Below are 103729 nucleotides of genomic sequence, written 5' to 3' on the forward strand. Positions count from 1 at the left end.
CCTCCCAAGTGCTGCTGTGATAGAAAGAAGCAACGTAGTCCTTTTTTTTTTTCTTTTCCTCAGTATTCAGAATCGAAGCCAGAGCATTACACACACTAGATAAACATTCTACCAATGAACTATGTCCCCGCTGGCTCCCACTTTTAGAAAGAAAAAGAGAAGAGAGTGATCTCGTGGTGACATGCACTAAGTCTGCTGAAGCATTATCCGTAGACTTTCAAAACTGGAAGCAAGTCAGATTCTAGAGAGTGGGATAGGCCAAAGAATCAAGCTGGATCCCATCGTGATTAAAAACCAGCAAACCACTGCTAAATTCCACATGAATGAGTTATGCTTATCTGCTGGTAAAAGAAGCCAGGCATAAAAGACTACGTTTGTATGATTCCATGTCTACATAGTTCAAGAACTTTTGGATAGTCAAAAATAGAAACGAGCCAAAGGAAAGGGAGGTAATAAAGAGACTTTCTAAGGCCCTAGAAATGTTATCTCAACATGGACGCTGGTTATGTGAGTGTATTCAATTTGTTAAGACCCTGTATGCTTAGGAGTCCCGCATTGCCGCCCCCCCCCCCCCACCAGTTCTGTTTCAACGCAGAAAGAACAATAATTAAACAACAACAACAAATTTCTATCAGTGGTCACCTGCATTCTCAGTGAAGCCCTGGGTTCTATTTATAACGGACTGGGAGGGAAAAAATGACAGCAGCAATGGCTACAACTGAGCTTTTTGGAGGTAAACTGCACAGGAGGACGCCTGCACACACTCCTTACCGAACGCCTGGCTTAAATTTTGACACTCACCAGCTAAGCAACTTCCTCCAGATCAGACATTTTTCAACATAAATAGTTCTATGAATTTGGTTTTGTTCCCTCAGTAATTTATTCGGCGTGTATTCTATCCCAGGGCACAGATCTAGGTATTACATTTATTAGCATGCGAGCTTGGCCCCTATTACCTTTGGCATGTCCATGTATGTGAGTACATCTGTTGTGTGACTTGCCCCATATCTCATCTGGACCCTAAAAAAAACGGGATTAAGCCTCCTTCTCTCGAAAATGGTGCTAATGACTCTTACCTTACAGGAAAGCTAGGACAATTTCATGAGATTTTGCATATGAAAGCATTTTGCAAACTGAACAAATGCGACTTCAATTTGCGTTCCTGTGTGTGTTTACGTGAGTAATGAAATTATTTGCTTTTATTTATAAAGAAGAACTGCCCTAGAACACGTGGATCCTTTCTTCCTACCTCAGGACCCGGGGTCCCACACAGAAACTGAGACTCCTCCCTGGGACTCTGCAGGAGTTCAGCTCCCAAACCCCTTCCCCACCCGTGGTGCTCTGGTCTCCCCAATAGCGTCCCCAGTCCTTTCTCCAGATTCATAGAATTCTTTGTGTCCCGCTGGGAACCTCCTGTTAGACCCACCGGGAGGAGTCTGTAGCCTTAGAGCCCCGTTTACTGACCCAGCCAAATGCACAGAAAGCCTCAGCATGCTCCTTTACATACCCGCCAGACACTTCCAGGAAGGTCAAGGCCAAGTTGAAAGTTAAGAGTCTGTTTACCTCCCTGGATCCCATTCAGCGCAGCCCCGCAGACCGCCTATGACCTTTACAGCCTTGCCTTTGAGCGAGGCCGACCCGCCCCCAGGGGTTCCGGCCACGGGGACTTGGCACCTCGGTGTCAGCTCCCGCCCCAACTCGGACTCAGGAGGGAGGGGGCAAGATGAGCCCACCCGCTTCACTTAGGGACATTTGTTACATTTTACTTTACTTTACTGTAAAGTGAGAGCTCGCTGCCTTCTTTATCCTAAGTGGAACAGTGAGTGTATGTCGTGGCAATGATGGCGGCCCTCAGGTCGGTGGTGACGAATAAATTTATTCACAGCGAGGCTGGAGACACCGGACTGCTCCGTTTCTCCTGGCTTCCTGAGAATGACTTGGTCTTGGTGGTGTTTTGCTTTCTTTCCTCTTTTCTCCAGACTATGTTTTCCCTGTCTGTAGTCTTTCGTGAGCTTTCTGTCCCTTTTACGTTTGAATTTCTTCTTCTGTCTTCCCTTAGATTTTAGATAGATATCTTGATTGCATATTCTTCTCTCCGTGTTTTTTTCTTTTTTTCTTTATTGCTTGCATTCTAGTGTTCGTGTCCTTGAATCTATTCTTTTTTCCTTTTTGTTTCCCTTCTTGTTTGACACTTGCTCTGTTATTTCTTTTGTTCTTTTCGCTGTCGTTTGTATCTCTCTCTCTCTCTCTCTCTCTCTCTCTCTCTCTCTCTCTCTCTCTCCCTCTCTCTCTCCTTTCTTCTGTTTCATGTTACTCTTTTTCTTCCGAACACACACATTTTTCCCCTTCTGCCCTCTTACACAGTTTCTCATTATTCTTTGCTAAGGTCTGGGAAGGCCTGCTGTACTGTGGTGGCTGGAGCTTGTGATTGGAAAAGGGCTGTCAGCCAGGGCAGAGAAGACCTGGTTACAGGCCTGGGGGGCCCTGTGTGGGGCTAAAGCATCTCTCCCATGGCTGCCTTAAAATGAAGTCGGTCTAGGTCTACTCTGCAAGCCTTAGAGGGAAATCTTTTTAGATAAACTGACGTTGGGATCCGAGAGCTACAACTGCCCATGGGGACAGAGGCATGGCTGGCTTAGTCAGAAGGCCCCTTAAGCTTCCCAGCCTGAGCCCTCTTGGGGCAAGATGAAAAGAAGATTCTAGAGGAGAAGCTAGTTGCTGCATGCTCTCTCTCTCTCTGAGGGCTCTAGAACCTGGAGCACTTAGTCAAGCCCATGAATCTGTGAGTGGAATCAAAGGCAGACAGAGAAAAACGAAAGGCCACAGGCAGTGACCAAATACCTCTGCTCCTGGGACTGTGGGCAACCACACCAGCTATTAGGCTAACTAGGAAGACTGACTGTTGTATTCCCCGCCTCCAACCCCAGTCCCCAACTCTCTCTTCCAACCCTTGGCTTTGCAAGGGTCAGAGCTCAAAAACCCAACCCTGGCATTCAGCTTGAATCTGACTCAAAAACCATTAGGAATTCTGAGCCTAGATACTCCTGCCAAACATTGCAAACATTACAGGTCCCTGCTCTCTCGTGGCCAGCATATTAGCATGTTTGGCAAGCCTCACACCCATTCCCCAGACTCCTGGCTCAGCTCTCCTATGTGTACTGCTTGAAGGGATGAATGGTGTGTTTCTGCTTCCCTTTGAGTTCCCAGCAGGGCTGACTCTGGGTGGAGGAGTGGGGGCAAAGGGACACCAGGGAAAAGCATCTAGAAGAAAGGGCTGTGCTGTGGAGGAAGCCCATGGAAGGGGGAAGAAAGAGGTCATGAGACTACCGCTGCTTCTGATTTGTATCTGTTTGTATCTTTGTTTGGACCAAAAGAGCCAAGGTCTGCTGTGAAACTTGATGGATCCAATCACCCGGGATAGTGCATCCAGGATGCAAATGCCTCAGGAGTCCATGAAATGGTTCCAAATTGACATTGGAAATTCACCTCCATAAGCTTCACTCTGGCTCTCTAAGAATCTCTCCAGAGCCTCAATCCAGGCACACCAGAACCTGGAGGAGCAGGGCAAGACCTTTAAATGGGAGACCCTCTATCAGTATCTTTGGGGTTTGTAGCAACCTCTAGAAGCCTGGGCTTCTGTTTCAACTCTTGGGGATCTCTGACTGGCTCTGGAATGAAGCCTCTTTTAAAAAGGAAGTGCCCACAAATTCACAGAAGCAGTAAGAGTCACTTACAACTGACTCACCACCTTGAACCCCAACCCCCCTCCAGAGAATGTGGTTGTTGGTAGTGGCATTGTTGATAACACAGTGGACTTCCGCTTTCAAGGCTGCTGAGAGAGACCCTCTCTCCTGTTAGAAAGACTGAACTTTTACTCTTAACTCAAAAGGTGCGTCCTAAATCTACACCATTTCACCCATGCAACCTGAAAAAGAAATGCAGATTTGAGGGTTGGGGCCCTGGTGTCTGGTCTGGGAGGGATAGTAGATTTTTATTTCTTGTTCTAATCCCCACACCTCCTTTGCCGAGAGTAGTCCATCTCTCTTCTTTCTGTCCCCATTCCAAATTGCAAAGTCTTGCCCCCTTTTTCTCTCACTAAATTATTTATTCCAAGAAACAAAGCTGGAAGAGAAAGGGGAAAAGCAAGCATGTAACACACACACACAGAGAGAGAGAGAGAGAGAGAGAGAGAGAGAGAGAGAGAGAGAGAGGCAAAATCCATCTCTATTGAGTCCTATTCTCTTTGTCACTCTTGGGCTTCTGGTCTTGAAAAATCAAAAAGGCTTAAGTCCTGGGTACTCTAAAGACTTAAAAATAACTCCTTGTTTCCAAGATTGAAAGCCACCCCACCCCATCAGCATTTCTGAAGCTCAGCCCCAGCTTGATATTAATATCGGCCACTTCCTGGTTACTGCCCTGTGAACCATAACCTGGGGGAAAGTCCATTCCAGTCAGGTCTCCAAGGTTCTGGCCCAGATTTGCTTCAGATGGTGACACGGGAGACCAGAGGAGCCAGGCTGACTAGCTGTAGCCTGCCTGTATGCATTTTACCAGTCTAAAGCTGGCATGTGAGCCATACCCACAGAAGCTTTCATCCAAGTAGAATTTGGGATTGGAACAGAGTTTTTAGCCTCTCTTGGCTCTGGATTATATAAACTTAAACTGGTACACCTCCTCCTTCTAAAAGATTTATTTATTTATTTATTTATTTATTTATTTATTTATTTTGTGTATGTGGATACACTGCCTCTGTCTTCAGACACATCAGAAGAGGGCATCAGATGCCCATTACAGATGGTTGTGAGCCACCATGTGGTTGCTGGGAATTGAACTCAGGACCTCTGGAAAAGCAGTCAGTGCTCTTAACCATTGAGCCATCACTCCAGCCCTACCTCTTCCTTCTAAATCTAAGAGTTCCTAGAAAAAAAAAAAAAAAAAAAAAGGAGAAACATTTGTCTCTTTAAATTGGAAAATCACACACAATTCCTCCCTCCCCCAACCTTGTTTGGTTTTGTGTTGTCCATGATTGGAAGTGATTTCAACTTTTGATGCCAAAAACCATTCCTTTCCGCATTGACTGTCTTTTCTCTTAAGTGACTAGGGTGAAGCTTAAATGACTTGGTCAGAGATTCTGATTTTGGCTGCTACTGTAGGGAAATGATAGCAGGGGCCAGGGAGTTATAGTATAGAAAGTTTTATCTGGGAAATTATTACTTAGGGCTGTAACTAATGAATATATGGGGCTCTCCTCTCCTTCTCTTGGACAAGAGGAAATCCCAAATTCCTCAGCTACACAAACTAGACAGTTGGGAAAAGAATCAGCTATGATCCAGTTCCCTACAGCCAAGTGTTCATGTGGCTGGGTACCAAACAAGCAAACGCCTTGAGTGGGGGTAGCTGCCTTGCCCAAGTATAGACTAGATCACGGATAACCAGTGGCTACTTATGTGTCTCCAGACATCTCTGAGCTGTCAAAGTTGGGGCAGAAGAAGCAATGAAGAAGACAAAGGGCATAAGGAGTGTCCAGAGTTGCTCTGCTGTGGATTCGAAACATAGTTGCCACACGACAGGAATATAGAAGTTTAAAAGTTCAGTATAATTTTTTCAGGCCCAGCTCCACATCCATTGGGTCTCAGGGAGGCAACTGCTGTTCACAACCCCACCCCCTACCAGGCTGATTCTGCTCTGGAAAGCCAGGCCCTATTAGACTGGCCAAGTCTCTGGTTTCTTATTCCTGAGATCACCAGCCTAGATAACCCAACTCAGTCCTGGTAGCTCAAGTTGGGGACCTAGAAAGACAGTTCACATCTCTCTACCCCTTACATAATCCTTTGTATATGCAGTGGTAGAGGAAGGTGTACATAGGGATGGAGGAAGGGTGTTCTTTGCGCCATACTAGACACCTGTAGATTCTGCCTCCTTTGTCATCTCTATCTTGGTCGCCTGCCCATCCAGATGAGTGCTACCATTCCTATGGAGTTTCTAGGCTGGGGAATTACTTTCCTCAGGGTTGCAGACTGAAACGTAAAAGAAAAATACACCATCTTGCTCTCATCCTGAGGCTCTTGTGTGGAGAGCCCTGCTTGTTAGGTAAGAGAGGCATCCATGGAAAAAATTATATTTATAGGGACCAAGCAGAAACCACCACCTCTTCATCAAACTAGAGGTATGTCTAAGGATGTTTCCCCTTTTTCCTAAGAGTCACCCCCTCCCATCTCCACCTGGTACTGGGGATGGACCTCAGCCCAGAGCTTTGGAAATGCAAGGTGAGTTTCCTACCACTGCTACACTCACCCCCAGAGAAAGTCTACAAGTGTTAGGATGACATTTTGTTTTTCAGTAATCAGATTGAAAGCTTGTCATCACTATGGGGTTTCCCTGGCCCTCTCTTGGATGACAAAGTGACCCTCTGTGGCTGCAGCAAGGTCTCTAGGAATGTGGGAGTCTCTTCCACTCCTTCTTTCCTTCTTTTGCCCTAATGGTGGAATTTAACTCTAAGTTACTGCTGGACCACAACCCACTTGCAGCATCGGAAGGGCTGGGTCTGCTGCCTTGCCTGACCATTTAAGATGCCATTTAGCACTTCAAAGACCCCTTACCGGTGTGGATGTCTCTACCTCCCTCCTTCCCCCATTATTGAAACCCAGTCGAGCTCTGTGACTGAAGGTGGGGAAAGCCAAAAGCCAAGAACATTGAGTAGGCAATCCTCTGCATGCTGGGATTGTAGGCCTCAGACACCCAGACACCCAGGTATGTTCCATTTAATCTGAGCAGTAATACGGATGGGGGTGTGTTGCCATTCATTTTATAGATTAAAAAACAAACAAACAAATCCTCTCCCCCCGCCCCCAAACAAAACCCATCATCGTTTAGAGGTACTGGGGAAATTGCTCAGAGGTTAAGACCTCACTTGTCCTTGCAGAGCTGAGTTCCCAGAACCGCACCTTGGTGCACTTCTCTCTCTCTGTGTGTCTCTGTCTCTCTCTGTCTCTCACAAACACACATGCATGCACGCACACACTCAAAGAGACGGGAGAACATGACAAAGACCCTGACAAATTTAAACCAAACAAAATCCCTACAGAGAGAAGAGGAAGTGGGCACCAAGACCCACTCATAACCAAAAAGCCATCTACAACTGATACCAGCTGGGAGAGGGAGCATCAGTTGTCCTCAATGGAGTGACACTGGGTAGATCCCCGCACCCCAAGACAGGAGTAGCTGGCCAACAAAAACCAGACAGGAGTCCATGTTTGTTGTTGTTGCTGCTGCTGTTGCTGTTGTTTTGCTTGGTTTTTATTTTTTATTTATTTATTTATTTTTGGAGTCTGTGTATGTGCTTTTCGGTTGTTTGGTTGGTTTGTTTTTTTTTTTCTTTAAGACATGAAAGAATATGAAATTAGATGGGTAGGGAGAGGAAATCTGGGAGGAGCTATTCGGCTGCAAAGAATATGACTAAAGTATATAGCATGAAAATCAAATATATACATTAAAAAATATGCAGGTTTACAGCCCTGCTGTGGGGATTTCCTTAAATCCAAGTCTAAAAAAAAAAAAAAAAAAAAAAAAGGTTTAGGTGCTTAACTTACCCAGTTCATAGAGGCTAATGGATGGGAGCTCTAAACATTTCCTTTCTCACTTTTCTCTGTTTTAAAAACAGGTCCAAGGTTTCTGGGTAAATTACTGGAGTGGAAGGGAGACAAAAACCAAAGGGAATACAATAAGATAATGTATTCATCGGTTCCAAGATAAAAGAATCCCTTTAACATACAACAAATTAACATACAATAACTGTTATTCTGTGCTCCCCACGAGTATTAAAACTACAAAGACAAAGACTAAGCCTTGCACCTTATTCTCGCCCCTTCCGGGCCCCACCCCCACCCCAGCTCACTCCAGGGCCTTCTCCACCGGCAGCAAGTGAACTCGGTTCCCTACAGCTGAGTGTGGGTAGACCCACACTGCTCTACTTGCCCTGTGCTCACGCCTGCCACTTCGCAGACAAGAACAGCCAGATCCAGACAGTCTACTGACCCAGCTTTGTCCTGTCTGATCCAGTCCTCTCCCTGAGAAGGGGTGTTAGGTGAGCACTGGGAATTTCAACCTGGACTGTCACAGGCCCACCCCTTGGGACCAGGAAGAAGTTGGCATGCTTGTGTACTTGGCTGGGATGTGGACCACAGCTTCACAGTTTGCTTCCTGACAGCAAATTTTACACAGACAGAAAATATGGTAAGATAAAGCGGGATCGATCCCTACCACCCAGCTCCAGTGATGATCAACTCCAAGTGGGAGAATTGCTTTTTTTTTTTTTCTCTAAAACATTTTAAGGCATTATTCATCAATAATACTTCAGCTGGGATCTTCAGCTGATAAGTGTTTCTTTTCTGCTGTCTTACTCTGTGATTTTTAAGTGTAGCCTCTGTGTGGTTGTTGCCCAAAACAAACGTAAAAGGATAAATAGTTAATGGTGTCTACGTTTGACTAGATAAACAACTGTCTGAAAGTCCACATATTACATTTAGTTGATATGTGTGTTGTGTATATGTTCAACCTTCTCATAACCTATAACAATGTGGTTTTCTCCATCCCTGGTGCAGTTCACTTGCTGCCTGTGGATAAGGGCCTGGAGTGAGCTGGGGCAGGGGTGGGGGCCTGGAAGGGGTGAGAATAAGGTACACGGCTTAGCCTTTCCAACAAGTGCTCCATCACTGAACGCTCCTCTCGACTTTCCTTTTCTCCTTATTTTATGTCATTTATTTATTTTAAAACTTGGGTCACCAGACTTGGTAGTGCCCATGCCTTTAATTCCAGCAGGGGCAGGCAGATCTCTGGATCTCAGGGAGTTTGAGGTAAACCTGAATAGTGAATTCCAGGCCAGCCAGAGCTATCAAGTGAGATCCAGTTTCAAAAGAAAGAGATTACTGCTTCATGTTGGCCTGAGTGGCTTTTTAAAACTATTTTTCGATGTATTTGTTTAATGTGTATGAGCGTTTTATTTACATGGATGTAACCACAGTGTGCCTGACGTCTGCAGAGGTCAGAAGAAAGTAGACGATCCCCTGGAACTGGGGTTACAGATGGTTGTGAGCCACCATGTGGATGCTGGGAACTGAACCCTGGTCCTCTGGAAGAGCAGCCAGTGCTCTTAACTGCTGAGCCATCTCTCCAGCACCATAAATTTTACCTATGAATATACTCACCCATCAACTTCTACAGCCCTGGGGGTGAATTCAGGGATCCTTACATACTAGGCGATTAAGCCTTTTAATACTGAGCCCCCAACCTTCTGTATGCACTGTCTTACCCCATCTTTCTGTCCCAAGCTGATGCAGATAGGAGAGTGTGAACTCCCTTCACTAACTCCCCTCCACCACCACCACCCCACCACCACCACCCCCACCCCACCCCCACCCCCGCAAAGGAAGGGGAAGCTGGGACAGGTAACAACCCACCCCTGCTTCTGACCACTTTTTCCTTTGCTGCATGCCCCAAAGTGCTCTTGGACCCCACCACCACTTCCCCAACTCCCAGGCAGCCAAGCATGGTTTACTTAATGTAAGTTTCTGAGAGTGTTGAAGATTGAATAATTTCTGTCCCTGCTCTGATTTGAGCTGTCTGCTCTGTGTCCTTGGACTGGCCATCTTCTCTGTGACTTTCAGTCTTGACTGTCATTTGTAAAATGAAAGCAATCATTGCTGGCTAGCCTTCCTACAGGGCTGTTTCTCGAGATGCACAATAAAGGAAGTGGTACCTCAGTAGGTAGAGCACTTTCCTACCATGCGGGGAGCCCTGGGTTCAGTCCTCTGGGTTCAGTCCTCAGTACCCTAGAAACTGGGCATGCCAGGACGCAGGGGATAAAGGCAGGAGGATCAGGAGTTCAAGAGCCCATCCTAGCTACAAGTGACTCTGTCTCAAAACAAAACAAATATTAAGAGAAGTAAAGACTCTGTAGAGCATGTTACTTGTATAATTAAAGGATTGTTTCTCTTCCAGTTGCTGGTATCCAAGAAGATAAGTTTCTCTACTAGAAGAGGAGCCAGGAGACACAACCTTGCTCTGATCTCATGCCTATGGAGCTGACATACTAGGAAGCTATGCTAGGAAGACATCTGGGCTTGATGGTGACCTGCCTAAGAAGCTGTGACCTCCTGACATGTAGAAACATGCCAAAATGCCCACTGTTGTTTTCTAGAACCACCAGGGAGCTACAACCTCATCTTCCTCAGCTGGCTTTTCCTCTCTCATCCTGGCCTCTTCCTTCTTTAAAGGATGCTTAATTTTGATGCATCAACCAACCACCCCAAAATCCTGACTTCTTTCCAAGAGGAAATGCAGCAACCACTGACTGGCCTGGTTACAGAAGTCAAAGCAGATGGCATAAATCAGATTAATCTGTATCTTCCTTCCAAGCCAGAAAGCCTCACTCTCCCAGAGGCTTCCTTCCCTTTCCAGAAAGTGAATGCAGAAACATTACAGGACCAGGGAGCCCTCACATTTTTCATTTCTAAACTACACCTTAGCTCATAAAGGGCCAGCGAATGTAATAAATTCTCCCCTGCAGGACATGGTTTTAATTAATTATTGGGTTATTCAAGGTGACTCATGTGTGAAACGGAATTTGTACTTGTTAATGAGAAGCTCACGCTCACGTGATCCATTCTAAGGGCTGCTTGCTGTCTTCCTGGAGATGCACAAAAGTGTTTCTTCCTTGGAGGCTTCAGAATAAGATATGATTCTCTGTCCCCCAACCCCTCTCTAGAATCTTACTTGTAGCCCTGGTGTGGAACTCAGATTCATCCACCTGCTGCTGCCTCCCAAGTGTTAGGATTAAAGACCTGTGCCATCACGTCCAGCAGTAATGTGATTTCAGGCTAAACAAAGCTCACTGAGCCAGCTCGAGACTCTGAGAGATTGGATCTTGTTTTCTCTGGTACTGGTACGTTTCTTCTTCGGAAAAGTCTAACCAAATATCTGTATATGTGCATGTGTTTGCCCCTGTGTCTTACTCACTTGGTCTGAAAAGACAGAGAAAAGCCATCTCAGTACAGAATAGAATCTCATGCTGAAGGAGTCTCTGGCAGCCAAGATTCTTCCTCCTTTCCCCCTGCTGGGACCTCTGAAATTTGGTTTTATCACCCAAGATGCATGTTTGCCTCCTATCTCCAGGGCTGTACTGTGCAGCCTGGACAAGTGTTTTTCTGGAATTTATACTCCTTTCTGCTCAACCTTAAAAGCCCTTTACTCTGGACCCCACAAATAATAATAATAATAATAATAATAATAATAATAATAATAATAATAATAAATTAATTTATTATTATTATTATTATTATTATTATTATTATTATTATTATTATTATTAAGCCCTTAGTGCTGTTATCCATAGAACCAGGGAGACTACAGTTTGGTTTGGTTTTTACATTTTTATTGTGGTGGTTATGGTTACTGTTGTAGTTATCATTGTGTGTGTGTGTGTGTGTGTGTGTGTGTGTGCCTGTGTGTGTACACAATTTGCCAGAGTTGGTTCTTTATTTCCATCATGTGAGTACCAGAGGATCAAGCTCAGGTCTCCAGGGTTGTTGGTGAGCACCTCTACCTGAGGAGCTATCTCAGTAGCCTTCACTTTTGCTTTGTAAACAAACCACTTGGAATGGTAGAACAGAGTAGCTGAAGCTGTTTGTTAAAGAAGAACCTGAAAATAACAGAAGGGAGGAACTTGATGCAGTGCTAGCTGTTTGTCATCCCCTCTGGTCTAAGTCAAAACAAAGCCCATGAGGCTGGAAAGGAGGGGGTGTCAGAGAAAGACTTCAGTCCCTTTCCCCAGCTAAAGAAGAAGGGGGTAATTTCAAGGTTGCATATGGGTTTCCAAGTGGCATAATCGCTTTTCCCTTCCTGACTCTGTCTTCTCTTTCGCCTCTTTTAATTTCCTTGCTTGAGCTGGAAGCTAGATTTTCTTTTTTTCTTTCTTTCTCCTCCTCCTCCTTCTCCTTCTTCTCTCCCTCTTTCTTCTTTTTTTAAGTAAAAAAGAAACTAGATTTCAATCATCTCTTACTTCCCTTGAGACTCTAAAATCCTGCCTTGGCTCATACCTGAAGTTCCCTTGAGGTCTTTCAAATAGATGGTGGGTGAAGTCTTTGCTTAGCTGAAGGTTTGTACTGGAACCAACCTCCCTCACTCCCTTCTTCACAGCCAGGAATCTTCCCACCCCTGACTTCCCTACTCAGTGTCAGGAATAAGAAAACCCCAAACAAAATGAAATAAAATCCTCTTCCAATCTTTAGTCTACTTGAATTTTCAGCTTCAGTGGGAAATAAATTTGAAATTTCAGAATGTGTAAGAATTTAATAAATGAAAGGGTGGAAAGTCTCTTTCCAAACTTGACTGCTCCAAAGGACACTCCAGACCGTAGCCACAGCACAAACAGAAAGGGAAGAGGACGCACAGATGGGACAGTGTACAGGATGGGACAGTAGGTCGGCTGCCATAGTAGCCATGCCATCCTGTGCAGAAGATCTGAGCCAGCCTTAGACAGAGCTCCTTAACATAAGAGTGGTTAAAACCACCATTTGAACCCAGGGCACTGAATCCAAAGAACACCCTCTACAAAAAATGGATGCAGCCTATGACAGACATGAGGACTGAGTGTGGGGGAAAGACTGTTGGAAATTGGGGTTTAAAAAATTAGGAAATTTCAGCCGGGGCCCCAAGTAAGGGAAATCCATCACAAGGGAGTGGGACAGGATGATGGTGGGGGCTGGAATGCTTCAGGAGTCTTCTTGAGGCAGATATAAATCGCTGGGCTCAGCATCCAATAGCTTGGCCGCCTTAGGTGCCAAAATAACCAGCCATCTTTGCCAAGTTCAGAAGAAATCAGCCAGAGCTATTGTTTGACCTTCCTTCCATGAAACAATAGTGGGCCAGCTGGAATTTTCACTCTCTGAGCAGTTATTTCTGGGAACTGATCAGGAATGGATAGTTCTTACCTGGGATGGATACCCCAGGAGTCAGTTACAAGTCCCTCTGAGGGAGAATATTGGAGACTGACCAAAAAAAAAAAAAAAGTATGTTTTTGTTTGTTGGTTATAAACAACACAACATAGTTTTTTGTTTTTTTTTTTTTTTTAAAATCAATTCTGATATTATCTCTCTCACTGGCTTAAGCCCATAAACAGGGCCAGAGAGCTATCCACATTGTTTGGGTTGTTTTGTTTTGTTTTGTTTTGTTTTGTTTTGTTTTGTTTTGTTTTGTTTTTTGGCTGGTTTGATTTTTGCCCATGCTGTGCTTGGGATGAACTCAAAGCTTCACGATAATACTGAAATTAAATCATTAGCGTTGCAAGATCCACAATTTTAAAGTCCTAAAATTCCATTTTAATTTTTGTTTTCATGTTTCAGTCTTTATTCTTGGTCTTCCCTGGCGTGGTGTTACAAAGCCGTGGCCACGACAAAATCAAACGAAGCATTTGAGCAAATAACAGATTCCCCCTTCCCCATTAAACCACATTAGATCAGTACGGTGGAGCTGGAGGGTAGGAGGATCTGGATTCCAAGAGAGCTGCTTGATTGACTAGGAATGTTCCTCTTTCTTAGTTTCTTTAAGGGTGGGGAGCAGTACCTCCAGGGAAAGAGTGAGAGAGGTGCCCTGTGGAGAAAAAGAGAAGAGAAGCTACTGATTTGGGGATACATTCATCCTGTCCCTAAAAACCCTGAGCCCCTAGGCGGTTAGGAAGCTACTATTTAAGTCAGAATAACAATATACCCTCCCCAGTGTTTCTTTTGGCGGGGTCTCTGGCACCCTTGGCCTAATGCCTCCCCCTGGGTCCTATTTTCCCAGTCCCCCTCCCACTAAAAAAATGAGATTCATCCCTCAGAGTTGTTGAGGCCCTTGAGACCACAAAATTGCCTCCAAGATTCCCCGTTTCTCACTACCTCTCTTCATCTTCCTATGCCTCGGTTTCTCTGCCTCCCCACACCACCCCAAGGGACTTTATAGGCCGCTGAGGCAACCATCCATCCAGTCTGGAAGGGGGAGATTCTAGTAAACTTGCGGAGAGGGTTAGACCTCAGACCCGTGCTAAATCTGCCCGCAATGGAGCCGGAGAGCGGGCAGGACAGGGAGAGCAAGCCGAGTCACGATTCCCAACCTGGACTCTCAAGCACCACCAGCCATCTCCCTACGGACACCCCATGATTGCCTGGAGCTCCAGCTCAACAAAAGGCCAGAGAATCCCAGACCGCCCAACTGGCTTCTCACCAAGTCCTCGGGTGCCCAAGACAAAAGGCCGCCTTGCTTTTGAATAATGCCCGGGAGCCGGTCTCTAGCCTGGTGCCACGCGGGCCTCAGCGATGTGGAGAGCGAGCGAGGGGCTTCTGGCCTCTTGCCTCATCCTCAACAACTTTGCTTTCTCACGGGCCGTGGAGAGGCGCGAGAAGGAAGCGTCGCGGGCTCCGAGTGTTTCTTCCCAATAGGGACTTGGTGAGCGCTAGATTCCTCGGCGGCGTCTCCATTCCAGGGCAACTCCCAGGCGCCAATCCCAAGGCAGCCCCAGCTTCCCGCAGTTGACTCGAGAGATCCAGCCTCCCTACACCCAAGTGTCTCCACCAATGGGCTCTGGAGCCCCAGGGCGAAAAGTTTAGACGTTTAACTGCTAAGACGTCCTAGAACCCGGGAAGCCCCGCGGGAAGAAACGGGTTTCAACTTGAAACAGAACTATCAGAACCCGGGAGGAATTTTTGGTGTAAGCGGTACAAATAATTTGTCCTTTCCACTCTTTTGTCTGTGATTTCAGCTAAAGAGACCTGGTCTGGGGATAAGCAGGAATTGGCGTTTATTTCCCCCTCCCAATAAATCGGTTTACCCCGTCTCTCAGTTTAGCCATTATTTTGAATCAATATCTGCAAACTCGTTTCAGAAATGTAACAAATGATAAAGACAATAGCCTGATTTTTTGTTGATTCTAATTATCTGAGGAAAGCCCACAATTTAGTTGTAAAGATCGTATAGATGAACTCTTAACAGAAAGGTAGATAATGAAATCTTTTTATATTATCAAACTTGTTCTCCTTTACCACCTAAGTATTAGAAATAAACACCACTAAAAACAATTGGCTTATTTTCATCTATCTTTTAAAATGGATAATGTGTACTAAAGAATTCCAAAGTTAAATGGTGCAAATATGTTGATAAGGAAAGTAGCAATTCACTCTGCTCCTCTTCCTAAAAGGAATTGTCAAGCATGTTGTGACAGAACTTGGGAAGCTAAGCCAGGGTCGCCACGAACTTGGGGGTAGCCTGGGCTACACGGTGAGGGGTGTGTGTGTGTGTGTGTGTGTGTGTGTGTGTGTGTAAAAGGAGCCACTGTTCTCAGAACACATGCTTAGCAGAGATGGCTGCTTACCAGATGTCAAGCATTATACTTTACCTTTCTTTCAAAAACCTAACTCTGAAAGTGAATGCTTTTCCCCTTTAAACGGCCCCGTTTTACTCTAATTTACTTGACTATGAGGAGGTAATTAGTTTGTTTCTGGCTGTCTTTTCTCTTTTCAACATTCAGCTACATTCTCTACTCTAAGGAACGAATAAAAATTTTTATTCATTCCTTTTGAATGAATAAAAATTTTGTTCTTTTTGCACAAGAAAAATTTTCACTGGGATTGAACATACAGCATCTTCATAGGCTCAAAAGCGATTTGTAACTTGCCATGGCGGCACATGCTTATAATCCTACCTACTCAGGAGACTGAGGAAGAATTGTTGGTACAAGTTTGAGGCTAGCCCGATGTGGATGCAGTTTTTTTTTTTTAATGAAATCTATATTCTTTAATTTTTTTTTTTTAAAAAGTACATTTGTTTGCTTTTGTGTGGGGGCATGCCATGTGGTCTGAAGGCCAACTCTCTGAAGTCCATTCTCCCCTTCCATCGTAGGGGTCCCGCAGGATTGGAGTTCTGCTAGGATTGGGGTTGAACTCAAGTCTTCAAGACTGACAAAGGCATCATTACCCACTGAACCCTTTTCCTAGCCCGGGCATGTTCTTTTGCGGAGAATTATCCCGTTTTCCTAATTTAAAAAAAAAAAAAAAAACAAAACACTTTGTTAGTAATTTTTGTTCCTATAACATTTTTTTTTTTCTGAAATGTGAGGTTTGGGTTTGGTCTACAGAGACCGTATTCTTGATAAATTGAAAAGCGTCTCTATGTGTGCTAGAAACTTTCTGACAATTTTTCCAGGGAGGTGAAGGACAAGTTGGTGGGAGAACAAAAGACTCGCTCTGCTCATTTGCAGATGGCTTTTTTTTTTTTTTTTTTTTTTTTTTTGAAAACGAAGAGAGAAGTCTGATTTCTCTTAACATTTCTTGCCGTCTCCGACTCTTTAAAACTTGAAGACGTGGATAAGTCCCTTGGACCATGATGGCAAAATGCAGTGGCAATCCTGAAACCTTTACAGTCACTAGTTCCTCCCAAGGAGCTTCCTCAAAAGCCCTGGAAGGAGATAAGGCTAGGTGTCCTCAGGGTCATCTCTCAGTGTACCCGGATGGAAGGGCAAGGAGATTCCGCCGCTTCCCCCCCTCCCCCCCATCGGACTCCAGTTCTGAGTGAAGGAAAAGGAAAGGCAGCCAGCCGCCCATTCACGTGTTCTCTGAGAGTGGGCTACATCTGAGAATGGGCTACAAATTAGGATGGGGTAGTCGAGAGTAGGACAGCAAACACTGGGCTGGAGTCCCAAGTCTAGGAGGCTAAAGTTGGGGTGCAGCAGGAAAGATTGAAGGTGACTGCGTGACTCCAGGAAAGTTTTTCTGCTTTCCTGGGCTAGAGCCCCCCAAAGGAAGCCTTGTCCTATCATATTGGGGGTCCTTCCCCACTCCATTTGAGGAGCGGCTGCCCGCCCCAGCTTTGCCAGGATGGGGAGGGGAGATTTTAGGCTTCAGCTTGGTACTTTCAAGAGATTTTTGAAAGACAAAATACGTTGTCTCTCCTCCCCTAGACAGGGGGACAAAAAGATTGCAGAAAATGGAAAAGAAGAAAAGAGATAATTCAGGCCTTGCAGAGCCCTGGGTTCTGAGCAGGGTCTACTCAGGCAAGGAGAGGTGCCAGGTGCCAGGAGCTCACTGGTTAGGTTAAACTGGCTGGCAAGCCCCGGGGATTCTGCTTCCCCAGTGCTCCGATTACAAACTCCTACTGGCATACCTGGCTTTACTTGGGTCCTGGGGATCTACAGCCAGGTCCTCACGTTTGCATCTTCCCAGAACCCAATCATTATTATTTTTAAAAAGCTCTCCCAGGAGTGGCCCTAAGGTTGAGGGTGGTAATTTATAACCAAAGTGACATTTAACTTTTTGGTACTGTTATCCAGTTCAGTTATTTCAAATGGAAGAATGCTACAATGTAGCCAAATAACTGTTTGAATTACTATAAATTCAAATGCTTAAATTAATATAAACTTCATTCTTGAGGAAAATAGCTCAGAGAGTAAAGGGATTGTTGCATAAACCTAGCAAGCTCAATTAGATCCCCAAAACCTATATGATTGAAGGAAAGAACACCCCCAAGTTGTCCTCTGACTACTACACAGGCACTGTGGCATGCAGAAACATAATAATGAATAAATAAACAAGTAAACATTTTTATAAACCTTTTTATTTGTGTATTTATTCATTGGTTTTTTTTTGGTTTTTTTTTTTTTTTTTTTTTTTTTTTGACAGAGTTTTTCTGTGTGTCCTTGACTATCCTGGAACTCTCTCTGCAGACCAGGCTGGCCTTCGAATCACAGAAATTAGCATGCCTCGGTCTCCCCAATGTTGAGATTAAAGGTATGTACCTTTAGTGAAAGAAAAAAAAAGCACATACCTGTGTCATATGCCATATGCACCTGTCTAGGAAAAGAGGTGGCCTTTCTAAGAGGGAAGAGTTTGTCATCCCCACCCTAAGGACCCACCCCTCCTCCTTGTGGATGCTGCCTCAGTCCACTATGCCTCTCTAAGCAGAAACTCTCTTCAAGGGTCTCTCCAGAACCCTTCTCCTTTTGTTTTTGGAAGGGGAATTTGGAAAGGGTCTACCTGAGGATAGAGTGGTGTGCGAGGGATGGTGGCAGTTTGGTCGCTTGAAGCAAAGAGCTAAAGGAAAAGAGTAGCTTTCTTTCTTTTTCTTTTTTAAAGGCTTACTTTTATTTATTTGAATTGGAAGGTGGGTGAGTGCCCCTGCCCTTGAAGACCTGAAGAAAGTGTCAGCTTTTCTGGGGTGGAGTTATGGATGGCTATGAGCTGGTGTGGATGCAGGGAATTGAACTCTGATCCTCTGAGGCATCTCTCCAGCCCCAAATTCAGTTTTCTAATGGCTGCTCCTCTATCCTGACTTTGAACCTTAGCCCTTGACCAATATGGATGTTGTCTACACACCAGTATACCATGGGAAATCATGACCAGTGAGCGGTTTGTCTCCGTGTAGACATTGTATACCATGGGAAATCATGACCAGTGAGCGGTTTGTCTCCGTGTAGACATTATCTATCCCGTCAGTCAGAACCCATTTAGTTGTGCACGAGGACAAAAGCAGGGTGGGGGGGGTACAATACACGAAGTCAAAAATGGAATTTGGTTCTGCAGTCTGGGAGGACGGCCCAATCCCCTGCGGGACTCAGGGATGGGCTGAGAAAGGCTTAAAACTCATTTCTGAAATCATTGTTGGCATTCTCTGACATCAATTTCCCCTTTCTCTCTTTCAGTTTTCACTGTTTTCCTGGAGCTCTCCAGAGGCTGTGTCTACGTGGGCAAACCCAGTTGTGGCGAAGAGGAGGGTGAGGAGACGTGAGATACCACAGAAAGTTTACCCCATCCAGAACCCTAAGGTGTTGTACTGAAGTCCCCCGCAGACTAGGGAGAGAGACACATCCCATTCGGCCCCCTCAGCCCAGGGGTCGGAGAAAGGACAGGCAGAGCAGCCTAGAAAGGCAAAGAAGTTAACGATGTTTGGACGTCTGGGGGCTTATCAGCGCCGCTGGGGTCAGGCGGCGGCCGAGGCGACACGAGCTGAGGCAGACGCCTGTCAGGGCTCCGGCTGTACAGGTGAGGAGGGGCTGGCCAGTCACCCCCAATGACCCTGTCGGCGCGGCAGTCCAGAGACTTGGGTCTTGCTTGGGATGTGCCGTTTTGGAGTTGGCAGGTGAAAGGAAAAGGAAGAGGGTGGCTGGTAAATGATTAACCCTTTCCGGGTCCTGAGGAGGGGGGAGGGTGCTGGCAGAACAACACAGGAAACAGGGTCTCTACTTTCCTCCTCCCGCACATCCTTCTAAAGCCTTCTGTATCCGATCTCTCTGCCTCTAGTTGTCCGGATTCCCTCAGAGTGAAGGGAGGGTGGCTCAGGTGGGGGTCAGAAGGGATGGGTAAGGGAGCTCTCCTTTATAGGGAGCGGGGAAAGCCGTAGGCAGGTTCACACAAGCCGGAAAGAGAATTAACCGAGGGGTGGAGTACACTCTGGGAAACCCCTCCCTTCAAGTATGAGCTTCAATCCCGGGCAGCGGGCGACATGGACTCAGTGGAGCATGAGGAAAGTTCAGGGTTCTCTGGTATACTCCCAGTATTTATAGTAGCTGTCTTTGGCAAGAAAGGACTGTGGCTGTAAGCTGGCTGGGGTGGGGAGAATGGGGGTGCGCACAGGGTTGGGTTTCCAGACCTCCATTCCCACCCTCCAACACAGTGCTGGGTGCGGGCCTTACTGGGGTGTCTCCCAGCCGTGAATGTGAATCAGGGATTCTGACCTCAGCGCCATCAGGGCCTCGCTCTGCAGGGTAAACATCCTCTAAACTCTGGGAAACTAGTGGGGCAAGAACATCCAGGAGGTGACAAGGAGGAGGGAAGGGAAGATCTAGGTTTTCAGAGAGAGAGAGAGAGAGGACCAGAAATTCTCTCATCTTGTCAGTGTCCTTCCATAGAGACAGCACTGCCATCTACTTGTTGTTAGTGCCCAGCTACAGAATGGTTCGCAGGAACATCACAAGGTAGACAAAGAATAGTTAGGAGGTCAAAGAATAATGAAGAAGCCCGTGAGAGAAACAGGAAGGAAAGATTCCAAGTCTCCTTTGTTGAGAAACACCCCAAGGGCTTATGTGGAGGGGTAAAGGCAAGAGTAGTCAACTTTCCCCGGGACAAGAACAGAGGTCCTCACTTTTAGAAGGAAGACTCAAGAAACTCAAAGGTAAGGGTGTCTGTGGCTGTTTCCCAGTGTTGGAGACGGAGATGGTGATGGAACTAAGACTATGAGTCCCGTTTCCTCTCCATTCTGGGCCCAGCAGCAGGGAGAGAGGCTGGGGTCAAATAAACCCCGCATAGAGCTCACTGCTCCCCACCCACTCCCGTTTCAGACCCCAGCGAGCACTCTCATCCCCGCCCCCCAGCACGGATTCAGCGTTGAGTTGATGCTGGATTCAAATCATTCAAATCCATTCAGTTATGTGCCTAGCAACCCAGCCCAGCTCAGAACTCAAAAGAAGTATGCCCTGTGCCTCAGGTTTTCTAACTTTGCCAAGGCTGGGACTGTGACCCACAGAAAGTGCACCCTGAAGAAAAGCAGAGGAAGGAAAGGGCTTTTCTGTTGCCATCCCCGCTGTATCTCTACACAATGGGACTGAGCTGCTCTGAGCTGCTGTAGACTTAATCACAGCGCAGTTAAGCAGCTGAAACCCATCTACCAGCAGCCTAGCTTCAGGACCCTCATTTACCTGAAGATGAAAAAATTCAAAAGGGCAACTTGGCAGAAAACTTTCTAAACTTTCTAAACTTGGGACATCAGAAGAGCTCCCTTGGAGCTCTCTGATGGGATGGTTGGGAGATTTTCTACACTGAAATTTCAGGAACTGTGTGAAGACGCAATGGGAGCTGAGGCAGAGTGAAGGCCACTACGCTGGTCTGTGCAGGCTGTTCCCTGAGGGAAGCCAATTCTGTGTGTGCAGGGCAATTCAACAAGCATTTGTGGTTGGAGGCAGGTCCTACTTGAACCTGGAGTCACCGCCAAATTCATTCCGGCTGCTGCCAACACACACTGGTTTCCTCCCATGCGTTCGTGGATGTTCACGTCCTCAGGCTTGGGGCACAGAGCTTGAAGGCGGACTTGAGCAGCCCTGGGCTGCTTTGTCAAGGGCGAAGCAGGAAGAGATGCGAGAGGAAAGAGTTTGGAAACAGGCAATCCGGCCCAGCCCTGAGTATTTCTACCGAAATCCATGATCTCTTCTTCCGGTGTAGGGAAGATCCTTCCCGACTCAGCTGGGGCGAAGGCCTGGCTTTGCTGGGAACCCCTGGGCTTAGGCTGCACCGGGCCAGGGAAGTGAAGGCAGGAGGTCGCCAGGGACTCCACTGAGTGCAGGGTGCAAGGTCAGGGAACAGATGCTACTGGGATCTAAACCCTGGGTCGCTTGCAACAGGAATTCTGGCTTATGTAGGACAAACTGGTGCGGTCTAAAACCAGTTGGGACCAAATTCGTCTGAAGGAGCCTTTTCTTATCATTCCTTCTCTAACAGAACATCCAGGTCCTCACAGACCTCTTTCTCCAGAACGGGGTGGCTGCAACCCCCTAATCTTCCCCTGCAGAGAGCGAGAGAAGAGACTCTTTGGAACCACAACCTTATGGTCCTCGGACCCCTTATAAGAATAGCATTTTCGGGCCATTTCTCTAGAAGCAAATAATTCGAAAATCTGTTGAGAAAATTGAAGACCTAGAAGGAACACCCTGCCCAATACCTCTTTCTATAGGAACCCGCCTTCCATTAGATATGAATACGGCTACTATGCTTCTTTCCATAAAATAGACATTTCCAACCAGGCAGCTTTTCATAGGAACATTGGGCTCTAGAGACTTCAAAAGGGCTTCAGGTCATAAGCGACCCATTCAGACTCTGCCCAGACAGAATCAAATGATGTCTCAAGCTCCACTGGACATAATTCAGATCTTTCACATTTAAATAAATGCAGGAAAGTAAATACTGCAGAAATATCCAAATAAAGAAATACGCAAACGTTTTTTTTTTCCTCCGAGGGATTCCATTTTGGTTGGTGGGTGTGGTATACAAAATGGGAAGAAGTATCATCAGTTAGCTGCTTGCTGTAAAAAAGCTAAATAACTGACCCCTTTCTGATTTTTTGCTTCTCAGCTACTAACTGGAGAAGAAAGTGAGAGAAAAGGAGAGCAAATTGGCCCTTAGAATGTTGGGGCTTCTTGGGTGGTGGTCACACCTTTAATCCCAGCAGAGAGAGAGGCAGAGGCAGAGGCAGAGGCAGAGGCAGAGGCAGAGGCAGAGGCAGAGGCAGAGGCAGAGGCAGAGGCAGAGGCAGAGGCAGAGGCAGAGGCAGAGGCAGAGGCAGAGGCAGAGGCAGAGGCAGAGGCAGAGGCAGAGGCAGAGGCAGAGGCAGAGGCAGAGGCAGAGGCAGAGGCAGAGGCAGAGGCAGAGGCAGAGGCAGAGGCAGAGGCGAGACAGAGGCAGAGGCAGAGGCGAGACAGAGGCAGAGAGGCACGTGGATTTTGGGGTTCAAGGCCAGCCTGGTCCACAGAGTGAGTTCCAGGACATCCAGAGCTACACAGAGAAACCCCCATATTTGAATTAAAAAAAAAAAAAAAAAAAAGGTTGGGGCTCTGCCTGTGAAGGGACCATGGGAATTGACATGGAGTCTGGGGTGGAGACATGGGTGGAGTGAAGGAGAAATGAAATGTGATACACACTGAGTCAGAAGCCTGATTGAAGACCTGGCTCTGTGATCTTGCTGTCCCCAGCCTGAGTTTCCACCTCTCTAGCATGGGAAGAATAAGCAGTTCCCAAGACTGCTGGGAAGAGCACAATCTGAACCACTTTTATCTCTGTCAGCTTTTCTTCCATCCAGGGCTAAACCAAAAGGAGGGTATGGGACCTGTGTCCTGGGGAATGGACGCAGGCAAGCATCCCTGTGGACCCGATGTTCTTATATGTGAGCTTAGCTGGTTTCATCCTCTTCCTCTGCCACATCCAAGGGGGAAATGAGAGTCCATTGCAGCAAGCCTATCTCAGTCCCTGTTTGCTTTGGCCACGTTGTGATGGTCTTGCTGACTTTGCCAACAGGATTTTGGTGTTTGCTGTCCCGCCTGGCAAGGCTGCTGAAGCAGCTGGCGTTCTGCTTCTGATAATCACTCTGGCGAACATTGCTCCTTGCTCCAGGCAAGTGAAATCTGTCTCCAGGCTGCTGCCCATTTCCTGGTGCATCTGCCTGCCTCTCTCTCTCTCTCTCTCTCTCTCTCTCTCTCTCTCTCTCTCTCTCTCTCAGATGAATGGGTCCCATTGGACTATCATCACCACAAGACTGCTGGGTTTCTGAAAGTAGGGTGCTATACTCATAGCCTGGTCTCTTCCCCCTTTAAAATAGCTGCCCGGGAGGTATAGAACCAAAAACTAAAAGGCACCTGGAAGTAAGCCAGGAGAAGAAATGAGTCAAAGAACTGAGGGGAAGCTTTGCTTTCCAATATGTCTTTATATTTTCTGAGGGCAGTCATTAATATTGGAGGAATATTGAGGAGCAAGGAAGCAAGAAAGACCCCCCCACTGAAGGCTAGGCTGGACCAGTCAGAGTGCATGGTTTGGTAGCAGGGCAGAGAGAGCATGGTTAGCAGGTGTGTGCGCCTGACCAGATGGGAAGGATTTGTATTCCCAATAATCTCAACCCCTCCCATTCCAAGGCAACTCCTAGTGCCTCCAGCCGCTTCCAGAGCACACAGTGTGCTCGCAAGAGATATGAAATACCCACCACATGACGCACTGCCTCTGGCTTTCCCAGGCTGCTAGTTAACAACTTAAGAGTCAATGACTGGAGAAAGAAAAAATAATTGAAAGTGATGTTTAGTAAATGGCAGTTTTGAGTCTTCATTGCCTTCCTAACAATTTGCAAAATCCATTTGATTGCTTTTTTAGATTCCTTGAGTTGAAATACTACTGTGTGCTGTAATTAAGTTAAGTAACATTGCCAGCTGTAAAGACAAGGGTTGTGAATGATTACATTTGGCTCATGTAATCATCCAGCTTGGGGTGGGGGTGCTGGAACAGCTGCCAGTCTGTCTGACTTACACTCCCTGCCAGGGTGGAAGGAAAACTGGAATTGCAGTCAACCTTTTAAGGTCAGCAAAAGTCACCCGCCTGACGTGAATAAGGGTGATCCAGGGTTGGCGTGAGCCAAATGATTCCTAAAACTGCTCATGTACCAGAACCCCCTGGGAAAGGAGGTTTGTTATTGATGAGCTGGGGAATGAGCTCGGGGGTCCATTAATACCAAGCACCCACCCATTACTACCGGGGAATAATATTTAGTGTTTGTATGTCTGTGTGTGCATGTGTGTGTGTGTGCACATGCATGCATGAGTGTGCGTGTTACACATCTGAGTTTATGGGAGTCTTCCTTTATCTCTCTCCTTTCTCTCTTTTCCCTCTCTCCTCTGTCTCTGTCTCTGTCTCTCTCTGTCTCTCTCTCTCTCTGTGTGTCTCTCTGTCTCTCTCTCTGTCTCTCTCTCTGTCTCTCTCTCTCTCTCTCTCTCTCTCTCTCTCTCTCTCTCTCTCTCTCTCTCTCTCTCTCTCTGCCTTATTCCTGAGACATGGTCTCTCACTGAACCAGAAACTTACCACCATTTTGGCTTAACTGGCTGACCAATCGGCTCTCTGGATCTGCATTCTCCCGCCCACTGAAGTCAGGATTCCAGCCAGGAGCAGCCATGCCTGAGGTTTTGTTAGGACTTAGGTGATTCAAATTCAGGTCTTCATTCTTGTACAGCAAACATGTCAACATATCTCTCTAGCCCCTAGGACAGCTTTGAAAGTTCAAATAAACTCTCTCAACCAAATTGACTCACTGAGTCTAGGGAGAAACAGGTACATGAACTGTCCAGGTCTTTTTATGTATGTGCTACTAAGGATTGAACCCAGGGCCTCTTTTGCATGCTGAGCAGGTGCTCTAACACTGAGCCAAGACAACTCCAACCTTACCCAGAGAATTTTTTACTTTTATGGGTGTTTTTTTGCTTATGTGGATGTGTGCCATGTTATGTTCAGTGCCTGAGGAGGCCAGAACAGCTCACTGAATATCCTGGAACTGGATTCACAGATGGTTGTGAACTGCCACCTGAGTGCTGGCAGCCTAATCCAGGTCTTCTGCAAGAGCAGCTAAGTACTCTCCATCACTGAGCTATCTCTCAAGTCCCTGCATCTGGGTCTGCATGAAAACATGTGTGGGTATGTGTGCTACAGCACACATGAGGCCATCAGAGGACAACCTACAGGGGTCAGTTCTCTTACTCTTACCAGATGGACTCAAGGAACTGAACTCAAGAAGGTCAGGGTTGCTGGCAAGTGCCTTTTCCCTCTGAGCCATCCCTCCAGCAGGCAGGATAGTCATTTTTAACAGCTTGGTCTTTAGGGACACCATCACTTTTGCACTTGGAGCCTCTCAGTTGGTCAGGGTTGCTCTTTTAGGTTGACCACAGACAGGGATGCATCCAGATGCTTTATGAAGCAGATGAGCTGGTTTGTGTTGTTCCCTTTTCTCTCCTTCCTCCCTACACCCAGCAGCTGTGTGTCAGCTCTCTGATGTGTTTGTCACTTGACACTTCCTTTTTCATCTGCTTCCCTGAAGTGTGTCTGCCTCTTCCAAAAGTCCCCACACTCAGTTATCCTTTTAGGTGTTGTGAGGGGTTAAAAGCAGGACCACCCTGGGAAGCTCTCAGCATTCTTCCTCCTTGGCCCTCTCCCCCTTCCAATTCACCATGCTTCTCCCATTTCTACAGACTCATCTTACACTGAATAAAATCTCTTTCATTTGAACCCTTCAAAGGTCTCCACTACACCGGGGATTACACCCTTCCCAGGACAACATTTTAGACCAACTTCACACTAATTCATCGAGCAAACATTTATTGAATCCTTATTGAAGTCCTTGTTACTTTGGTTTAAAAGCAAGGAGTAAGGGGATGGAGAAATGGCTCAGTGGTTATGTGAGCACTGGCTTCTCTTCCAGAGCACGTCGGTTTGATTCCTGGTACCTACGTGGTGACTCACAATCACCTGTAAATTCTGTTGAGGCCCACACTCTGCCTCAACACTTTGGGGCTAAGTGCTCTGGTCAAGAGAGAGAGAGAGTGGGGATGGAGGGGCAAGGGACTCGAAGAATGGAGACAAGACAGGGTGTGTGGTCAGGTCTTAATTCTCATCCCGTCTCCTCCCATCTCTCTTCCGTCTCTCCTTATTGAAAGGAAATCTGGGGTATTTATAAACACAAGCAGGAGAACACAGGTGAAAACACTTTACCACATGCAGCATACAGCTGAGGTCACTAAACAGCAAAACAAGCTATGTGGGATAAACAATTTATTTATCAGAGTGTGCTTCAGCTGTTATAGGCTGTTGAAAAACAAGTCTCATGTCAGGGTATATGGCTCAAGATGGCTGCAAAGCTGATAGCCGCTTTCTGCTAAAAGTCGGCTCCCAACAAAATTCAGTTCCAGAGGACTCAAGGCACGTTGACATGCATGCAGGTAAAAGATGTATAGGTATCATAGAATCCAGTCACACAAACAATTCTCCATCATGAGGGATGAAGATCAAAGGGCCCCTGGGATCCCCAATGTGGTCTCTGTTTCTGTCTTTTCATAGACATCTCCTGACATTCCTTGCTAATTCAACCAAATTGAGCTAGACCTTATTTGTTTATTATGTCCAGCCTCTCTCCAAGGCTTCTACACTGCAGTCTACATATCAATTGTTTAAAATCCTCTTTTTTTTTTTCTTTCTTTCTTTTTTTTTTTTTTTTTAAGACAGGGATTCTCTGTGTAGCCCTGGCTGTCCTAGAACTCACTCTGTAGATCAGGCTGGCCTCCAACTCAGGAGACAAGTCTTCCTCTGCTTCCTGAGTGCTGGAATTACAGGCTTCCACTACCACTGCCCTGAGTTTAAAGTCTTCTTTACCCTTTCCTGTCACCTTGAGTCGAAGTGAACTTTGCTGCCAGATGGATGTGAAGGGGCTTCCTTCTCAGTCACAAACCCTGGAGCTTAATTCAGGCTACATATGTGAACCTGCGGCCTTCTCTGCAACGCTCCACAGGAGCAAGGCATTATCTGTCCCCATCTCCCCCTACCCCCATTAGCATTCAGTAGACAGGTACTTTCTGCATCCCATGGATGGGCAGAGCCACGGAGACAACCTGAAATTTCCTCCTCTCATTGGAGAACCCAGACCTCTTAAGCACTCTAGGCAGAACATGCTAAATGACAAAGATGGCCAAGTGCAGGATGCTAACACAGACTCACTGTCCAGAAGTCATTCAGCTTCTCAAGATGGGGGCCACAGAGCACAGAAACAAGGGCAGAACACTTCTGTGTACAGGGCCCTGAGTGACTGCAATGATTCCTCGTGTCTGCGTGACGCCCAGCCCACCACAGCTCTAGCAGCAGGGGTACAGGTACCAAAATGTCTGTTAGGGAAAATAAATGTGACTTTATCTTATAAACAGACTTGGCTAATTTAGGTCTTCTGCTTGGGAGGGTACTGTGGGATTAAATGCCCCAGACATTGCTGAAGTGGGAAGCCCATTCCATCGGAAATCTACAAACACTGTTTGTGGATTTTGCTCACCTTTAGACCCCACCTGGACCTGCCCCATGCTCCCTCTACAAAGCCTCCTCACCGCACTCATCCCTAGAAATCCAACTCCAGAAGACCAAATGACTATATATATATATTCTATGTTATATATATATGTATATATATATATATATATTCTATGTAATATATATATATATATATATATATATATATATATATATATATATATCACTGTGGCTCCCAGACAAGTCATTATAGGCTCCTAGGTCCTAGCAAAAAGAGCAGGGCTTCCCAAGAAATACTTCAAAGGCTCCTGACACATTTCTGTGAATTACTGAAGGGTACTCAGGGTAACTACCTTCCCACCTCCCATTCTGGACCAGGCTCCTTGCTAGTATTGAGCATGGCAATTTATTATCAATGTATACATGAGGGAAGACATATAATTTCTGCAGGTCAATGAAAGAAGCCCCTGCAGGCTAGGTACTCTCACATTTCCTGTCTTTGCCAGCAAGACTGAGGGGAAGATAGCAGCAGGAGGCAGTCCGGGTGCTGGGCAGCAGGTCTTTGGGCTGGCTGGAGAGGGAGGTGGTTTCTCTTCTGCTGGTGAATTTGAAAGTGTCCTGCTTCTTTCCACCAAGACTCAGAATTCTGCCACACTTAGTCCTGACTCTGCCTTCTTTTTCTTTAGAGAGGAGGAGGGGGATTGGCACAGGCTTGCAGGTGGAATGAGGGCTCTGGACTCCTGGAAATTATGAGTCCTCCCCCTCACTCCTCCCTCAAGTTGCTTAACCCCGGGGGAGTGTTCTGGATGACAGTGGCCATTGTGTGAGGGACCCAGAGGAGAACCACAGCTAAGGCAAGTGCACTTTGCCCCAGGGAAGTAAGTACCGCTCTACCCCTGTAAGTCGTCCCACACATATAGCACTGTCAACTAACAGGGAGAGCACGGAAGAGAAGGTCACTGTCCTTGAAGGTACCAACAAGACAGTTATCAGACCATAATTTCTAGATGCAGAAATGAAACTTCCAGTCCATTCTGTAGATGTTGCAGACACTGCAGGAAGACACAAATCATTTCCTGGAGTAAGAGATAGGAAAGGGAAAATGGTGAAGATCCAGTCTGATTCTAGAAGGGAAAAAAATAGATTTTTCTTAGATTATTTTTTATGAAGTCCTCTAAAATGGTAAAGTCAATTCACCCCTTTTTTATTTGTTTGTTTGTTTGTTTGGTTGGTTTTTTTTTTTTTTTCGTGATGCTGGATTAAGCAGGGCAAGTGCCCTGCTCTGCCACTGACCTAAGACCCAGTCCTAAAGTCATCATTTCTACTAGTGTAGGGGGAGGTACTTAGGAGAGTCACAACCTCGCCCACCAGAAATACATGTCACCTGTATAACCTTTATCCTTCCACCTAACACCTTACATCCCAGACATTTGACATGGGTCATTAAAAGTGGGTGAGCTAGGGGCTGGAGAGATGGCTCATCGGTTAAGAGCACTGATTGCTCTTCCAGAGGTCCTGAGTTCAATTCCCAGCAACCACATGGTGGCTCACAACCATCTGTTATGGGATCTGATGCCCTCTTCTTTTATGTACTGACATACATAAAATAAATAAATTAATCTGAAACAGCAACAACAAAACACTTAAAAAAAAAAAAAAAGTGGGTAAGATGGCTGGATGCAGGAGCTACTGGTTAGAGACCAGTGTACCTAAGAGACGCAAGTGAGCACAGGGCCCCACCCTAAACTGGAATGCCTGGTGGCAACTGGAAAAATCACTTTTCTCCAATGCAGTATCACTGGGTATATCAACAATACTCCAGAGCAGACCAAATGTTTAGGAGTAGTTAGCCAACATAAAATAAATTCAAACGTATTTTGTGGGCTTTTTGTTTATTTATTTTTGCTTTGTTTTGTATGGTTTTGCTTTTTTCGTTTTATTTAGGGTTGTTTGTTCTGGTCTTATTGATCTTTTGGTTGTTTGTTTGTTTGGTTGGTTTGGTTTGGTTTTCTGAGACAGGGTTTCTCTGTGAAGCCCTGGCTGTCCTGGAACTCACTCTGTAGACCAGGCTGGCCTCGAACTCAGAAGTCCACCTGCCTCTGCCTCCCGGGTGCTGGGATTAAAGGCCTGCACCACCACGCCCATCAAGCACATTGTTTTTTAAGAGGAGGCACTGGCAGCATGTCTTTGGACAGTAGTTACTTAACCTCTCTGCCTTGGTTTCTTATTTGAAAAAAAAAAAAAAAAAAAAACCAACCACTTTCAAGAGGACAGAAGAAGGTTGGGCAAGAGATTAGACATCCTCAAACCTTGATCTTCTTCACCTCCAAATTGTGGATCAAGTAACCTCTTCCTTGCCAACCTTATGTTACTGCCACAAGGATTCCAGGAAAGCTGGTATACGAACTTGCTATGTGTGAAGTATATTGGCATTATATTTACTGAACAAAGCCGTCTGCCACACAGCCCCGTGTTATTTCTCTTACTCAGTTGTCATCTACCATGCAAAAGCCCCTTCCTTACACTGGCCCTCTGCATATATTCTGCTAAATATAACTCATTTGTGTGTGTGTGTGTGTGTGTGTGTGTGTGTGTGTGTGTGTGTGTGTGTGGAGAGAGAGAGAGAGATTGCTTTCTTATTTTGTGGTGGTCTGATAACTCTGGAGACAACTTTTAGAATCTATTAATTATCCTGTCATCCGCCCCCTTTGTTACAGGGCTAGCCTAGCCTTTAATGTCAGTCACACAGGTTAGAGCCAAGCCTGTACAGCTTAAGAGACATGAGCATCAATCTGTTGATGTTGACAAGGTTCTTTCTGGTTCTGGGATCTCTATTTATGACTGTCTCAACTTGAGCCACAGGCAGAAGGCACCTCGTGACAGCACCGTAGAAGTAGGCCAAGCAAGGGTCTCATTTTGAGAGTCCCAGCTGTTGACTTACCTGTAGGTCTTCATCAATCCATCTATTCTACATACCCAACACTCCAGGAAGATCAAGAGAGGAACTGACATCGAGATGACCCATCTGCAGAATAAGGGCGGTACCCACCTGATTCCTCTCGAGTCCTTTTTGACCAGACCTCAGGCAGTGGCAGTGTGCTTTGGGTCCTGTGTGCCAGAGTCCCTTGTTGTAGTACCCGAATGGCTTCTGCTGGGCCGAGGGTCCAGACGGGCCTGCGTGGCAACTACCAGAAGGTCATTCAGAGATTCAGCACGGCTGTGGGAAGCCTGCAGGACGACAATGGAGGGTACGACCATCTCCTTCTTCCTGCTGGAGCCGCGGCCGTGGTGGCCCCGCTCCTTGGACAAGGATGGGTATTCTGGAAAGGCATCGTCAGTGTCAGTAGGTGCAGGTTCTGGAGACCACGCCCTCCTGCTGCTATTCAGGCTACCATGCCCCAAAACTGGCTAAAGGTCTTGGAATCAAAGTCAGCCATTGCTTCTCTGCTCCACTCAGTTTCTTTGACCTCCCAGGGTTGGCGCAGAGCATGGAGCTCATATGAACAAGAGTCGGGGATGTTAAGTGCCAGCCCTCTGTTGACCCTTGCTCAGAGGGGATGGAGAGTCTCTAAGAACATGGGCCCCGGCTACATCATCACATAGAGAAGAGGATCTAACCAACCCTTTTGACCTGGGAATCCTAAAACCTTGGGATCTGTTCCAACTGGTTCCCCTCTCTTTAATCCTATATGATTTGAATCTTCTTGTCACTATTAGTTTTATTTTTGGGTTTTTTTTTGGGGGGGTAGCAATTATTTTTATTTTTTTTAATCAGTGTTTCACCTGTATGTCAGTCTGTGTACCACATGTATACCTGATGCCCATGGAGGCCAGAAAAGGGCATGGAATTGCCTGGAATTGGCGTTACAGAGAGTTGTGAGAAGCCATGTGGGTGTTGGGAATTGAGCCTGGGTCAAAAACAGCCAGTGCTCTTAACTACTGAATCATCTCTTCAAACCTCTAGTTTTTTTAATGTAAACTATTTGATTTGCGTGTGTGGGGGGGGAGGGTGTACTGCAGCACACAGGTGGAAGTCAAAGAACAGTTTTGTGGACTCAATTCATCCCGCTCACCTTTACGGGGGTCCCAGTGATCAAATCCAGGACATCAGGGTTATGTGGCAATTGCCCTTTTAACCACTGAGCCATGTCACCAGCCCTTATCATTTTTATTTATTTATATTTTTAAGCATTTTATTTGTTGGGGCTAAAGAGACAGCTCAACAGTTAAGACACTGGCTGTTCTTCCAGAGGACCTAGGTTCAAATCCCAGCACCCATGGTGAGGCTTACAATTGTCCATAAATCCAATCCCAGGGAATCCTCCAAGGGTATCAGGTATGCATATGGTATGCAGACATGTATGCACACAAAAGACCCATGTAATAAACTTATTTATTTATGTGTTTATTTATGTGTATGTATGCATGTATGTATGTATGTATGTATGTATGTATGCATGTATGTATTTTTGAGAAAGTGTCTTGCTGTATCACTCAGGCTAGCTGCAAACTCAGGATCCTCTTGTCTTAGCCTCCTGATTGCTGAGACTGCAGGCATGTGCCCTAACAGTTTGGAAGTTGAATGCCTCCCAAAGGCCTGAAGTTAAAGTTTGTCACCTGATGCTCCTGAGAGGATATGGAGGCTATGGTGGTTAGCCAAAAAAAAAAAAAAAAAAAAAAAAAAAAACCAAAACCAAAACCAAAACAAAACAAAACAAACAAACAAAACAAACAACCAAACAAAAAACCCGAGGGAGTTTGACTCACCCTGCCCCCCGCCCCCCACTGCTGTGAAAGCACACACTCCCATCAGAGACCTAAAACACTGAAGGTCTGCTCGGTCATCCACCAAGCCTCTGAAAGCCATGAGCCTAAAACCATCGTATTCTCCTTAGAAGTTAACAACAGGAGTCGCTTTATCAGGTAAGAGAAAGCTGACTCCAGAGCCTAAGCTCTTGGTACAGCCCAGCCTACGCCCGTACTCACGTGACTTGGGAGTCGGGAACAAGGGGCGTTTCTTCTTCATTTGAACCTTCTGCAGTATCTCTGACATCAGATACTGCTTCTTAATGTCATTCTTCATCGAGGTACAGTTCAGGTCCAACTGCCTGGATTTGGAAAACATGAGAGGCTTGGATTTCTTCTCCTGGATCGGCTTGTGGGAGACCTTCTGATGCTTGTGGTTGTAAGAGACCATCCGGATACTCTCGGGGCTGCTGCAGTCAGGGCTGGTGGAGAGGCTCGTGCTTGCCAGGGACTCTAGAGAGGTTGAGATGGGGACTGTGGCGTCTGGGGAGGTGTCTATAGATGTTACAGTCTGAAAAACAAAACGGCCTGAAATGAGACTGTGGGAGGCAGAGGGATCCCTCCTTGCTCCTGAAGGAAACACCAGAAATGGTCACAGTGGTGAATTAAGAGCTGCTCTCGGGGGCTGGAGAAGGGATTCTAGTTCCCAATGATCTCTTCTGGTTCTCTATGAATACCTGACACTCATGGTGTACATGTATGGCACATGTGCACACTCACAGACACACATTTTTATTTATCTTATTGATCTGTTTGCCTTTGTCGTTTTGAGACACCATTTTACTGTATAAACCTGGCTGTCCTGGAACTCTGTAGACCAGGCTAGCCTCAAACTCACAGAGATGTGCCTGCCTCTGCCCCCTGAGTGGCAAGATTAAAAGGTGTGTGACACTACTGTCCAGCGTATAAGATTTTTAAAAATTAATCTTATTAAATCTTATTTTTAAAAAGACAGAGACAGATGGATCTCTGTGAATTCAAGGCAAGCCTGGTCTACATAGTGATTTCTAAGCCACTCAGGGTTCTATAGTGAGACCCCATCAAGAACAATAACAAAACATTAAAATCAAATCCCTTAAATAGGCAGACAGAGAAAAAGGATATGCCTTACGGCTCCATGACTTTGGGTTTGACAGTGACCGTTGGGCACAGCAACAAAAGCAGAAGTAGGTAAGCAAGACTTCCTCAAACTCAGACCCTCACAGTGATAGCAACAATAAGGAGAGAGAAATTTACCTACAAGGTGGAGACATGGTTTGCAACTTCTATATCTGATACGTTTTTTTTACTCAGCTCTGGCTTCAGTAACCAAACACCTTTGAGAGCCATTCAGATGACTTTGCAGTGGGCTGGAGAGATGGGTCAGCCATGGAAGAGGTTCCAGGTTCCACAAGCCTGGGTTCAATTCCCAGGACCCACATGGCAGCTCATAGCCCCAGGGGACCTAACACCTGCACGTAGACAGACATACATGCAGGCAAAACACCAATGAAGATAAAATCATTAAAAAGGAAGAAAAAAATGGCTGTGTGGGTAAAGGTGCTTGCTGCCAAGCCTGAACACAGGGCATTCAATGCCCAGGCCCCACGTGGTGGAAGAAGAGAACTGCCTTCTGCAAAACAACTTTTTTTTTTTTTTTTTAAGAATTATTGATTTATTTTATGTATGTGAGTACACTGTAGCTGTCAGATCCCATTACAGATGATTGTAAGCCACCATGTGGTTGCTGGGAATTGAACTCAGGACCTCTGGAAGAGCAGTCAGTGCTCTTAACCACTGAGCCATCTCTCCAGCCCCCGAAAAACAACTTTGAGTGGTTTTTGTTGTTGTTGTTTTCTTTTTTTTTTTCATTTTTTCATTTTTTTTCGGCTTTTTAAGACAAGGTTTCTCTGTGTAGCCCTGGCTGTCCTGGAACTCACTCTGTAGACCAGGCTGGCCTTGAACTTGGAATTCTGCCTGCCTCTGCCTCCCAAGTACTGGGATTAAAGGCATGGGCCACCACTGTCCAGCACCTTTGAGTGGTTTATAAACAGAAGAAACTTTTTTTTTTTTTTTTTCCAGAGTATTGGAGTCTGAGAAGCCCAAGATCAAGGTACTGGCTGGATTTGGTTTTTTGTTTTTTTCATTAAAACTTTTTTTTTTTTTTTAATTCGTAGTGATTTGGATTGAACCCAGGAGCCTAGTGCATTCAAGGCTAGCAGTCTACATCTGAGCTACATCCCCTAGCCTGATTTTATGTCTTTGAAACCTAATTCTTCCTAAACAGTCAATTTCTGTACCCTCACATGGAGGAAAGAGTTAGTAGCTCTTTCAGGCTATTTTTTCTTTCTTTTTCATAGGGTCTCCCCGGGCAGCCCTAGCTGGCCTGGAGCTTGCTCTGCAGTCCAGGCTGTTCTCAGAGATTCACCTGCCTCTTCCTAGTGAGTGTTGGAATTAATGGTGTGCTCCACTATACTGCTTTGAAGTTTCTGTACGCTAATGGAGCAATGCTTGGGCCAACCTAGAGTCAACTTTTATGTTTGTTTGTTGTAGGATAAGGTCCCTCTATATATCCCTGGACATCCTGGAACTATGAATACCAGCTTGAATTCAGAGATCCACCTGCCTTTGCTCCCCCAAGTGCTGAGATTAAAGGCATGATTCTCCATACCTGTCAACTGTTGTTGTTGTTGTTTTGTTTTGTTTTGTTTTAAGGCAGGGCTTTTCTGTGTAGCCCTGGCTGTCCTGGAACTTTCTTTGTAGACCAGTCTCTCCTTGAACTTACAAATATCCTCACCTCCTGAGTCCTGGGATTAAAGGCATTCACCACCACACTTCGGTTTTGCTTTTGGTTTTTTTGGTTGTTTGTTTTTGGGGTCTTTTTTTGGGGGGGGTATGGTTTTGTTTTTTCAAATAAAAACTAGACATTTGACTGCTGAATAAACTCTTTAAACATTTCATTGTTGCTGTTTCTTTGGCTTGGTTCTGGAGTGAAAGAGCTGTAAATGCTGTCATTTGGTGTCTAAAGAGGACTGGTCCAGGGACACCTCAGCTCAAGGCTACCGTAATCCAAGGGCTATCGGGGGCCTTTCTATAAAATGTAGTACTTGTGTGTCACCTGCAAATCGCATCCAGATAGTTCTTTGTCGTCACTGTTTAGGTTTTCGAGTCAACGTCTTGTGGATCCTAGGTTGATCTGCATGTAGGCAAGGATGACCTTGAACCACAGATCTTCCTGCCTCCTTTCAAGTGCTGGGATCACAGATGTGCACCACCACAACTACCTCTCATACTTTAAGTCACCTCTAGATGGACGTATAGCATAATGCCTAACACAATGGAAATGCTTCATAAATCGCTGTTACACTGTATTGTTTGGAGAATGCTGCCATGGAAAATGTCTGCCTGCCGACGCCAGGCATGGCGGTGCATACTTACACTCTATGATGGCATCCAGGATGCAGAAACAGGAGGCGCTTGAGAGGCTAGCCTGAGTTACACACCGAAACTGAGGCCAGCCAGAGCCACAGAAAGGCCCTGTCTCAAAAGCAAAAGCTTGGAATTATGTGTATGTGTATTTCAACAGGGTCTCTCTGTGTAGCCCTGGCTGTCCTGGAACTTGTTCTGTAGACCAAGCTGTCCTCAGACTCAGAAATCCACCTGCCTCTGCCTCCCTGAGTACTGGGATTAAAAGCTCTCAGAAACAAGGGCGCGGGGTATATATAGCTCAGTGATAAGAGCTCTTGCCTGGCATGCTCAAGGTCTTGGCCTCAATCCTCAGCAGTGCAAGAAATAGAGTGGGGCTGGAGAGATGTGACTCGGGTGTTAAGAGTGTTTGTCTCCCAAGCAGGAGCTCCAGAGATTGATCCTCAGAACTCAGGGTTTGTTTGTTTGTTTGATTGATTGTTTTAGAAGCTTATACTTGTAATCCTAGCAGGGGAGACACAGAGACAGAAGGACTCAGGAGCATATGAACTAGCTAGCCTAGCCTACTTGGTGAGTTCCAAACCAGTGAGCTCCTGTCTCAAGAAACAAAGTGGATGGTATCTGATGACTGACACCTAAGGTTGTCACACACACAGACAGGCACATGCACACATGCATTTAAAAAAAAAAAAAAGGAAATGTGTATGTTTAGGAAAGATGTCATTGTTTTAAAAATACTTTTTGATCTGTAGATTTTTGAACCTGTGACTACAGAAGCACATGATAGGGAGACTTTCTATCTGATTCTGTTTGTGGACATTTATTATATTAAATACACAGATGGGATAGACTGGGGGATGGAGAGATGACTCTGCAGTTAAGAGCGTTTGCTGTTTTCACAGAAGACCCAGGTTTAGTTCCCAGCACCCACATGGTGGCTCACAACTGCCTATAACTCCAGTTCCAGGAAATCTGATGGCCTCTTCTGACCTGCTGGCACTGCACTCAAGTGATGTACACACACACACACACACACACACACACACACACACTAAAATATTTAAGACGGACTAGGTTAGCCTTCAATTCTGGAGCTTAAGTGACCCTACTGCTCCAGCAGCCTTCCAGAGAATTGGGACCACAGGTATGCTTCACCTCACCTACCTCATCAAAATAAATTTATCATTAGGTGTGCTGGCACATGTTTAATCCCAGCACTCAGGAGGCAGAGGCACAGAGATTTCTAGAATTTGTGATGACCCTGCCTCAAACCAACCAACCAAACAAACAAACAAACAAACGAACAAAAACAAGGCTCCGTGACAACATAGGCAGTCAACGTTGTCACTGATCAATGCTTGCCAGCAGCCATCAGACTATGATGAAGCAAAAAAGACTTTCCTCTCCAGAGACGTCAGAGGAAACCTGACCTTGCCCACACTGGAGGTTCTAGAACCGTAAGAGGACACATGGTTCTGTCTGAAGCATCTAGATTTGAGACAGTGCACTGGAGGAGATGAGCTGAGTGAACAGCGACCCGCCTGTAAGAAGGCACTATGGGAGAGGTCCTCCTCAATCCATCCCTGGCTGACCCTCCCAGCAGGTGTGCCATTCCACAGTTTGAGCTCCACAAGGGGAGAACTGAGGCTCAAGCCACAGCGGTGGGTACTTGAAGAGCTACAAGTTAGGGACAGAAAAGGGACGAGAAAGCAAGACTCTCCCATCACCCACTCGCAGAGCACGACCCTCTACTTACCTGGGCACTGCTAACTATGTTCACTAAAAAGGCCGACTTGACTTCCTTGACTTTGGAACTGGGCATATGGAACTCTGGCTCGGAGCAGCTGGGGTTTGAACTCCTGAGGTCAGGGACAGAACTGTAGTTCCTTGCCGACACAGGCTTGCAAGGCATGAGGATGGCCTCCTTCTTGGAGTCCTTCTGGTCGGGGCTACTGGCAGTTTCATTTTTCTTTAAGCCTCTGATATTCAATAGCAAGTCAGATGTGCAGGATACTAAGGTCACTGGATGATAGGACTGGGAAGGAGGAAAGCAAACATGCAGCCCGTGGGGAACGGGGGTCCTGTCCACCATCAGATCCATCTGCATCCCAGGGAAGGTGCAAAAGAGGCGAGGAGAAAGCAAACAGGAGACACCAAAGACTTTCTAATCTGGAGCTCTTAGCCTGGGTTCTGGAACCCTTAAAAGCTCATGGCTGGATTATGAGAGGGAGTCTGTTAGTCACTTGAAACTCAGGTTACAAACAGCACAGGGCATGCTTATGGCAAAGAATTCCATAGTTTTCATCAGATTCCTAAAGAGTCTGTGACACCCCTCCCCTCAACCCCCAACAAAGTTGAAAGTAGTCTCCGACCCAGCTCTAGCCCTTCCAGGTGAAGTCTTCAAGACTAAGGAGATTATCAGGCATGGTAGCTCACTCCTGTGATCCCAGCACGCCTGCAGGATAGCCAGGAGTTATAGGATAGCATGGTCTACATAGTGAGTTCCAGGCCAGCCAGCAAGGGCTCCACAGTGAGAGTAAGACACTTTGAAAATAAATAACTAGGAGCTTGGAGGGAAGCTGTCATGGACGTAGAAGAGAGGAGGCTGGAGATGGAGAAACCAAAGACTCAGATCCCGGGACAGTGAGGCGGCTCGCCAGGGGCTGGGCTACCCTGTGCAGAAAGCATGTCAGAAGCACCCTGCCCTGCTTAGTCATCCCCATGGAGTGTCCTGAGGATCATGTCTCACAGAAGCCCTTCTGGGGAGCCATTCCCGCCCAGGTTGGACATGAGAGCATTGAGTATACACAATTGTGGGGCGCACTCCCCACATGGCCTCAGGCTCAGTCTCTAGCAGAGTCAGACCAGTGTGTGCATCCTCTGACACCAGGATGGAGGGGTCATCTAATGGATGCCAGGCTCTGAGCGCCTTCTAAACCCCTTCCTGTAGTTCAGCCTTTTGGGAGCCCATCAGTGTGTCTGTGCTCGGAGCAGAGGTCTCCGTGGAACCCTCCCACGGATCGGTCCAAGCCTGGGCAAGGTGCTGGTTATACACACGCCCCCCTCATGGGAGTTTACTTGTTTAGGGGGACAGGTGGCCGTCTTGCACTTCAGCTGCTGTCTCTGTCGCTGGAGCCGCATGATTTTGTCTCTTGCCTGCTCACCCGCAGACTCGCCCTGCATCTCTTCTTTCCTCTCTTTTTTTAGGAAGATTTTTTTTTCCTGTTTCTGCCTCAGCTCCTGGATCAGCTGCCTGTTGGTTGAAAAACAGGTGAGTGTCATGGGCGAAGGAGCAGGCACTCTTCTTAGGGGACTGATGAGATAGAACAGAGAAGGGGCTGGAGAGATGGCTCAGTGGTTAAAAGCACTGGTCTTCCATGAGACCCTGGTTCAATTCCCAGCATCCACATGGCAGCTCAGGACTGTCTGTTGTAAGGGGATCTGGTGCATTCTTCTGGACTCTGCAGGCACTGCACGCATAGACATATAATCAAAACACCTATACATGTAAAATAAACAGTAAAAAGATGGACTGGAGGGTGGAGCACCTGCACACAAGTGACTGGAAGGCCAAGGAGCAGAGTAGACAAGAGAGCACCATCTTTCCAGCCATACCCAGTCTGGGGAATAGCATGCTTCCAAGGAAGAGCTACTTCTCATGCCACTGTACCCCTGGAAAGAGGGGCTGGGTAGGGGGCTAAAGCTAGGGGCTCCCATGTTGGGCCACTTCATTTGCTAGGCTCTCTGGCTAGTCAACCCTGGGACTGGACCAAGGGCAGTGTACCAGATGAAATCCCTTGGTCTCTGGAGACAGGAGACAGGGTAGTTCTAAGTCCTTCGGTGTCATCTTGATATCTGACCTTCTCTATGCTCTGCCTCTGCCTCTGCCTCTTATAACTGAGGTGCTTGGTAAGGAGTCGACCTAATTGGATGCTTCTCTTCAAGACCTCAGATACCATATAGCCTGGATTCATAACACACTTTTGAGGCAGTGGTGGGCCGGGGGCATTTGTCTCAAAGATAAATTATCTAAAACAGTAGGTCATCTATTTAGTGACTCGCTGTGCTGTGGAATCTCCCAGTTCCTGGTCCTTGTGAGACCTGGACCGGATGTTCTTCTGTCAGCTGCAAGGTTGGGAACTGGGACACAGAACTTCTCCCTGCTACCTTGTGCCCACCCAGGGGAGCAGATTCAAGCACAGTTACCAGAACACCCTGCCCACCTCAGCCCTAGAGAAAGCCTTCTCACCGTGCATACAGCTCCCGGGCTCTGGAAGCAACAGTGTTCTGGAAGAGGGAGCTATTGTCCTGGAAAAACCTGTCATACTTCTCCAAATTCAGGCCAGGGTAGATGAGCCGGAAGCCGCCACAGTTTTTCTTCTCATATTCCTCTGTTTTCTGTAACCTCACTGCCTGGAAACCCTTGACTTCCTCCATCCTGTGGGGAAATCAGAATACAGGGCTACAGTTATGGTTTCTTGGAAGGGACATGTCCAAGCTGGGTGTCATCTAGGGCCCTGCACATAATAGTGGTTGATCAGTGTTTGTTAAAAATAAAAGCAAGAATCTTTCTTTCTTTCTTTTCTTTTCTTTTTTTTTTTTTTTGTTCGTTTGTTTGTTTCTTTGGTTTTTCTTTCTTTCTTTCTTTCTTTCTTTTTTGTTTTTGTTTTTGGTTTTGGTTTTTGGTTTTTCGAGACAGGGTTTCTCTGTGTAGCCTTGGCTGTCCTGAAACTCATTCTGTAGACCAGGCTGGCCTCGAATTCAGAGAGATTCTCCTGCCTCTGCCTCCTGAGTGCTGGGATTAAAGGCTGCACCACCACCACTCCACTGCTTTTGTTTCTAAGACTGGGAATTTCTAAATCCTCATGTGATATTAATCTATTTATTTCATATAATTATATGTATCCATCTTAATCTACAGTGTCCAGGAACAAACAAACAGTCTTAGTAAAATTGTTCAAGTTGCTAACTTCTTGTTGCAGGATATGTGATCACACTGTGAACCCTAAGATTGTGTATTTACTGAAAATACCCATTTCTAGTTATGGTGTAGCTCAGCCTTAGCACACACCTTTAATACCTCTGACTGGAATACAGACACATCCTTAGTACTCACCTTTCATCCCAAACAACGAAGGGAAAGTTAGTTTGTAGAAGGAAGCACCCATGTTTGAACCATGTTGATGTTTGGGGAACGGGGATGGGGATGGGAATAGAAGGTTCAGGATCAAGTGTGGGAAAGGACAGGAGAGATGGACAGATGGCCATGAAAATGAATGGAAACCTGCAATGGATGGGGGTGAGAAAGTAAGGGGCATCTCCAGGATGAGACAGAGACCTGGGATAAGAAAGGTACCCAAGAATCAATGGGGGTGATCTTAGCTGTGACTCACAATACTGGAGCTATAGAACCTGAAAAAAAAAAAAAAAAAAACACCTCCTATAGCTAGACAGGAACCCCAGTGGACTGATAGAGACATCAAACCACTCACAAAATTTTCAACCCCAAATTTATCCTGTCTACAAAAAATGTAGACAATGCATGGGGGAGGGAGAAAGACTGAGGGAATGGCCAACCAATAACCAGCCCAACTTGAGACCCGTGCCATGGACAAGCACCAATTCCTGAAACTTATTAATGATACTCTGTTATGCTTGAAGACAGGCATAACAGAGTATGCCTCTGAGAGACCCCACCCAGTAGCTGACTCAGACAGATACAGACACAGCCAAACAGTGGATGGAGCTTGGGGATTCTTATGGAAGAAAAGGGGGAAGGATTGTGGGTCCTAAAGAAAATAGGAACTTCACAGAAAGACCAACAGAGTCAACTAACCTGGACTCTTGGGGCTCTCAGAGTCTGAACCACCAACCAAAGAGTATACACCCTAGGCCTCCCTGCATACATGTAGCAGATGTACAGCTTGGTCCTCATGTGGGTCCCAAACAACTGGAAGGGGGACTATCTCAAAAACTGTTGCCTGTACATGGGATATGTTCTTCTAACTGGGCTGCCTTGTCTGGCCTCAGTGGGAAAGAAAGTGCCCATCTTTGCAGAGACTTGCAATATTAGGGTGGGAGAATACTGAAGGGGCCCCCACCTGCTCAGAGGAGAAGGGGAGGGGAGATGGGGGAAGTATTGTGGAAGGGGTAACCAGAAGTGGGGAAGTGAGAGGGATGTAAAGTGAATAAGTAAAACATAAAATTAAGGTGCCTGGAGAGATGGTTCAGTGGTTAAGAGCACTGATTGCTCTTCCAGAGGTCCTGAGTTCAATTCCCAGCAACCACATGGTGGCTCACAACCATCTGTAACCAATGTCCTCAGAGCAACAGTGTACTCATATACATAACATAAATAAATAAATCTTTTTTTAAAAAACCATAAAATTAAATTAAAAAAAAAGTGAAGTCTAACTGAGTGACAGTAAAAGTGATGAATCAGAGAAAGATTTGACAGAATAAGATATGCCCAACTCTCACAAGAGGAGAGAGGAAAGGGAAGCTACTTAAGAGAGAACAGCACAGTGGAAGGAGGGAGGGAGTTTTACCAGGACAGTTTCACAGAGACAGGTTGAAGAAAAAATAATGTAGACACAGGTGAAGAGAGAATGAGTCAGAGAAGGAGAAAGAGAAGGAGCCAGAAGATTAGAACATATTGCTGAGTTAGTTTGAGGTCAGCAGAGCAATTCAGGTGCAGCTGAGAGAAGCCAGACTGAATCAGTCAGCTTGGAGAGGAGTTTGAGCTAGAACATGGGGGTTGACCATCCAGAGTTCAGAAAGAGCTAGAAAGAGTGAGTTTATTCAGCAGTGTCGGAGGCTGAAAACATTCTAGGTCTAGATCAGATTGTATGGAGGCTAAAAGCTTCCAGGACTGGGTCTAGGTTAGCAGCTGGAGGCAGCGAGGCTCCTAGGTTACAATTAAAGCAGGAAAATAAAAGATACTGTTACCACCACAAACGAACCTTCTACATAGGATTATTACTTGTTAGCAATGATCCACTCTGTTGGGCATAGTGATATGCATCTGGAATCCCAGCACTTTCCATAATTAAGCAGCCTAAGAGTTGCAAGTTCTATGGGAACCTGAGGTTCACTAGATGCTATTTCAAAAACAAAACAAAACAACAACAAAAAAATACCCCAAGAAGAACAAACAAAAGAATACATCAAAAGCAAGGAAACAAACAAAAAGCAAGGGCTGAGGGCTGGAGAGATGTTACAAGAGCCTGAGGACCTCTGTCAGATCCCAGTGTTCTAAAAAGCTGGGTGTGGCCTGCATGTCTACACATGTTTGCACATCAGCCTGTAACCCTGATGCTGGACCACAGTCTAGCTCCAGAGTCAGTGAGGGACCCTGTCTCAAAGGAATGAGATAGAGAGTAACAGAGTGCCTAATGTCCTTCTCTGGCCTCTGCACATGAGCACACACAAGTATGCACAGGTTTCTCCCTAACATGTGCATAACACACACACACACACACACACACACACACACACACACACTACTACTACAACAGAGATTCTGCCTCAAAACACACAATACATTCTCTCTCTCTCTCTCTCTTTCTCTCTCTCTCTCTCTCTCTCTCTGTGTGTGTGTGTGTGTGTGTGTGTGTGTCCTGTCTTTCTCTCCCAGGACCTCAGGCTTGCTAGTCAAGTGCTTTAACAATAAAATGCAGTTAAAAATCTTTTTTTACATTCATTTATTTAGTGTATATCTCTTGTATATCTCTGCATATGCATATATACCCCATAGAAGGTGCAAGGAGGTCAAAGGACAGGTTGTAGAGGTTGGTTCTCTCTGTCCTATGGAATCTAAGGATGGGATCTGGCCATCTGACTGATGGCAAATGCCTTCTTCTTTTTTTTTGGGGGGGGTGGTTGGTTGGTTGGTTAGTTTGTTTTGTTTGAGACAGGGTCTTTCTGTGTAGTGTAGCCCCAGTTATCCTGGAACTCTCTCTGTAGACCAGGCTGACCTCAAACTCAGAGATCCACCTGCCTCTGCCTCCCAAGTGCTGGGATTAAAGGCATAAGCCACCATGTCTGGCTGAGAGTGCCTTTATCTACTGAGCCACCTCACCGGCCCAACAGTCAAGGACCTTAACAATTGCTAACAAACTATGGTACCATAGCTTACTAGGTAAGGCTCCATATGGATGATGTCACTCAGTCTCCCTAATATCTTATGTATATATAGTTTCACTTCACAACAAGATCCCCAACCCTCCAGGAAGTGACAAAAAGGCCACAGAACTGGCAGACTTTAGTCACAACTCGGCCCAGGACAGGCAGTCTTAACTGAGGGCCAGGCAGTGTGAGAATGGGCTTCCTGGGACCAGAGGCTCCACTCTACCTGGTCTCCCGATTTGGACACTGCTGCAGGAAGCGTCCCCGCTGTCGCTCCTCCTCCAAGACTTTCTTTTTGTCACAGCTCCCCAGGTTGATGAGGACCAAGGCATCATAGAGCAGACTGTCCTTTACCTCCTTATCCAACTTGGAGTCAGTGGAGAAGCTTGGGGAATGGTTGACCTGTGACGAGAAGACATGGGTTGGGGATGGGGCTGACCAGTGTGAAGGCAGAGATGAGGCCGAGACTCCACCTCCAGGTTACTGGCAAGGCTGGCCTCGTGGCCCCGGCTGTGTGTGTGGGACTGGAACCACTGTGAAGAAAGCAGAGAAGGCAGGAAGTAGAATCCCCTTTAGGGTAACCAGATGGAGGTTTTGTTTGTTTTTTGAGACAGGGTCTCTCTATGTAGCCTTAGCTAGCCTGGACCTACAAAGACCAGGCTGACCTGGAACTCACAGCAATGCACCTGCCTCAGCTCCCTGAGCGCTGGGATCAAAGGCTGCACCACCCTTTTGCCACCTCTTTATTTCAGCCCTTTCTCCTCTGGAAGGAAGAAGAGTTCCCTCTCTATAGGTCCTCGGTCTCATGGGTGTGAGCAGGCATGCGGTCTCTCTCATATACTGTGCTGTCTACAACACATGATGGGGAGGGAGGCAGAGATCTAAAACCGCAGGTTTGACCAGACACAAGTGGCTTGTGCCAGGAGGCTGAGGCAAGAGAACTGCCATAAATTTGAGGTTAAAATATAATAAGTTCTAGAATAATTTGTGGTACAAGGCAGCACCCTATTTCAAACAAACAAGCAAAAAAAAAGTAGGAAAGATGGAAGTTTGGGAGGAATGAGGGAAAGGAAGGAGCAGGAAAGAGAAGAAGAGAGAGGAGGAGGAGGGGAGAAGAGAGGAAAACAAGAAAAGAACAGCAGAGGAAGTGGCGCCCAACACTTGGGAGTGCTCTAAGCCCAACACTTGGGAGGCAAAAGCAGGTGGATCTCTGTGAGTTCCGGGTCTGGCAGGACTACTGAGTGAGGAAAGGGGTATAAGGGGGATAAAAGAAAATACAGAGGAAAAATCAGAGGCCAATTTGAAGTTTGGAAGCAGAGTGATTCTTTCTAGAAGCCAATCAGAACTGAAGGAGAGACAGAGGCACCTAGAAGACCAGTTCCCACCCACAGAAGAGTCCATATTGTTCAGAGGTGCAGTGTGGCATTTGTGGAGTGCCAGCCACTTCTGCAGCCTCATCCTGTCCTTGGGTGGGAGCTCCAAACAATGTCCCTGCTTCACCAGCCTGAGAATAAGGGTTGAGTGTACGGGAGGGAAGAGACCCAGGGTTCTACATCCTTGTCTCTGGAGCTTGTGCTCTTTGAATGGCGGCTTGAGAAGCCTATGGAATTTAGTCAGGAACAGAAGTCAATCAGGAATCTCTTCCTCTTCCTACTTAGGGCATGGGATTGTGCTTCGCCACTCTGATGCCTGTACTGGAGTTTGGAACCAGGTAGCTCAGGTCCCTGAGAGCCAGGCAGGTTGGCTCCCACTTGAAACCAATCACTGGCAACCAAGTTTTAAGGAGGAACAGCGTCTTTGTGGGAGACCCGGGAAGCAGAGCAGGCCTTTACAATCTGCCTCAGAGTGGTGCCAGTTGTAAATCTGGTTGGACCTCGGGAAGGCACAATTCCCAGCCGTCTAGCCCCCTCTGGTGGCCATTTCTCAGCTAAGCGTAAACACCCCATGGGTAGCAAGCACCATGGAAAGGGAAGTGACAGAAGTCAATTGAACCAATCCAGGTGAACCAGGAAGGCAAAGTCCCCGAAGCTGGCTGACCGTGAAATGGGGGTACAGTTTACACACCCCCAGCTTCCCTACCTCCAGCAGCCAGGGCTTGAGCTTTCTGTCCAACAGGATGTCAAAGCCCAGGATTTCAAAGCAGGCGCTGTTGAGTGTGTGGCTGGGGAAGCAGGTGTGGTAATTATGCTTGATGACTGGGTGAGCCGATATGAGCGTCTTGATGATAACGTCCTCAATGCCCCTCCAGATCTGCTCCACGTCGTAGCCATGGCTCTTCATGTACAAGTTGAAGGTGGAGAGTTTCCTGAAGTGGGGACATGGAGCATAAGGGAGGGGAATTATTCCTGGTCAGCCAATGCCATAGCATGGTGAAAACCAGGAACTTCTGGAGATGATAAGGCTCCAGACACAGTGGGGAAGAGCACCCAGAGGCCAGAGTGACAGCAAGGCTGGATCAGTATGGAGGTGCTCATGTAGTAGTCACAGCCCAGACTCCTCAGGCCTCCAGAACCTCGGGGTACACAGCCTGAGAACTTTCTAAGAAACATCTGTGGGTTGAGGAAAGAGCTGACTGAGTATCGGTTGGAAAACCACAAGAATGACTGTGTTTATGCAGAGACAGTCAGTCTCTCTCTCTCTCTCTCTCTCTCTCTCTCTCTCTTTCTCTCTGTCTCTCTCTGTGTGTTTCTCTGTCTCTCTGTGTGTGTCTCTGTGTGTGTGTGTGTGTCTTTTTGTCTCTCTCTCCTCACATTACTGGTTTGCTTCAGCAGTAATGGTTTCTCAGCCTTTGGTGACCTTTAGAGACAAGTAGGGAGCCGTTGAAGAACAATGACACCTTGGTCACACTTCAATCACCTGAGATTCTAGGGACCTGAAAACAAAGTCCTGCTTTGGGGCTGCCCACAGAGAACAGCAGGCCCATAAGCATTTCCATACTTAGAGGAAGCTGTCCCAAGCAAACTATACTGTCCCCAATTTAAACATAAAGGCCCACATTCCAGGAAACTTCTGTCTTGGGAAGTCTGAGGTGCCTGGTCACCCTGTCAGAGAGAGTCACCTTCCAAGCCTGATGACCAGAGTTTGGTCTCCAGCATCCACACACGGAAAGGAGAGCAGGTTTTTCTCTGACCTCCATGTGTGCACTGTGGTACCATGGTATGTACTCCCTCCCAAAAATAAGTAAATAAATGTAGTTACATTTTGTTTTGTTTTTCAAGACAAGGTTTCTCTTATGTAGCCCTAGCTGTCCTAGAACTGGCTTTGTAAGCCAGGCTGGCCTCCAACTCAGAGATCCACCTATCTCTGCCTTCCGAGTGCTGGGATTAAGTGCACCAGCCCCACCCAGCTTTAAAAATTATGTTTAAAAAGCCATTTCACTGGGCTCCTGTGAAGGGTCTAAAAGGAAGGAGCTGGCGTGCTAGCCAAGGAGCTTGTGGGGCAGGACTGAACAGGTGGCCGTCTGGGCAACTGCCACCTCTGTCATAGGAAGCCTAAGGGCCGTGGAATGAGTCCATGCATGGGAAGCACCCAGTATGTGTCTAGAGAAGGACAGACAAGCAGAGCCTCTCAACCCAAAGGCATTTCTCAGCCCACCTTTGTCAGGTTGAACTGTTTTGCATAAATGGATTTTCCACACTGTTGAAAGCCAAGCCTTTCTAGTGGAGAAAAAAAAAAAAAAACACAACTTTAATTTGCCTATTTGGGAAATAAAGTTTCCTAGAATAGACTACACATTTCCCTGATTTCCTATAACACGTGTTACAAACACAGCATAACCCTTTCTTGATGACTCGGCACCCGTCACTGTGAATGCACTCTGCCTGGCAATTTTCTAACGTTCCGCAGTGACTCGGTTCACTGTAACACCAGGCGTGTGTCAGGCAGGCAGAAAGGTGATGGCATCTGCCCAGAGGCCCTTCAGGCTCACAAATTTTCCATCTTTTCCTCTTCTACTGGTCCTGCTGACCTTGAACCCCAGTGGCAACGTAAAGGCAAAAACTGGGGGTGCGCTTGACCTCTGTTGCCAACTTAGAGGAGGCAAGATAGTTAGCATGAGAAAGCTGTCTTAGGTCTCAGCAGATGAGACCTTAGGTCTCAAAACGAAGCTGGGGGTGAGCAGAAAGAAAGGAAGGGAAGAAAGAGGGGAGGGGGCAATCTGGGATGCACACTGGAGGCCAGGACATATGGACTGAATGTGTTCCTCTAAGCTCAAGTATTAGAAACTTGGCCCCCAGTGCTGGAGTGTTGGGAGACCTGACCTTTGGAAGGGCTCTGCCCTCTTAAGTGGATTAATCTTTGCATGGCTGAAAGAGTTGTGGGTGTGGCTCTATTATAAAATCAGGCTCTCTCTGGCACACTTGCAAAGCTGAGAAGAGATGGGTCTCTAGGGGAGAGAGGCTGAGCCAGGAGAGGACAGAGCAGAGCCCTTGGGGGCAGACGGCTGCTCGGATGGAGAGGGGCCCAAAAAAGAGGGAGAGGTCAGAGCAAGAAAAGCACAGAGGTTGGGTGTTATTTGAGGGTCAGGAGAGGGTATGAGCTCTCGGCTAGAACACTTGTTTAACATGTATGATGCCTTGGGTTGAATTCTACTGGGGGCGGGGGAATATTACCAGAACTGTCTATATTTTATTTTGGTCTGACTGTCCCCACAACACCCTGTCCATCAGGCATGAGGGCCTGAGGCCTAGTATGGTTTCAATGTTTTAAAATTTATATTTTCTCTCTCTTCTCTCTCTTCCTCTGTCTTACCCTCCCTCCCTCTCTCCCTCCTCTTTCTTTCCTTTCTTCCTCTCCCCTCTCTTGTCTCTGTCTCTATTCCTATCTCTGACTCCAGGGTCTCACTGTATAGCCCAAGCTAGCCTGAAACTTATCCTCCTGCCTCAGTCTGAGAGCTCCCGGGTACTAGGACCCAACACTACTGTATGTCAACCACACCACATGCCTGGCGATGACCTTGCTTCTCTTATATTTTTGGCTGTGAGCCTAACCTTTAACGGCCGAGCCATCTCTCCAGCCCGACCTTGTTTCTCATAAACGAAGGCAAATAAAGACCCGAGGACTAAAGAAAACGAATAGTGACAATACTGGGCTTCAGCATGGATCATTCGCATCTCACAGGGACAACAGGGCAGGACAAGGCAGGTTGGCATTGGCTTATCCTAAAACCCAGGAATGGAGGCTCAGAGACAAAGCAATTTGTGGAGGCTTACTCGGTGGACAAACATCAAAGAGGGGGTGACATGCTAGGTGCCCCGACCCAGGATTCTGAACCAATGCAGAATCCGTCTGGGTAGGGAGAACAAGTGACAAGAGTTTCAGACAACATGGGACTGGTATCCTCTAGAAAAGGGGGGTGACTGAAGTTGGGCATGGCAATGCACACCTATAATCTCAGCACTTCAGAGAGGAGGAGAGGGGATTTGAGGCTACCCTGGGCTACAAAGTGAGTTTTAGGCAAGAAGATCAGGAGATAAAAGCACCTTCCACTATAATCAAGCTTGAGGCCAGCTCTAGTACACCACACACACATATATACACATAAAAATACACACACACACACACACACACACATATAACAGACACTCACAAGCACACACATATACATACATACACATACATGCGCACACACATACACAGAATTCATGCACATGCATACACACAAATGCACACATATACATGCACTACACGTACACACACAACTGCACACACATACACACACTACACATGTATATATACACACACAGATACACACTGTACACACAAATACACATCATATGTACACACACTACACATATACATTGCACATAACACATATACACATGTACACACATATATACACACACACAAAGAATGAACATCCCCTCAGCCGTGTGTGTGTGTGTGTGTGTGTGTGTGTGCATGTGTGTGTATGCATGTGTGTATCCCCTCCTTCCAAGCAGGCTGCACCAGTAATAGTCCACGTACTGAAATGCCCCATGCCTCCCTGACCCCACGAGTCCTGAGTCCTGTGAGGCTGGCACAGTGGACACAGCTGTTCAACCCAACTGTATCACTCAGAGCTGTGTAACCTTGGGCAACTTAACCCCTCTCTGAGACTCAGTTTCCTCATCTGGGAAACAATAACAGGACCTAACTCCACCCTCCACCCGAGTTCCTGGGCTCTCTGCCTTAGCCGCAGTGTGAAAATCTAACAACAAATCCGTAGGCACCAGCCATCTGCCCATCTCTGCCCAGCCACACACATACTTCTCGGTCTGCCTTTCTCTCAAATGCAAGCTGATGAATCAATAGCTTGAGTGGACAAGCTGCTTGTAGGGGGTTAAAACCAAATCCTTAGGAATCCCGTATTTTCCCCAATCTGAAGGCTGGCTAGCCAGAGGTCAGGTGACTCCAGGGCATCATGACACATCAGTTGAGAATCCGTAATGGAGCAACACCCCAGGGAGCTACAGACCAAGGAATCACAGCTGGCGAGTCCTCCTCACTTGGCAGCCTAGCAATCAATAAAGTCTGTTGATCTGGAAATGTCAGGAGGGCAACTGTAACAAGGTATGTTTTGGTGTGTGTATGTGTTCTGCTGGGGAAACCGTTTGTGTTTATCTCCCTCCTCCCAGCCTCCCAGGGTTTACAGCATGGCCTCCTTTTAATGATTAACAGTCCAGAGAGCTGACATGAAAAGTCTGCGCTGGGCTGAGAGGCAAAGCAGGCTTTGCAGGGGTCACGTGACCCACGATGGAATTACTGGCAGGGACCGGGTGGGTTTGGGCAGAATCCTGGAAAGATGAGCGAAGCGGCTGTCTTACCTCTTGCTGCCAGAATAAGCATCTTGGATGAAGTTGGAACTGTGTTTGTTGATAGAATAGTTAGTCAGGTGCATACAGATCTCATCCTGGGGAAAGAGACATAAGACCGTGGGCCAGGTTGAAGCACAGGCAGTCTGGGTCCTCTCCATGCACCATGCACAGCCCTCGCCCACTCCCATAGTTCCCCGGGGCTTAAGGGGAGGGGCGGGGGAAGGAATTTATAGGCATAAGCAAAGGGGCAAACAGAAGGTAAAAAACGGATATCCCATAGCCCGGAATATAAGAGACTCCAGCTCTTTCTGAGATTGGGGGACAGGAAGATTGGAAGCAGGGTTGCTAGGAAATCGTATACATGGCCTTCGCTCCTCGAGCACCTTCGCACTGTAGCTCTGGTGTTGGAGTCAGGAAGGCCTAGCCACAAGTCCCAGAAGCAGCACTTCTTAGCTGAGTGAGGCCAGTCACGCCCCCTATATTCTGCAGGTTTTAATCTCATCTGTAAAATGGGAATACTAATCCAGATCTTGGAGGGCTCCTGGGAGGATGGAATGAGAAACCCCGTGGGATCTGGACCGCAGTCAGTACTCATCTGATGCTTGCCAGTTACCCCAGAATCTGAGGATGCTATCATGCTAAGGACGAAGAGGAGGCCGTGTGTGTTCCCTCAGCTCACCAGGTTGTCTGTGTTGGGATGGGAGTAAGAGGTGGTGGCAAAGCGAGCCAGTCCTTCATTGTACACAAAAACCCTGAGAGGGTCACAGGAGGTCACGAGCACATAAATCCGAAGGTCAAACTTGAACCCGTCGATGATGAAGGGCTGGGTGGGGAGAAAAAAAGTCACGCAATCGTCGGAGGTGGCATTCACAGGTGAAAATGTCTAGCTCCCACCTCGTCCTCAGGGAGCTAGCTGCAGCATTGCCTAGTAGTGTAAAGAACAGGTTTGCCCCAGGGTGAGGAGCAGGAGACACAGATTTGGGCTTTAGGACTTGAAGGGTGACTTTGGGGTCATCACCAAACCACACCATGCCTTGAGCTCCAAAGCTATCAAATGCTTCAAGCAATTCTCTCTAAGAGATGTTTCAGCAAGTGAACAAAAGCTACAGGGTCCTTTTCTAGAATGGTGCACATGGCTCTCAGGGCTACATCACTCGCAGCTGCCTTCTCCAAGAGTCTTCCTGCAAGAGGCTCTTGGACATTTTGTCTTGGGGAGGCCAGTGCTTGCCCCCCTCCACCCATACTTCTAGAAGGACACTTCCTTGCAGTGGGCTATATCACATGTGGTCTGTGACTCGCCCCACCCCAGTCATGGAAGAAAGCCGGTGACTATGAACTTCCCTAGATGACTCCCCTCTCCTGAATGAGGCACGGCCTCCACAAACCAAGCTTTCATCCACGTGAGGGAGAGGTCGGCCTGGTGAGGCCAGATGATGGTGGACTGCGAGAGGGTGAGGGACATTGTGACTTGGAAGCTTTGGGACTGATCACATCCAAGGCGTGAGACAGGCTGAGTTTCATCTCCACCTCTGCCTTTCACTGTCTATTTCACATTCTGTCCCACAGAGCCTGAAGCCACTGTGGCCAATAAACACACACTCACAGCCTCACATCGAGGAAGTACCTTGGAAATATAAAGCTGGCAGATCATATCCTCCCCAGGCTTGATCTCTTTCACCGACCGGGTAATGAATATGCCTCTCCCTTGACAGCCCGAGTCCGGCTTACAAATGTAAGTCTTATTTTTTCTTGTCCTGCTGTAGGTCTGCAAATCTCCCCAGCTGTCACAGCAGGGAGGGGACAAGACACACCTTTAGCTTGGAAACTATGACTAGGAAAACTAATCTCTGTTTATTTTAATTTATCTTATGTGTATGGATGTTTTGTCTGTATGTATGTCTGTGCACTGTGTCTTTGCATCAAGTCTGTGCCTGGTGCCAGAGGAGGCCAGAAGAGGGTGTCAGATCCCCTGGAACTGGAATACAGAGAGCTGTGAGGTGCCATATAAATGGGTGCTGGGAATCGAACCTGAGTCCTCTGGAAGACCAGTTAGTGCTCTTAAGTCCTCAGCCATTTTTTTTTTTCTTTAGCCCCAGGAGACGCTTTATGAAAACAGAAAAGAGAGACTACCAACCCAACGAGGTCCCGGTGTTGACGGACACACACTCAGTGATCCAGCTGTAGAGACATTAAGCTTTAAAGGAAATTCATCCTGGATTCAAATCTAGGCAACACCACTTCTCAGCTGTATAATGTTCCATTGGCTTCACTCCCTCATCTCCATTGCCTGCACCGTGTGAACGATGAGACCTGTCTCATGTGTTCCTTTGTCACATCGTATAAATTGGGCAGAGTGACGTGACATACCCCAGGTAGTTTGACTTGGGTTTACACATGAGAGAATTGAAGTTTTGCTCCCAGCTTGAGCCCTGACAATGGGACCACCTTCTCTTATGGACTCGTGTCTGGACTCCAGTACCTACTTCACTGCGATGCCTCCCCTTAAGCCAGGAGTACAGGAAGGCAAATCACACCCTTCAATGCCCTCTGGAGAAAGGATGCTGAAGGAAGGGGATTTGGTCAGTGTAGGCCAAGTGTGTATGAAGCTCTAGGTTTCATCTCCACAGTCATATAAACTGGATGTGACAGCGCAGGTCTGTAATCCTAGCGATCAAGAGGTAGACGCAGGAAATCAATAGTTCAACAACACCCTTATGTATGTAGCAAATTCGAGGACACCCTGGGCTACTTGATGCTATGTCTAAACACACACACACACACACACACACACACACACACACACACACACACACCAAAGTGTATTTAGAAGAAAGAAGGAAACCAGATTAGAACTGAACGTGGTAGTCTGCACCTATACTCCTAACACATAGGAAACTGAAGCGGATGGACTGAGAGTTTGGGCTAGCCTTGGCTATATAGTAAGGTCCTCTCTCAAGAAATAAAGGGGTAGGGATAAAGAAGGCAAATCAATGGATTATAGGTGTTTTAGACATTTTTTTGTGTGCTTTAACTTAAAGGAGTCTTCTGTGCAGTGAGGAAGTCAGAAAGTACAACGCTCTACAATGACTCTGAAATCTGGAGGCTCCTGTTATCTGAACGGCAAACATGCTTCCTTATTTATTTATTTATTCATTCATTCATTCATTCATCCATCCATCCATTCATTTATATTTTATGTGCATTGGTGTTTTTCATGCATGTATATCTATCTATACGAGGGTGTCAAATCCTGGAGTTACAGACAGTTCTGAGCCGCCATGTGGGTGCTGGGAATTGATCCCAAGTTCTCTTGGAAGAGCAGTCAGTGCTCTTAACCACTAAGCTACCTCTCCAGTTCCTTTTTAAATGCTTTTTAAATTCAAGACAGGGTTTCTCTGTGTAACTGCTCTGGCTGTTCTGGAACTCACTCTGTAGACCAGACTGGCCTCTAAATCACAGAACATGCCTGCCTCTGCCTCACCAGTACTGGGATTCAAGATGTGCACCACCACCCAGCTAATACCACGCTTCCTTTGAAGTTAATACTAGCCCTGAAGATTGTTCCAGACACATTATGAAGAGTCTGCAAGCTCTTGGTTTGGGGAAGACTTGGTGGAGAAGAGAGGATGAGATTCTTTGCAGTGTGAATATAACTTTTTAAAACGTTTTTTTCTAGATTTAATTTTTTTTTTGAGGTCTAGAAGTATGTATGTGCACTGTGCTGTGCTGGGAACCAGACCTGGGTCCTCTGTAAGAGTAGCCATCAGTCTTAGCTGCTGACTCCTCTCCATCCATTTGAATACAATTCTGAGGTGACACTTCACTGCCACCACCCTTTCCCATGCCCTTATCATACCCCAGGTCACGTGCATGCCATCTCTCTCTCATTCCCTTGCTACACGGGGCAGGAGCTAGAGAATTACACATACTGGGAGTGAATGTCAACTTTTGAAAGGAAGGGTTGGTGGCTGTCCATGCCACTGAATGGGACAGACTAGGCAGCCTTCTCTGTTCTTGCTCTGGGTGCCAACCACAACCTCATTTTCTCCCTAAAAATTCAGAATCTACACAGGCAGGTGGTTGGAACAAGTTCAAATCCAGCAGCTTTCCGGTGCAGAGCAAACTATCATCCTAACTGTGGGTCCAACCTCCAAGGTGCCCAGCCCTTACCTAATGGACAGCTCATTTTATAGGCAAGACCTGTGTTTTCTCAACCTTGGACACACCCTTATCCTTTTTCTTCCAGAACAGTAGGGGGAAATACAGAAGGTCACATGCAAAGGAGTTTCGACAGCTGGGAAATCAGGACAAGAGAGAAAAAATAACAATGGGAGGTGGTGAAGGGGTGGGTGTAGTGGGCACTCACTCGGCAGGAAGACACCAGGTCCTGGGGAAGAAATGGAAGTCCTTAGGAAACAGCTTTAGCATGCGGCTCATATTCCGGGCCAGCAAGTCCTTCCGGCAGATCTCACTCATCCCAGGGAAATGATTGATTTTCTGCAAAGGGAGCCAGAATTCATAAGCGATTCCAGCTGAGTTAAAGCAGGGCTACGGGAGTGCCATGACACCTTCGAGAGCCAGGGGTACAAACCGGGCCACCACTGGCCAGATGTCACAGGTCCAGGGAGGCACATACCTGGTAGCTCTTCATTTCCATCACTCGTTCCAGTGACACTGAGTAGTCAGTCCAATAGAGAGTCCAGTCATCATTGTCACCTGCCTCTCGAAGGCCATATTGCTGGGCAGCCCTGCGCACTGTGAAGGAGTTGAGGGAAAAAAAAAAAGGGGGGGGGGTGTCTGGTGAGGGACAGAAGCAGGGAAGAACTGTGCAGGGAGGTCCCTTTCACATGATCTCCCAGGTCACATATTGAAATTAGAGAGCTGGCTTCTTGGGCTGGAAGCCATCTTGCTTTGTGGACAGAGCAAAGAGTGTGGGGAATGGACACATTATTAAAGGATACATCTGAGACTGTAAGGAACGAATGTTAAACACAACCTGGCTTCCCTTTTACAGGAAAGAGTCCCCTGGCTTGTCTCCAAACATTAAACCCTGGATGCACACCAATCCTTAACCATAATCTAGAGCCAGTCTTAATCAGTGAGATAAACTAGTACAGAAGTGGGAGGCAGGAAACATTTGACATAATTGAGTCTTGAGCTAGCCTGAGCTACACAGTGAAGCCCTGCCAACAAATATGTACATAAGTAAGCAAGACTATAGGTTGTGCACACCACTGTGATTTTTTAGAAGGAGATTTCCAGTTTCCTCCAACAGTTTGTGGAGTCAGGAGAACCAAGCATTTGAAGACCCTGTTTATCACCCTCAGGCATGCCCAGGATTGACCCCTCCCCACCCTTCAGTCTCCATCACGGATCCCTTGAACACAGATGCTCACCGCTGTCATACCGGCAGTTGGATAGATTAATCACCAATCATCTGGAAAAGAGAAAAAGGCAGACAGCAAGACACAGACAGATACCCTGGCCAGAACACAGGGCTGGAACCACACACACATGCCTTAGCTGCCACACTAAGCCTGAGGGGCCCACCCCTTCCCATCCCTAAGGACGCAGAGCAGTAGAAATCATGCATTTACAGTTCCGTTACTTCATGTGTTACAATTTCATGTTAACATCCTTGCCTCAACCCCCTTTTAAATTTTGTCAGTGATGGGACTTGAACCCAGGGCCTCCCACCTGCAAGTGAGGCACTTGACACTAGGCTACATTCCCAGTGGTCCCTGCACATTACACCACCAGCCCATCGGGGACAGGAATTTTAAAAAGCACATACTTCTGACTAAAATATTGTCTCCTTCTTCTCCCCACTCAGGGAAGCTATTTAGAAGGTAGACAAGCTCTCCACAAGGCACCAGCAGAGTATTAACCCAGAACCGGAATGCACAAGCTGCAGCCGCTGGGCTGGCAAGTCACGGTGGTCCTGTTATGCTGCAAGTACGTGAAATTCCCAAGACACACATGAGCTTGTGCCTATGAAGGGGAATTTTTCTTGCCCCGTCAGCCAGGAGCTCCCTCTCCACCCAGTCTTTAAAAGTCATTGTAAACACAAATGGAAGGAAAAGTACAAGGTGTGATTAGAGGTTATACACACTATTATGGGATGCCATAAAACAGAACACTGAAAGTGGTGTGATCCAGATGAGACAAGCCCTGGTGTCCCCGGTTCCTGTCATCAGCCAAGGCCCTCTTCCCTCGGGGTCCTTCCTGCTCTCATCAACACCAAGAACACACACACACACACACACACACACACACACACACCCAGCAACTCCTCGTTTTTCAATACTAACCTTTTTTTCTTCCTCTTTTTCTTGCCATGCTGCTGGGCGTTCTGAAGCCTCTTTTGTGTGTTCTCTCTCACAAAAGCCAGGGTAACAAATTCTTTCAGCTCCTCTAGATCTTCTGTGGAACTGTCCTCCCTCTCTTCGGCCCCTTCCTCACTCTCTGAAGTCAGGCACTGTAGCATCTTTCTAGCCCTGGAGGATGCTCTGGGGAAACATCATCCCTCCCTGGAGAGAAGGCAGAGCCATCAGCAGTTGCGTGGATCCACCTGAAGGGGGCGCTCCTCCCTTGCTCATGTCGGTTCCCAAACAACTGGTTGTCGTTTATAAAAATGCTCCCTGCTCCAACTGCACTCTTGGTGCACGCTCAGGGAGAGAGCTAATTCCACCTTTGCCAAAGACTCTGACCTTGGGGACTCTCTTAGCCAACCCCGGTCCTTGGTTTTGTCCATCTGGGGTTTTCTGAAAGAGGCTGAGCTGCTATGCACGGCACCACCTGGTAAACAATCTTATTATTAAAGTGAGCTTGTGCCTGGAGACAGCCTCAGAACTAAGTTTCAAGCCTTTCCAGCTGAGGGACTGAGTCCCGAGGGTGCAGCGCAGATGAGCTGAGTTCTGTTTAACCCTTGCAGTGCTGCATTCAGCTTCCCACTGGGCAAGATGCAGGCATTAATAAGACACATAGGCGGTTGTGAACCAACAGGTGTCCGTTCCCAACAATTCTGAGAATGGAATTAAGAGCTTCTGGACAACTAGTACTCTTAACTGCTGAGACGTCTCTCCAACACACACACACACACACACACACACACACACCTCCAGTGTTCTGCCTTCAAAGTTCTTTAGGAAAAGAGTCTGCCTCTGCATAACCCAGGTCTTCCTGGCCCCGTTCCATCACATCCCTCACACCAAGGCTCTTATGGCCTATGAGGCCCATGTCACAAGGTCCCCACCTCCTCCCTTCTCCTTCCCACCAACCTCATCATGCCAGCCTGTGTCCTTTGATGTCCACAGGCCTTCCCTTTGCTACTCTCTTGCCTGTCCTGCCCACACACATCCTTTGGATCAAAGTTTTAAAAAAATTAGTATCTTTAACTTTCAGATTATTGTTGAAATCATGTTAAAGGAAGGAGGCCTTAAAGCTGGGAGGGCAGACATCACCTGTGGCTCGCTCGCTCTACCAAAGCATCTTTGCCTTGGCTGTGAATTCTTAAATTCTAATTGTAATTATTCTGACATTATTTTAACCATTTTGGCAGCTTCTTTCTGCCCATTTAATATATCAAAAAGGCACGTTTATGTTGGCAAAGTTTGTATGTCCCTAGGTATATTTAGCATTCTCTCTCTCTCTCTCTCTCTCTCTCTCTCTCTCTCTCTCTCTCTCTCTGTGTGTGTGTGTGTGTGTGTGTGTGTTTGTTTTAGAGGACAACCTGTGGGGGTTAGATCCTCCCTATTATGTGGGTTCTGGGATCAGCCTCAGGTAGGTAGTCAGGCTTGCTACAAAGAACACTTACTGCTGAGGCACCTTGATCGCCAAATTCAACCAACCCTTGTCTCATTGTTGGACAGATAAGTTGCTTCCAATTTTGATAGTATCTAAACACCCTAAAACATATTTTCAAGCTGGGAATGGTAGCTAAAGTCTGGCTAGTGGGGAGGCTGAGGCAGGAGGATCCTTGAGTCTAGTGAGAGCCCATCTCCTAAAGAAGAAAAAACAAGAAAGCCACTTTCATGTATAAAGGGTCTTTTACTTCTTTGGGGTTTTGTCTCTTGTTTGTCTGTTTCTTTATTTAAGACAATGTCTCATAGAAGCCCAGGCTGGCCTGCAACTCACGCCAATTCTCATCTCTCATCTCCCCAGATGCTGGAGTTACAGGTGTGTACCCCTAAAGCCAGCTTTTGTTTGAGGGTGAGTCTTTCCTTAAAATGGCCATGGCTGGACATGGGGGCATGTACCTGTAACTCCCAGCCCATGAGAGGTGAATACAAGAGGTTCAGATGTTCAAAACCATCCTCAGTGAGTCTAGAGTTAGAGGCCAGCCTGGACTATGTGAGACTCTGTATTAGAGAGAGAGAGAGAGAGAGAGAGAGAGAGAGAGAGAGAGAGAGAGAGAGAGAGAAGGCCGGGCGGTGGTGGCGCACACCTTTAATCCCAGCACTTGGGAGGCAGAGACAGGCAAATTTCTGAGTTAGAGGCCAGCCTGGTCTACAGAGTGGGTTCCAGGACAGCCTGGGCTACACAGAGAAACCCTGTTTCAAAAAAAAAAATAAAAAACAAGAAAGAAAGAAAGAAAGAAAGAAAGAAAGAAAGAAAGAAAGAAAGAAAGAAAAGAAAAGAAAAGGCAATATTCAGGGATTAAATGGCTCATAAGATTATGTAGCTGTGTGTGTGTGTGTGTGTGTGTGTGTGTGTGTGTGTGTGTGTGTGTTTTACACCCTAGGGGATCTTTAACAATTTGGGATAACTAGCACCAGCAATTATAGCAGGCTTACCAGGGCCACAGGGTGTCTTAGGAGGAATCAGCTTCCTTCCCCGCTCAACTTGCCATTCTAGACAACACCTATACCCCACAGCCAGCTCTTTGACTCCTCGGTACCTCTTTTACACTCCTCTCTGCCCTCTGCCCGAACCTTACCTGGTGGTGATGGCCCAGTTCTGACTATGAAGGCTACCTATGAATAAGCCTTCCTGTGACATTATTGCTGCAGTTTTGCCAAAGGATTTTCAGATTCACATTCTGAGTAAATGCTCACCTCCGCTCCTGAGAAGGAGGGCAGAAATGTTGCGCTGGCCAACAGCTATGCTGGTTTCTTTACTCTTGGAAAACATGGCTGCCCTCAGGACAACCAACAGAGAAAACCTCAGCCCTGTGAGTCACTGTTCCCAGAGAACAGGTACACTCTTGGCAATGTTTGAGAGAACTGGAGGACATCAAGTCTTGGCCTTGGGCTGCTGCTCCCTTCCTTGAAGGTAAACGACCAGTTCCACCCCCCAGGCTTTTCAACAATGTTCCTCTTTACCAAGCCCCACTGCAGGAGTGGCTCGTTTACCTAAAGGTTAATGTTAACTTGGGGAGAAACTGACCCCGAATTTGAACTCTGGAATTGAGGGTTGTCTCTGCTTTTTTTTTTTTTTTTTTTTTTTTTTTTAAGGGACTTGTCCAAGTGGTAAGAATAAATTGTCTGCCTCAAAGAGAAGAGTTGTGGGGCTGAGGCAGGAGAATTATGAATTCTAGGCCAGTGTAAGTTACACAATAAGACACAAAAACACACGCGCGCACACAAAAAATCAAAATCTGTTTGCTCTTGTGTGATAGAGCTCCAGCACACAGAACAAGAGACTAAACCCATGAACTTCTGGAGGAAGAGCTGGTTCATCACGGCCTACTTGCCTCTATCCTACCCTGTCTGTATTCCAGGCTGCCTATGATACAAGAGCCACCCAGGCGGAGCCTGAAACTGGAGCAAGCCAGCAAACAACAGTCCTGGCTCCGTGTAAGCACTTAGGCTTTGGCCCCTGTCTTTCTTCAGCCTTGAATACGTTCATGTTATGTTTGTGGGTGTTTTGTATGCATCTGTTTGTGTACCCTATATGTGCAGTGCCTGTGAAGGTCAGATCCTCTGGAACAGAAGTTACAGAAGGTTGCTAACAGCCACGTGGGTGCTGGAAACCAGATTCGAGTCCTGTACACCCATCCCACAGCTGCTGTTTCTGGCCTCTAGCTCCCAGAAGTGTAAGCCACTGCAACCCCTCCCCTTGCTTTCTCTCCTGCTCCTACTCCCAAATCTGTTTCATTCCCAAGACTGAATCCTGCTGCCTTCTCTCCAAATGCTCCTGAAAGAACATCTCCTTTTAAATTACCTGCTTGCAGATTTGCACCCCAAATCTAGCCTGTAGACATATCCTCTGGCCCACAGGAAAATGTGGCTTTGGCAAAACCGCAATAATGTCACACGAAGGCTTATGTAGAAGAAGTGCTTGCCACAAAGTAGAAAATATACATTTCTTATAAAAACAAAGATTTCTATTTCTTTTGAGGAAGTGGGTCTCTGTTCCTTCATGCCAATAATTAAGAGCAGTAGGACAATGACTCCCCGTCGTGTTTCCTTCATATACGATGGTGCCATTTATACAGCAACCAAGTGGCAAGTAGCTTTGTGTTTACAGTAGCAATGAGAGAATTGACCTTTTTTTTTCTGTGTGTGTGTGTGTGTGTGTGTGTGTGTGTGTGTATACAGTTGTGCAGGTACATTTGCCCATCCATATGTAGAGGTCAGTGGTCAATGTTGGATATCTTCTTCTATTGCCCACTACTTCACTTTTTGAGACAGGGTCTCTCATTGAACTTGGAGCTTGCCTGCCATTTTGGCTTTCTCGGCTGGCCAGTGAACTCTGAGATCTGCCTATCTCTGCCACTTCTGGGATTACAGACACACTGGGGATCTAAACTCAGATCCTCATGCCCATACAACAAGCATTTTACCTCTGAGCTATCTCCCCAGCATTTTTTTTTTTTTTCCTTGCTGTGAGGCCCTGGCTGACTGGAACTTGCTATAAACCTTCTGCCTCAGAGTCCCAAGTGCTGGTGCTTGTATTACTACATTTGGCTACATTTGACTCAACTCTGCATTTTCTTTTTTTTTAAGTTTTTACAATTAAAGTGTGTGTGTGTGTGTGTGTGTGTGTGTGTGTGTGTGTTGCTGAAAATTGCTCTCTCTTTCCACCATATGGGTCCCAGAGGTTGAACTCAGGTCATCAAGCTTGGTGGCAGACACTTTTACCTTCTGAACCACCACCCACTCTTCTTTCTTTCTTGACCATGGGTGTGTGTATCCATTTTCTCATAAGGCCTGGGACTCTATGTAGCAGTAGGTGGCCTTGAACTCAAACCTCCAGCCTCAGGCCCCTGAGTGCTCCAATTATAAACAGAGCCACCCTGCCTGGCCTGATTTTCTTGAGCACCCCACCCCACTTCTTTCATTGATACTACATGTCTGACCATTTGAACATCTGAATTTACCAGGCTTGTGTCTGTATATCATTAGCCTGTAGGCAGGTAGTTTGGTTTTTTGTTTCGTTTGCAGTTCTGGGGACTGAGCCCAGACCTCACAGGGGATGGGTGAGCACTCTACTTCTGAACCCTACATTAGTGCCCCTGCCTGCCGGGGTTTTTGTTTTGTTTTGTTTTGTTTTGTTTTGTTTTGTTTTGGTTTGGTTTGGTTTGGTTTGGTTTGGTTTGGTTTGGTTCTTCAAGCAGCTCTGAGTTAGACTAAAAGCTGCTTCACCCAGGGCTGAAAAATCATTCACCCTCTCATTTTTGTTGTACAGGGATTAAACCCAGGGCCCTAAAAAAGCTAGGCACATGCTCTACCACCAGGCCTCCCCGCCCCCAAAGCATTTTAATTTTCTGATATCAAAAAAAAATTAAAGCCGACCCAGGTAAACTCAGGCTGGGCTCAAGCTTGCTAAACATCTAATGATGACCTTAAACTTCTGATCTTCTTGCTTTTACCTCTCAATTTCTGGCATCATGGGTATGTACTACCACACCCACTTTATGGGACTCGGAGGACCAAACCCAGGAATGGATTTAGAACATTTTCTAAGCTGTCAAGGAATTCCTCAATGTTATAGCAGGGAGAGACCTTGAAGAAATTCGGATTTAATCATTTATCTTCAGCTCAGCTTTCCCTCACATGCTAACACTTGTCTAGACTAGGGAAGGGGAACAGACCATGGATAAAGACCAGGTCATGGAAGCCAGAACAAAATTCCAGCTCCCCACTCCCACACACAATATCTTTCTTTTAGCAAAGACAGCAGAAAGATAAAATGGGCCAAGTCCCTTGGAGAGCTCAGGACAGAAGGTTAAAAGTTAGGCACAGTGTTGTGTGCCTACAGTTCAAGCACAGGAGAGACTGAGAAGGGACGACCACCAAGAGTTCCAGGTCAGCCTGGTTACAAGCAAGACCCTGTCTCAAAAAAATTACATATAGATGTGTGTGTGTGTGTGTGTGTGTGTGTGTGTGTGTAATCCCAGCACTTGGGAAGCATAGGCAGTCAGATCCCTGTTAGTGCAAGGCCAACCTGCACTAACATTCTAAGCCTACAACCTACATTCTAAGTTGTAGGCTAACCAGAGATACATAGTGAGACCCTGTCTCAAAAACAAACAAGCCAAAAAACCCAAACAATGCCTCCTAAACAGAAGACCAGAAGTTGTGTTGTTAATGTATTAACAGACAACAGTATCTTTGTTTTCTCCTAGTGACATAAGACATGTCCATTCCATCTTCCCAATTAGGATACTTTAGGACAGTGTACACTGATGTTAGCACCAGTTTGACCTTGAGCTTTTCCAAGAATAGCCAACCAAATCCTAATTAGACAGCATGGAAGTACCCTGTGTTGGCCACCAGGGGGAGGCAGCGAGTACAGACATGGCCCCAGTAAATGCCCTGCAGGTGATTTGGAAGAACAGTTGGTGACTAGGTTTTTTCTTTTTTCTTTCTTTCCTTCCTTCCTTCCTTCCTTCCTTCCTTCCTTCCTTCCTTCCTTCCTTTCTCTCTCTTTCTTTATTCCTTCCTTTCCTTATTTCTCCCTGTCTTTCTTTTTTCTTTTTCCCTTTCTTTTCTTTTCTTTTTATTTTTTTAAGGGAATACTTTTTTGCTTTGTGACACAGGGTCTTGTGTTGGCCAGCCTTGATGTCCTGATCTTTCCCCTCCTAAGTGCTAGGTTCATGAACAAGCACCACCAGGCAGCCCCTGGGTCCACTTCTGAAGGATTATGCACAATTAACTACTCTTCTTCCCCTGGCACTGTTCCAAATGGAGGAAAACTTTTCAGTGCTTTCCTTCACAAGAATGAATGAATACCATAGCCCTGCAAAAGGCAGGAAAGCATAGTTGGAGGGTGGTGAACAAGATTGCTGGGGGAAGCTATCTCAGTGGTTAGCTGAGCTCTTTAGTCTCTGTTTTAAAGAACATACTTTTTTCCAGTCCACAGGAAAATAGGGAGAGCGGAGGGCTCCCCTGTTTGGTTTTCCCATGACTTCCTACTTTCTCAACAAAGGTTTTTCTTCATCATCTCTCTTTTCATCTTTTTGTCCTCTTTTCCCAACTAGCAGCACCCTGAGAAGGCCTCCAGTGAACAGCTGTTGGGAAAATATTCAATGAAAATAAATAAATAAATAAAAGCAAGGGCTTTGGACTTCGCTTTGACTTAGCCTTTCTGATTTACTATGGCATAAGCAGCCAGGCAACCATTTCCTTACTCACTCTGTCTTCTCTGAATACAAGAGCACCAGGAGGACAGGAACTTCACACTTAATGGGTACAGTGGCTCCTGTGTGGAAGCCCAGCACTCGGGAGGCTGAGGAAGCATGAGAGCTACATGACAAGCTCCAGGTTAGCTTGTGAAACAAAACAAGACTCTCAGAAAAAAAAAAGGAGACAGAGGAGGATCTGGGAGCTACACTGGATCTGCCCAGGCGATCCAACTAGTGCCAGGAATCACAGGCCGGGCCAGATTTATTGGCAACAATATGAGTCTGGCCCACTCAGACATCATCTTTTTATTCTGCAAGGAACTGAAGGTGTCTGTGATGGTAGACAATGCAGTTCTTGTTTGTTTGTATATTTTTTCATTCATTTATTTTTTTAACAGTGCAGTTTCAGGCCAGGCTCACGGCCAGCCATTTCTTCTACAGCTCTCAGGAAACTATTAGCCAAGCTAAATCTGGCTAACTCCACCCCTAATCCTTTCTTACTTTTCCTTTTCATAGGGTCTTACTATGCAGCCCTCACTGACCTAAACTCTAAAATGCTCTTGCTTCAGCATCCCAGGAGGCAGGGAGGGCAGGTGAGTGACACCGTGCACTGACTGTACTTTCCGGCTTTCTACAGTGGCGACCCTGGTTAATATCCTCTTTATACCTCGCTTTCCTTGTAAATAAGGATAATATTCATCTCACTAGGTAGTTCTAAAGACAAAGCTAGTATTTCTAATGTTCTTCAAACAGTACTTGGTTCAAAATAAGCACCATGCCTGTCAAATAGGACTAGGGGGTTGGGGGATGGTGGCCAGTGGCTCAGTGTTGAAGCACTTGCCCAAATCTCTGGGTTCAATCCCCACCAACCCAGAACAGTCATGATGATGCTGCTGACAGAAATGGTACAAATACTAAATAAATTTTGGAGTGCCTGGCACATAACAATAGCCAATGAATACTTAGCTCATTTTTTTTACTTTATCCCCAAATGTAAAAAATATATTTCCTAGGCTCAAATTCTAGATAACTTTATCAAAACTAAGAAGAGTATTCTTTCAGGATACCCACCACCCCCCAAAAAAAGTGAAAGACAAAAAATAAAATAACAGGAAGCCCAGCAACGTTGGCGCAGGCCTTTAATCCCAGCTCTTGGGACGTAGAGACAGGTGGATCTCAGTTTGAGGCCAGCTTGATCTACACAGTGAGTTCCAGGACAGTCAGGGTTATACAGAGAATTTATGTCTCAGAAAAACAAGGAAGAAAGAACTGGAAAGAGAACGGAGGCATCCATGGAGACAAGGGGTTATTCCAGGCATGAACAATAAACAACAACAACAAAACATAATTCCTTTCTGAAAGGATTCTTAGGACAAAGGAAGAAAAAGGATATAGAAAGGGACCGGGGGGGGGGGGGGGGGGGGGCGGGGTGTGCAGAGTGTCCTAGAGATGGTTGGTATCTAAGAGATTGCCTCCAGGTGGCGTTAGGTGTGGAAAACAGTACCGGGGACAGAGAAGTGATGTACTCAACAGAGCCTAGCGTTCCTGAGGGCTACACCCAGCTTCCGAGCTTCCTTACCGGCGATGCTACTGCCCCGACTGGGCGTCTCAGATCTCCCGCAACCATCCTATCCGGCCCATTGGCTGCCACACTCCGGGTACCGCGACCCCAACCTGCACCCCTTCTAACCTCGGGTCCTCCCGGCCCTCATATTTGCATATAGGGCCTCCCAGGCTTTCGATTGGCCCCTGCGGCAGGCGGCCATGCCCCCTCGGTCGGGAATCTGATTAACCGTCACCGCGCCCGCAGAGGGTACTGCCAAGGTTGTCCCTGGAGACGCGGAGGACGCTCGGGCTGCGCCGCCCAGCGCGAGAAGCACAGAGGCGGCTAATCTCCACTTGGTTCCACCCCCTCCCTCGTCGCCCCCACTGGGTCCCCATGGGTCTGGGGGTTATGGGGGCGTCCCCTACGCACGGGCGGGCTGACTGCCTCACTCCAAAGCTTCTGTTCTTCAGGTCAGCGCCACCAGAGGCTTACTTTGATTTTAGGTTCTCTAGAGACAGTACTTATCCCAAACTAGAAGCTGGACGCTCGGTGAGAGAGCAGTGGATTGAAGGAACGAAATCAGTAATATATATAGATACCAGGCATATTTGTAACTGTGGTGGCCTTGGGCTTTCCGGGGGGTTAGCTTCTTTCACGGTAAAATGAGTATTGCAACCTATAATGCGCCGCTCAGAATCGTGACGTCGCCTTCAGAATTTGGAGGGGTCGTGGTTTCCAATGAACTGACCAATAAAAACCGGTCCCGGCCGCCCACAAAGACTGAAGAGTCCGTGAGACTTAAGGGGGCAGGGTTCTCAGAAAACAAATCGTCTCAACAATCATTTGACTATGTTTCTGGTGGGGAACCTTGTTAGTGACTGGATTCAAACAATCTTCTCCGCTGCCTTAGCTTATACTACCGCCTGCCAAAACTGTCTGCAAAGACTGGCACTGGGGGAAAAAAATGTTATTCCTGCAAACGTTAATTTAGAATTGGTTGACAAAGTCCCAAGAATTGATTTGAAGCTACTATGTGTTTTTGGTTGTTTGTTTTTTGTTGTTGTTTTTGGGGTGGTGGGGGGTGTGTTGGGTAAGGTTTTGTCTGTCCTGGAACTCCTGATCCTCTTGCCTCTCCATCTGGGGCTCACAGGTGTAAGCTACTCCACCTGGTTTGGCCATAGCCATGCTGTTTAGCCGTGTTGGGGACTGATCCCAGGGTTTTGTACATGATGCTAGACTAGCACTCTATCAACTGAGCAGACCAGGATGAATTAATTGGGTTTCAGACCAGGAATTTTACTTAGCACAGCAGCCTGGCCTCCAGGTTCTCCCAGCATCCCTCGGTCCCTACCTGGCATACCAGGCCCCCAACCCTGAAATTTCCACCCCAGGGGCTGGGCTGCCCTTCCCCCCCGAGGCTCTTTCCTATATAATCCAGACATTTTAGTCCCCCCTCCCCCCACACACACACCCTCTCTCTGCGTGTATACTTTCTTCCCCAGCCCCTTTCTCCCTTCTCACTGGCCTCGGACCTTGGGGCCAGTGAACTTGCCCCAGAGCAGCTTCCCAATGTGGCTTGCATTGGCTCATTTTACCAGCAGAGAAGTAATGTATCACCACCCTCCTCTTATTTATTTATTTATTTATTTATTTATTTATTTATTTATTTATTTATTTTGGTGCTTGACTTTAAGTCACTGGGATATAGCCATCCCTCTGAAAGGTTTCCTCTCAAGAAGACAATAAATATAAACAAAACAAAAGAAGGAAAACAAAGCTCAAAAAGCTTAAAGATGACATGCTGCCTTCAAAACAAAACAAAACAAAACAAAACAAAAAACCAAACTGAAACAAAAAACCAAAGCTCAAAGAAGAAAATGAATGGATCCTTACAAGTAATTTGAGAGAAAACACAAGGCTAGAGAAACATCTTCTCTTCAGGAAACCTATAGCTGCAAGCTCTAAGGTAAGAGGCAGGGGCCACAGGTTTGGTGTAGAGCTTGACCAAGTTAATCCAGGAAACATTATTCCTGGAAGGTTTTTGGTGTTGGTGTTGGTGTTGGTTTGGTTAGGTTTGGTTTTACTGGGAATTTTGTACCCGTGAGTATATCCTGGAGTTAGGTGATAATGGGCAAACAATGCAATGAAGTCGTGGGTGGTGGTGGTGGCAGAACACCAAGGTAGGAGTGGTGGCACATGTCTGTAATCTGTCATCTCATTCTGTGTGAAGCAGGATCTTATACTGTAGCCAGACTGGGCTACAAGTCAAACTGTCTCAAAGCCCCAAACAACAAAAATCTCAGCAATGAAATCCAAGACCAAGAAGCGATGAGACCTCTCCATCTCATTCCATGTTGACCTCATCACTTTGTGTTGGCCCTTGAGCCTTGCCCATGAGTGTCATGTGAAGGTCCTTCTCCTAACTCCTTCCATAACTACACACAGGACAATCACCAAATGTAACTGTAGTTCTGTCTGCAAGAGCTACCTTCTGCCTTTGCCCAGAGAGAAGTTCCAAGCCGTAAAGTTCATTAAAGCCAGACACAACAGGCAGGGTTGGTGGTGGCACATGCCTTTAGTCCCTTCAGGGAGGCAGAGGCAGAGGCAGACAGATCTCTGAGTTACAGGTCAACTGAAGTAATCTACAGAAGGAGTTCCAGATCAAGCAGGATTCCTCTACCCTGTCTCGAAAAGCAATGAAAAAGAAATATAGATGAAACCCCCACTAACATAGTATGGAGTTACTATGTTTCAAAGTGAAAACATTTGAGCTACACTACATTGTATCAGCATTCGTATTCGAATTCGAATTTCTGTTAACTGAATAAAGCAGCTCCATAAACCTGAGAGGCTTTGTCTATCAGAGACACTTTCTTCTAGGGTACCCTAGAAAAAGTGTTGTGATGAGGTGTCTCTTAATGGTAACTTGCCGGGTATGAACAGGGGCCTGGGTCTGGTTGCTAAGCAATGGAGAAGTGGCACTGAGGATTAGAACAGCTATTAATAAACCTCCATCCCCAGCTATATGGAGAGCTAGTGTACTGAGCTGGTAACCTAAGTTGGAAATTGGCTTCTCACCGGCTGGTCTACACAGGAAGGAGGCTAAAGGAAAAGATTTAGCTTAGCCTTGAGGACAAAGGCAGCCTGTCACCTGGAGTTTACATTGACCTTGGAGTAAATAGAGACCAAGGTGAAATCCACAGCCTTCGGTGACACTTTTAGAAATCTCTATACCACCCACCCACACCTCCACCACACCCTTCCCTTTTTCCATTCTCCTTTTAGTGCCCTCAGGGCCCAAGTGACTCCCATCAACTGCAGATCTACCACCCAGCAGATGTTTTCTCCAAAGACCAAGAGGAAGTCTCTGCTCTCCTCCCCCAACCACCTCTTCTCTATAATTCATCAGTTCACTCTTAGTTTCCTGCCCCACGCTCCTACCCCACCCTGTCCTTTTGGGGTGGTATTAATAATGTAATGAAAATAAAAATCCAGGCGGGAACTGCACAGGCTTACAGAGAGTCCCCTTAAAATCACTGGCAGTTGGCTACTTACAAGAAAAGTGTCGGCAATGGGAAATAATAAGACAATGTCTGTCACGGCTGTCCTTTCCAAAGAGCTGACATGAGCAAGCAAGGTGAGCCATACTGCTGCCCACACTGTAGGCCAGAGCCAGATTCAACAGTCAGGCTTACCCACAGGCTAGAGACCAAGGACCAGGAAGTCATAGAACATTGGTGATTTGTGCTAGGTAAACCAGAGGATGGAAAACCAGCCCGCTGTAATCTCATAGCTAGCAACTTGGAGACTGAAGCAGCACTGGGAATGCAACAGCCTGGATTACGTAGAAAACCTCTAGGCCAGTCTGGGCTACAAAGGGAGACCCTGACCCCAAAACAAACACTGAAACAGAGCAGATGTAGTTTTTAGGCACTCAGAATGTTTGAGGCAGAAGAACTGTTTGACATTTAAGGCCAGCCTGGGCTGTATCAGAGTGAGACCCTGTGTCAAAAAATTGGTTTATCCATGGCACTCCAGATAGGCTGTTCCCCTGAGATTTCCCCAGATGTGGGAAACTTGTTGGCATGCAGTGGGAGATTACCGTATGAACCTTTTCCATTGGCGAATAAAGTAAAAAAGACATAAATAAATAAATAAATAAATAAATAAATCAGGAAAGGGGAGAGACAGTGAAGGGAGAGAAGAGTGGAAGGGGAGAAGGAAGAGGAGAAATGAAAGGGAGGGCTGGAGTCATGGCTCAACTGTAGAGTGCCTGCCTACCATGCGGGAAGCACTGGGTTCGATTCCCCAGCACCTCATAAACAGGTGTTGCGACACATGCCTGTAGCCACAGCACTCAGTGACTAGAAGCAGGGCAATCAGAAATTCAAAGCCATCCTCAGCTCTGTAGTTACTTGAAAGACAGCCTGGATACTAAGACTCTGTCTTAAAAGAGAGAGAGAGAGTAGGAAGGGGAAATAGGGAAAGGGGATGACATCTGTACTGTAAATAAATAAAATATCCAATAAAAAATGGGGAAAAAAAAAGAGGGGGAGGGAGAAGGCTGACTGCTCTTCCAAAGGTCCTGAGTTCAATTCTCAGCAAACACATGGTGGCTCACAACCATCCGGGATCTAATGTCTTCTTCTGGTGTGTGTCTGAAGACAGTGGCAATGTCTGGTGTGTGTCTGAAGACAGTGGCAATGTACTCACATGCATAAAATAAATGAGAGAGAGAGAGAGAGAGAGAGAGAGAGAGAGAGAGAGAGAGAGAGAGAGAGAGAGAGAGAGAGAAGAAACAAGCTGGTTGGTAAGGGGTTTTTTTTAGGTCTAGGTGTGAGAAATTGAAACAGAGTGCTGAGAGTCTGTCCAGCTGTCAAAATATTTAGACTAGGTCCCACCTGAGAACTGTGTGTGTGTGTGTGTGTGTGTGTGTTAGAGGGGAAGGGGGAGGGGGAGGAAAAAGCAGCATTGTTTATTTGTTCCTAAGGTGCCTACAGGACTCAAACACAGGGAAACAACTGGGAACCTCAGGAAGTTCATCTGCTCAGCAGCTGACGTTCAGGTACTTTCCCAGGCCTGGGAGCCTTTCAAGTTCTTTCTGAGCTCGAGGCCAGCCTGGTCTACAGAGTGAGTTCCAGGACAGCCAAGGCTATACAGAAAAACCCTATCTCGAAAAACCAAAAAATAGTAATAATAATCTTTATTCAGATGCCCAAATCAAAATCCATTCTGGCACCCCTTTCTTCCTGTATGGTCAAAATGAAGTCAAAGATGGATTAAAAGTGGACTGAAGAAGAGGCGAGGGTGCCAGGAAGGTGATACTTGGCATGCCATAGGATGCCATAGGTGTATTATTCTTTTCTTTTTTGTTGTTTAAGAGGGTTTCTCTGGCCCTGGCTGTGCTGGAACTCACTCTGTAGGCCAGGCTGGCCTGGAGCTCACAGAGATCCGCCTGCCTCTGCCTCCAGAGTGCTGGGATTAAAGGCATGTACCACCATACCTAGCTTCAGAATGAGAACTTGAAGACACTCCCCCAACCCTTCTCAGAATGTTGCATTTTCAGATGGGGAAAACAAGGCCTAGAGAATCGAGATGGGCCTTGCAGGGCCTTGGTCCCACCCCAGAGCACACCCCTCCCTCCCCCACTCCTTCTCTCCAGTAATGCTGGCAAAACCGAAACATAAGCAGCTGTGGCCTCCCTTCCTTCTTCTAGCTCCCTGTTTCACCATGTCTGCTGAAAGACAGAGGCCAGGACATGGGGCTGCACAGCCGAGCTCTGCGGTGCCCTCCCTATTGCCTTCATCCTCATATGCCTTCTAGGGAAACAGCTGGCCTGGGAAAGAGCTGTTCGTGGCTGTTTTCAGGCAACCTTTTTCTTAACACAAATGGTTCCCTGAAACAAAGAAACAGGTTCCATAGAAGTACCCTCACCACAAGGGAAATATAATTGGCATATTCCCTTGTTTTATTTATTTATTTTTTTTATTTGTTTTGCCTTTTTGAGACTGGGCCTTGCTGTGTAGCCCACGATGCATGGCCTCACACTTAACTACAATCCTTCCAACCTCTTAAGTACTGCAATTAGGAGACACTAAGCCCATTGTCCTCATCCTTCCCCCAGGGCTGGAGATAAAACCAAAGGCCTCAGATATGCTTGGAAAGCACTGCACCTCTGAGTTACATCTCCAGACCAGATATGGTGCATGGGCCCTTCTCTGTGGTGCCGGGCACATGCAACCATCCAACACATTTTTGTTGTTACTCAAAAGGTCTTTTAGCAAGTCATTTCCCCCACTCCCCATGCTAAAATATCTTTATCTGATCTAGGCGTGGTCTTAAGGAATCATTACCCAAACAAACACGGTCATTGTTGGTCATTGTTAGAATTCCAGGTTTTCCGGGAATGTTGGGTGACTGAGATTATATACTAAGGGACTGAAATTCCCAAGGAACAGCAACCCCATAAATCTCAGATAACAATCACGGATTATTTACAAGCTGGTTACCTCAAGGTTAAGTGACCATCACTCTGAGTAAATGCCCAGTGTAATGGCTCTTCGAAAATTCTGCTACAATATAGACCAGGCTACCTCAAACTTTCAAAGATCCTTCTGCCTCTGCCTCTGCCTCCCTAATGCCAAAATTATAGGCATGTATGATCCTAATTGGCAAGTCTTTCTTGCCTTTTCTGGGATGGCATGGAGTGAGACAGGTTCCCTGGCTGTCCTGGAATTCACTCTGTAAACCAGGCTGGCCTCGAACTCATGGAGATCCACTTGTCTCTGCCTCTTCAGTGTTGAATTAAAGGCACGTGTCACCACTGCCACTACCACCTGGCTCAACTATTTTCCCAATCTTAATAAATTTGGCATCCTTTTGCCCAGGTATGTGCAGAAAGTCCTTAATTTTTCTCAAACTTCTTCTTAAAAATTAAAATTTGTTTATTGTTAATATTGTGTGAGCCTGTGAGCTCATGATAATAGGTGGAGAGCATTGGTACCACTGTGCCTATGCAAGTCAACAGGCTGCTTTGCCATGTTGGTTCTCTTTCTTCTGCCTTTCTTTGGACTTCAGGATAGAATTTGGGTTCCCAGGATTGTGCAGCAAGTGATTCTCTGATGGAACCGTTTCACAAATCTGATACTCTCAGACTTTACAGGCGGCACTCAGAGTGCCTGCAGGAGGGTACCTAAGATGTTCCCATCAGGCAGAATTAGAATGTTTCTTCTCCTGTCTGAAACCTCAAAGTGCTTCCCGAGCATAAATGTTCTGGTGATGTGACACAGAGCATTTTCTTCCAGATTCAACTGTTGGAACCCCTTTGAGAAGGGAAGGGACAATTCTGAACTTGGTCTTTCATAGGCAGCATGCATTTAGTATCTTCTGGGTAGTTACAAAAAAAAAAAAAAAAAAAAGGAGCAGCCATGGTAGGGTTCACACCTGTAATCCATGCACCTGAAAGCCTGAGGCAGGAGGACTGCCTTGAGTTCAAACTCATACTTGTAATAAGAGTCACAGACTGGTAAAAAAAAAAAGAAAAACCAAACCAAACGACAAAAACCCTCAACCCAATGCGGTGGTGCACGTCTTTAACGCCAGCGGAGGCAGGGGAACTCTAAGCTCAAAGCAGGCCTGGTCAACAGAGCGAGTTTCAGGACTGCAGGGTTACACAGAGAAACTCTGTCTTAAAAAACAAACAAAACGCCAGGCAGTGGTGGCGCACACCTTTAATCCCAGCACTTGGGAGGCAGAGGCAGGCAGATTTCTGAGTTCAAGGCCAGCCTGGTCTACAGAGTGAGAGCCATGACAGCCAGGGCTACACAGAGAAACCCTGTCTGGAAAAGAACAAACAAACAAACAAACAAACAAAGAAAACTGAAGGGGAGAGAGATTCTCCTTATTCTGTGTCTATAATAAAGAGAAGCTCAATGAAGAAGTCACATGCTTAAAGGCTCAGGACATGAAGATGTGAAGATACCAGAAAGATCTAGAGTACAAGATCAACTTTCTCTACATAATAAGTTCAAAGCTAGCCCCAAAAGGGTCCTGTTTCAAACACATAACCAAGGGGCTAAAGAGATGGTCCAGTGGTTAAGAGCACTTGCTGCTCTTGCATAGCACCTGGGTTAGGTTCATAGCACCCGCATGGTGGCTCACAGCCATCCATAACAGCTCTTCCAAGGGATCCAATGTCCTCTTCTGAGCCCCTGGGCATCAGTCATACAAGTGGTGGACATATATGCAGGCAACACCCCCATACATATAAAATTGGGAGAAAAAAGACATTTGAGTTACCGGAGATCCAAAAAGCAGGTTAACAGATTTTCTTTAAGGACAGGAATAAGCATGATTTTTTTTTTTTTAAGACAAGGTCTCAGGAGGCAGAGGCAGGTGGATTTCTGAGTTCGAGGCCAGCCTGGTCTACAAAGTGAGTTCCAGGACAGCCAAGGCTAACAGAGAAACCCTGTCTTGAAAAACCAAAAAAAAAAAAAAAAACAAGGTCTCAGATAGCCCAGGCCAATTTCAAACTTGCTTTGCAACCAAAGCTGACCTGGAACTTTGGACCTTCCTGCCTTCCTTTCCTAAAAACTGGAATTATAGGTATCCACTACCACACCCGATTTGTGTGTGTGTGTATGTATGTAGCAGGCTAAAATGCCAGAGTCTCAACTCTAGCTCTGGGATTATTAGTGAACCAGGTGTCCCGGAGAAGCAGGAGAAGATTAACTCTCAACGCCCTTTCAAGGACACAAGCTTTGAGAAAGTTAAAATATAACAAACAAAACGAAAAACCAGTTTGCTTTGGGGGAGATAAAAAGGCAAACCCTTGCCGGGCAGTGGTGGCGCACACCTTTAATCCCAGCACTTGGGAGGCAGAGGCAGGCGGATTTCTGAGTTCGAGGCCAGCCTGGTCTACAGAGTGAGTTCCAGGACAGCCAAGGCTACACAGAGAAACCCTGTCTCAAAAAACCAAAAAAAAAAAAAAAAAAAAAGCAAACCCAACTTGTCACCCAAGGCACTAAGGGCTCCAGGTGTACAGGCCCGGCTGGGGCGGGGCTTGTAACTGTTGTGACGCTGTGGGCGGGGCCTGGCCATCCCTTTAATTGCGCCCACGGGCCTTTGCGCTCGCTGTTGCTGTTGCTGCTGTTGCCCTGCTGCTGCTAGCTGCGGTTCCTGGTGAGTCCCTTGCAATTGAGCCCTTGGATCCCCCAAATTCAGATTTTGAGACATGGTCTACAGGCAAGGCATGGTGTGGGGGCTTCGGCATCACCCTAGGCTGTCTTGGAGGGCTCGGGATAATCAGTGGTTTGGGGAGGGCTTAGGACCCCTTTCGTTTCGTTGGTCTTCCGTGCTTCAGCTTGGAGTTCCATGACAGCCAGGGCTACATACACCCTTTATTCACTAGGTTTTTCATTTTTGAAATTGTTATTTTATTTTTATTTTATTTTATTTTATTTTTTTTTTTTTTTTATTTTTGGTTTTTTCGAGACAGGGTTTCTCTGTATAGCCTTGGCTGTCCTGGAACTCGAAATTGTTATTTTATGTGCATGGGAGTTTTGCTTGTATGCATGTCTGTGTGAGGGTGTCAGGTCCTCTCGAATTGGAGTACGACAATTGTGAGCTGCCGCGTGGTTACTGGAAATTGGACCCAGATCCTCTGGAAGAGCAGATGGCGCTTAACCATTGAGCCATCTCTCCCGGCCCGGAATTCATTAGGTCTTTGTAGCTTATGTACCACGAAAGATTAGGGATGCCTAGACATCGGGCTTCACTGGGTTTTGTCAGGATTTCTGAATGTTTGGAATATACTTTTTTTGTTTCTGCTAAAACTTAGAACTGTGGTTTGCATATTCACCCAGAATGAGAATCAGGACTGGCTGTTGCTTCAGAATTAGACCGATGTGCATGGAACAGTTTTGGGATGAGCATATACAATTTAGACACCTCGTTAGGTGATATCTGGTTTTCTTAGGTGCTGTAAGCCAGTTCCTGGGACTCCTTTTTTGTTTTTTGAGACAGCATTCCTCTGTGAAGCCCCTGGAACTTGAGATCTGACTGCCTGTCTCCCAAGTACTGGGATTAAAAGCGTGCACCACCATGAAATGTAGGAATGTGAGATTCATATTAAAATACACTATCAGCACTTTTCCTGCGTGCTTCTAATCTTCTGGAAACTGCTGGACAGGAGGAAGAGAAAGCCTGTAACATAACACTTTACAGAATCTCTACACTATTCCCAGATTAATGGGTTTTGTTAGTAGTGTTTTGTTTCCTGAGACAGTCTCAGAAATCTATGCCCAGTGGATTTGCCATGTGTCTGAGGTTGATCCCCAGTCTTCCTGCCTCCATCTCACGTTAGGATTACTTATGCCAGTCTGGCTGCTTGGTGCTTTTGGGTTTTTTGTTTTTGTTTAAGATTTTTGTTTGTTTTTTGCTAAGCCTCCCAAGTGCTGGGATTAAAGGCGTGCCCTGTAAGATTTCTTTATTTTATCATGTGAGTACACTGTGTCTGTCTTCAGACACACCAAAAGAGGGCATCAGATCCCATTACAGATGTTGTGAGCCGCCATGGGGTTGCTGGGAATTGAACTCAGGACCTCTGGAAGAGCAGTCAGTGCTCTTAACAGCTGAGCCATGTCTCCTGCCCAATGCTCTTGTGTTGTTAAATCCCTGCTTTTGGGTCCTGGAGAGAGACCTGGTTAGAGCATTTGAGCTCCGGGTGTATCTGGGTGTGTGTGTGCCCAGCTCTGTGTGTGGGGACAGGGGTGTCCAGGGAAGGAAGAGGGAAGAGAATACTCTAGAATTTAAAGGGTACAATGCTAATTTCAGATGGCATTTGTCACCACTACATGTCATATTCCTATGTCTCTGTCCTAAATCCCATGGCTCCAAGCATAGTGTCTTAAAATATGTATGGGCCTGATTATTATGGAATTAATGGAATATAATGGAAAGCTAAAATCCAAAGAGTAATGTTCCTAAACTCATGGTTTGCTTGGGATGAAAAGTAGAGAACTTAGACTGAATTCCAGGTTCTTGCTGTTTTCTCTACACTGGCTAAGCCATCGGAGAAAGAAGTCACTGAGTAAAGAACAGTGTGGGAAGGCAGCCGGCCCGAGGTGCAGATGCTCAGAAAATGCTCATAGCATCGGAAGGTTAAGAGTAGTGCTCACACTGGGCACAGTGAAGAGGAAGGCAAGCCTTGTCTTTCTCAGTACTTCTCTATTGCTTGAATAGAACACTTTTTTTTTTGAGACAGGGTTTCTCTGTGTAGCCCTGGCTGTCCTGGAACTCACTCTGTAGACCAGGCTGGCCTCGGAACTCAGAAATCCGCCACCCAAGTGCTGAGATTAAAGGCGTGTGCCACCACCGCCCGACCTGAATTGAACACTCTTGGGTGGAGCCTGGAAATCTCCTGCAAACCCTTTCTGAGTCTTGTTTTATATATCTTAAATTTTCTGTTGAGGCAGGTTCTCATACTCTATTCCATGTCTCCTGACAGGACTCCACCATGGAGCAGCACCCCACACCTTCCTTGCCGGAACATGGCAATTTCTCTCAAGTCCTGTTTAACAATGTGGAGAAGTTCTATGTTCCTGGAGGAGATGTCATGTGCTGTTATACCCTCACTGAAAACTTCATCCCTCGTCGCAAGGACTGGATTGGCATCTTTAAAGTAAGTGTTAATACTAAGGGATTAGAAACTAGCAGTGAGTCTTAGGTTCCAGGTATATTATGTCTGCTCAACTAGAAATTTTAAACTACAATTTCCCCACATCACATACTGGTTTGTATGAGCCTAAGGGTTTTGTTGTCTTCAAGACAGGGTTAATCTGTGTACCCCTTGGCTGTTCAGGAACTTTAGACCAGGCTGGCCTCACACTCAGATCCAACAGCCTCTGCCTCCCAAGGGCTTCAAAGGCATGTATCACCTATGCCCAGCCCAGTCTAATTTTCAGCCTGATTCTTTAATCCTAGGACTCATGAGGTAGAGGCAGAAGGGTCTCTCTGCATTTGAGGTCAGCCTGGTCTACACAGAGTTCCAACCAGCCAGGGCTACATATAGTGAGAGCCTTCTAAACAAACAACAATTTTATTTTCAGTCTCAAACTAAAAGATGATGCTTTTGTGGTTTTTGTTTTTAAGATTTTTGTTTTTGCTAAACCTCCCAAGTGCTGGGATTAAAGGCGTGGGCCACCGCTGCCCACAAGATTTATTTTATGCATGTTATCCCATTACAGATGGTTGTGAGCCACCATGGGGTTGCTAGGAATTGAACTCAGGACCTCTGGAAGAGCAGTCAGTGCTCTTAACTGTTGAGCCATTTCTCCAGTCCCAGTTTAAATTTTTTAAAAGCAAGATATGGTGGTATACTTGTAGTCCCAGCTCTCAGGAAGTTGAAGCAGGATGATCATAAATAAGGCTATATGGTGAGGTCAAACCCAGCTTGGCTTTATTTGACTTGCTCTGCATTCCAAAGGTATTCTGATATTTCAATAAATAGATTAATTAATTAAAGGTTAATCTAAAGGGGTTTTCTAAGGTCTCCACAAAACTATTGAGTTCAGCAACCAGCACTGAAGATTTACTGTGGGCTGGGCCTCTACTGGGGAGCACATAATATCCTCACAGCAGTTTCCCCACCCCCACCCTGCAATTAGTGACTCCTCCAAAAGTCTCAAAGTAACTAACTGCTGAAGTGCTTTGACTCCCAAGCCACTATTTTCTGAATTCCTTGGGTTAATTAAAAGATTCAGTCATTGGCTGTGAAGCTTTGTTCTTCGTATCTTAAGATTTCCCTCAGCACACAGTACCAAGTTCAAATGCAGCAAAAAAAATTTTTGAGTCAGGGTCTCATGTGGTCCAGTAACCTGAGACCTCAACACAATTTGTTTGAGACAGGGTTTTTCTGGGTAGCTCTGACCATCCTGGAACTTAGCAGACTGACTCAAACTCAAGGACCCCTCTGCTTCTTCCTAAGTGCTGAGATTAAAGCCACCACTGCCCAGCTAGCTTCTGCAAAGTCCTTCTTAGGGAGCAAAAAGAAACTGGTTAAGACAGGCAGTGGTGGCGCACGCCTTTAATCCCAGCACTTGGGAGGCAGAGACAGGTGGATTTCTGAGTTCAAGGCCAACCTGGTCTACAGAGTGAGTTCCAGGACAGCCAGGGCTACACAGAGAAAACCAACAAAGAAAAAAAAAAAAGACAGCTGTATGTACACAGGGACACACATGTACACACACATGCATGCGTAAATGCACATGCACACACAGTTTTGCTATGTATTTCAGTCTGGCCTCACACAAGCTTTCTTCAGGCTCCTGGGTGAGCTGTGATTATGGGCAGGCACTATTACCATCTGCTCCTCAAACCCTTTTGTCCCTCAAACAGGAATACAACTGGCTGGTAGAAACTGGAGCTCATGTAATGGGTGTTGAAGTTAGTTGTATTTCCTTAACTGGACTTTTGAGCTGTTTGTATAACTTGTATTAATTAGATCAGTGTGGGTCTAAACTACTACAGTGACCATGTAGATGTTTTTGGAGATAGAGGTTTGCCAAAGGGATTATGACCCCCACAGATTGAAAGCTGCTGGCTGTATTTTTCCCTCCCCTCCCCCACCCCATATAATGGCCAGACAAGAAACAGGGATCTTGTCATAATTCATTCTATTCTATCTTCAGCATATACAAATAAAATATAAGTGCACTTTTAAGAATTCATTGCAAAAATAAGGGTTACTCAGTTGTCAGTGTTGAATTAGAGTCTCCTCTTTACAGGTAGGGTGGAAGACAACCAAGGAGTATTACACCTTCATGTGGGCTCCCTTGCCCAAAGATCTAAACAAGGAATCAGCCACACAGCAGGAAATCCAATTCAAAGGTAGGAAAATACTAAGTCAAAGACCCTGAGAACTCTGTCCATGACTGGGACTGTTTTGTTTTAAATGGGATAGCTCATTAAAAATCATGTTCTGCTTTCAGCTTATTATCTGCCCAAGGACATGGAGCATTACCAATTCTGCTATGTGGATGAAGATGGTTTGGTCCAGGGAACAAGTATCCCTTTCCAGTTCCATCCAGACCCTGATGAGGACATAATGATTGTTATCAATAAGGTCTGTTAACCATCTCCCCTCAAGCCTTCTTGGAAAATGGCAGTCCCAGTTAGGGTGAACTTTGAGTCAGGCTTTAAAGTGGCTGTAGATAGTGTTGAAGTCCAATGGTGCCACTCAGCACACTGAGGAATAACTTAGGGATGCTTTTAAAAAAAATCAAACAATACATGATTTCTTCCTCCAATCAGGGCAGTCCTCCTGCCTCAGCCTCTGGAGTTCTAAGATTCCAATAGTGTTTGTTTTCCACTGTGCTTGGGTCCCTCATCTTTTATTACCGACTCAGGTTTGCTCATCTTTCTCTGGTGAAGGCAACCTCACCTTTCTGGCGTTGCCTGAGCACTGCATAACTGCTCTCCAGCAGATGCCAGAGTCACTGTGAGTGGGAACCACACTGCACAGCTTGTGGGAAGGACTTTAAAGCTACCTGCCTTCTCTTTCAGGAAAAGATGGAAGAGATGGAACAGCTCAGTGAGGAGCTTTACCAAGAAAACCAGGAGCTAAAAGACAAGTATGCTGACCTCCATGAACAGCTCCAGAGGAAGCAGGTACATACAGATGCTGGCCACAGATGAACCTGTGGGTCAGAACAGCAGCAGTCTCTGACCCAGAGAGATTTTCTTTCTGGCTTGTGATCTATCATCTCTCCTTTAATACCAGTGGTTCTCAACTTTCCTACCACTGTGACCCTTTTAATACAGTTCCTCATGTTGTGGTGACCCCCAACCATGAAATAATTTTCATTGCTACTTCAAAACTACTTTTGCTACTGGTATGAATCATAATAATGTAAATATCTTTTGGAGATGCAACAAGAGGGTGGTTGCCAAAGGGGTTGCAACTCAGGTCGAACCCTGCTCTGAGACAGGGTTTCTCTGTATGTAGCCTTGCCTGTCCTGGAACTCACTCTGTAGACCAGGCTGGCCTCAATCTCAAGAGATTTTCCTGCCTCTATCCATGGTATCCTGAGACTGAAGACATGTGCTACCACCTGGCATGGTATCCAATAATTAAAATTACATGTAGCTCTTATGGGGCAATACTAAACAGTGACTTAGCTTCTATCCACTGGAAAGTGTTGTCTGGTATGTCCCAGGCACTCAATAAGTACTGGCAATGTTGAAATTAATATAATTTTTTTTAAAGTGGATCTTAATAATGTGGCTGAGTTTGGCATTGAACTCAAGATCCTCCTGCCTCAGTTTCTCAAATGCTGGGATTACAGACATGTACCACCACATATCATCGCACCAAGGGTCAGGCTTATTTTTTGAACAAGGGTCTCTCACTATGGAGCTCTGACTGGTCTGGAGCTTGCTGTGTGGATTATGGTGGCCTTGTTGCCACTACCTCTCTGACTGTTAGGATTAAAGATATCAGTCACCACACCTAACTGGAGTTAAATGCATTTAAAATCTTTTTTTAAGCTGAATGTGGTGGCAGACTCTTCAATCATAGCACACTTGGAAGGCAGAGGCAGGTACAGTAGATCTGAGTTTGAGGCCAAGCCTGTTTTTCATAGTGAAAAGCCTGTCTCAATTACGTATGCATGTTTGCCTGCTTGTACATTTGATTTGCAAGTGGAGTCTAGACTGTGGAGCTGCCATTGTGGACACTGGGAACAGAAGATCCTGCAAATGCAGCAATCACTGTTTTTTTTCTAGTCCTTGGATGCCTTTAGATTAAGAACAGACTGGGGCTATGTAATATATATTATAGGTCAGTATTGGAATGCTGACCTGGTGCCTGTGAGACCCTACAGAAACAACGTATGTATAGAAAGGTGTAACTCAGAGTTCAAATGGGGTATTTCTCATGAATACACCACAGTACTCAAATGCTTTCTCTCTTTAGCTAACACACTAAAACTCATCTTTAAAATGATCTGGAAAGATGGCTCAGCAGTTGAACACACTATTCTGCCAAAAGTTCTGAGTTCAGTTCTCAGCAACCACATGGTGGCTCACAACCATCTGTAATGGGATCTGATGCCCTCTTCTGGTGTGTCTGAACACAGCTGCAGCGTACTAATAAAGTAAAATGATTTGTCTCTCACTCCAGGTGGCACTGGAGGCAACATGGCAGAAGATAAATAAGAACTTAGAACAGAAAGTGGAAGAGAAAGCCTCTTGGGAGGAAGAGAAGGCCTCTTGGGAGGAAGAGAAGGCCTCTTGGGAGGAAGAGAAGGCCTCTTGGGAGGAAGAGAAGGCCTCTTGGAAGGAAGAGAAGGCCTCTTGGAAGGAAGAGAAGGCCTCTTGGGATGAAGAGAAGGCCTCTTGGGATGAAGAGAAGGCCTCTTGGGAGGAAGAGAAGGCCTCTTGGGAGGAAGAGAAGGCCTCTTGGAAGGAAGAGAAGGCCTCTTGGAAGGAAGAGAAGGCCTCTTGGAAGGAAGAGAAGTCCTCTTGGGAGGAAGAGAAGGCCTCTTGGAAGGAAGAGAAGGCCTCTTGGGAGGAAGAGAAGGCCTCTTGGGAGGAAGAGAAGGCCTCTTGGAAGGAAGAGAAGGCTTCATGGGAGGAAGAGAAGGCCTCTTGGGAGGAAGAGAAGGCCTCTTGGAAGGAGGAGAAGGCCTCTTGGGAGGAAGAGAAGACCTCTCGGGAGAGTGAGCTGCTCCAGTAAGTATGGGTGGGGCCACTGTTAGTGAATACTGCCTGTTACTGCATGGTATGATTGACATCACAGACTATGGATCAGAAATTTATAAAGCCATCCTCAGCTATACAGGCCAACCTAAATGATGGCTTGTGTAAAAAAAAAAACTAAATGTTTATAGGTAATTATTAATTGTAGGTTTAGGCCAAGCCTATCTTAAGTCACTTAGGTCCTGGGGCAATTGATCTGGAATCAATAAACAGCCATTTCTACTTTCTAGCCTGGAAGAATACAACCAGAAGATAACCTCAGAAAAGGAGGACTTGGGAATCCGAGTAAAAGAGCTTCAGGTAAGTGATTCTTGGTGCTTTTGCCAAACGGCATGTTCTCAACTTTGCCAAATATCCAACACTGGAAGGAATGGTTGGCTACAGGGTAAGAATCCATCCTGGTGGAAAAGGAGAGGGAGAGTGAGCTTCTTAACAGCACAGCCTTTCTCCTCACGTACTCTACCTGGGCCCACCAAGGTAGGATTTTTTTTTCCCCTTTATTGTCTTCAGAAATGTCTGCAAGGTGACAGAGAAGGCTTGGAGAGATGGCTCAGTGGTTGAAGAAAGCAATGGCTGCTCTTTCAGAGGTCCTGAGTACAATTCCCAGCAAGCACATGGTGGCTTACAACCATCTGTAATTGTCAAAGGACATTTTAAGGTATGGGTGTGTGGACACTCATACCTAAAAATGTCCTCTGACAATATCAGCAGTTGCTGTGCTCAATCTCCTAGGCACTTTCCAGTCTGATCAAACTGACAGTGTCAGACTTCAAGGATAAATATTTTGTGGTCAGTCTTCAATCCTGTGATCCTACTCCTGCATGTTACAAATAATGGTCTCCAAGGAAACTTAATTTATGTATATCATGAGATAACCTTAAGGATGACAATCACTAGAATAATTTTTTTTTCAAATTTTTTTTCAAGCAAAGTCTTACCCAGAAGTTTTTAAAGCTGAACTACTATTTAGGGAGAAAGATAAACATTTAAGAAAAGGATGGCATTGACTGTTTGCTCATTGAGGAGAGTCGTTCTGAGAGTTCTTTGCAGTTGGGAGTTGCTAGGGTAACACCTTCCATCCCTGTACATTAGAATCTAGTCATGGTCCTCTAGTTTTCCTTTGTCTTCCTGTGAATTCTCTATTGATTTAGACCCAGCTGGCATCTCAAGAAAAAGAAATAAAGGAACTTATTGTGAGAGATCAAGAAAAGACAGAGGAGCTGGAAAAGCTCAAGAAAGAAAACCGCCTGCTCGCCGTCAACTTCACTGAACAGGTATACTCAGAAACGTTTCCAAGAAGACACACTGTGCTTTCTCTGGGTTTGGGGGAAGTTTCAGCAGAAACCTTTACTACTTACTTCTTCTACTTTCTGAGATACCTATGGCTAGCCTGGAATTCAGTTTTGTTTTGTTTTTCTCCCATCTCTGTTCTGGTATTTAAAGGTGTGCAACACCACAGCTGGCTCAAAAAACCCGTGTTATATAGGAGGTTATGCATGTCATGATTTTTATTCAACAACTAAAATTGCCTGCTCATGACTTCAAGTGTGTGTGTGTGTGTGTGTGTGTGTGTGTGTGTACTACTGTGTCTGTGTCCCAGCAGTGGTACTAAAGTCTGTTTCTGTGCAGAAGATTCACTGGAAGACACTTGAACAGACAGTGGAAATGTTGAAGGAGAAGAAGGCTGTGGTGCAGAAAAAGAAGCATGAGCTAAAGGCACGTTGAGTGGTTTTGCATGGCTGTGTGAGAGGGAGCCTGAGAGGAAAGACAGGGACTCTCTCCAGGAGACAGAAAGGATAAGATGTTAGAATGGTTGTCACCTCAGTGTTTCATTTACTTTCTATCTAAAATGACATTGATTGAGTCTGCCATTTAAAGATGTTTCAGAGGCAGATGTGTCTATAGTGAATGATCAAGTACTGAAAATTAAACATCAGGACAGACTGTAGTGAACTCCTTTGAGTTAGGAGCCATAAAACATAATAACCTGCTCACTCCAGTTATGTGAGAAATAGTTAATAACTATAAAGAGTCACACAACAGGAAATTAGAACACCCAAAACCAATTTTCTTATAATTAATGTTAGCAGTTATTCATAGTAAATCCTTCTGAGAAGTACTTATTAGCAATGCAACCCTAATTAACCAGTACTAATGTCCTGTATATAACTTGATGGGAAAGAGACCTCATGACAGGTACCTGGAAGCTGGGTTTTCTGAAGGCATGGGAAGCCCTGAGGATTCTCAGGTCTGAAGCTGTGTGACAGTCCCACTGTAGCTGGTTACCCTTGGTCATCATATTTGGTCAGTTTTTGAGAACTGACAGTATAAGATACTGTATTTCCAGCTGCCCCTTACTGTCTCAGCCAGGTAGACAAGAGGTGGAGGCAGGAGAAGTGGGAATTCAAAGGTCCTCCCTACCTGCATACTGAGTTTGAAGCCAGCCCACACTGTGTATATAAGCAGTTTAAAGCCCACAAGTATGATGGGGTGAAGAGCAGACAGGGTTTGCAAATGGACAGCTCTCAGGTTCCCATTGACAGGGCTTTGAGAAACTGAATTACCAACCTTGACAAGGGAGCATTTCTGACTTCTGAAATGGTACCACCTGGTCCCATTTAACCTACATTCCTGCACTCTACTGCACCATCAGAGAATTGGTGGTTAGATAGGTTCTCTGAGGATGGTTCACTGGCAATGGGGATTGAGCCCAGAACATGTACTAAGCATGTACTTCCTCTTTCACTAAGCTACTACTACCCCAGGACTTCTGTTCCATTCACCTTCATTCAAACAACATGTTTACTGCCTTGCTTGGCATATGTGAGTCTTAAGTATTGAAGTGGGAAAAACTTGTTATTAGTCAAGCTTTCCTTGGAATTTTTTGAAACCCAAGGACTTTTAGGGGGAGGGCTTGGTGCTGAAAATTGGACTCTTCACATACATTCCCTTGCATATGGTCAATCTTTATGTCTCATACAAAAGCCCTCTAACTGCAAGGACTGTGTATCTTATACTTCAGGAGCCTAAGACCAAGGCAACAACGGAGGAGGAGTTAGCAAGAGAGGTGGATCACCTAAAGGCAAAGGTAGAGGCTGGGAGAGCCTGTTACATAGAGAAGTACAAAGAGTGTCAGCGACTCCACAAACAGATCAGGCAACTCAGGGCTTCTACAATGGTAGGTGGCAGAGTTAGGGGCCCAGGGAAGTAAGGGATGTGAAAGTGAGGGTTTTGAGGCCAAACCCAGAAGATACATACCATTACTTTTTGTTCTGTAAAGAGAGGGGTGGGGTTAAGAGGCCAGAAGCCAATCTGGGCATGGGGAAAGTCCCTGGGAACTCAGGCCCAGTCCACCCATGGATCCCAGGGATAAAGGTTTTATAATGATTGAGGGGGTTCAGTGCAGACTCAGTCCTTTCTTATTTCTGCCTTTTGAGGAAGCGAAACAGGACCTTCAGAAGAGCCAGCAGGAGCCAGTGGGGATGGGGAGCGACCAGCCCGACACCAGCACTGTCATCGGGTAGCCCCCTCTCGTTTTACCTCAGGGTCGGCTAGAAGCGCACAGCAGTTTGGGCACCAGCATTCAAATAAAAAAATCATGCAACCAAACCACAACTAGTAGGATTAGCTGAAGTGTGTTTGTGAGATGTATGTACATGTATGTGTACAAACAAGACTCGGGGGCTATACAGAATCGTGGAAGTAGTTAAGTCACCCCATCTTTCTGGGAGGCTTCAGAGCCTAGGCTGTTTTTCCTGTGGAACCTGACACAGTATACCTGTACTCATACTGGGAGAGTCTTCCCAAGCACGAGAAGCCTGAATAATAAGTACCACAGGCCTCATGGAGCAAGGTGTCCACTCAGCAAACAAGATTACATCATGGCTGGGTAGGATTACAGTTATCTGTATCACTGATGTGAATTCATCTGCCTCTTGCCTTACCTTTTTTTACTCTTTACTCTCTCTGCCAGTTAAATCAAACATGGCATCTCATTCGTGCCTGGTCAACCATTGGGTTGGCTAACCAGCACCCTCCCAGATTTCCCTTCCCAGCCTCAGTCTTCCCTTTGGAAACCAGCTCCTGCACAGTCTCCTACCTTGGGAGGCTACACTGCTGTCTTAAGTTTTTACTGCTGTGAACAAAAACCGTGACCTCTTAGAAGGATGCCAATTAATTAGGGCTGGCTTACAGGTTCCCAGGTTCTGTCCATTATCATCAAGGTGGGAGCATGGCAGTATCTAGGCAGACATGGGGCTGGGAGAGCTGAGAAGTTCTACTTGTTCCAAAGGCAACTAGCTGAAGACTGACTTGCAGGCAGGTAGGATAAAGGTATTAAGGCCTACACCCACAGTGATACATCTACTTCAAGGCCACACTTCCTAATAGTGCCACTCTCTGGGCCAAGCATATACAAACCATCACAACTGCATCATAAGATTCTAATCCTTATGTCTTTATTGTTGACAGAACAAGAATGCTATCCTGTCACAACAGCTCCTCTCCTGCAAGAGCAATTGCAGAGAATTGTACATAGAGAACAAGAGGCTAAAGCAAGAAGTTTCTGTAAGTGTGGAAGGAGGAAGAAAATCCTGAGATTTCAGAGGGAAGGGCTGGCTGGGCATAGTGGATCGTGTTTGTGAAGCTGGTGTAAGGCACAAATAGCCCAAGTTTGAGGCCATTCCAGGCTACAGCATAAGTCTCAAAAACAAATGCTTTACATATCATAATTCATGTGGCTGAATAGGGAATTATGGTAAGGTTTTGTTTTAAGATTTCTCAAGCTGGCTGGGCAGTGGTGGCACATACCTTTAATCCCAGCACTTGGGAGGCAGACGGGATTTCTGAGTTTGAGGCCAGCCTGGTCTACAGAGTGAGTTCCAGGACAGCTAGGGCTACACAGAGAAACCGTGTCTCGAAAAAACAAAAGATTTAGAATGTCTTGTATCAATTGAAAAACCTCTGGCCTATGGCTTAGGCAGAAAATATATATAGAAGGTAGGATATCCAGAAGGAGAAAATTCTGGGAGAAAGCTGGGTGGGAAAGATGCACACATGGTAACTTAAGCACAGGTAACCAGCCATGTTACAGGATGTAGATTAAAGTAAATGGGTTTTCTGAAGTTATTGTAGTCAGAGAGCCTAGCTATATTATATGGCCATGATATTTAAATATGTTTTGAGTCTGACTCAACCTCTACAAAGAGACTAGAGGTGCACAGGTTAGCTCAAAGGTATGATAATAGTTAAAGTAGAAAGTTGAATAGAAGGGGGATTCCCAGGCAAAGATTAAGTTTAATCATGTCTTATAAAGTCCTGGGATTTGTTTGGCTTTTCTAAGACAGTATCACAAGTATTACAGGTAACCCAGCCTGGCCTCACTTTTTGTAAGCAGAGAATGACCCACTTCAGAGCCTGTGGCTCCATCTCCCCTGTATTGATTACAGTCATCTATGACCATGCTTCATGTATGTGGTGCTGGAATCTGAATCCAGGGAGGTCCACATGCTAGGCAAGCAGTTGACCAGCCAAAGTTGTCTTTTTGGATGTTTTTATAGTCCACCCTGGCCTCAAACTAGAAGCAATCCTGTCTCTGCCTCCCCAGTTCTAGGATTATAAGCATTACTGTACTGTGTTCAGTACATTATCCTCTCTGGGTCCTGCTTAGCTTAGATTAACAGTGTTAATCTCTAGTGGGCTAGCCAGTGCTAACTATTCACTACAATGTTAAATTACTCATTTAATATTGGCCATCCAATATTATTTGTGTATGTCAGACACCAGAACTGTTGCTACTTCTAGATTGACAGCTCACTGGGCTTTCACTACCCTTTCTCTAAGCTTTCCAGGCTAAGCCCCAACTTTTCTACTTAAAACAATGAAGACCCCACATAACAAAATGTATTGCCTTAGGTTTTAGGGGTTTTTTTTTTTTTTTTTTTTTTTAAGACAGCTTTTCTGTGTAGCTCCTGGAAGTTACTCTAGACCAGGCTGGCCTCCAACTCATGGAAGATCCACCTGACTCTGCCTCCCAACTGCTGGGATTAAAGGCTTGTACCACTATCAAAAGTCCCTGGCAGTACAGACCCTTAACCATTAATCCTTCTTCAGTCATAAGAACCAGGAATAAAGTCTGGAGTTTTTCTCCTACTTTAACATGGATTTGGGGGATTCAACTAAAGAAAAGCTAAAGACAGGTATGGTTGGTGATATATATACCTTTAATCTCAGCACTAGGGAGGCAGCAAGGTAAGCACCAGAATAGCCAGAACTGTATAGAGACCCTGTCTTACATGGATACATTCATGTAAACATATATGCAAACATTCAAACAAGCTCAGGGCTAGCCTGAACTACAAAAGAAAAAAGCAATGTATCAAAGAAAAAGCAATGGCACCAGCAGCATAGCTCATCAGGTAAGGCATTTGTCATGTAAGCCTGGTGGCCTAGTTGCAGCCCCAAAACCCATGTTAAGAGTCACTTCGTGGAATTGTTATCTCACAATATCTCACACATGCCTCTCCCCCATCATGCTCAGAAAAAAATCATAAAAACATACAAATTCTGTTTATAGCTAAATTCAGATATGCAAAAGAATTGTTTGACCAATCCCACATGCTTCACTGGGAATTACCGTAGTGGGCTGACTACCAGCTTCTATGGCTGTTCTTTGTTACTGTCCTTCAACATAAATCCTTTGCCCTTAGTTCCTGACTAAGGCACTGAAGAGCTCCGCGAACAACAAAGACCTCTCTTCACCTCAAGGAGCTGCTAGGAGAGTTGCTGACCCAGACTATTTTCAACGTGAAAACTTAGGTTGTGGTAAGGCAACTTCCTATCAAAGTTGGAAGAAGAATTACCCTGTATTTAACCTGTGTAAAAGCACCTTAGAGAAATACAGCTTGGAAAGAGACCTATGAATAAGGTCAGGGGTTGGAACAGAGGTGATGATGGTATCCTGACTGAGTTCTTGGCAAGTTTGATCAAGGTATCTAATTTCTTATGATTAGCACATGACTATTTAACAAATCATGACCAACAGCAAGAATGGACAAAGCTTCACCGGACCCTCTGAGCAATCCCATAAACTATCTGCAGCTGGCAAAATCATGCCTTTGCTAGATCACGAGGCAAATCACTGTCAACTGTTAAGAAACAGCCCTGTAGCCCCCCACAACTGGGATTAAAGGAAGACATTCTTAACAATATTTCTGTTTTGGGAGTTTTTGTTTTTCTTTAAGAAACCAAAACAATCATCTATAAAGAGATCTGATGCTCTCTTCTGGCCTATGGGCATCCATGCAAGCAGAGTGCTATATAAAAAACTTTCAAAAAACAACCAAAGCTCAAATTGCCAATATCTCTTTTTTCATTGTATGTGGTGCATGTGTGTGTGCTAGGAAGGTTCTTAATAGACTGAGCGATGTGTGGGGGAACCAATGGAGAAGTTATGGATGTCCCCAATCCAGTCAGCTGGACGAGACATGATTTAGAACTTTTCTCCTGTTGGCACAGCAGTCATATATGTATGTGTGTGTATGTATGTGTGTATGTATGTATGTATGTATGTCATATCCAGGTGGCTGTTGGTCCACTGCCCAGGCTGCTTAGGGCCACAGTGACCACTGAGCTGCCTTCCTGTTTGAGCTGGGGAAAGGGCCGAGTAAGGTCTGTGAGTGAGTTCTCAGAATCTGCCTAAAGCTAGGTGCGATAACACATCACAGTGACCCCAGTGTTCCTACCTTGAGACATGAGGCTAGCCTGGGCAAAGGAGACTCTGCTTCAGACAAAGCAGGCTAGGACCTACACCTGAGATTGTACTCTGTCCTCCCTGTATGTGCCATGACCCATAAGCCAGCAGTCTGGCGCTTGTAACCCACAATACATGTAAAGCAGCAGATTCTAACCAAAAAAAGGCCAAAAGATTGAGCACCTCCAAATACAGCCAGGCATAGCAGCCTGCACATTTAATCCCAGCACTCAGACAAAATCTCTGTATAGTCAGAGGGAACTGTGAACCCTGAAGGTCACAATGGCTACTAGAAAACAGCTGGTGTTCAGGTTTGCTAGTTTTTTCATTAAGTGAAATCCTTTTTTGTTCCCCTAGGTATCCAAGGAAGTTCCCCTTACAGGGTATGTATCATGAGGTTGTTGCTCATCTATAATAAGGTCCCTGAGAAATCTCCATTCCTGTTCCAAAGCATGGGAGAGATCAATTCATTTTGATACCTACAAGGGTTAGCTGACAGAATCTGTCCTGAGCCCTGGGCTGAGGTAGCCTGTTGAGGCTAGAAGGAAGTGGCTTTCCACCAGCATTGCTCAGGGTCTCCACCCAGTGTCAGTAGAGGGGGTGAGGCCTGGGAAGCCAACCAAGCATGGCCTGCCTAGTGCCCCTTCCAGAGCTATATTGACTGTTTTGGTAATAGTAGGCAATAAGTCCTGGGATGAGAGAAAGCCCCAGGGATCTTTATATGTTCCTGTATCTTGTACCTTTCTTTCATGTGCTCCTTATGCCAGACAGAATATGGTGGGCATTGCATGATGCATGCACTGGTACTGACCTCCATACTTTCACTAGGACCCACAAAACTGGGAGCAGCAGAAGCCCCAAGATTTGTATTGTCCATTTTGTAAGAAGATCTGCAGAGCAACAAAGAGATGGGTCTCCCAGCACATGCGTCCTATGCTTATCCCTGCCTAAGCACTCCAGCCTGTGATTCTGTGCTGGGCCAGATTCAGTGTAAAACACGGTTTCTACTGTAAATTATCCTATCAGAAGGCTGCCTAGGCAGAAATCATTAGGGGTTCACATAGAATTTCTGTAGAATGACATTGAACATAATTGTGGCCACCTTGTCATAACCAGCCTCTCATGTCACCTCTAGTGCCCTGGATGAAGGTACCCACAGAATCACTAGGAGACCTATAGACCGAAGCAGTGACTGAGGACTAGTCTCAGTACTAACCTTCAATATTAAAATTTTTCTCTTGATTTTCAAGGACTTTGGTTTTGTTTTGTTTTGTTTCAAGACCATTTCTATGTAGCCCTGGCTGTCCTGGGCTCTTCCTTCCCGAGTGCTGGATTAAATTCATGAGCCAGTACACATTGTTCTATAAACAGTAAAGGTCTGATGAGATGGCTCAGTGGTTAGGGGCCACTACCTGGATTGAGTTCTCAGAACCCATGTTGGCAGCTTATAACCACTGTAAACTCCAGTTTCAGGAGCTTTGATGCCTTTTCCTGGCCTCTGTAGGCTTGTGTGCACACGCACACAAAAATAATTTTTTTTTATTTTAAAATGGTGCCAGATAGGGAGATAGCTCAGTGAATAAAGATGCAAATCTGATGACCCAAATCTCCCTAGAACTGGAATTAACAGTTATTAGCTGCCATTCAAGTGCATGGGATTGAACCTGGAGTTTTTTTGGAAGAGAAACCAGTGTTCTTTAACCTGAGCCATCTTTCCAGCCCTCATCCAATCTTACTGCTTAAATATTTTATACATGTGTTCATTTAAAGTCCCTTCTGATTCCTTTCCCATCCTCCACACACATTAGTTGTACTTGAATGTGTGCATGGGTGTGGGACTATAGACCAGAGCTTGGTAACATAGCCCTCAGGGGTTGCTTCCTTACAGCAACCCTAACATGAGATTGCATGATTTATGACCAATTCCTGCCCAAAAGCGCTCCACAGATTTATGGCATTTGTATTCAAGACCCACTCAGTAATTACAAGAAGTAAAAATATGGTTTCATGTTAGGCTGTGTCATGTCAGCTTCTTGTGGTCTGTAGACCTCAGACTGGATAAAGACAGACAAGTGTTGCTCTCATAGGCTCTCAGGCTCTCAGCTTGCTCTCATTTCTCCATGGTGAAGCAGTTTGTTACTGAGATCCACAAACAAGCCTTTTGTCCCCTGAAGGACCTGATGCCCCATGGACCCTATTCCACAATGAAAGTATCACAGCAAATTAAAATGGCTTTTTTCCCCCGTTGTGCTTCCAACAACCCTGTAGGCTACCTAGACAGTTCTCAAAACTGCAGTACCATGTATTTTGTAGTAGTCAGCTCTTAAGTACTTGAGGGGGAGCCTTCGAGAAGAGCATAATCCAAGAGGCCATTTTCTGGTGAAGTACCCACTCTCTGCCCCTGCCACCCTGAGGGTTTCTAGGATCAGCAGCAGCAAAGAAAAGGGTTGAGGTGTTAATGAGCCATTTTGGCTGGGTGTAAAACCAGCGTTAAGCACTGTTCATTTTCTCTAGCTGCTCTTACTAAGGCTGAGAAGGGGAATTATGCTCCAGGCCACTGGTAAAAGACACCATTCTTAGATAACTCACTGCCCACCTAACCTTCCCGATCCCCTGTGCAATTGGTACTTCATAGTTCTCAGGTACCTGCAAAATAGTTTTGTGAGTGAATAGGTTTTTTTTTCTTTTCTCTTTTTAACCAGGGTTGGGCTTTCTGTGTACCCTGTCTGTCCTGGAGCTCACTCTGTAGACCAGGCTGTCCTCAAACTTGGAGACCGGTCTACCTCTGACTACATTTCTGAATCCTTGCAGTTTTTCCTTCAACAGGTTTTCCCTCATTTTCTCTGTTCCTGAAATCTTTTTCATTGACTTGATTACTAATGACATGTGGGTAAAGTCACATTGGAGTGGTCAGTAGCCTCAGCCAGGCTTGGTAGACACTTCAAAGACGGGAGAGGCAGGAGAATTGCAGTCAGAGCTACATCATAAGGCCTTTTCTCAGAAAACCGAGGCCTAGGAGTGTAGTTGAGTGCTAGAGTGTTTCTCTAGCACATATATGACCCTTCCATTGATTCCCAGCACCACCAAAGGAAAAAAGGCAAGCCTAAAATCAGAAAAAGTACAGATGGCAAACACTGAATGGCTCTGGCCTTTAATAATAGGAACAGCTTTAATATTTTCTTTGACTGGGTAAAAATTGGAATAAAACATTCAAATGCTGTTCTGTGATTTGGTTTGTAGTTTGCAATTAGTGTGGATGAGAAAACTTTTGTCCCTTGAAGGACCAGTTCTGAGTTCGAGGCCAGCCTGGTCTACAGAGTGAGTTCCAGGACAGCCAGGACTACACAGAGAAACCCTGTCTCGAAAAACCAAAAAAAAAAAAAAAAGGACCAGTTCCAGAACAAACCCTACTCCACAGTGGAAAAAAATGTCATGGGCCTAGAGATGCCAGGGCTAAGAGATGGAATGTGTTACCTAGGAGAAAAAAAAATGGACTTTTATGGAGATGAAACACAGGCTGTCGCCTGTTTACTTCCTTGCCTCAGTTAGCTCAGGAACATGCCTTACTTAGCTGATCTTAAATAAGTAAAATGTATAGTTTAGGTGTAAGCCCTACCTTACCTGCATATCTCTGATGACCCTTTCAGCTAAGGCAACTATTAAGTCATTTTTAAAGTATGAATAAGTTGAAATATGAAAAATAACTCACCAAAAATGAAGAGTTTAAGCAGGTGATTAACTGCTCTTCCAGAGGTCCTGAGTTCAATTCCCAGCAACCACATAGCGGCTCACAACCATCTGTAATGGGATCCAATAACCCTCTTCTGGTGTGTCTGAAGAATTGAACTCAGGACCTCTGGAAGAGCAGCAGTTAGTGCTCTAAACCGCGGAGCCATCTCTCCAGCCCATAAATTAATTTTAAATTGTAGTTTGTGCTGTGTTCATTTTATGAAGTCTTTTTTTTTTTTTTTTTTTTTTGCTTTTCGAGACAGGGTTTCTCTGTGTAGTCCTGGCTGTCCTGGAACTCACTCTGTAGACCAGGCTGGCCTCGAACTCAGAAATCCACCTGCCTCTGCCTCCCAAGCGCTGAGATCAAAGGCGTGCACCACCACTGCCCGGCATGAAGTCATATTTTAAAAGTTGACAAAGGTTTACAGTGGGAGTTTTACCTGCAGAGGAAGTTCAGCTCAGGAACTTGGATAAATGTTGCTTCTCTCAGTACCTAGTTGAGTTGTCCATGTTTCTTGGACTGATGACAGCAGCCATAGCTGGAAAGAAATCAAGATTGAGGAGTCAAGGCAGTTGGTGGTGACCACCACTGGCCAGCAGCATGATCTGGCCTCTGTTGGGGAATTTCTATTCTGTGGAGATGCATGTAGCCAATAAAAAGGAGTCACGTGGGCTGGAAAGATGGCTTAGTGGTTAAGTGCACTGACTGCTCTGCCAGAGGTCCTGAGTTCAATTCCCAGCAACCACGTGGTGGCTCACAACCATCTGTAATGGGATCCGATGCCCTCTTCTGATGTGTCTGAAGATAGCAATAGTGTAATCACTTATAATAAATAAATCTTAAAGAGTCACAGGCCACAAGTCCTGGGGAGTCACGGTAAGCGATCCAGTCCACTATGTCTAACGTTATTAACTCCAAGAGTACTAAGTGTGTTGTTTACCCATTCAGTCAAAACAGTTACTGAGCACCCACAGAGTGCATGGCTACTATCAGGCCAGGATTTAGAGAGATAAAGAGTCCTTGCCCTTAAAGATCCACAAAATTAATGGAGTCACTGCCAACAGAGCAACTCAGATTTTCGGTCTCCAAATCTAATGGGGAAAAAAGATAGCGATTCATACGCTTCAGAGTCCAGAGAAAAGAACGGTCTTTGAGGTCAAAGGGGCCTGAAGTGGAAGAGTCAGTACATTAATACAGGAGGTGTGTGTGTGTGTGTGTGTGTGTGTGTGTGTGTGTGTGTGTGTGTTGAAATGGTCTAGCTGTAACCTAAGATGGGCTGGAATCTGCAGCCTGACCACTGGCCTGGAAGTCAGAGACAATCCTCTTGCCTCAGTTTCCCAAAGGCTAGGATTACAAGCATGACCTCTGCCCAGCTAATACAGGAGTGTCTTCCTGACTTAAAGTGCTGGTGCCTTGAAACAGAATTATTCTCAGATAAAGGGAAGAGATGACAAAGAGACAGGGAGCCCTGTGAAGCTGGAGTTAAAGCAGTTGTGAGCTACTGAGTACGGGTGCTGGGAAGGGAGTCTGATGCTCTAGGGGAGCAGCAAGTGCTTTTAACATTGCTGAGCCCAAGTGTTGCCATTTTGTAGTTTTTTCAGACAGTCTGTTTTATAACCTTGCCTGCTCTAGTGTTGTGTCCTTGGACTATGAACTTGTGGCCCCATACTTAGAAGAGGAACATTTTGCTTATTTCTGTGTTGCTGGGGTTTGAACCTAGGGCCTTGTATGTTCTGGGCAAGAACATTGCCTGTGGCAGAAATTTCCCTCCGCTACAATTGCCTCTTCTGTTGTGCCCTTGTCCCAGCCTTGAACAGGCCTGAGAGACCTTGTTTACCACAACCGACCAAGTGATAGGATCTAGGTGGAGTTACCCACCTTGGCTGCCCGGAACTTAGAGGAATTGCCCCATGCCAGGCAGTGGTGGCGGCGGCGGCGGCGGCGGCGCATGCACGCCTTTAATCCCAGCACTTGGGAGGCAGAGGCAGGCGGATTTCTGAGTTCGAGGCCAGCCTGGTCTACAGAGTGAGTTCCAGGACAGCCAGGGTTATACAGAGAAACCCTGTCTCGAAAAACCAAAAAAAAGGAAGAGATATCTCCAGCAGTGACCAAGAACGGATTATGGATTATCCCACCCATCTCCAGCTGAAACCAGGAGGGGTTGTGGGTTGGGCCTTTCCCTTTAAATTGAAAACTGAGCATTAAAGCTTTGAACCTTGATCAGAGAACTTTGTCTTGGTTTCATCTTTCCTCGCCCTCTGTGTTCCCCTTTCACTCCCGGCCCCCCTTTTAGGTGAACCAGTTGGTTTGTGGCAGCTACATTCTGTCAACACAGATCGACGTGGGCCTTAAATCCACACACCAAACAGGAGGTGACATTGTGAGCCAGGAAACAATGACACAAGTCAAGGGTGCTGCATCCTTCACTGTTCTACTGCTGTGACCAAACACACCATGCATTTAATTAGGGACTTGCTTACAGTTTCAGAGGACCAGTCCGTGATCATCAGGTGGTAGGCAGGGAGAAGATATGAAGTGGATGAGTTCCAGCCTGGGTGTGGACTGGGGAGAGCCTGTGTGGTAGAGTGACCTGCAGCCTGGGGAAATTTCTCCTCACAGAAGTTGCTATACCAGTTTGACCAGTGTAAATACCTGATACATTTCACTGGGTGAGTATTTTGCATCCGACCTCAGGGTCTCATCCTGTACATCTGTTCCCTGGAATGTCCTGAGGTTCTTAACTACCACAAGCAAGCTCCCAGGGCTTCAAGCTGAGGAATTGCTTCCTTGCCTTTTTTACACCCTCCAGCTTCTGCCCATGCCAGTAATTGCTCTAAAACTACAACTGGCTGCACCGTCCACGTAGACGTCCGTCCCTTCTAAAGCTCCTGAGCACAGAGGGATCTGGTAAGCATGTTGACTTCTGCTCAATTTAGTGACCACCTAGTCTTCAACCCTAGTCTCTTGTCCTCTCTATGTGTGCCATGAAGCTCAGGATGGTCTTGAGCTCGATATGCAGCCAAGGGTGGCCTCCTGCTTCCAACTCCCAAATTCGAGGAGTCCAGGCTTGTACCACTCATGCTTGCCTTGTGCTTTCTAATTGTGTGTCAATCCTCTGGCCCTACCAGTGTACTCAAAATACATTCTAAACCAGCATCCTGCTTGCCGCCTGTAACTGACTCCTTCCTGAGGATCCAGCCTGAGGATCTCTGAAACCTCGATGAAGCATCACCTGGAAACAGATAATGAGGGAAAAGCTGAGGTTGACAGTACCCATCGGTAATCCCAGCACTCGAGAAGCTAAGTCAGAGAATCATAGGTTCAAGGCACGCCTAGGCTACAGCAAAACCCCTCACAAATTTAAGAAGAATAAGACCACATTAAAAAGTGACTTAAAAAAAAAAAAAACAAAAGAGCTGGAGAGATGCTTCAGAGGTTAGAGCATGAACCGATAGAGAACCTGAGTTCGATTCCCAGCACGTACGTCGACGGCTGACTCGCAATTGCCTGTAACTCTAGCTTGCGTGGGGAATGGAGTGGGATCTGACGCCCTCTTCTGGCCTCTACAGGCATCTGTACACATGTGGTAGCTATAGCACCAACACATAAATAAAATTTTATTTTGTGTATATGTATATCGAAGTAGAAATTTCTGGCTGTGTCATGTGATGCAGACTCCGTGATGTTTTGCTGAAGCAGACCCACCAGAGGACATGTGGTGTTTGGAAAGAGTGTAAGTAGGACCCAGCAGACAGTGACAGCACACTTGCATAGCTAGGCCATGCCAAAACTTGGTTGGTCTCGCTTCTTCGCTGATCTTTGCCAGGTGACAGAGAATGTCTCCTGGCATTCCAGCTAGTTCTGGTCACTCCTGCTGACTGGTGTCGATTTGGCAGAGACCTGGCTGTTTCTGCTGAATTGTTCTGCTGCTGCTGATTCATGTTTGGTGGTACTTTTGAACTGGACTGCTGGTATTCTGACAGTGAAGATTACAGTCTCCCCAAAGAACTCCTACACAGGTCTACCTCACCATTGTCCTATAACCCATCTTTTCTTTCCTACCTTTGGAAAGGGGGTGGAAGCATTTGAGAACCCTTATTAAAGTAGGTTTTAAAAACTCTTAAGGTAGGGCTGGAGAGATGGCTCAGAGGTTGAGAACACTGACTGCTTTTCCAGAGGTCCTGAGTTCAATTCCCAGCAACCACATGGTGGCTCACAAACATCTATAATGAGATCTGGTACCCTCTTCTGACATGCAGACATATATGCAAACAGAACACTATGTATATAATAAATAAATCTTTTTAAAAAACAAAGAAAAAGAAAACTCTAAGGCTACAGTTTATGTACATGTGGGGGCCTCAAGGGGGAGTGTTAGATTTCCTAGAACTGGCAGACATGTTTATGAGCCACCTGCCAATATGGGTGCTGAGAATCCAACTCAATACTCTGCAAGAACAGTTCATGCACTAAGCACAAACATGTTTAACCATGGCAGTCTCTTCAGCCATAGAATACTTTAAAGAGTAATAAAATATAAAAGAGGTAAGCATATATTCTTCCCAAGATTGATACTTTTGCCCCCCACAATTAGCTAGATAAGAAAATAAACTGCTTATTTGTGTGTGTGTGTGCGTGCGTGTGTGTGTGTGTGTGTGTGTGTGTGTGTGTATGTGCATGTGTTATTTGTTTCACTTTTGTTGTTGTTGTTGTTTGAGATAGGGCTTCACAGTGCAGCCCTGGCTGTCCTAAAACTCACTATGTAAAACTCACTATGACTGGCCTTGAACTCAGATCCACCTGCTTCTGCCTCCTAATTGTTGACATTAAAGGCGTACAACTTTAATCTCACATGATACACCCAGCTGGCTTGGAACTCACTATGTAGCCCAGGCTGTCCTGGAAATCATGGCTCTCCCCCTTTCCTCAAGCTCCTAAATGCTGAGACTGTAGGTGTGAGACCCTATGCCTGTCTGTTTATTTTTTTTTAAAGGTTTTTTTTATTTAATTATTATTATATGTAAATACACTGTAGCTGTCTTTAGACACCCCATAAGAGGGCATCAGATCTCATTACAGATGGTTGTAAGCCACCATGTGGTTGCTGGGATTTGAACTCATGACCTCTGAAAGAACAGTCAGTGCTCTTAACCGCTGAGCCATCTCACCAGCCCTGTTTATTTTTTGTTTCCAGCTATTTATGTTTAATGACATGTGCCTGTTTTGTTCCTCTCACTGTTCTTGGGAAGAGGGACTGTCCCTGCACTTTGTTTCTGCTCCTAAGTGCAAATCTTTGAGTCTTGTACCCATCTCTGTTCACTTAAACGTGCTGTGTATTGAACATTGATCATAACTGAGTTCTATAAATGAGGGGGCCGAGGCTTAGGGAGAAGCTGGGCTGTGAGGTGTGGGACTTCAGCACCATCTAGGGAAAGGGTGGAACCCAGTTGTAGAAAGCTGGAAGAAGTGGATGTGGAGCCCGAGGCTACCTTTCTCTCACTCAACCTTTCTCTATCTTCTTTCCAATTAAGTTCATAGTCCAGGAAATCCCTTGCAACTGCCCTGACCTGTCCCTGAAGATAAGAGCTGCTTCACCAGAACCTCTCTCACCTCACACCATGCCCCAAGCCCAAGCTCTGTAACTTTCTTTGCCAGTGGCCTGACGTTTCCAGCTTACTTAAAAAACAGAGTTTACTTTAGTGCTGGAAATATACCCAAGTCATTAGAGGCCATAACTTATTACCAAACATCAAGATTTTATTTTATTTTTATTTGTGTGTGTGTTGCATATGAAAAGGTTAAAATTTTTCAAAAACAAAAAAAAAGTTTTTTCAAAAACTCCTTAACAGGCAAGCACAACCAAGAGTACAGGTCAGCTTGGTCCTGAGCTCTGTGTTTCAGGAACTTGGCTGACCACAAGATAGATGGCTGATTACGTACAGGCTCTTAGAAAATAGTCTATACAAAATGTTCCCCATGGCTGTTCTTTGTACCCTGTCACAAACTGAATAATAGGCTGGGACTTCCATAGGTGCTCTCCAATAACCCTCCTTTACTCCCCCTGGGTTGTGGTTTCCCCCCTGAGTTGTGGTTTTGACTTTAAATTCTCTCTGTCTCCAAAGCCCCGGGGTCAGACCCCATTGTCCCTGCGTAGGCTGCAGGTCTTGACCTCAGTATACTGATTGAAATAAAATTCAATTTCAATCAATTTGCTGATTTCATCAAATTTCAATTTGCTGATTGCATCAAATTCGGTGTCTTGTGAGTTAATGGGTGGCCGCAGAATTCCTGAGGCTTGAGTGAGGTCCTCCCTTTGTGGGGGCCTTACACATATACAAATGCAAACACACTTGGAAGCCAGAAGAGGGTGTCGGAGCCCCCCACATCTGGAGTTACAGGCCACCTATCATAGATGCTGAGAACCAAGCCAAGAGGCAATCCTCTGAAAAAAAAACAAGAAGCACTCAACCTCTGAGCTGGATCTGTCTCTCCAGTCCTGACCAGCTAACCTTTGGAACAGGGTATAGCTTCCTAAAAAGATCCTGGAAAAGTCAGATCTAGGCTTCTCCCCTAATACCTGGGAAGTCACACTGCATCCCATCCAGAACCACACCTCCCCCCACCCCCACTCTTTCTTTTTGGGAGGTTTTACAGTTCTTTCTGATCCTACTCCGCCAAAAAGTTAAGTAGTGTGGAGTCAGGGGTTGGCTAGTGTCGGGTTTGGAGGCACCTTTAAAATAGAAATTCACTAGTCTATGGGTATAAGAATAAGTAGAAAAGACAGTTTGAGAATTTGTCCCTTTAAAATAAAAGTAGCAGCCACTGGTTCTTACCCAGGTTTTCAGTATCAGACGTTCATTTCTCCTATGAAGAGGACTTGAAGTCAGTTAGAAAGCTGTCAGCTAACCCCATAGCACTCACACCACTACTGGGCCAATGACGTAACCTTGCCAGGCTGCCCATGACTGTAGTTCCCAGAATTCACAGCTGGGTGGGACGGTTGATATCTTTCTTGTCCTTGGTAGTGAGCAAAGCACCTCAGTCACTACAAAGGCTAGCCAGCTGGGAAGATGCTTCCAACTCAGAACCAGCTTGATTTCTCATGTCCTGTGATTAATATCTGGAGTCTTCGGCCTAATAGGGTCTTCCCATTGAGTTCTAGTGGATAACCAAAAATAGCTATCTTAATTCCTGTTCTGTTGCTGTGAAGAGACAACATGACCAAGGCTTATAAAAGTATTTATTTGGGGGGTTGCTTACAGCTTAGAGGATTAGTTCACAATCATCATAGCAGGAAGCAGATAGGCATGGTATGGCAGCAGTAGCTGAGATAGTCACATCCTGGTTGACAGAGAGCAGCTGGCAGAGAAGGATAGAGACTGGGCCTGGTATGAATTTTTGAAGCCTCAAAGCTGACCGTCAATGACATTCCTGCTCCAGCAAGACACACCTATGCCAACAAGATTATACATTCTAATCCTTCACAAACTGTTCACTCACTGGGACCAAACATTAAAATGTATGAGCCTATGGGGAACATTTTTATTCAAAACTACCACAATAGCAATAGCCTATATTTAGTATTCTTCATGGATCTGGCCCATGATATGTGTGTGTGTGCATATGTATATGTACACACACATACATACATATATATGTATATACACACATATATCATATGTATATGTGAAGACTCCATATATCCATATGGCCTATGATATATGTTTATATGTATGTATATACACATATAAATATGCATACATGTATATATACATATATATATATCGGTGAATGTGTTTGTGTTTATACATATATACATCTATATACTCTTTTTTTTTTGGAGGGGGGTGTTGAGACAGGGTTTCTCTGTGTAGCCCTGGCTGTCCTGGAACTCACTCTGTAGACCAGGCTGGCCTCAAACTCAGAAATCCGCCTGCCTCTGCCTCCCAAGTGCAGGGATTAAAGGCGTGTGCCACCACCGCCTGGCATATACATCTATATAAACATGAGGACGCTAGAGAAGTGACTCGGCAGTAAAAAGTATACTGGTCTTGAGGAGGACCCAAGTTTGATTCCCAGCAACCAGCCATCATTAAGCAGCTAATAAGTGCCTGTAACCCCAGAACTTCAGGAGGCTCTGACACCTCTGTCCTCTGTGGGTGCACGCATGCGCACACATACATACACACAAATCTGAAGAACAGAAAGATGTGGGGAGACATGAACTTTGGACAGGCATGTGAAAGGCAGGAGGAGTTAGAATGGGGAGTGGGGGGAGATATAGGTACATTGTACTCAAGTATGAATTTAACAAAGAATAAATGAAAACTAAAAACAAAACAAAAAGAACAACAAAAGCCCACCAGAAATTCACTCAGGCCCAGGAAATAGCTCCTACACACAGGTATAGGTATTTTGTCTGTATGTATATCTGCGCATGCCTGGTGTCCAGAGAGACAAGGAAAAGGCATTGGCTCCCATGGAATTAAAGTTGCAGTTATGAGCTGCCATGTGGGTGCTGGGAGCTAGTAACCAGTGCTCTCAATTGCTGAGCCATCTCTTCTCCAGCCCCAATAAAGAATTTTTCCTTAAGATTTATTTGTTTATCATGTATGCAGTGCTCTGCCTAAATGCCGGAAGAGGAGACCAGATCCCTTTACAGATGGCTGTGAGCCACCATGTGGTTGCTGGGAATTGAACTCAGGACCTTTGGAAAAGCAGCCATTACTCTTAGGCTCTGAGCCATCTCTCCAGCCCCCTCCCCTGCTCTGTTTTGTTTGTTTGTTTGGGTTGTTTGTTTGTTGGTTGGTTTTTTATTTGTTTTTTTTTTTTTGTTTTGTTTTTGAGACAGGGTTTCTCTGTGCATCTTAGGAAGTCCTAGAATTCAGTCTATAGACAAGTATGGTCTCTGAACTCAGAGATCCTCCTGCTTCTGCCTCTCCCAGAATGCTGGGATTAAAGGCATATGCCACCACCAGCCAGCTTGAGAAATCTTAAACAAACAAACAACAAAACAAACAAACAAAACCCTACCATAATTCCCTATTCAGCCACATGAATTATGATATGTAAAGGATTTATAATGGGAGCGGGGCATGTAGCCCAACTGGGAAATTTTCTTGTATACTCAAGGCTCTGTCTTCAATCCCTAGTCCAGCGTTGATAGGATTTAGAATGGTGTGTGGGGCTGGCAAGATGGGTCAGCCAGTAAAGATGCTTACTGCCAAACTGGAGGACCTGAGAACTCTATCCCTGAGACCCACATTTGCTACAAATTGTCTTCTGACCTCCACACTCATAGTATGGTTCACATATACACGCAGACATACAGACATAGCCAGACACAAGCAATCAATCAATAGTTTAGGAACATATTTGATGTTTTTTTTTTGTTTGTTTGGTGTGTGTGTGTGTGTGTGTAGTTTTTTTAGACAGGTTTGCAGGAATTCCATATTGTCTTTATACTCACTATGTAGCCAAGAATAACCTTGAACTTCTAACCTTCTTGCCTCTGGATCACAGGGTGTGCCACTCTGCCCAGTTTCTGTGTGACACTTTGTTTCTTCTCTTCTTCTGTGTTCTTTTCTTGGAGGAAGGGCAGGGTCTGTACTGAGGTCCTCCTGCTTCTGTGCATCACCACCCC

At 45.9% G+C, this 103729-nt stretch overlaps 2 protein-coding genes across 6 annotated transcripts; one reads left to right on the forward strand and one right to left on the reverse strand.

The window, feature by feature from the left end:
- Nucleotides 1-27987: 27987 nt before the first annotated feature.
- On the reverse strand, nt 27988-66173 carry Ttll6 (tubulin tyrosine ligase like 6). 4 transcript variants are annotated; one of them, XM_076935915.1, is made up of 16 exons: nt 65993-66173; nt 57044-57262; nt 56129-56169; nt 55369-55487; nt 55099-55229; nt 52357-52513; nt 51412-51555; nt 50742-50827; nt 46018-46243; nt 44165-44340; nt 40061-40249; nt 38890-39064; nt 37568-37846; nt 32587-32917; nt 30650-30920; nt 27988-28724 (listed from the first exon to the last, which is right to left on the reverse strand). In XM_076935915.1, the coding sequence occupies exons 4-15, from the start codon at nt 55387-55389 to the stop codon at nt 30682-30684; spliced, it is 2154 nt and encodes a 717-aa protein (XP_076792030.1). In that variant the 5' UTR covers nt 55390-55487; nt 56129-56169; nt 57044-57262; nt 65993-66173; the 3' UTR covers nt 27988-28724; nt 30650-30681. The 4 variants fall into 4 exon arrangements, with proteins under 4 accessions (XP_076792030.1, XP_076792029.1, XP_034363040.2 ...); XM_076935914.1 differs by having other exon boundaries at nt 27988-28676; nt 65993-66154; XM_034507149.2 differs by having other exon boundaries at nt 27988-28676; nt 65882-66134.
- An 8806-nt stretch (nt 66174-74979) lies between these two features.
- On the forward strand, nt 74980-89811 carry Calcoco2 (calcium binding and coiled-coil domain 2). Of its 2 annotated transcripts, XM_076935219.1 has the most exons (11): nt 74980-75028; nt 77355-77528; nt 79633-79735; nt 79837-79970; nt 80411-80515; nt 82029-82579; nt 82837-82906; nt 83758-83880; nt 84236-84322; nt 85629-85784; nt 86044-86259. In XM_076935219.1, exons 2-11 carry the CDS (start codon nt 77364-77366, stop codon nt 86128-86130), a joined length of 1581 nt encoding a protein of 526 aa, XP_076791334.1. In that variant the 5' UTR covers nt 74980-75028; nt 77355-77363; the 3' UTR covers nt 86131-86259. The 2 variants fall into 2 exon arrangements, with proteins under 2 accessions (XP_076791334.1, XP_034362890.2); XM_034506999.2 differs by lacking the exons at nt 84236-84322; nt 85629-85784; nt 86044-86259 and adding exons at nt 87077-87172; nt 89314-89811.
- The last annotated feature ends 13918 nt before the right edge of the window (nt 89812-103729 follow it).

Source organism: Arvicanthis niloticus, chromosome 6 (assembly GCF_011762505.2).
Source record: "Arvicanthis niloticus isolate mArvNil1 chromosome 6, mArvNil1.pat.X, whole genome shotgun sequence".
Classification (NCBI taxonomy): domain Eukaryota; kingdom Metazoa; phylum Chordata; class Mammalia; order Rodentia; family Muridae; genus Arvicanthis; species Arvicanthis niloticus.

Coding starts and splice junctions, on each gene's coding strand:
- Ttll6 (XM_076935915.1), bottom strand. CDS start 55,389: ATGGAAATGAAGAGCTACCAG. Junction 51,556..52,356: donor GCCAGCTTTATATTTCCAAG/GTACTTCCTCGA, acceptor CTCCCCACCCAG/CCCTTCATCATCGACGGGTT. Junction 50,828..51,411: donor ATCCCAACACAGACAACCTG/GTGAGCTGAGGG, acceptor CTCTTTCCCCAG/GATGAGATCTGTATGCACCT.
- Calcoco2 (XM_076935219.1), top strand. CDS start 77,364: ATGGAGCAGCACCCCACACCTTCCTTGCCGGAACATGGCAATTTCTCT. Junction 82,580..82,836: donor CGGGAGAGTGAGCTGCTCCA/GTAAGTATGGGT, acceptor TCTACTTTCTAG/CCTGGAAGAATACAACCAGA. Junction 83,881..84,235: donor CCGTCAACTTCACTGAACAG/GTATACTCAGAA, acceptor GTTTCTGTGCAG/AAGATTCACTGGAAGACACT.